General features: G+C 43.6%; 1 protein-coding gene and 2 long non-coding RNA genes across 6 annotated transcripts; all 3 read left to right on the top strand.

Moving 5' to 3' along the window:
- The first annotated feature begins 30,004 nt into the window (after positions 1-30,004).
- On the top strand, positions 30,005-32,227 carry LOC131402046 (uncharacterized). The gene is made up of 3 exons (XR_009218213.1): positions 30,005-30,024; positions 31,645-31,713; positions 32,138-32,227. It is a non-coding gene; the product is annotated as an uncharacterized LOC131402046 (long non-coding RNA).
- A 33,455-nt stretch (positions 32,228-65,682) lies between these two features.
- Positions 65,683-76,686, top strand: LOC131402055 (uncharacterized). 4 transcript variants are annotated; one of them, XR_009218230.1, is made up of 8 exons: positions 65,683-65,990; positions 66,545-66,755; positions 66,899-66,994; positions 67,580-68,086; positions 69,352-69,455; positions 72,476-72,567; positions 75,054-75,089; positions 76,618-76,686. It is a non-coding gene; the product is annotated as an uncharacterized LOC131402055 (long non-coding RNA). The 4 variants fall into 4 exon arrangements; XR_009218232.1 differs by lacking the exon at positions 76,618-76,686 and adding an exon at positions 75,546-75,566 and having other exon boundaries at positions 67,580-68,080; XR_009218229.1 differs by lacking the exon at positions 76,618-76,686 and adding an exon at positions 75,546-75,565.
- Positions 76,687-89,420: 12,734 nt separating this feature from the next.
- LOC131402051 (centrosomal protein kizuna-like) lies at positions 89,421-128,704 on the top strand. Its single transcript, XM_058537027.1, has 4 exons — positions 89,421-90,018; positions 90,463-90,778; positions 120,617-120,730; positions 128,447-128,704. Exons 1-4 carry the CDS (start codon positions 89,421-89,423, stop codon positions 128,616-128,618), a joined length of 1,200 nt encoding a protein of 399 aa, XP_058393010.1. The 3' UTR covers positions 128,619-128,704.
- The last annotated feature ends 15,475 nt before the right edge of the window (positions 128,705-144,179 follow it).

Here is a 144,179-nt window from a genome sequence, read left to right as displayed (position 1 = left end):
ATGAGTGTGGCAGGGATACCCTCACGGTCTCACAGGCCTCTCTCTTGTGCGGCAACCAGGCCTCCTGTCCATGGTCAGGCACACAGAGGGGCCCTGCAGACAGCACTTCTGGGTGACACAGCTCGCAGCACACACGTGTAACACAACGGTCCCTTGACATGGCTGCTTTCGTCTGTCCCCTCCCCAGCCAACTGCTCGGTGACCCTCACACCCCCTACGTCGCAGGAACACGCCACAGAAGCCAGGTGGGCCACACGGTGCACAGTTGGGTAGGTTGGACATCTGGGGACGTGAGGGTCACTGAATATACACCGACTTCACTGTCCTGGTCCACAGACTCCATCCCAGGGTCCAGCTCCATGCATGGCTCGTCCTGCAGACACGAAGACAGTGGTGGACACAGACCCTGGGCAGGGAGAAGGCCAGGCTGCCCTTTTCCCTCCTCCTCTACACCCCCTCCCTACCACATGAGGTCCAGCCAGTCCCTGCCTGCAGCCCTGGCGGGTGTAGGAGGAGCTGAAGGGAGCCCAGCTGGGCAACTATTGGAGGGAGTTACTGTTATTAGGGAGCCCACTGGGTGCTGAGTGATTGCACCCCATTTTACAGATGACCAGTGGTCCCAGCATTCAAGGTCACTCTGCTCTACGTGACCAAGTCCAGACGTGAACAGGGGACTAGAAATCCTTGATTTTCACCAGCATTGAGCCCAGCATTGACCATCGAGGCCTTGTCCTGCGTTGGGGCTCCCCCAGCCAGGCGACCTCCTGAGTCCAAGCACTTTGGGCAGCTTCGTCTCCCTGCTTGAATCCCAACACACTCTCCTGAGGTCAGAGTCACTGACCCCATTTTTCATGGAGGAAACTGAGGCTCCGAGAAGACACCACATGACCTTGCCTGTCACAGGGCTGTGAGGTGACCCAGCTGTGGGTTTGACCCCAGGTCAATCTGACCCTAAAGGCTCTGCTAGCACAGGAGCCTGAGGAGGTGGCCTGTGAGCCCAGCACAGAGGTGAGTCCATCCTGGATGGGGGCTCGGGGGAGGGGCACTGCAGACTAGGAGCTCTGAAGGGGGCAGGGGCTTGGCAGGGTCCTTGGGGAGGAAGGCTTTAGGGAGAGTGGGGTGCGGTGAGGGGTGCACTCTGGGGACGGTGTCTGGACCAGATCACACAGGCCGTGACTCAGGCAAGGAGTCGGGCTTCACTACAGGTTGGTTGGACTTGAATGAGCAGTCTCATCAGAGCCTCAGGCGGTTAGATCCTAGATTTGGAGGGAGCTCGGTGGGCACCTTATCCACCTCCACTCAAGCCCAGATCCCCAAGAACCAACAGGATGAGAAGGCTGCCTCCATTTCTTCCCATGTACAGTGGGCACTGTGGCGGTTGCCTACCTCCTGCCTGGGCTGGGCCTGCTGCCTGGAGGGCCCAGAGAGGGCTTCTTGTCAAAGTAGCCATTCAGGACAGGTCTGTGCTCAGAGAGCTCTGAGTGATGGGACCAAGGGCACGTCCCACCAGTGGGCTAAACAAGACGCTCCTGTCCACGTTGCTGTTGTTTACTCCAGGTGGACAGGGATGATGCAGCATCGCCCACCGTGTGGATGGAGAGGGCCAGCGAGGAGCTATGGTTGAAGAGCCTGAGACACGACGCTTGTGTGTGACCAAAGCTGCCATGGGTGTGGTGGAGGCTGAGGAGGAGGAAGTGCTGCTGGAGGCCAAGATGAAACCAGAGACCATCGGGGACCAGGGGGCGGTTGATTTCCATCACTGTGGGGGTGGCATGATCAGCAGAGTCTCTGGACCCGGCAGGACACCCCAGGCCGGCATCCAGCTCCTGGGGTTCTTGGCCCCTTTGTAGGTGTCACTGGGGAACACTGGTCCCAGGCAAGAAGGGACTGGGAGTGGGCTGTCAGGGAGAATGGGGAGGGCAGCCACATTCTTTTCCTTGCCATCAGGGGCCTCTGGCTCAAAACTCATGTTGCTCTCCTCCACCTTGGAGCTGGAGGAACCAGCCAAGTGCTCGCTGAGCATTGGACAATGTCCCTGCCACTGAGGTCCTGGCCCCACCTGAGGTGTCCCAGCACTTGGAGTGGGAGCCGTGCCTGGTCCTGAAGCCTGTGTTGGGGCCTGTTGGCTTGGAGGCTGGACGGAAGGGCTGCATTTGCAGAGGTCACGCCCCCTGGGTGAGTGGGGACCCTGGGACACCTGAAGTCACAGATGCAAGTGACCCGCACCTGGGAAGGTGTGAGGGAGGTGCACAGAGGGCAGTGCCTCAGTGGCAGGCAGAGCTTCATGCCCATGGGCAGCACTCCTTGGCAAAGATCAGCTAGTCCTTTGGACCCTAGAGGGCAGAAGGCACCTAAGGCTCCCAGTGGTCCACGAGAGGCCAGGACAGCCTGCTGACTGGCAGGCATCAGGCCTGCAGCACGAGAGGTTCAGGGTGAAACTGCTCCTGGGTAGCCTGGGCCAGCTGGTTGGACAGAAAAGATGGCCACCTGGTTTTTGTCACTCTAGTCTGTACGTGCTCATCTCCCCAGCTAGCCAGACCCTGGGGAGGGTGGTCCTGTGGCTAAACAGCACTAGGGACTGAGGAGAAGGTGCCCTTGGCAATATCGAGTCCCTCTTCTTCATGTGAAGCAGGGTTGAGCTGGCTCCATGCCTGACCTCACCCCCTTGGTGACGGCGGGCTTCCTCTGGTCAAAGTCATACTAGGCATCGGGTTCATGGCACTGAACACATTGGCATCCTCAGGGGTCTTCAGCATGGAGGGGAGGGGCCAAAGGAGGGTTGGCTGTGCTCAGGACAGCCACACCAGGGCCAGGGAAATGCACAGAGACAGGAAGCAGATCAGTGCTTGTCAGGGGGTGGGGGAGTGGATATGGGGGCATGGCTGCTTCATGGGTACAGGGGTTCTGGTGGGGTGAAGCAATGATCTGGAACTAGATAACGGTGACGGTACACAGCATAGAGGATGTAGTTAATGGCCGGCCCTGAATTGTACAACTTTAAGTGATGAAAACATTAAACTTTATTGAATCTGAATTGGAACACATAAAACATAAGAAATCATAAAACATAGAAAAGGGAAAGACATCTCTGGGTGGGGGCTGGAGCCGGCCGGGCCTTAGTTGCTGGCGATGTGGGTGGTGCTGCAGCTGCCCTAGTGCTGGAGCCACTGCTGTGGCTGATGCTGGAGATCCCCCCAGCTCTGGCTGTGCAACTGGCTCAGGAGCTGGACCTGAGCTGGGGTTAGAGCTGGGTCTGTCTCAGGCGGTGGTGCCTGACCTGCTTCTAGAATTGGCTCCGGTCCTGAGACTGACTCTAGCTCTGCCTTATTGACAGATGTGGTGCGGGAGCGAGTGATGGGAATGGCTGCTGCTCTGGAGCTGGTCGAGTGTGGGAGCTGGAGGAGCTCTAGTTCTGGAGCTGGCTGCAACTGAGCTCTGGAGCTGCTGCCAGAGCTCTCACTAGTCCACAGCTGGAGCAGGATCTGCTTCTATGTGGCTCTAACTTTGTAGGTTGAGGTAACTCTGGCTCTGCTGCTGGTGACCGAGCCTTCTCTAGCTCCACAGCTGGTAAACAACGTGTCCTGACCTTTAGATGGTGTCAGCGACATCACCAACCCATCATGAGCTGTCCATCAGATGGTGGGAGCACTCCAGCAAATAGCATCTATTACATTAGTGTTATTTCATCTCAGTTCCAGTTACATATTTATTTATTTATTTATTTATTTTATTTATTTATTTTTTTTGTGAGGAGATCAGCCCTGTGCTAACATCCGCCAATCCTCCTCTTTTTTTTGCCGAGGAAGACGGCCCTGGGCTAACATCTGTGCCCATCCTCCTCCACTTTATATGGGACGCCGCCACAGCATGGCTTGCCAAAGCAGTGCGTCGGTGCACGCCCGGGATCCAAACCAGCGAACCCCGGGCCGCCGCAGCGGAGCGCATGCACCCAACCGCTTGCGCCACCGGGCGGGCCCCCAGTTACATATTTATTTTAAATATACTTAGAAGGAGAATAGGATAACAGAAACCATTTACTCTTTGCTGAGATTTAACAGAGCACACCTTATTGATGTCGTTTTTTAAGAAATATTACACAGTGGAAGACACCATTCTCCTTCCTCCCTCTTTCCTCCCCAAAGGTAACTACTGTCTTGAAGTTAATATATGTATTCTATACACATTTTCTCTTGCAGAAAACAGTTGTCCCCAATTTGCTGAGATTTTTTTATGTGTCTATCAAAGATATGCTTCTGAGCAGATGCTGTTAAAAACTCTGTCCTTTCAAAGTAAAGATGACAAGTCAACCATTAGTTGAGAAACTACCTGCTTTTTAGACATCATTTTTAAAAGAGAGGTTTGAAAATATCTCCATCATGTTACCATTGATCCTCCCTATTTGGAAGAGTTACATTCTATTAATTTTTAGCAAACACTGCATGAGCCAGACTGAACCAGGGCTCCTAGGGGAAGGACAAGGTTAGGTTTCTGCAGTCTTTGCTCGTGACATGTTTGGGAACCTGTCAACGCATAGCCTTGTTTTATGGTTGTCTCTTTTGAAAAGACCTTATTTAGTATGGACTGTAGACACATTATTTGAACTCCCAGCCAATATCACTATCCATAACCCATGCCTGAAGGAAGCTCATCTAACGCAAGTGTTTTCTACATATGGCCCAGCACAGGCTTCCTGTGCTTAGGAACACTACACAGCACTTCAGCACTATGTTTGCGGATCATTACAAAGAGGAAAAACAGCAGCAAGAAGCAAAAAAGGTGAAAAACGTACCATTTAATAGACCAGGAAAAGGACACTTGTTGACCTGAGAACTGAAACAAGAGTGTCACCTTGTTCTACCTCAGCTGGGAACGTGCGCCTCAGGCAACTCCCACTTTCTGCCACTCTGCACCCGTCCAGGAATTCCCAGGGAAAACACAGTGTGTGCTGGGTTTGGATTCACCTGTAAATGTTAGTGACTAGGTGAATTCACGAATATCAAATTACTGAATAAGGAGGATTGACTCTGTTCTGTTGCCAAAAACAATGAGTGTGTGAAACTCATACTTCAGAACTTCAACGTGGAAGGCTTTCTAATCTGCTTTAAAATCTACATGAAGAGTTTCATGGTTTTGAGCCATTTGTTAAAAATGTCAAAAACATCTTCTGATTGGTTTAAAAGAACAACTGATTGACCTCAGGAATGGCTGTGCGTACTCACCATCTCTGATTTCTCTCATTCTCTCTTGAACCCATTCCAATAAACCCCCACCACCCCACTACAACACTTTTTTCCACGGTCACAGGTGACCACCACATTGCTAAATCCTACAGTCATTTGTCAGTCTGTGATTTACTTGATCTACCAGCACTTGACATAACTATTCACTATGTATGTTAATAAAGTCTGGTAATAGCCAATAAATTATTTTGGGACAATCAGATATTCATTTGACAAAATATTAATAAATATTCTATTTGGTCTCACACCACTCCTTAAAAATCAACTCCAAATCTGAATATAATAAACAATAAAAGTTGAATGAATATTAAAAGTATTAGATTGTTTTAAAAAGATTATAGAACATCTTTATATCTTGGATAATAGACAGTCTTGTTAAACGAGACTCAGAAAGCAGAACTCTAGTCGACAAGATTCATAAAACTAACTACAGCAAAATACAACTTTGTAAGACCAAAGGCACTGTAAATTAAGTAAAAAAACAGAAGAAAACACTCCAACATGTAATCAAGGGTTTCTCTGCAGACTATATGAAGAACTCCTATAAACTAATGAGAGACAAACCATCCAGTGGAAGTGTGGCAAAGGACACGAACAGCCAAACAATTCTCAGTGGAGGAAATATGAAATGCCAGTAACCAAGAAGTGTTCAACCTTCCCAGAGATGACAGAAATACAAAATAAATCAAGAAAGAGACATGCCTTAGATATCAGATTGACAAACACTTACAAAGTTTGTTTCAGGTGTTGGTTACATGGAAAAAAGAATCCACTCATACAGTACTGAAGCACAACTTTTGGAGAACAAATTGAAAATACCTGTTGAATTTCTCAAATGAGCATTTTCTATGACTCAGCAGTTCTGTTTATTAGTATCTGCCCAGGAGATACCTTCACACAGATGCAAAAAGAAACATGTATAAGAATATTCTTCATAATATTGTAATAGCAAAAAATGGGGACAACCCAAACGTGCACCAAAGGAAGAATGGTTCAACAAGACGTCGTTTATTCATAGTAACATGTCAGAGTGACAAAGAATGGAGTAGATCCAAGCAAATTGTTACAGAAGTATCTCCCATATAGTTTTGGGTGAAAAGAGGAGGCTGCAGAATGAGGTGCATATTATACCATTTTCTTTAAACACACAAAACAAAAAGAAAAGAATATTTTTTCTACAGTGACAGATGTATGTGGGGCTGTGGTTAAAGGAGCCTTTAGCTTGATCCATATATAACTTTTAATTAATTAATGTTTTACAAAGGTACTGCTTCATATATTATTTGTATAATGAAAAATTAAAATACATAAGACTAATTAAGTTCATTCTTTCCTACTAGAGAATTTCAGCTACCCCAAAGTAACTAAGAAATCAGAACGTCCACAGGAAAATGTCAGCATAGGTGGGGGACAATTGAGCTTGGCTAACATGAGCAGACATTTTTCATACATTAGGGGAGCTGATATTTTGCTGTAGGACCATCTTTGCCATGCAAACCTTGGGACAAAAGTGCAAGTATTTGCCAGGATACAGCCAAGATATAAAACCAACCAGGTCTTGAAAATAAAACGGAAAAGCCCAGTTGTCACTCTAAATCTACCTCTTCATTGGCCAAAACCAGCTTTGAAGCTGTTTTAGCCTGTTTCTCCACGAACAAGAGCCACAAAATTGACGGGCCAGCATCACCACCTCATGGCTCTGCTTCTCATCGCAGGGTCCATCACAATACCCTTTGGCCCCCAAGTCTCAAACCAAGAGTTCCGTCTTTTGGATAGCCCTTCAAAGTTAAATGTTTTAGAAATACAAGAGACCCAAGTAGGGTTATGGATTTTTTAATTTTGACAAGTCAAGATTTTTTAAGAGACTGCTGTCTATCATCATTGCCAGTTTGCAAAAGAACAGCTATTTAAAACCAAGAAATCAGAAAGGCCATAAACTCATATCAGAAGACAGTCCTGCTTATCAAAGAACAGTTGAAAGTGGTATACACATTTCATAAATACGTAAATATCCCATAACTATATTAATAATTGTGATCATTAGTTAGGCTGTTAAATAGGTCAACTTGACCAGGTCATGAGGTGCCCAGATCACTGGCTAAACGTTATTTCTGAGGGTGTCTGTAAAAGTGTTTCTGGAAGAGATTAGCAGTTGAACTAGTGGGCTGAGTAAAGCAGATTGCCCTCCCTGTTGTGTGTGGGCCTCATCCAACCCACTGAGGGCCTGAATAGAACAAAAATGCCGAGGAAAGTTGAATTCTCTGTCTCTCTCTCTCTCTCTGCCTGAAGGTTTGAGCTGGGACATCAGTCTTCTCCCGCCCTTGAACTGGAACTTATACCATTGTTGTTCCTGATTCTCAGGCCTGTGGACTCAGACTGAAACTACACCGCCAGCCTTCCTGAGTCTCCAGCTTGCAGACGGAAGATCATGGCACTCCTATGTCTCCTAGTGGTTCTGTTTCTCTGGAGAACGCTGATTAACACAATCATATTTACATACTTCTCCTTTATCAATCTGTGTCTCAGCTTTATCAATAAAGGCAGAGCTGGAGACAAGGTCTTGTACATAGATACTTAATTTGGATAGTGTGAGAGAGCAGGGAGAGGTCATGAGTAATACTGTCCTTCTCATGGAGAGGCAGCCTTCCTTTGATCCTCATTGGTCAGACTGGCCAGACGGCTCTGTCAGGTTCCAGGCACCCCCAGGAAACCACTGCTTGTCTGTCCTCACTCCTCCTTGTACATGGCCTGAAAATTGGCTCAGAGAACTTATGCAATTCACCAGAGATAGACTCAAGTTGGCCTGGCAGAAGAGGCATTGAAAAACAGGCTGACACATGTTCTGGTTCCTTTCACATCAGATTTTATTCTTCCCTTTACTCACTTATTCTTTCAATAAAAAATGTATCAATATCTACCATGTCTTAATAATGATAGCAACATTTATTGAGCGCTTACTATATGCCTGGTACTGTTACTGCTTTATAGGTATTATTTCATTTAATCCTCACAACAGTGTTATGAGGTAAGTGCTTTTAGTATCCCCCATTTTACAGATGAAGAACAAAACACAGAGAAGTTAAATAATGTGCTTGAGGCCACACAGTCAAGAAATGGTGGCGCTCAAATATGACTCGGGAGTTTGGGCTCCTTCCTAACTGCCAGATGTCAACTGTGTTTCAGCTGCTCTGCTTCCAGGTTTCAGGCTCGTGATGGGGCATAGGGAGAAAGAGAATGCACACCGGGAGACAGGTGGGTGCCATCCCAACCCAACACAGTAAGTCGGATGGAAGTGGGCACCCAGGTGCCATCGGAGCATGGAGGGGTACTCTCACCCCAGAAGTTGGGGCCACTGAGCTGACTCTTGAATGACAGAAAGTGGAGATGGGGCGATGTAAGTTGGGGAGGAGTCCAGGCAGCAGAAATAACAGAAGAATACCACTGGGAACACCACAGAAGTGTAACGGTTTCAAATTTCAGTGCACACGCTCAGGTGGCAAACCGTGCCATTGCCTTTTTTCTTTGGGACCTTAAAGTCTATTAGGATCCCCCATTCTCTAGGTGTCAGAAATAATCTCCTTCAATTCAGAGGCTGAGTCCACCCTGGCCCTGGGACCGTGTCCTCAACTGGGGGCTTCTGTGGAGCCACGGTATGTATCTGCATGGAGGACAAAGGTGGAGAAACCATCGTTACTCATCATCAGTCCACATGTTTCTGCTGACACTGTCCACAAGGGGTCCTTGACACAGAATACCGACTTGCTTAGTAAGCCTGTCTTATCTCCTGCTTCCTTGACCTTCTGGCTTCCTTCGGTGATGGCTCTCTCTCTGCTCTCCTTCACTGACAAGCTTCTCCAAAGACTCTCATCACCATGTCTACACTTCTTCCCCTCCCAGTCTTCATTCACTATTCAACACACAGTGATGTGTATTCTGTTCCTACAACACACCCAAAATGTTCTGCTAAGATCGCCACTGGGCTCCACGTTGCTAAATCCAATAGATGCTCTTCTCTTCATCTTAGCTGATTTCCTGGCTATATTCAACTTTCATGACCCGACACTTTCCTACTTTTCTTTCTACAACGTTGACCACCTCCAAAAGTCATCCCTGATTTTTCTCTCATCTCCTTGATTTTACCTCTCCCCAAACATTTAATCTATCAACAAGTTCTATCAATTGTATTGACAAAAATTACACATCAAGTCTATCCACTTCTCTGCAGTTCCGCTGCTAACACAGTGGCATATGCTACAATTCTCTCTCCCCTGGATGAGTGAAACAGCCTCTTCACTCATCTCTCTGCTTCCACACTTGCCTCCAACAATCCAGTCTCTGCACAGTAGACATGGCATCCTCAATTCTGTGCAACATCTCATCATGTCTGGCTCCAGGAAAATTCAGTTCTGTTTTTCTTATGAATATCTTTGGTTTTGTAAGATATCCTTGATGTTTTCTGGCATATAGTTTTATTTATCTTCATTTTTACTGTCAAAAGACACATATAATCACACACACACACAGAAACTCTCATTAAGGGCCTATTACTTGTAAATCATTAGCTTGATATAGTGAGACATAAAAAGTAACCTCATTCTTTTAAAAAGTAACTTGATAACAGGGACTCTGGCTTAAGGAGCTCATGAATTGGTTGGAGAAAAAAATAAAACAATGAAAATGTAAGCAAAGAGAAAAAGGTGTAAACAACAGTCCACCATAAAATATCATCACAAGATGGCACAAGATTAGTTGCCAAATTAAATATGAACAAATTATTTGCTACAGAAATTCACAGGAAGGAAAATACTGGAAGTTGGACTGGAAAGAAAAAACTTCAGGGAAGACAGAAAATAAATTTGAATTGGCCCCTGAAGAATGAGTAGGATTTATAAAAGCACAAAGAATTAAAAAGTCATAAAAGCTCAAGTAAACTAGTTTTGCTAAAGAAGAAAGTATGGTTTACTGAGTCATCAGAAAGAAGGCTCACAACAGAATGAGGTCAGCTCAGCGAGGACCACGAATGCCAGGGTGAGAAGTCTGACTGATTTTTATAGGCAATGAGAGCCACTTAAGCATTCGATGTAGGGCTTCCCATGATCAATGTGGTACTTTAGGAAGATTATTCTGGCATGGTGTGAGACTGAAGGATGAGAGGAAGCTGTCACTAACCCACTCAGCCTCCCTATAGGGAGCTCTCATTTTTTTTTACATCAGCTTTGTGAACAGTTATCCTCCAACAACAGGTTCTGGATGAGCATCTCCAGGATGGTCATGGCTGCACATATCTTGTTTAATTGGAAGAGACCACAGATAACTAAATCACAGGCTGACATTATGATGAGACTGAAGAAGACAAGTCTTTACTCAGCCGGTGTCCACTGGGAAAGCAGGAGGTGCCCTCCACTCTGCTCCCTCCTCCCTTACATCCAGACAAAACACCAGCATCTCCAGGCCACCTCCCTTTGTTCCAGTCAGGTTCATCTGATGCTGTTCCTTACCTTCTCCTTACATCTGACGTCACTGCTCATGCTATTAGGTCCTAAGACTTTGGGACTTCAGCTCCTTTGGCCTTGCCTTTCTTTGGCTGTGACAGCAATGGTCATCTCTTTACAGCTGAGACAAAGACCAATTATTTGCATCTTGGTCTCTCCTCTTTACCTTTTAGGGCTTCATCCTCTGGGGCAGATGCTACAGAAAGACGAATGCCAAAATGCTTTTGCTATGTGATGACAATAAGTTATTTCTACTCTTCAAAGCCCTGTAGATCTATGGGCAGGTCTGTGCATTCCGTAGAACAATATCTTGAGAATGAAGCTCAAAATGCACTCACTCCCATTCTGTGCCAGGCATAAAATATACCCGCCAGCAGAAAACTAGGGGATTGCAACTCCAACACTTCAGTCTCAGACTTACCTTTAGTTTATTAAACACTTTAAAGGATATAACAGTTAATGATGTATCTTCCTGCTCAAATATTATCAATATCTCCTAATATTTCCAAATAAAATCCTTTGGGAGGAAAGAAACTAATACTTTGGGGGATGTCTTAAGTACCAGGCCCTCTTCTAAGCAGTTTCCATACATTATTTATTTCATCTTCTAAACAACACTTTTAGGTGGGTACTATCCCCGTTTTACTGAGGAGGAAACTAATGTTGAAGAAGGTTAAGTAATTTGGCCAAGGTAACACAGAATGTAAGGAGTGGATTCAACCTAGCCCCATCTTCACTGTACCACCCGGCCCACTCTGCCTTCACATGGCATTCAGGCTCCGAAGAGTGTGGCCCCAAACTGCCTCTCCAATCTAGCACACATTTTCCCGTCTTTTATTTTGTTATATATAAATCACAGTTGTTTGTCCAATCTAATTTCATGATTTCAAAAACATAACATCATAGAAAACCAACCAGCAGCAGTTGCTAAGCTGAAATACACATACTTGACAACCTAGCAATTCTACTCCTAGGTAAATACCAAGAGAAACATGCACATATGTTCATCAAAGACAGGTACAGTACTCAGAGCAGCACTACTCACACGAGTCAAAAATAAAAACAGGGGCATAACCCAAATATCTATCTACAACAGAAGGGACAGATATTTCTACAAGGAAAATATAAATAGCAATGAGAACAAACCGTAGCCATACACACGTATGAATCTCACAAACATAATGCTGTGTGAAAGAAGCCAGGCACGAAAAAGTATATGCTCTATGATTCCATTTATATGAAGTTCAGAAACAGGCAAAACTTATCTGTCCCACTGGAAGCTGGGACAGAGGTCATCTGCCCCCAGGTGGAGGGGAGCAGATATGACTGAAGAGAGATGACGCCTCAGCACAAATCAAGGTGGTTGCACCAAACTATATTAGAGTCATCGTAGTCTTCACAGGCATGACCTCACGCTGGGAAAAAAAAAAAAAAAAGCCAGTTTTACTAAAGAACATTCTTTTTTTTTGTTGTGAGGAAGATCAGCCCCGGGCTAACATCCGTGCCCATCTTCCTCTGCTTTATATGGGATGCTGCCACAGCATGGCTCGACAAGCAGTGCGTCGGTGCGTGCCGGGATCCAAACTGGCGAACCCCGGGCCGCCGCAGCGGAGCGCGCTCACTTAACCGCTTGCGCCCGGGGCCGGCCCCTAAAGAACGTTCTTGATGGAGCAGTAATATTATTTTTTTTTAAATTTTATTTATTTTCCCCCCAAAGCCCCAGTAGATAGTTGTATGTCATAGTTGCACATCCTTCTAGTTGCTGTATGTGGGACGCGGCCTCAGCATGGCCGGAGAAGCGGTGCCTCAGTGCGCGCCCGGGATCTGAACCCGGGTCGCCAGCAGCGGAGCACGCACACTTAACCGCTATGCTACGGGGCTGGCCCGTATTATTAACTTTATTAAATCTTGACCTTGAATATACCTCTTTTTAATATTTTGATATAATACATAGTATGTGATGAAATGGGAAGTAGGCGGGAAGCACTTCTGTTACGCACTGAAGGACAATGGCTGTCTTGAGGAGAAGCACTTGTGTGACAATGTGAGCTGACCTAGCCACTCTTGATAGAACGTCATTTTTACTTAAAAGAACGACTGACAAACTGAGGTTATTCAGTTTTGGGTATTTGGCACACATTTTCTCAAAAATTACCTCCAAGAGCCCATCAGTTCAAGGAAAACAACTGACAGTATTTGTTGACAATGACAAAATTCAAGCTCTCAGCCAAAATTATGATAAACTTACACTTGATACAAAGAGCTTGACAGCTTTCCACTATGTAAGACTTTTCTGATAGGTCTGTATGGTATTTTGTTTTGTTTTGTTTTCGTATAATGAAATGTGTCAACACTTGGAAGATCTGCAGAACTCAATGAGCAGAGGTCTAGAATAGTAAATCCTTAGAGACGGAACAGTGGTTGCTTGGGGCTGGGTCAAGTGATGGAGCAGGAATGGGGAGAGATGCTAATGTGCTCGGGGTTTCATTTTGCGGTGTTGAAAATGTTCTAAAATTAGACTGTAGTGATGGTTATAAAACTGTAAATATACTAAAAACTACTGCACTGTGTACTTTAAGTGGGTGAATCGTATGGTATGTGACATATATCTCAAAAAAGTTATAAAATAAAAACTCTACCACCGTAATAACATTGTAACATCTGGAGTTTATTTTAAAAAAAACAGGTTGTCAACCCAAAGGCCATGGTTTGCTGACCCCTGTTTTATTGTACAATGTACCATCATCTTTGAGTTTATCATTCTAGAACATCTCTGGTGTCCAGTATTTCAAAGTCTATCTTTAATCTACTATTTTTTTTTTTTTTTTTTTGTGAGGAGGACCAGCCCTGAGCTAACATCCAATGCCAATCCTCCTCTTTTTTGCTGAGGAAGACTGGCCCTGGGCTAACATCCATGCCCATCTTCCTCTACTTTATATGGGACGCCGCCACAGCATGGCCTAACAAGTGGTGCGTCGGTGCGCACCCGGGATCCGAACCGGCGAACCCTGGGCCGCCGCAGCAGAACGTGCGCACTTAACCGCCTGCGCCACCGGGCTGGCCCTTAATCTACTATTTTTTTATTCTCCCAATATGCCCTCCTTTTATCTGTGCAGCAAAAAAATGTTCTTTAAAGTGAGAATTGCCTCTATTAGTAAAACAAACTTACTTCTAACCAACACTCCACAATCAACACACACAACAACAACAATAAAAGATATCGGCTGAGGCTACAGTCATCTGAAGACTTGATTGAGGCTGAAGGATCTGCTTCTAAAATCACTCATGTGGCTGTTGGCACGAGGCCTCGGTTCTTCACCTCAAGGATTTCTCCATCTGTTGCCTGAGTTTCCTCATGACATGTCAGCTGACTTCCTCCTGAGCAAGAAATCCAAGAGAGAGCAAGGAAGACACCTCAGTGCCTTTTCTGACCCAGTTTCTGAAATGTACAACATCACTTTCACTTTCTTCTATTTGTTAGGAGTGAGTAGTCAAGTTTTGCCCACACTCAAGGAGAGGGGAATTAGGCTCCACCTTTTGAAGGGAAGAATATCAAAGAATTTGTGGACATATCTTAAAACCACCATAGCCACCTTGGCAGTATACAAACAGGCTCTCATCTCCTCCGTGGGAAGGCAGAGAAACTGGGGACCAGGCCCAAGACTCAATGGTCAGAACAGCCAAACTCCAAAGAAGGATAAATTCCCAACAAAGGTAGGTCTGCTGTACCAAGGTCAGGGCCCGGTTGGGAAAAAGATGGATGGAGTTATCTAGATTGATGTCCCTGAAGATCCCGAATCCCCAGATTCCCCTGAACCCTCTGAGCCTCCAAAGGTAGCCCACTCCTTTCCATTATGCACTAACCTCCTGTCTCCCACTTGCTTGGAGATGATGCAGAGGCTGCTTCCCCACAAGACAATGTTCACCCACCCACCTCCATCTCAGTGGGGTGTGGATATTCAGGATCTGCCCTTCCTGGCCACCAGGACTTTAATCCCTACAACTGTGATTTAATCTCAAAATTAAGATTAAGTCACAACATAACCCAGCTGCTGACACATTGAGGTTGACAAGGGAGCAAAGGGACTATGGCCCAGGGAGCTACAAAACCTACCCAGCATGGACCAGCATAAGTCAGGAGAGCGTGTGTGAGACTGGAGTCTAGGGTGCTTGATCAAGAGGACTGGAACATAAGTTGAATAAGGGAGAGTTGATCCATTTGCAAGCTCTTTCCTAGGATCCAGGATTCAACACTTACTCATCAAGAAAATGAATAGGCAAGCTACAGATTGGAGAAAATATTCTCAATACATGTATCTGACAAAAGACTTGTGTCAAGAATATATAAAGAACTTCTACAACTCAATAATAAACAGACAATCCAACTTTTTTAAAAGGACAAAAAACTTGAGTAGACAGTGAACAAAGAAGAAATGGCCAGTGAACACATGAAAAAGTTCTCAACATCATAAGTCATCAGTAAAATGCAAATTAACCCCATGAGATACTTCCACACACCCATTAGGATGGTTAAAATGAAAAAGACCGACAACAGCAAGTGTTGGTGAAGATGAGAAACAACTGGAACTCTCATATTTTGGTGTGTAAAATGGTACAATCACTTTAAAAAACTGTTAGGCAGTTTCTTAACTGAAACCCAGCAATTCCACTCCTAGGTATACATCCAAGAGCAACAAAAATTTAGGTCCACAAAAAGCCTTGTACAAGAATGCTTGTAGGAGTTTCATTCACAATACTGCCAAAATTGAAAACAGCTCAGGCGTCCATCAATAGAAGAGATAAACTGTGGTATGGTCATATAACAGAAAACTACTTTGCAATAAAATGGATTGAATTATTAATAATCATAATTTGCCTTTTTATTCATATATCACATAGTGATTAAATCTCAACCTCTTTGAATCCATTCCCTCATCCATAAAATGCAGCACCTTCCTTGCTCACTCTACAGGACTGTCATGAGGACCAAATTGGTTAAAGTTGGTGAAAGCTCTTGAACTATTTGCTTCACCTTGGAAATATGGTACAGTGGTATAGTCCTAGTTCTAGAATGCTTTAGACTTGCAGTCAAGGAGTTGTTATTTGTGCACTTATCTTACAGTCACATGTCATCATGCCTTGAGGGCAGTAACTTTTACAATTGGCTTTCTTTCACTGGTATTTTGCCTTATTTAAAAAAATATGTTCCCAACAATTTATCACAAATGGTCAAGCAGATTGCACACTAAACACCCAAATACCCACCACCCACATTCTACAATTGCTAACATTTTGCTATATTGCTTTCATCACTTATTCATGCAGATATCCTTCCATCAATCACTGCATGATGGGTCAGTTTATTTTTTATGGTATTTCCTTCTCTTCTCCCTTCTTGACCACATCCTTGATTCTTACCTCTTTGAAGCGTTTCTTTGGCAACCCTGCCTGAAAGTAAGATTTCCAATCTCTGGGAAATATAGTCATTTTACACTGATTATGTCTGCCATGTATGCTTACTATTTCATGTACTTACATCTTATTTCTCCACATCAGTGGTTCTGAACCAGGGGTGATTTGTGCCCCCCAGGGGACATTTGGTAATATCTGGTGATATTTTGGTTTGTCATGATGTCAGGGTGAGGTTCTGGCATCTGGATACCAGGTTTGCTGCTAATCATTTTATAATAGACAAGGCAGTCCCCACAACAATGAATGAACCAGCCCCAAATATCAATATTGCCAAAGTCAAGAAACCATGCACTAGATAAGTTATAAGTCCTCCAGCTTAGCAGCTGAAGGACAAGTGCCCATTGAAATACAAACCTGGAAAATACCCAAAAAGAATGTTAAATATGTGGTTAGACTGAGAGTGACCAGTCGCAATCTTTCCACCCATGATTTCATTATTCTAGGACACAAGTTACTTTATTCAATAACACTCTGTGGAAACTTCATGACTCCTGGCCTGTGTAGGTTCTGAAAGGGTCTTATTTTCATTGTGGTCCATGAATTTTTTTTGCAGAGACAACCCATTTTGAAACACATTCATCCAAGCAGATGCCTTGTGAGGAAGAGTGACTGGTGTGGGCTTACCCATAAACTGTGTCTCTACCCTCCGTTTCCGCTCTGTGGTTTGTTTCTGAGCTGCACCGTATGCTGCTGATTGAACACCCTGAAGACGCAGAGTTAGCACCACAGCCGTTTCTTCTTTGTCTCCGGCAGTTCCATAGGCAGTAACGTTTGCGAGGAGATCAAAAGAATTAGCTATTCCCTGCCATAAAATATAGAAAATGTCACTAAGGAAAATGGAAAGAGATGCCTGAAACTGAATATTCTGTGCCCAAGACCTTTCTCTAGAGATTTAGAACTAAAGAAACACCTTCCTTGGGGATGCTTGTCTTCCTACATATCGAGATGATGGGTGTATTGCAACAGAATGCTTGGGAAATCAACGCAATTGTTCAAACCTAGTAGGAAGTAACTGTTCTCCTGTTATCGGGTCGCTTCTCAAAAAACTATGGATGAATACAGCTCTGCCTTCCGGTCCCACATTCTGTCCTTTCTGTCATTATTTTTCATGTATGTGTTGCTTTTCTTGTTCACGGTCTCCCTGTTCTGCTGTCTGCTATTCTCTTACCGTAAATATTCATTGTTAACCAATTGAGTAAAACAACAACTATATTAAAAACTAGTAAAATGAATAGAGTTAATCAATATGGTAAAAGAATCTGGTGAAATATCAGAGACTTCATGTATTGGGCCAGAAAGAACATCTGTTTTCACCTGTTTACCTATTGAATTAAGCCAAATACATATACGTCTGTGGGCTTCTAGACTGAGGAACTTTTAGGGGGTGGGTGGAAGGAGAGAGAAGCATAGTATCCTCAGTGCAGACTCACAGGCCCTCTTTTGGAAATAGTTTTAACTATTAAAATCTCTCCGAACCTCCCATTCTCCTAGTGATTTGGATACTTATTCTGTATGTGCTCCCTTTTCCTTCAAAAATGAACTAGGATTCCAGTGATCTGGCCTGCTAGCCAGATGATTGAGAGGAAACCCTGGGAGCCATTTGTGATGGTTCTCAACCACCCTTGTATATTAGAATCATTTGACAAGTTAAACTATATAGACAATAGGGCTCTAACCTCAGAGATTCTGATTCATCAGAGGCCCAGGTATAAGTACATTTTGTACAGCCTTCCAAGTGTTTCTAATGTATGGTCAAGTTTGAGAATCACCAAGCATGAAAAGATACTAAAATATTAGAAAGGATTTCAAACCTTTAAAGAGAGTGTTGCATTCCCATTTCCACACCTATTTGAGAGCCTCACTAAGTCAGAGCAAATCCATTTATTATTATTCTGATAATTTGTGAAATTCAGCTAGTAAAACACACACTAGCATGGCAATTTGGACATTTTCTTTATACCACAGAGATCTGGGCTTCATAGAAATATGTGTATTTAACTTGGGCAGCCAAGACTTTAAGTGGCTGATAGTTCATGTGACCATGATGTTGACTTAAAGCTAATTATGCATTTATAGATGGTTAGTACAATTTGCCAGTAGTTTTCTCAGAACAAGTCAATATGTAAAAATCAAAATCAGTTATAAGAGATTTAGTATCTGAATTGAACACTTGAGGGATATTTTGTGGCATTCAACACATTTAGTATTAAAGAAAGGCATGCTCAACTGAGATTCAGAAAAAAAGGAAAATTTTTAATGCCATGACCTATGAGTTATTAACAGATATAAAGCTGCATTAATTAAAAATGTTGTTCCTGTTAGGGAAATAAGAAAATAGGTGAAACGAAGAGAGCAGAGAGTGTAAGAACTAAATTCATGTGTGTGGGATGCCCAGCTCCAGGGCTGCAATAGGGCTAATGGTCACTTCCCCACCCAATTCACAAAAAAATTGCAAAATAGTACACAGAATTTCTATACACACCGCACCACGTTTTAGTTATCACATTGCATTTTGAAAAGTAGCATTTTACATTAGCGGGTATCTAACGAATAAATAGAGCTGGTACATTTAGGTTCTTATTTGGAAAAATATCTACCACACAACATATTGAAAAATGTTGCGAGAGTCTTAAGTATATTCTATGTCTGCCCCTTCTCATGCCCAGTTCACAAGATGATGACGGTATGAAACTCACTTGGACTTCACAGTCTCTGGAAAATTTATTTTTGCCAAGTTGAGAAGAATTAGGGTTGATTTCTAAGAATGAAAAATAGAAGAGAAGCTGGAGAGAGTTACTTCCTCAAGGTCAGGAACTATTTGACCTTACAAGATGAAAAAACGTCTCCCCATTTTTCTTCTCACATTCCTGTAGCACCAAGTATCTAAACGTGAGACAGGATCAAGTTTTCTAAAAAAAAAAAAAAAATGTTTTGGAGACCCAGGGAAACAGAGTAACATTAATGAAGAATGTTTACCTTCAAATGTTCCTGAATATTTCTCTCAAACTCCTTATACCATCTCTATAGACTATTCCCTATACTAGCCACGGTCCCTGTTTTATTATATAAAACAGTGTAACCTATCACCAGCATTGGTGGGCAAGAATTCTTGACATGATTTTTATGGCGTGTCCCCTGCCACCTTTTTTGACTACTGTTGTAGGTTGGGCTAAGGCAGTGGTTCTCAAACTCTGTTGTGCATCAGCACTGCCTGGAGGGCTTGTTCAAACACGCTGCTGGGTCCCATCCCCACAGATTTCAATTCAGTAGGTCTGGGCTGGGGCCTGAAAATTTGCATTCCTGACAAATTCCCAAACATTCCACTCTCCTGGCTGACACGGATGCTTCTGCTTCTGAAGCAAAGACAACTCTTACCCAACTTCATTAGTCTCTTCTCCTACCTGAAAGTGAAAATATCCAGTTATCAACTTGCACTCATTTCCTGACAGGACCATTTACAGAAGAAACCCTTGCTTCCTTAGTTTTCCTCAAAGCCACGTGGCATGAGGCCAGACCCTTCAATAAGCCCCTTCTAGCATCTTCTTACTGAGACATCGAAGCTTCCCAATGGGAGGTGCACTTTGCTGCAGCACATTAATAAACCTAACACTGTGGACGTCATATGCATTCCTGGTGATCTTGAGTTACTGATTTGGAATCTTATAAATTCAGCATGACTATTGATTCCCCAGGCAGGGACTCATGGGTTTGTGGTGTTTCTGCACTCATGATTGGTGTGCAGCCATGCATGGGTCACACACAGAATGTTCTGTGGCTGCCCTGGGCCCTGGGTGTGTGAGTCTGTCCCTCCCTATCTTGCACTTTGGAGGCATTGATGCTGGATTGTTCTTGTCTGAGCCCTGAGTGGCATGGGCCCTGTCTGTCACCTTCACCTTACACCTGACTTTGCCTCCTCTGATGCAGTTCATTTGCATCACTGCAGAGGTTGTTCATGCAAATGGCTTGTTGACTCAGGCTTGGGACCCAATCTGGCCAAGAGCAGATGGTCCCTGGAACCTTGTTATCAATGGACATGGATGAAATCATAGAGTTTATGGATACAAAATAAAGGAAATGTGCATACCTCACTAAGACTCTATACACTCGTCCTTGGAGATTACATCCTGTAAGAGATGCATAAACACAGTCTTCTCCTTTCTTCCTTTTCAGGCACCTGAGAATGGCATCAAAGTAGACATGGTTTCATGTCTCCCCATCCCACACAGCCTTACCTGTGGAAATTTGTACAGTTCCAGCAGTGTTCCAATCTGGGCAGAAATTGCACATGTTGTTCCAGTAAGGGCTGCTAGAGACTTGCTCTCTCTCCTACAGGTGTAATTTGGGATGTCGTTGCCCAGCCCTGAGAGCCAAGTGAGTTAACTCTCCAGTGTCCTCTGTTCATAGTGCAGGACATTATAGAGATCAACTCCCAAAGATATGTTGGGTAAAAAATGGTGGTTTCTGTTGATTTCCTCAATGGCAAAAACCAAGGCCACAACATACTTATAGTTCTTGTACTGAAACCTGCTGAGACGGATGGGGCTCCTTAGGGAAAAGACTCAAACCACAATTATCTTCAAATCCAATGTAATCACTTAATTAAGGAAGAATGCCAAGCCAACTCATTCCATCTGTGGCAACAGCTCTCCTGAAGCCTTAGAATTTATAGCTAAATCAAGTAACATCACCTGGGCTCTGGAACATCCTTACTGAATTCCACACACATGGAGAAAAGTGATGAAGTTTATGAGAAAAGTTTAATGAATGGAAAAGCAGATCACATTCAGAGTGCGTTTTGTAAATGGTTCTTTGGTTCAGGATCCAAAATGCTTGTTCATTTGAACACATCATCAAATGCTTCAGAGAACAGCAATAATATCAACATGAGATTGGAGATAGCCCTGGGGAGGAAGAGTAATTACAACTGAAGGCTCTGGGACAAGCAGAGAAGCACGGCATCTGTGGGTTGAGAATGGTGCAGCAGAAGGCTGGCAATCAAACTGCCTAAACTTCTGCCCCATGAAACTCGTGTATCTGCCACTGTCAACAACAAGGCAGCTAGGAAGAGCTTCAGAGCTCTCATGAAGAAGGAATCACCGTAAGGCAGGAACATCTGGAAGAAGTTTGAAGGAGTTAAAACTGAAAACACTTAGGAGTCTAAGAGACACAGCCTTGTACAGTTTAAAAATTGAAAATGTGATTACCAAAACTGACTCAAATAGAAAATAAAGAGAGAATATTATACAAATGTGGCCATGTGGTTTCAAGAGAACATTTGAGAAAAAAATTCCAAATATCCACCTGGCCTGGAAGAATTTACATGGGTCGTTGCCTGCACGCCAACTTGGCCAGGAACAAGGTCTCCTGAGCTGGTGTGAATGGAGAGCAGAGGGCGAAAAGAAAAGCATTCAGCCTTTCGTCCTGCAATGAGAACAAGCTCTCCCTCCAGCATCCAGGTGCCTGAAGCTGCGGGGACACATGAGTTGAGCTTGACTTCCGCCCCCAGGAGACTCATCCCAGACCTTCCCTGACAACACACGTGTCATTATAAATAACATGTCAGTACATTTGAACATTTAGATGAAATTCACAAATTGCCAGGAAAATGAAAGTTACCAAAACTGTCTCAAGAAGAAATGAGAAATCTGAATAGTCCCATATCTAAAGAAGAAACTGAATCCATAGTTTAAAACATTCCCACATTTCATCGTGGCCAACACCGCTGCTGGCAAATTTCACCAAACATTCAGGAGAGAAATAATACACATTGACTCTAGCTCTTCCACAGAACAGGAAAAATGGGAAAAACTTTTTGATTTATTTTATGAGAATAGCTTAACTTTGCTACAAAAATCTTACAAGGTCATTACAGGAAAGGAAATTTACAAGCCTCTTTTTTTCTGGAACTAAACTCATGTATTCCTAAAAAAAATTAACCTTCCAAATCCAGCTACATATTTGAAGCAGGCCACATCATGACCAAATTTGCTTTAAGCATTGCTATTCAGTGTGCTACTTCCTGAAAAAGGAGAAATAATAATCTGGGTAACTGCGGTTATTATCTATTATATATATCATGTATAATCTACTATAAACAGAACTGGTCATGTTCTGTTTGTTGGCCTGGGTGGTGTTAACACATGTGTACACTTTTTAATAACTTATCAGTCTTTACACTTGGGTTTGTGCTCTATTCTGATTGTATGTCATATTTCAACAAATATGTTTATTAAAAAGAGAAAATGAAAGCACAACAACGAATGAAAACCATAACAGTTATCCAATTGAGAAGTGCCCAGAGGACTAACCAGAAAGTTGGGGGAAAACACACCGAAACAGACCTAACAAGTTAAAATGCAGAGTTATTTAGAGTCAATACAAACCGGAAATTTACCTTATTGAAGGTGAAATTGTAGAGATATACACATGTGCATGTGAGTATTCTATCATGTATACATACATGTATGTGATATACATAGGTACATGCATTATATATATGTATGAGTGTTTGTGGACACACACGCACATATGCTTCGCTCTATATATAGAACTTATAGGGGGAATGTTTATCTGTGTGTGTGTGTATCTATATATATACATACGGCTGCTCTGGAGACGGAGGGAGGGACAGATGTTTACTGACCACCTACAAGGTTTCTCAAACTTAATTTTTCCAACATTTGAAATGTCATTTTTTAAAACTTAATATATGTTTCAATAATACATTTGTGTTTTAATGTGTTATACCAGTATAATCCCAGCATTTTTAATTTGTTCATTAATGGCAGAATTCTCCAGCTTGTATGCATTCTCTTGATGCTGTGATGTAATAGGCTGGGCGCTGACAGCCTCCCTTTTGTATTCCACAAAACTCAAGTTTGTGGTCTCTCTCTGGCCTGCGGATTTGGACCAAGTTTCTGTACGTGCTCACTAGCTGTCCTCCAAAATTCACTCTAACCACCACTGTTGGGAGCATACACAGGGAAGAAGCCCTAGGGTGGAGGTGTGTGTATGTGAGGCACGTAGAGCACTGGGGGTGCCTAAGGGCCAGCTGGGGAGATGCATGGGTGAGGCATACCCCACAAGTCGTGGGAGACTTCTTGATGGAGTGCTCAGTGCAGTTACAGGATCCACATCCTTTAAAGCCCTCTAAGAGTACCTAGCTGCCAATGCCCCCAAACTCTTCAACCCATCCACACTCATACTTTTGTGCTCCAACAGAGGGCTGGAACTTCTCTTCTTGAAACCTGGACTTCCACAAAGGCCCTCTCCTCTGTGTGTCATGATCTAAGACAGTGTTTTCAGGGGTTTCCATGCAGCAGCTGAAAGGAGCTTGAGCTGGTTCACGGGCCACTGTAGGGTCCAGAGCTGGGACCGAGGTCTGTCTGCCTATTACCAGATGCATGGCTGGGTGAGACTCCCTCTGGGTCCCTTGGCATATGGTGCTGGATCCCACTTCTCCCACAAAGGCACTTTTGTCTATGGATGGATGCCAAAGCATTGTTAGTGCAGGAGTAGAAAAACAGGAGGTATCTTATTCTACCATGATGCTGATAACACTCTCCTTTGAATTACAGAGATTCAAATTTGACTCAGTTTTTCAGGAGCCTGATATTTGCCTACAATTCTCTACAACCTCACTCTCCCAGACCCACTCTATGAAGGACATAGAAAGAATGTTCTCAGATCTACTTACAAGGGCCATGCAAATAAAAGCCAACAAATTGGTTCTGGTCATTCTGCTGGGAACAGAGGGCAGTGGACGTCTCATACATTCTGGTTTGGAAGCAAGACTTCTTGTTCTCTGTGGATGAATAAACAACAAGAAAAGAGAGCCTGTGGTAGGTAAATACATGCTTGATTCATCTGAAAAGTTCATTTCCTTCCCTTCAACTTGAAGGTTAGTGTAGGGCGAGAGCACGGGTAGTTTCCACTGTTCACCTTCTCCCTTAATATTCAGAACAGAGAATCAGTTTTATTTTGGGTGGCAATTCAACAAACTAAAAGATAAAATTCCTAACCCTTCTTGCAGATAAGAGTGACCAGACCAAATTCAGGCCAATGATGTGTGACAAGAAGTATGGAGTGGGGGTTTGTGGAGGCTGCACAGGTGGAACTGACATAGATGGGAGGTTCAGCATTAGACACATGTGACAGCAATCCACAGGTGTTGTAGGTATCATCTCATATACACCTGACGATGTTCCTAGAAAGCTGTTTTTAGCACCATCCCCATTGTGCAGGTTGGGAGACTGGGGAGATCTTGAGAGGCACAGTGGCTTTTCCAGGACACAGAACCGGTAGGATAAAAGAGGTGTGACTTCAGCTCTGTCTCCTCAAAGCTGGCCACTGGTTCCACGTCCAAGGAGCTGTGGGGAGGGTGGTGATGGATATTTGAGTACAGTGATGGAGATGACATGGGCAAGGAGGGAGAGCAGCCAACAGCCTAGCGGGGGCTTTGAGTGGGTCTGATTGAAGGAAGGGGCCAAGTAATAGAACCTTGAAGAAGTGACCTCACTTCCTTGGTGACAGCCCCCAACAGAACTTAGAACTCTGGTTACCAGGCACCCACACTGTAACCACAGCCTCCTGTCCAGTTCATTTGAGTGGAGACACTCGACACAGCAGGATGTTCTCGTGTTGTCCCGTGACTTTCCGAGGCTCTGGCCCCCGGAAAGCCAAGAATGAGAGCATATTAAGTCGCTTTAGACATTGGCTCAGCCCTCACCTCGAATGTCTGTGGCCTTTTGGCAGGAGGAACCATCAGGTAACAGCGTAGCCGAGGGCAGGCCACTCTAGGTCAGGACACAACTGTGATCCCAAATGGACAGCCCCACACCCCTTGACCCTCATTGTGTGTGTGTGTGTGTGTGTGTGTGCGTGTGTGTGTATGTGGGAGGTGGAGTTAGAGAAGGTAGTATGAGGAGGAACCACCCTGAGCAGGAGCAGGTAGCTAAATGGTGGAGATCTGGTGGTGTGTCATGTTCACACTGAAGATCTTGGCTGCAGGAGAGGATGGTGATTGCTGGGGACCAAGCTCTTCTACCCACATGTGAATCCCAGGCCATCGAGGTGTTCACATTCCTTCCCTGATGGAGACTATGCACATGCCCCTCTGTGCCTGAACTGTGGTGGGGTTTCCCTCTGTGGCAAAGTCCAGGCAGGCCCCTGATGCCTCCTGGCCTGACTTCTGGGCACTGTCACTGCAGAGCTGCACCCAAGTGATAGTTGAGGAGCTGGTAGATGGTTTCCAGTTCGCCATCTCCCTGGAGAGGACACAGGTGCACCAGTCCATCAATGAAGAGGGCTGGTCTGAGGTGAGTGTGGGTGCAGAGGGGTCTTCATACCCAGGACTCTGAGATGACCAAGGCACTACTAGAATGCAGACTCAAATCTGAGTCTCCCCTGGAACCCCCCGGGGTTTTCTCATTAGAGTGCTCCACAGTCCCACTCCCAAAGGAATCTGGACCTCCACTCCTTCCCACCAGCTACACAGGAGGGTAGAAAGTCACCTCAATTCTCCCGCTGGTTCACCATGATGTCATTGAGTGTATGTCCCTCCTCCTCTCCCTCAGTGTGAGGATGAGTCCACCGTGAATTTAAATGAGGCCTGCAGGATGCGGGCCCTCCAGACAGGCATGATGGAGAAGCTGACAGAGTCCATCGCACCAGCTTTCCTGAGTAGGAACATCTCTAGCTTCACCACCTTCGTGGTCAACTACTCGGCCTTAGACACATCCCACCAAGTCAAGGACCAGCTGTTTACTAGGTGAGTGGCCACTCCCTCCTCAGCACAGTGGTGACTCTGCCCCCTGCCAGCTGTGTGTCCTGGGAGTGTCACCAAATCTCTCTGAGCCTCAGTTTGCTCCTAGAAAAGTAGGGTGGGAAAGGATAAATTTCCTGGGGATCTTGTAGGAACTCATGGGATCAGCCATGGCGGGTGCTTACCTGGTGCCTGGCTCTGCAGAGAGGGCTGTGGACGTGCTGTGGTTGTTCATGGTGTTTATTTCTCTCTTCCCCATGAAAAGTAGTCTGCCTCACCCATCTCTGAGATGCGGCCTTTCTGAGTTTGGAAAAGCACATGGAAAGCACCCTGTCAAGGAGTTGGAGATTCCATCCAGCTGGTCCTGGTCCTTTTCCTTGGGGTAGCCAATCAAGGATCTCTGGGGCAGCAGAGAGGCCCTAGGCCCACTCAGGTGTCTCGGATGGTTCTGGGTGGACTACATTCATTCAACCATGTAGATTAAGCACCTACTGCATGCAGGACATTTGGAGACAGTAAACTCAGTGAATGAAGGAGACACAATGCGTGGCCTCAATTTCCGTCTGAGAGTCAGACATTGACATTAGACATCATTCGCAGGTCTTGTCATCCACCGTCCATCCCAAGGGATGCCCTCATAGCCTCCTTTACATCTGGAGGCATCTCCCCTTATTCCAGCCAGGAGGGCAGAGCGCAGGACCACCTAAAAAAGTGAGTGGTCTTTGGGTGCAGAAGGACGGCCTCCTGTCTCTAAAGAACAAGCTGTGGGGGGAGAGATGGAGGCTGTGGCTGAGGGGAGCCTGTCAGAAGCCGCATCTCATGCATCTTTTGATTCCCATGGGAAGGCAGAGGCCCGGTGGCTTCCACTCCAGGAGGACAGGAGTCAAAGAGCTATGGATGGGTGCCAGGACCCCTGGGAACCAGAGGGGTGGCTGGGCTGCGTTCTCCCCTAGAAACCCATTCCCACCACAGACCCATTTGAATCTGCCTCCCCTTCTCCACATCTACCTCTTCTGACCACCGCCTCCAGGCCCAGAACAGGAGGTGTGTGAGCAACCTGGTCACAAATCTGTCTCAGTGCTCAATCCAGTTGCACAAGTGCATGGAGGGCCGGGGTGGGCTGTGTCCCAGACCTTCAGGAGAAGAGTGTCAGTGGGAAGAGAGTCACAACAGACTCTGTGTCAACCTGCTGGATAAGCAGGCCTGCCACTGCCAGGACAGCCTCACAGGGGTCAGGGCTGCCATGTGGCTCTCACCTGGATGGAGAGGGGCAGGCATAGGGCCCAGTCCCAAGCCAGGGTGCCTTGGGTGAGAAGCGTGGAGGGAAAGCCCAGGCCTCTGACTCTGTTGCCCAATTGCCTCCCCCAGTGCCATCTCTTCTCTGGTGGGAACCTGCCTGGACCCAGGGCAGGATTTCTGGGAGCTCCTGCACTATCCCTGCTTCAGCATGAAGCTGGCCTCTCTGCATCTCAGCTTGCCTGGCTCGGGGCTTCAGGGCCACGCCTACCTTCTCCAGGTCCAGCTGGAGCATCCACGGCCTTTTGAGGCAGAGCTGGAAGGTGAGGCGACTGCAGTCTGGGAAGACAAGTTGCAGAGTGTTCAGAGGCTTGGTTCCCTTCAAGGCAGTGGGGTCTTTCCTGGCTTTGACAGGCACAGGGGAAGTCAGCTACTTGAGTGACACTGTTTCTTTCTCCTGCTGCAGTACCATCTCCAGAGTTCCCTCCAGCTCCAGAGCCAGAGCAAGGGCCAGCTCCATGGCTACATCCAGCTCCAGCTCTAGTTCCACCACCTGTGCTAGAGCTGGAGCCAGAGCCACCACCAACCTCAGCTCCAGCCCCAGTGCCAGCTCCTGAGCTGGAGCCAGCTGGACCATTGGCTCCAGGGAGAATCCTCCCTCCACCTGGAGAGATAACAGAAGAGCCAGATCCAGCCCCAGAGCCCACCTGCCCCTGGGACGTGACCTCCAAGAACCTGCTGAGGGAGGAGAAGCCTGACTTCTTGGAGTTCCCTCCCCGGCTGGTGGCAGAGCAGTTGACACTGATGGATGTGGTGAGCAGCAGGGCTCTCAGGGCAGGTGGGGCCGGCCTTCCCTGTGCCATCAGCTGCCCCAGACCTGCCATTTCCTGATCCAGAATCCCATGATCTCGCTGCAACCTCTTGCTTCCCCACTTACCCTCATGTGACCTGAGCAGCCTTCTTAACTCCCAAGCCTTTGCTGTCCTCATGTGGACAGTAGGGATGGACTTTGAGAGCAGCTGCCATGCAGAGTGGCTGTGCAGGTGGATGAGGTGGAGCAGAGAGGAAGTTGGGCAGAGTCTGCGTTTTGGTGGGGGAGGGGAGCACACTGAAGTGCTGTCTCGTCCTTGGGTAGTTCACTCATTTGCCCAGGAGGCCTCAACAGCCTCAGCACTAATTAGGCACTTCATGTGTACATGACTACAAGGCAGACAAACAAAGCCCGTGGTTGTTGCTGCCTTGGGGGAATGTGCATCTGAAAGAGAGTCAGACCCCAGGATGGTCAGAATGGGTGGAAGATGCCCCTAGAGATGGTCAAGCAGGAGCCGAGTTCTGGTGCTTGGAGGAAGTGAGACTGGGCGGCGAGCAAATGCCACTTCCCTGCGCCACAGTATGGGTTCCTGGGTCGTCCTGTGCTGGGTGCCCTCAGGGGACACAGGCAACACCCAGGGACTCCCACAAGCCTCAGGCCGCATTCTCAGCTTCCTGTGCTCCAGCTCTCACCACTGGCCCGGCCTGGGACTGGGGGCTGCGGATGCTGAGCTGGGCTGTGGCAGGGCTGGGTGACACTCCCTGTCCTCCCCAGGAGCTGTTCAAGACAGTGATGCCCCACGACTTCCTGGACTCCATCTGGTCCCAGTGTGACAACAGGGGCAATGAGCACCTGGCACCCAGCATCCATGCCACCATAACCCACTTTAACAGAGTGGTCGAATGTATAGTCACCACCTGCATTGGGGACCTGAGCATGACGGCCCAGGACAGGGCCAGGGTGGTGGGGCTCTGGATCCAGGTGGCCAAGGTAAGATGTGGGAGGCCCTGGGAGCCCCTCTCTGGAGTCGGGGGAACTGCCTCTTCTCCTTTCTCAGCTCTCATGTTTGAAGTCCGTGGTCTGAGCCTTTGCACAATCCTTAGGCCCCTCCTGCCAGGCCTCGATGACCTGACTCCTGGTCCCAGTGGTGGGAAGCTCACCCCTTCCTGAGCTCCTTTCTTGGCTTGAGCTGAAATCCTCCTCCCTGGAAGTATTCCTCATCAGGTTCCAGCTGTGCCTTTCCCGGGTCCCTGAGCTGCTGTCTCATCCACGATAGGAGATGTCAATGAGGCGACAGAAGCCAGAGGAAGCAGGGCTCCAGCTCCCCCTCACAGCTCATTCTCTTCCCTTCCCCAGGAATGCCACGGCCTGGGGAGCCTTTCCTCTCTCCATGCGATCCTCTGGGCTCTGGAGGGCCCCTCCATTCAACGTTTAAAAGAGACGTGGAGACAGGTGTCCAGGTGGGTAGGCCTCTCTCCATGCGAGCACCACCTGGGTGGACCAGACACCCCCCACAGGGCTGGCATTGCCCTTCAGTCAGCTGGGAGCTCCTGGGAGACAGCAAACCCTGGGGATAGGGTCTGACCTGGTTGGCAGGCTTCAAGTCTTTCTGAAAACTTAGGACAGTGGTTCTGCTTCAGGAATCAGTTTCCCTAAGTGACAGATCATGGCTTGAACCAAATTGAAGATTTTCAAGTGTTTGCAGCAACAGAACTCTCTGTCCACATGAAATTAAGACTATTTAAAACACATCTGCTGAGAAAATAAGAGAATGGAGGCCCAAGGTGACAATAGGAGAGCCCCCTCCCCATTCCCAGACACCTTAGGGCTCAGAGGACACAGTGAAAATGCTTATCCAGGGTGTCTGGATCTTCTGGGTTTTCAAACAAATGGGATTTACCCTCAAACCACTCCACAGTGTTTCTTTTTTCCCTCCTCAGGAAGAACTGTCAAATACTTAAAAACATCCTCCAAACATGCCACCGGGAGAGCAGGAAGCTTCTCAAGGAGGTGAGTGGAGGCTGGAGAACTGGAAGGACGGGAGGTGAGGTGGGGAGGGACCAGGCAGGATGTGCTTTGGTAAGTTTTTCACTTAAGGTTCCCCGAGAAATAACGGTCTGTCTTGTCCAGCTGGACGGGAAGCGGGGGGTGTGAGCTGCAGGGGCAGGTGGGGACTGTTTGGGGCAGGAGGCCTTGGTCACGGGATACAGTGGTGTCGCCTGGACTGTTCCAAGAGATGAGGAGCTGGCAGAATGAGCAGGTGTCTGGCTTCCATGGGAACCCATCAGCTGGCCCTCATCATCCTCCAGGCTGGTGGGTGGATGGAGTGGGTGGGGGTTCCTTTCTTCCTAAAGCAGCCCAGTCTGTCCTCAGGAAGCCAGGCCCCTGCTGCTCCTTCTGTCTTCACTGCAGCTCGCAGGGGAGGGCATTCTGCCTGTCCCAGGGATGGGCACTATGAGGTCACACAGGTCTTGTGGACACAGGGGCTGCACAGCCTTGGGCCAAATGGTGGATCTGGGACAGAACTGTGTGCTCTCTGGGACTGTGCACTCTAGCCCGATTTTGGTCACTGCTGACAAACCAGTGAGTCTCCCCCGGTGCCTTGTCGACAAGGATACGCCCCAGATGGCAATGAGAATTATCGAGGAACCTACAGATTCTTAATGGGCCTTCCTGACAGATTCTTAATGGCCTCCATCAAGGCCCTGGCAGGAGGTGCCTAAGGATTGTGCAAAGGCTCAGACCACAGACTTCAAACATGAGAGCTGAGAAAGGAGAAGGGACATTAGAAGTTTCCAAGTGAAAAAGGATGCAAATGTCACCGTTACACAGTGCCGTGGTCACCCCCTACACTGTCACTCAGATGTGGCACACGGAGGTCCCCTTCCTGAGTGAGTGAAGGAGGAGTTCTGTGCAGGGACTATCCTGAGGGGATCCTAGGGAGCTGAGGACTTTGGCATGGCCTCAGGTCCAGCCTGGTGTCAGAGAATCCCAGGGGGCTGGAAAACACAGAAGCCACTTGCATGGGACCCCAAGACACCTTGTGCCTCTCCATCCATGGCTCATGTTGACTGAGGGCCTCAACACACCCCGAGAGTCCAGAGGACAGGACATTGGTCTGAGGTGTGTCTGGAGGAGGAGTGAAGGCCGGGGGCCAGGGCCTCTGGCTGGGAGGGGGAGCGGTCTCCTCTGTGGGCCCCTGAGCAAGTCACTGCCCCTCTGTGGGCCTCGGTCTCCTCATCTGGGAAATGGAGGGAAATGATCTGTGGTGCAGGCCTCACAGAGGTGATGAGGTACAAGGGGGAGAGGAATGTGCAGCAGCTTTGTGCTCCTCCTCCTCGAGGGGGGAGGGGACAGCACTGGTGACAGTCAGATGACACTGAGTCCTCAGGGGACCCTGGGAGGCATGGGGAGTCCTCCTCACACTTTCCTGATGAGGAGAGAGGCTTAGGGGCCTGGGCAGGCCTGAGGGCACAGAGGAGGGAGTGTTGGAGCTGGGAGGGATCTAGAATCAGGGCACCCTGGAATGGGAGCAGCCATAGACACCAGATATCCAGGGTCCAGGATCAGGGGCCTGGGAGACACGGGGAATATAGCATGGCCTCCCTGAGCCTGTCCTTGACCCTGCAGGAGGTGATATCTGTGAGGGCCACCCTGCAGATGGACCCCCAGGGAGCCCAGGAGAGACAGCAGCAGCAGGTGAGTTGGCCTGAGGGGGAGGATCCAGGTGCCAGACGAAGGGTCACTCACCTCACGGCTGGAGGCCTCCCTAAGAGAGGGGTCCCTCCTCCTCCAGCCCAGCTCCAGGAGCCAAAGAGCCTGAAAGGCCTGCCCTGGAAGTGACCAGGAGGAGGCCTGGGAGGGCTGGGCCCAGGATGGGTTAGGGAGGGGAGGGGCAGGGACCACATACCCTGGGATTTGCCAAAAGCCGCCCCTGGGAGGTGACTGGGGAAGTTGGGTGGTCCTGGAGGGGGTAACTGGGGGGAGGCCGCTGAGGGTCCTAGGCTGTTCTCTGTGGGAGTCTGTGGTGGGCAGGAGGCTGGGGTGAAGGGATTTGGGGGAGGGTCCATGGGGGCACCTGAGAGGTGGGACTCATCTCACCACTCCCACCCTGATTTCACAGGGTGTCGTCCCCTTCCTGGGCATGTTCCTCTATCACCTCAAGCTGCTGGACATTGGGATGGCAGATGATCTGGAAGTGAGTGAGCCTGGAGGTGGGGACAGGGAGCAGGATCCTGAGGTTTGGGAGGCGAGAGCCCTGCACTGGGACCTGAGTTCTCAGTACATGGCAAACCTCCTCTCATGAGAGCCCCATAGCCACCCCTGGGAGTTGGGGAGTCAGTCCCATCTTAGCAATGCGTGAATAGACGCTCCGCATAAGCCCCCCACCAGTCTACCTGGGCTGGTGAAGCTCATAGCTGCCTGCCTGCAGAGCTGCAGGAGGCTGTGTCTGAGATGGATTCAGCCTCCCCCTCAGGCCCTGCCCCTGGGGGAGTGCCATCAGCCCCTGCAAGTGAGGAAGCACTTCTGTGTTCCAGCTGTCCCTTCCTCCCTGAGGCCTCAGTCTCCCCGTCTGTCATCAGAGAGGGTGTGCTACAAAAAGTCTCTGGCCTCAGCTCCCCTGTCCCTCCTGCTCTGGAGCCCAGAGCCTGGCCCAGTGTCAAGTTCTCTTTGTGGAAGGTCTGCCCTCTGCTGGGCCCTGACATTCCTGCAGCCTGAGAAGGGGTGGGATGGGGCTTGGTTATGGACTTAGGGGGCTGTTTCTGATGGACATTGGCTGTCTCCCTTCCAGGGAAATTGGGTCAACTTTCAGAAATGGTGTGAGGTGAGCAGCTATGGGAAGGGTGGGGATGTGGAAATCAGAGACCTCGCCTGGCAAGACCTCTCCTGGCAAGACTTTCTCTGGCCTCATCCCTTGGGTCTTACATTTATTGGGAGAGTCAGATCCACAAAGCTGGGAATCCCATCACGTTGGCGGGTGCGGGAGGGGCTGGCATCAAGGACACCTTCCTGGATGAGGAACTAATTCAAGCCAACTGTGAGGACAGGCAAGTCCTGAATGGAGCGGGAAGGAAGGAGGGTTCCCGAGTGAGCACAGACCCCAGACCAGATCCTCACTCCGCACAAGTCCCTGGCAGCATTCCCCACCCAAGCCCTGTCTGCATCCTGTCCTTCCTCCCAGAAATTCAAACTCATCCGGAGGATCCAGCTGCTCCAGCAGGCTGCAAATGCATATAACCTGGAGCTCGACGAGCGATTTGGTGCCTGGTTCCAGGCCATGGAGCCCATCAGTGTCCATGAGAGGTGAGGGGACAGGAGTTGGGTGAGGGCAGGCCAGACTCTCTCTGATGGCCAGCTCCAGAGCCTGTGGCCTGGCTCGCTGATCAGCCACAGAACTCGTAGCGTGGTGACCCATGGGGCACCAGCACTCAGCTGCTGGCAGGCTCTGGGAGGGGCACCTGAGGTGTGGCTCCTGGTAGCTCACAGGTCCACTCTGTCCTGTAGCTACTGGGTCTCCTGCCAGCTGGAGCCCGCACACCAGAAGGCGAGCAAAATGCGGCTCTTCATGAGAAGGAAGAACCGGACATCAGGGCCAAGTGAGTGTTGGGACCAGGAGCGACTGAATCCAGGGGCACAGTACAGCTTCGGGCTAAGCATGGGACTGGATCCCAGCTCCAATACTGACCAGGCCTGGGACAGGCCGCTCCCCTCTCCTCTCTGGGATTCAGTTGCATCCTCTGAAATGGGTGATGCTAAATGATGCCTCCTGCATCAGGGACAAACGGGGTGCTGTTGATGGACTGAGCACTCGGTACAAGGCTTGGATCAGAGTGTTGTGGGGCAGGGAGTTGTGCCATGAATCTCAGGAAGGATCCCCAAAATAGTCTGTTTCTTCTCTTCAGCCACCATGCCCTTGGTGATGAGCCGTCACACTCTGGAGACCACAAGTGCAGCTCCTCCTGACCAGCAGGGACACTGGGACCCTCGGGGTGCACCGGGCCAGCTCTTCCCACCCTGAGTGAACGAGGACATCCTAAGACTTTCCTTGGTATCCCCTAAAGCCCCAGAGGGAGGGCACCACCCCCTCCAACTCCCTGACATCTCCACGCCAGCCACTGTTAACCCATTGGGGAGGAGTGATATTATTTCTTTAATAGTAAATGGTAGATTTGACTCTTACGTTATATCCTGTTTCTGTCACAACCTGGGTGTTGTGGTGTGGTTATTTCACTTCTTCTGCTCATGTAAATGAGACACAGAATCTCACTTTCCTCCTTGAATTAAGAACTTGTGTATGGTCACAGCTTATTGTATGTGGGAGAAGGGAGGAGGGCCAGCCTCCTCCATGGCTACTGAATGAAACCCTCAAGTCCCCCTTCCTCAGAGGACAGGTGCATTTCAGTGTGGTTCACCTGGGCCAGGAGCAGAGACAGCCCCTCAGATCTCCTTGGATGTAGAGGTTGGAGGGACTTTCCCAGGCAGAGCAATAACCACTGAAATGTGGGTGTCTTTCAAATAGCACTTACCAGGACCATGTCCTTCCCCAGGACAGTGGCTGTCTTTCTACAGCTTTCCAGCTAGAAGGAATGTTTTTTGCTTCTCTTCTTGAGGGTCTTTGATCAGATATTGGAACTTGCCATTTTCTAATCAGTGTCTGGATTTGCATCAACACTAAATGAGGAAAAAATGTAAAAAGATAAAAGTTTGCATGTGGAACGGACAAGGACAGAGGAAGACCGTGTGCAGATGGACTAAGGGCCGACAGGACATCCCCATCAGGCCGCCTCTAGGGCTCCCTGTTCACCCTTCGCCTAGACTGGAATCCTCCTAGGATCCTGGCCCATGCCCTTGGAAGTCCTTTTCCCGCTTGTTTCATGTCTAGAGGGAAAGACTCATGATGCAGCTTTTAAACCTACAACAGGACTTTGTTCTATAAACGTCACTGTTCCCTGTGAAATAGGATTTCCAGCATCCCTGCACTTCACTGTAGGATTCTTTTAGGGTAGAAATTCCCTAGAAGGCCCCCAGCCTCTCTGTCATATACATCGTGGCCATTCCTCCCCAGTTGGGCCTGATGGGTCAGGGGTGAGCTCTGGTTTGCCAGGACAATAGACCTTAATCCTGTCCACGGAATGACCCACACCAGCCCTTGCTGCCCTGGGTGACATCTGGGCCCATGAGGTTCTCAGGTCCATGGTCTCAGCCAATCACTAGTTTACACACTCAGTCATGTTGTTACTGACTTGTCCCAAAGGGGCAGCTTCGCCTGAGCGCATAGAGCACGTAGCCCCTGGGACGGCTGTGTTCTTTTCCCCAGTCTGTGCTGTGGTTATATGGATTTGTGTTACAGGGATGTGCAACTTTCCTGTTGGGAGTTTTGAAAGATGAGGCAGGAGAGGGGCAGGTATAGAAGTGGGTCCAGCAGGGGAATGCCACCAATCTTAGACACCACAGACACAACAGACACAACCTTACCAATTAAAATACTGAAATGCTCCCCACGTGGGTGGTGAACAGACACTGCTCAGAGCTCATGCCGAGAACCCACCCGACGACCTGCACCTAAAGGGTTAGCACCCGGCATTTTCAACATCACAACATCATGCCCTGGAAACACCCTGTATGACAAGGGCCATTGTCTTGAATTCCTTGATACTTCTTCCCCCTCCTTTCTGAAGGCTGCAAGTGTCACCCAGGGAGGCCTTTTCAGTTCAGCCAGATGCAGAGTAGAAATCCTGGTTCCCACAGCCCAGGTCCTTCCTTTCAGGGCACTCCCATCCAGGAAAGAAAGAATTCACACATCGGTGTAGACACACAAACACACACACTCATATCCCACCCAAATCCCAAGATGCATGAACCAACAAGAGATTAAAAGTGACTTCAGAAACAGATCAACCAATTGCAAAAGAAGGGTTTCATTAAGATCCTGACTCAAATAAAATGTAAAACCAGGAAATAACCTTGAGAAAACTGGGAGACTTTGGATACTGACTAGATAGTTGATTATCCGAATGACATTTTTATTTTTGTGTGTGATCATGTTATTTTGTTTGTGTTCCAAAATTCCCTCATCTGTACCAGAAATGGAAATATTTACAGCTGAAATGATGCGCTCTCAGCCATCTCAGCTGGTTAATTCTTGGGGTCTTGGTGTGAGGATAAACAAAGCCAGATGGTATACGAGTTGACAATCTTTGAAGCAAGTAACAGATTCACAGAGATTGATTTTTCTCTACTCTGAGATTTAGAGATTTTTGAAAACCTTCAGAACACAATTTTGATAAAAATAGTATACTTGCTGTTCACATTACAATGTTACAAATTAAAACCTCACAAATATAAAGGAATGCTTCTCCTTCCTGACCTAAGGAAGCTCTCTCTCAGTCTGGCTTCTGTGAATGACCTGATGATGCCACCAATTATTCACTTATCACATGTTTGTTGAGTAATTCCTATGTGCTCTGTGCTGTGTGCAAGGCGAACCCATTTCCACGACTCTGGATCTAGTGTGGGAAGGAAGGCAATGAGCCTGCTGCCAAGGTTCTCTAAGTGGAAAATAATGCCCCCAGGGGGTATGCTCATTCTGGAGATTCCAAAATCAAAGCTACACAAGTTTGCCAGGTAACAGATAAGAGATACTTAATACATGATATAGAAATCACCTATGTCTGAATTACCATGTGACAGTGAAGAGAAAGATTGGTGTATTTTATGTTGTAATTAGATGCAAATTCATAGTGCTGGCCCCTGGCCGAGTGGTTAGTTTGGCATGTTCTGCTTTGGTGGCCCAGGTTCAGTTACCAGGCACGGACCTACAGTACTCATTAGCAGCCATGCCGTGACGGTGACCCACACACAAAGTAGAGGAAGATTGGCAACAAATGTTAGCTCACGGTTAATCTTTCTCAGCAAAAAAAAAAAAACAAAAAAAAACTAATTAGATGCAAAATCATAATAAACATTTATGGCATCGGGTTTAATATACATTAAAAGACAAATCTCATTCAAGTAGGTATCATCTCTTCATTGAGTGTCAGTTCTAGAAAAAACAAATCTAAGTTCAAAACACGAATTCCTCAGCTACAATGATCCTCTCAATTTTAATATAAAAAGGAGAAAACTCATGGTAAATAAAAATTGAGGTTTAACATGAAACGTCAAGATCATGATGGATGTTACAAAGAGATGCTGTGAGAGTCAAGCCTGTCTCATGGGGAATTTCTCAACGGCACCACTCTCCTTTTCTTCAGCACCGATGTTGCCTTCCTCACTGTGTTTTCAGGATGCCTTTCTTGGCTCCTTGCTCTCTCTGGCTCCCCGGCAATCTCGTCTGTCCTTGAGGCCACAGTCAGTCTCTCCCATGCTTTTCTTCACTTTCTGTGTCTGTCTCCTGATATCTCTAGAAGATGCCCGTTGCCTGCAGAGGGGCTGTGAGTGGCCCAGACCCATTCCTGGACTCATCTCTGCCCAATATGGACAGTGGCCCTGGTGGGCTCAGGGCTGGTGTGCAGATCCCTCGGCCCTAGCATGGTCCAGAGATTCACATGGAGCAGCCTGTGCGACTGTTTCAAAGGTATTTGCGACTCCAAAGAACTTAAGAGTTCTCCTTCACTGCTGCAGGCCTGGAGTCCCTGCAGTCTACTGTATCCACAGACTTGCTGGGGCTTCTCCAAGGTCTCCTCCCACTGACTGCATCTGACCTCACTGCCAGGATGGGAAGTTAGTCCAGTAACTGGCCTCTGGAATATGCAGCTACTTAGGATTCAGGTGCGTAGAACTTTAGTTTTCTGATTGGGTTTAGTTTCTTGGTCTTACTGTTTCCACTATGAAGTCTGGGCATATTTTTTGAGCTTTCTCTTTCAGAACAAAATAAAATGTGAACTTTGAACAAAATGGAGGATGAAGACTACCATCCACGGAGAACGTTCTCAGCTCATGTGGATAGTCCACTCTCCTTCTCTCCCTGAACACATGTGTCTCAAATCGCACTGTGCATCACAATCATTGGAGGGTTTTTAAAACTCAGAGTGCTGGACCTCAACCCAAGTAGGACTGGGGAAGAAACGGAGAATCGTCATTTCTAAGAGGTGATGTTGATGCTGCTGGTACAGGGACCACACGTGGAGAACAGGATTCAGTGACACCATCAAGCTGATGTGAGACAAGGACAGAAAGCTCAAGGTCATTATCCAGTGTCAAATCCAGACCAACTTCCCTCCGCCATCTTGCTTCAGGATGTTCCTCTCCTCCTCTCTCTGTCATGGTCAAATACACACATGCCAGTGCCCCACAGCCCACTGTTATTGGGACACAGTGTTCCAAGGACTCCACAGCTCCTTTACGGCCTCATCTCTAATGAAATTATTCACTATTCCATCCTTAGTCATTCACTTCCACACCCTGATCCTATCTTCACCCAAAATTCTCCTGCTCCCAAATCAGTAACTCAGAAACACCATATTCCCACCACAAATTTCCACATTTCCACTTTTGACACAAAGAACTCCCCTCTAAGTAACCATTCTTCGAGAAAGTATATTACTCCAGTAAGCATATCTTCACAACCCCCTTGCTTCTCTTCTCCTACTCCTCTCTATTAATCCTGCATTCCACAGTCCATCATTTCAATCATCCACTGACCATACTCGCAGACTCCTTATTGCCATTATATCTGCATTGCAAGCCGCCCACTTCAGATGATTCCAAATACCTGCCATGCCATGTTGACACTTGCACTGAAGAGAGAATGCACCAGGAGCCTGTGGATCCCAACAGAGAATCACAGCCACCAATGGACCTATATGCATTTCTCTAATGCTTCCTGAATGCTCTGTCAATTTCTTTCCATTTCTCAAGTTCCATAAATCTCTATTTTCTCCTGACCTACTCTATATTTCACACATAACTTGTTAACCATCAAACAAGAACTATTTCACTCTCTAGTCATCAGATCTACAAATATTCCTCATAAGGAATTGATTTATCACACGTTTTCTGTTGCTATATCCAAAGAAATTTCTTTCTTGCTGAAACCACTCTGATTTTTATCTCATTCTTCAATTTCAATGACATTATGCCCTCCACATTTGTTGCAGTTTCCATCACTTCCCTACTGCAATCATCCCTCAGGTTTCAAATATGCACAAATCTCTACCATCTACAAACCAATCCCTCATCCAGCATTCCTAACAGTCCTCACCCCCCATGCCCCTCCTCTTGTCCTCCTGCCAGGGATCCGCTGTGAAAAGTTCACATATATCCAAATGCCTCTGTTTGCACAGTGCACACTCAAGCCCATCCCCATTCTGTGGATGCTTCTCTTGCTAACCTCACAAGCCATGTCTCTTACCAATCCACTGGGGACTTTTCATGATTTGTCTGACATGCTCTGCAGTAGCATGTGACCTTGTGGACTTCAACGTCATTTTAAAAGCCTATTTGTCCTTGGGATCCACCACCCTACACTGTCCTGCTCTTGCCTGTCTGAACTTCCTGAGGCACTTTTTGGCTTCTCTTTATGACCACCCCACAATGACTGATCCTTCCCGGAAGTCAGCCCTGCTCAGACACCTGTTGCCCATCTGCACCCTCCTGGGGCAACACCATACATTTCCCCTGCTTCAAATACCACTAATGAGCCAAATATGTCCAAAGAATCAGCAGAGACCTAACTCTGACCCCCAGACCCATTTATCTACCTGCACACTCACAGCATCAGTGATGACTCAACTCACAATGACCAGGTCCCAAGTTGAGCAAATCACTTCCCCAAAATAATTTGCTTCTCTCTCAGTGTTCCCAAACTCACTTGTTTGTGCTAATAATGCATCTAGCCCTGGGTGTCACTCTGGACACCCTGGCACCCCACACTCACATATCAATGAACTACCCATCCACCCTCCTGAATCTACCTACAGGTTATCCACTTTTGAATTATTTCTAATCATCTTTCAGATTTCATACAAAATATCATTTCCACACAGTGAACTCTCCTACTCTAGTAAGCCAATTTATAAAACTCCATTTTTCCTCTTTGTTGATTTTTTTTTCTATTTTAGTTATATGTGCATTATTATCTATTTCTTTCAAGATTTAGTTCTTTCTCACTAAACTGGATACTCCATGAAGACAAGACCAATATGGATTTTCCAAATTTTCCCACAATAGTGTTCACATATGGCTTTGCACACATAAAGGGCTCACATATATTATGTGTACAATATATACTTTATATTTATATACATATAAAATTGAAACATTAAAAATTCACTTCCTGAAATATTTTAAATCCATCCACTTAACTACTCTTATGCAAAGACACCACCTTTAGAGTGGTACACTGCAGTAAATTAGCAAGAATAGTTTAAGATTCCAAATCCTTTCTCCTCGTAATAAAATCATGAGATTCTAGTCACAGTGATCTGTTTAAAATGCAAAAGTGATCAGTTCATCTTAACTTTTATATCCCCCATTTCTGTCTTCAGCACATATTTCTCCTGTTGTCTTATCATAATTATTAATACTACCCTTTTCATTCCCTGATATGTTTCAGTTTGGAGGGAAAACTATTTGGTCATTCTATTTTTAGAGCACTTACTACATGCAAAGCTTTGATATGAAACCTGTGATCTACAAAATAACTAAACAGACCGACTGCCCCTGTTTGATTTAGTCTTAGTGGGAGGAAAGAGATAATAAATGGCAAAGGATGTATAACATGCCATGTAGAAATCACTGCTGTGATGAACAATAAGGCAGAGAGTGAAAGTTTGAGCTTCAGCACATTTTCAAATTACTTGTGTTTGTGTGTGTGTGTGTGTGAGCGCTCATGTGTGTTGCCTGGATGGGAAGAGTTGCTTCCTCCCGCGGGGTTGGAGGAGCCTCCTATGCCTTGGGAAATTTCCTCCATGTGCACTTAATATGCACTTTGTTATCCATGTGTATTAGTCAGGATTCTCTAGAGAAATAGAACCATAGAATATATATAAACATATAGAAGTGGAGATTTATTGTAGGAATTGGCTCACAAGGTTATGGAGTTGAGAAGTCCCACAATCTGCCATCTGCAAGCTGGAGAACAAGAAAAACCAGTGATATAATTCAGTCAAAGTCTGAAGGCCTGACAACCAGGACCTCTGACGTCCAAGTGCAGGAAAAGATGGATATCCCAGGTCAGGAAGAGACAGTGGACTCAGCCTTTCTTTGCTTTTTGTTCTATTGAGCCCTCAACAGATTAGATGATGCCCACCCACACTAGTGAGGGTGGGTTTGTTTATGTAGACCATGGAATCAAATGCTAATCTCTTCCAGAAACCTCCTCACAGACACACCCAGAAATAATGCTTCACAGTCCAGCTGGGCACCCCTGCAGCCAGTCAAGCTGACACCTAAAATTAACCATCACATCATGGCTTTATCCAACCAAGACCAACAGAGATATCACAATGTGACCTACGTCATTTCAATTTTCCAGAACACATGTTAAAGAAAGTAAATACAAACAGATGAAACTGGATTTTACAACATTTTTATTTAACCCAAGAAATCTAAATATTATCATTTCAAAAGGTAGTCCACATCAGTACAAACAACAAGATACTCAGGTTTTATGCTCCCTCTGTCTTACTGTTGAATTTCAATGAATACTGGCTACTCATATAACTTAATATGATCCAATTTATAATTTTCTCCTACCTATTTTAGCTTTATTGTATCAAAAGGAAATCATTTTCTCCTTATTGTCAAACTGCTCTATCTCTTTTTTAAAAAATTAAAGCTGTATATTGTGTTTATGTTAGAAATGAAATTAAAAAATTAAGTAATTAAGAAGGATTTGATTCCAGCAAAAGGCTGGTTTACTAAAACGGAAGACTGTTCAAGAGCAAATCTTCCAAGAAAACCACAGGGTCAATGACATTGGAAAATTCAGGGTAGAATTAGAATACACATGGGATGTGATTAAAAGGGGAGTAGTGAGAATGTGGAGAGGAATTGATATCAGAAGTGAAAATACACAAGCATGTTCCAAGTTGATGAAAGACATCAATCTACAGATTCAATTAATTCAACATTCCCTAAGCAGAGTGACTACACAGGAAATATTAATGAACTGAACTATGGTCTAAAAACCAAAGTTAACGTAAAGGATTTTAGGGACTATAGATGCCAAATAAGCAAGAAAAAGGCCAACTGGTGATTTCTAACCATAAATAAAATAAGATAGACATCAACAGAGCAGTATTTTTTAAATGCTAAAAGAAATCTCATGTCAAACCAGAATTCTACACCCAGCAGCAACAGTGCCCCAAATAAAGATGTCCTAGAAAAACTTAAAGTGAAACTTTTGATTGTCAGCAGCCTTGAATTAGACAAAATACTGGAGTGCGTTATCACACCCAAAGGAATATAATCTCAGGTAGAAAACCAGGAACGGAGGAAGGACTGAAGAGGAAAGGAAAGGATAATTTATAGATAAATATAAATGAATTTTATTTTGTGAAGTAATTCTAGAAATCTCTCATGGAGATTAAAATATATGTAGAATAAAATGCATGAAAACAGTAATACAAATGTCAGGAAGGTTAAAAATAGAATTGAAAGTGTTTAAGTTATTAGCATTTGAGGGAGCTGGTAAAAGTAATTATTCTCATTAGACTGTATTAAAGATTCAGGATTTAGCCATTAGTGCAATTACACAAAGATTTCTATATGATTTCAACTAATAAGTTTATAGACAAAATAACGGAATAATAAAAGAGTTAAGTCAACATCAGTGAAGTAAAGAGAGTAAAGGAACGTTAATTATTCAGGTCAAAGGGAAGGGAAAGAGTAAGACGGTTGAAATAATTACAAGTTTACTGGTAATTACCTGAGATGTAAATGCACAAAGTACTAATTTATTTTTAATGGCTGTGTGATCTATTCTAGAGACTTATTAATAAATATTTTGGACATTCTTTTATTGATAGATGTTTACACATTCTCTATTTTTTCCTATTAAAACATATGTTGTATGGACATTTTTGTACATATAAACTTCCATTCCTATTTTTACAGAAAATATCTATAGTGGAAGACAAAGGAAATATTAAAATGTTGATAGAAACTGCAAATACCACCTCCCCACACAACTGTATTAAATTTTTTCATCTACCAACAGTATCTGACAGTGTCAATAACCCCACATTTCTCTGTTTATGTATAAAGCTTTAGGAATCGCTCAAATCCCATCGATAAGAGACAGGAAGTCTCCTCTGGATTATCCACTGATTGGATTATCCACTCCCTCCATAAAAGGGGAATCAGAGGCAGAATTCACTGCATTTTCCAGCAATCCACGGGCTGTCTGCACATCAGGAGTGGGGTCAGCAGGACAACTCTGCAGCCATGGAGGAACCTGCATCAGCCTATTATCCAAGCCAGCCTGTTCTGGTGAGTGTGGAATCCATAGGGACAGCAAGAGTGTCCATTTATACACTTGGTCCTTCTGTGAAACCTCTTTAAGTGAGCAGGCAGTAGCTGTTACTACAAGAAGATACCTTATTGAAAGTTGTTTCCCAGGTGTCAATGTTTGTTAAGTAATGTTCAAGGTATTGTACTTATTTGTATAGAGAGCTTTCTTGGGATAATAGGCCAGACCTTTGTTTTGTTTTGTTTTTACCCAACAACATCACTGGGAAGTGGAAGTAGTATTCGGCTCTGCACTGTTTACATTGTTCCCTTCTCTGGAAAAATTTTTACCCACAATGTGATTGGTCTTTTTTAAAAAATATTCAGTTCTGTGCTCAAATATCACCTCATCAGTTAGTCCTTCCCTAACCTCTTCATCATCAATAATTGTAGGTGGGCCGGGCCCGTGGTGTAGGGGTTAAGTTTGCGCACTCTGCTGCTGGTGGCCTGGGTTTGGATCCCGGGCGCGCACCAAGGCCCCACTTGCCAGGCCATGCTGTGGCGGCGTCCCATATAAAGTTGAGGAAGATGGGCACAGATGATGGCACAGGGCTAGTCTTCCTCAGCAAAAAAAAAAAAAGAGAGAGAAGGATTGGCATGGATCTTAGCTCAGGGCTGATCTTCCTCACAAAAAAATAAATTAATAAAATAATTGTAGATAATTTCCTTCCCCTTTATCCCTCCTTACCGTTCTTCCTCCATCTCTCCCTCTGTCTCTCTATCTCTGTGTAGCCCTTACTGTTTATCACAGGATCTAATTATACCTAACACTCTATTAGACATTCATTAGTCTCTTTATTAACACATTCCTCTCACCAAGATTAAAATAAACAGAGGCAGTCATGTTTTTAAGTTAAATTCTGGATCATGGGTTTTAGTACATAACTTGGCTTATAATAGGTGCTCTATAAATGGGAGGACCAAATAATTTTCCCTCCAAACTGGGACATGTTGGAGAATGAAAGGGATCATATTAATAATTATGGCAGGACAATAGGAATGAAGTGAGATTTATGACTTCACTTTTAAAAAGGATCTGAAGACAGAAATGAGTGATTGTAAAGGAAAGGTGCACTGATTAGGTTTACATTTCAAATAGATTATTGTGACTAGAGTTTTATAATGGATTACAGAGAGAAAGGATTTGCAATCGTAGTGATAATTTATTGCAGTATATCACAAAAGAGATTATATGCTTGTATAATTGTAGTTGATGGAATTTGAAAACATTAGAAAGTATCTTTTGGAGTTTGAATAATTTCTTTCAATAAATATATTGAGCGTCTTCTAAGGGCAAAGCAATGTGTGAATACGGCAGTGTAACACATTACAGTCCACATTAGTCTTCAGTTCATGGAGTATCCAATTTAGTGAGAAAAACACTATGAGAGAAATAGATGATAATACACATACAATTAAAAAATTTAAAAATTAACACAGAGAAAATGTGACATTAATTTTGATGGCTGGATCAGGAAAAGTCACTCTGTGGAAATGTATTTTGTAGGAATCTGAAAGGTGCTCAGGAATTATTCAAAAGGGGAGAATATTTAGCTGGATTTAAGAGGGTGGATGGATGGTTCATTGATGTACGAGTGTTGGGTGGCAGGGTGTCCAGAATGACGCTCAGGTGTAGACAGGATATTAGCACCAACAAGTGAGATTAGGGGACCCTGAGATATGGGTGATTATTTGGAGAACTGGTTGGATCAACTTGGTACCTGCTCATTGCAAGCTGGTCATCGAGTTATCACTGATGTGGTGAGTGGGCAGATGGGTATTTGGGTCTCAGGGTTCAAGCCAGATCTGTCTGATTCTATGGGCATTTCGAGTTCATTAATGGTATGTGAAGCCAGGGAAATTGATGGGCTGGCCTAGAAGAGGGTGTGGATGTGTAACAAATGTGAGAGCAGGATTGACTTCTAAGAAGCATCAATTGTGTTAAGTCCGATGGTGGAGACCAGATTAACAGGGAGGAGTAGGAGGAGAGAGGAAGAGTCAGGGGAGGAAAAATGGTTACTTACAGTGGATAGAACTATGTGATGGGAATATGGCATGTGTGAGCTATTTACGTATGTACAGGAGAATATTTGATTGAAGATGGGACATGGGTGTGCAAGTGAAGTGAGCATCAAATTGTTGAGAGGAACGTGATTTCATTAGAGATGAGGCACTGAATTACTATGCTCTGGGCACACAAGCACCTAAAAATAGTCCTTTCTGTCCGTGACTCATATCAGTTTGGCGTCCCAGAATCTAGTTCTCAGTGTGAGGTGCCTGTGCCAGCAGCATCAGCATCATGCGGGAACACTTAGAAGTGCAAATTCTTGGCCATCCGCAGGCCTACTTGGGTTGAGGTCCAGCAATCTGTGTTTTAACAACCCTCCAGATGATTGTGATGCACAGGGCAGTTTGAGAGATATTTCTCCAGGATACAGGAGGGTGGAAGATCCAAATGAGGTGAGAAAATTCTCCATGACTGGAAGTCTGCATCCCACATTTTATTCACATTTCACATTTCATTTTGTTTTCAAAGGGAAAGCACAAAAGAAATATGATTCCCCAGACTGCAGAGAAGAAAAGACAGGTCCATTTAGCCAAGACCAAGCGGAGACATCGGGAAAGGTCTACACTTCCTATAAGACTCACCAGCTGCATTTTCAAGAGGCCAGTTACAAGGATAACTTCCCACCCTGGCAACGAGGTCAGGTACAGTCAACGGGAGGAGACCTTGCAGAAGCCCCAGCAAATCTGGGCGTACAGGAGACTGCAGGGTCTCCAGGCCCGCAGCAGTGAAGGAGAACTTTTAAGTACTTTTGATATCACAAATACCTTAAATATAATTGCACCAGGTGGTCCAGGTCAATCCCTGGGCTGTGTTGGTGCTGGGTCTCTAGACCCCAGCCTCAAGCCCACTGCCACACAGTCTTCAGACTGGGCAGAGATGATCCCAGGAGTGGGTCTCGGTCTCCCCCACCCACTCTACAGACAGCCCGTAACTTATGGAGACATCCGCAGACAGAGTCAGAAAGTGAAAAAAGCAAGGGAGAGACTGGCTGAGGCCCTGAGGGCAGACAGGTTTGCCAGGGAGGCAGAGAGAGCAAGGAGCCAAGAAGGATGTTCTGAGACCTGATGGAAAATAGGAGAAGGTCATGTGGAAGAAGCCAAGAAGTGTGGCCCTGGGGAAGTGGTTCCCCATGAACAGCCCCCAGTTTCACTCGCCTCATTTAATGTCAACCCCACTTCTTGCTCTGGACTGTGATGCTTTGTCATTTTATAATTGTACTTCATTAAACTCTTTTGAGAGACATAAATGTGAAGAGTAGACTGTTGTGTGGGTGAGAGATCGTGTTTCATGTGACAGGAAAGAAGATCTTTACTTGTCCTGGTTTACTGCAATTTCTGCTTACCATGATTTTTATTCACTTCTATATTAAAGGTAATTTGGCCTAAGGGATCATTTAGTGTTTTTAGTTATATTTTTTTAGAATACTTGCACTCAGGAAAAGAGGATACCTATTGTAAAGAGCTTATTTTTTAACGTTAAATTAATTTGATTCCATAAAAATCTTACTTTACTAAGCTTGATTTTATATCTCATTCTAACATAAGTTGTATCCTTTTTCTTTTCCAAATGCTAACCCAAATATAAGACATTTTTATATAATTTAAGTAGTCCTTAGACTACCTGTTACAGCCTTATCTGTTACCTAAAATTACCTCGGTGATTTTTTAAAATAGAGTTCACCTTAGATTCCTAACAAGGACAATGCTGTCTGGGAGCATTTAGCGCTGAGAGAACCTTGGCAGCAGGCTTGCTGCCTTCGCCTTGACACTAGGTCCTGAGTCAACGAAACTTGTCCACCTGCCCACAGAGTCGGGCACATCGTAATTATTCAACAAATATGTGATGAACAATATTTGGTGGAAAAAAGGGTCAAGTTACAGAAGTGAGATGGTAGGACTCTTACTGGGTCAGGAGGGGAAAGGACTGATGTGGTTTTGGAAGGATCTGGGATTTTCTGGACTTTCTTGAAGAACTTTGATAGAGCAGTCTTAGCAGTCATGGGCAAGGAAGCCTATTTCAGAGGGTCAAAGAGTGACTGAGAAACAGAAGGGCAGAGAGGGAGTGGAGGTGGACAGCTGTGCCTTGTGCCTCCTGACAATGGCCTCTGGATTTAACACAGTGATGTCTCCCTCCCAGAGCCCACAGCTTGGTGTGGGGCTGACTCCTCCCTAGGACTAGGGAGTTCTAATTCCTCAGTGTGAGCTACTCTGCATATTCCAAAACCCCCGATGTCCTAGGACAGGGGGTGTCAAATGGCCCTCTCTGACCCTACAGGATCCAGGCACAGGACCCTTTATGGGACAGGAAGAGGATCCGGGTATACACGGGGTTCTTACCTGCCAGACCTGGAGTTCTGGGGAGTGGAGCTGAGTGAGGTCACAGCGTAGGAGCCGCTGACAGGGTCTGAGTCCACCTGGGAGGAGAACAGAGTAAGAGTGGCTGAGGGGGATGGTCAGGAGAAGACCTGCCCCCTCATTTGTATGCTGCATCTCTGTGCTTGGTCACAATCTACTCCTCAAGTCTCATTACCAAGAGCTGATTTCTTCCCTCATTGCATCTTTTCTTCCCTCGTACATTCTGTTAAATTGTTTTAGGTTAACGTCAGTTGGGTTTTTGCTCCAATACCTTTAAATTATTCCTGACGAATTCGTAGATGTAGACCATGATTTCAGTGAGTTACATTGAAAAATGAAGGTGTTCACATGTGATAATTGCAGACCTGAGAAATTTAAATGATGGCATCGGGCGTGGTCCATGATCTTCAGGACATCCATATGAGCCATGTGACAATCAGAATTTTTAAGACAAGGTACCATTAGGTTTTGATGGTTTGAGTGAGAACAAAGGGGAGCCCTACAATTGCTTCAGAGTTTATCAACAGCAGAGAATCCTCCCTCACCTCTTCCAGCTCCTGGGGGTTCCTGCTTCCCTGTCTTGTGGCAGCAGATCTCCAATCTCTGCCTACGTCTTTCACGTAACCTTCTTCCCTCCACGTCTCTGTGTCCTCTCTTCTTCTTATAAAGACACCAGTCATTGAATTGAGGGCCCCCCCCTAAATCCAGGATGAGTTCATCTGCGGATCTTTAATCACATCTGCAAAGACGCTGTTTCCAAATAAGGTCACTTTCTAAGGTTCTGGGTGAACTTGAATCTTTGGGAGACGTTATTCAACCGACTACATCACCTACCCTCAAGTTGAGGTTGGGAGCTGGCTCAGGCAGATCTGAACATTAACAATATTAAAGGAGTTGTTTTCACCAACAATATTGGAGTTGTTTTCCTCAAAAGTACTTGATTCAATGTAATAAACTTAAAAATCATAATTATTTGAAATCCTGATAGTGATTCTTAAATCATATGCAAGAGAAAGTTTACAAAATGAAAGAAGAATTTTTGAGAACCAACCACCAAACAAAATAAACAAGATTGAGAAAAAGGACAAAGTGACATATCAAAACATTTCCCTAGTTCCGTTAAGAAAATCAGCAAATTAACGTACTCACAGAACCAGTCTCTCCACTGAAGCAACCATTCAGTTGAACAAAACTTGACAGAATCAAGTGTTTCAGAAATCAAAAATATAATAAAAAACTTACAGCATCCAGAGGAGTGATTAATGAAGGAAAATGGGGCTGAATTTGGGTAAGAAAGCACTGTGGTGTTTTTGGTTAATGCCTACCCGCTGACATTCTCTGGGACAGCGGAGGATGTGAAGATGGGAGCCAGAATCCTTGCATGGCTCCCTCATGCCAGGAGACAAATACTAACCTGCTTCTTCAAATAGGGTGATTCTGTGACTGGGTGGTAGTGATCTGTCTTTTGGGTCCCTGAGGGACCAGCACAGAAGTTGACAGGTATTTCTCCCCCTCAGGGTGGAGGGACTTTCCAAGTGTTGTCATTGTCTGATGAAAGACTTAAAGATCTATGCTACTGGGCCAGTAGCATACTGGCCTGGGCCAATGGCTGGGGGAGGAGACAGACATAAAAATCTGGAAAGGAGGCATCTGAGGAGGAAGTTTTTTGGGGAATGAAAGCTTAGAAGGGCCACTGCATCTACCAGGGAAGCTGGAGTGCAATGTGCACGCCCAGGATTGGATGGGCGCTCAGACAAGACCTGAGAAGACCTGGGCTTGCACCTCTGGCAGATTTGTGGGCTCCATGCAGGTAGGGGGTGAAGTCTAAGGTAGAGCTACAGGGGACCAGCTGCAAACACTGGAGAAATTTTAATTTTTTCTTTTTTTAAAATGTGTTCTTTTGGATACTTGCATTTAAAGACATCTCTGTCAGTTCACTTGCTGATTGTTAAGATAACTGAAAAGAGATTTCAGTGACCACACACATCAAAAAACATAGTCTTTGTAAAAATAGTTTGAAAAGTCACTAAACAAAAGGATGACTGCAGCTCATAAAAAGCCACAACAGCAAAACCTGGAGAGCGAGGAGAATCTGATTCTCACAACAACAACACTGTAATACGGAAAATGTCCAGTTACCACTACAAAATTACAAATTATATGAAGCTACAGGAAAGTATAGCTGGTTCATATGGAATAGAAGGAAATTGACAGAAGTTTTTCCTGAGGAAGCCCAGGCATCAGACTCATGAGACAAGGACTTTAAAACAACTCTCTTATATTTGCTCAAAGGGCTAATGGAAAGTAGGGATAAAGGACCAAGGAAAATAAAGAGAATGATGTCTCAATTCAGACAGAATATCAATAAAGAGATAGAAATAGTAAAAAGAACCAAATAGAAATAATTGAGTATTACCCCTGCACTTCTCCCACCTCCAACCTTAAACAACCACGAATTTACTTGCCTGTATTTGACATTCCATGTAAATCGAATCATATAATAAGTGGTCTTCTTTGACTAGATGCTTTCACTTCGCAGGTCTTCAAGGTGCATCCATGGTCTAGCACGTGTCCTTCATATCTTTATGGCTGAAGAACATATAATGTACAGAAACACGGATCACATTGTGTTTATACATTCATCAGATGATGGATATTTGGGTTGCTCTGGTCCAGCTTTTGCTGGTCCCACTCTCACCTTCAGTGGCCCAAGATCAATGTCTCCCATCACCCTTCGTATTCACTGCCATCCAGTCAGCTCAGCTCTGCTTAGGCACCAGGTCTTGTCAATGTAAACACTGGTGGAGCCCATAACAAGGGCCCTAAAAGGCAGAGGTTGGGACAGGTAGTGGCCACCTTGCTGAAGACCGCCAAGTCCAACACATGCTTTTTGGCTGCTGCAACTTTAACATAAATAATTTGAGCAGAAATTCCCAAGGTTGCTGACATAAGTGGTTTCCAGTGGTTCCTCTTAAAAAACTTAAAGTAGGGCCTCCTAGTAGAATTTGTCATCCTTCTTGGTTTCTCAGCCACTGAACCCCTATCCTATGTTTGAGGGCTTCCCTCACTTTATGATCCTGGGGGAGATAACACCAGCTTCCAGATTTAACAGCAGAAAATGCCAGACACGTCCAATTGTAGCCTTCCCACTGCAGCCAGGGCACAGTTCTGTGGATCAGACGCACCCACGCAGACTCTGCCCCAGGAGAGGGACCTACGCTCTGATGACGATGGATTTGGACAACAGGTAATAGAAGCGGCCTCAGCGGGGCTCCAGCCCGTTCCCGTCCTCCCAGAGGCTCCGTGAGCCATCACTCTAACAATCCTCTGTTGCACACAATCAAGAGCCCTGAGTGAGAGCCTGGCGCTGGTGTTGGAAGTGGGGAGACGGTCAGGAGGGGCCCACAGTTCGCATTCCAGCCTCGGTCTAGGATGGGGGCCTCTTCCCAGACCCCTGGTCATCCGGCGTGGTCACTGCCCCCCAGCGGCTTCCCCACGGGCTGGGTCCGCGGGCTCAGCGCGGGTCAGAGGCTGCACCCCCGGGGTCAGTCTCCGCGCGGACACCGGCGCCAGACTCCACGCGGCCATCACGTCCGGAGGATGCAGCCGCGGGGACACGCGCGTCCTCGTCGTGGGCGGAGGACACGCCGCTGTCCGGCCAGAGCGCCCCGCGCCGTGGGCAGCGGCGGGGCCGGGGGAGCGGGGAGGAGGGCAGCGGGGACCGGGTCCACGACCCTCCGTGGGGGCGCTCGGGGCGGCTCGTGAGCGTGGAAGGCTCCTGACTTTACATCCAGGTCCCCATGCAGCGCGGTCCCCTTCATCGTCGCCGGCCTCGCCTCCGCTTCCTTCTGAGGAGCCAACCGCCTGTTCTCGCTTCACCGCCCACGACCTGTCAGCCCTTCCCCGCGGCCCCGGGGCTCGGCTCTCTCCGCCGCCTCTCGCCGCTTTTCGGCTGGGCTCGGCTCCTCTAACCAGGCGTCGGGCCCTTCCGCCTGGCCTCCGCTGTGTCTTCACATCTTCGGCTCTTTCCGTTTATCTTCGTCTCTCTCCGCCTGGTTTCGGCTCCCTCCGCCTGTCCCCGCCGCTCCTCGGCTCAGTGGTTCGGGTTCGTCTCTCTCCGTCTGGTTTCGGCTTTCTCCGATTTCACTGCCACAGTTCGGCTCTTTCCGTCTCTCCCCGCCAAGTCCCGGGCTTCGCTGATTGTTCAAGTTCACCCCCTATTCACTGTGCTGTCGGAGTGTCACTTTCTCTACATCCTAATAGATCAACATATTAAACAAACAGTAAGTGTTCCTAATCTGATAAATAAAAACAAGAATCTTGGTGTTTTACTTATTTTTCCTTTGGTGGGCGAAGTTGAGAATCATCTCTTATACTGAGAGCATTCTGTATTTTCTGTGAACTGTTCTTCGCCATTTGTCCATTTCTCCAACGGATTCTTGGTCTTTTTTGGTTGGTAGGAGTTCCTTAATGTTAAAAAATTAGCTTTTTGTGATGAGTTGCCAACATCCTCCTCTTTTCCTTTTTTTGTCTTTGCCTCTAGTTGTTGCTGCCATGCAGATTTTTTGAAAGGAAATCAAATGTGTTAATTTCGGTTCTTGTTTTGTTATAGTTTTAAAAGACCATCTCTTCTCTGAGATTATATATAAAATACTTATCCTTTGGTTTTTTATAGGACTTTCACAGCTTTAATCTGTACCTTTAAATCTATGATAATCCCTATTCCACAGAACAACTGGGGGTTCCAACATGATTTTTTTGTTAACAATTCGTTTTTCTTTCCTGCCTTAGCACACCACCTGCACCCACTTTATTAGGAAAAATGTTCAGGCAGGGAGATAATTTGAAAGAGTTTTGCAGTGAACAGTCACGTTATGGACAGAATTCTGTCCCCTCAACTGTCATGTGTTGAAGCCCAAATCCCTAGTACCTCTTATTGTAACTTTATTTGGAGTTTGTGACTTAAAAGAAAGTAACTGAGATAAAATAGGGCCATTAGGGTGGACCCTAATCCAATTTGACCAGTGTCCTTATAAGATGAGATTAGGACACACAGACCAAGAGACGCCAGGGGCACGCATGCACAGAGGGATGGCAATGTGAAGAGGCAGCTAGACGATGGTCATCTGGAAGCCAGGGAGAGAGGACTCAGGGGAAACCAATCCTGCAGGCACCTTGATCTTGGAATTCCAGCCTCCAGAATTATGAGAAAGCAAATTTCTGCTGTTTAAGCCACCCTGTCTGTGGTACTTTACTACGGCAGCCCTAATGAAGACAGTCCACCACCTAGATTCCATCAGTTACAATTTACTATGTTTACTTTGCCACCTCCATCCGTTTATCACCCAAGAATCCATCTCTGTTTAATGCATTTTGAAGTACGTTGCAAACAACAGTAGACTTCACTCCTAAACATGTTAGCATACATAGTCATTAAAGTTCAAAATTTGGCTGAGGCTGGAAGATCTTCCCAGGTGGCTCACTGAATGGTGAGCACTTGGTGCTGGCAATTTGGTTCCTCTCCACGTGGACCTCTCCACAGGGCTACTGGAGCATCCTCATGGCATGGTGGATGGCTTCCCCTAGAGAGGGAGCAATCTAAGAGACCAAGGAGGCAGCTTCAGTGTGGTTTGTGATGTAGCCTCAGATGTCAGACACTGTCATTTCTGCAGCACTGTATTGACCACTTGGGTTCATGACAATTCACAGCTAATCGAATGTAGGAGGGGGCTGCACAGGGCATAAACACAGGTGGAAGGTACCATTGGTGGCTATCTTGGCTGCTAGCCTACACACCCCCCTTTCCTCCAGGCCGCCTCTCCTCATAAGCCCAGAATTCCTTTTCTTCTGCTCCTGCTCACCCCTGAGAACCTGGTTTGATTGGAGCTGTTTGGGCCTCTGGAATTCATGGCTGTGTTTGGGACAACATGGAAGGTCTCATCTTTCCCTTTACTCTTACTCCTCTCCCCTCTCTATCCTTCTCAGCCTCTCCCCCAGCTCCAGCCTTTCTTGGCTCCTAGTGACTCTTTTAGCAGTAGAGGTTATTCTGAAGGTCAGCAGGATGTGCAACAGATAAGAGGGGTTTGGTGGAGCAGGAAATGTTGGGGGAAAGTTTGCTTCCTGGGCTCCTGTCACCTTCTGTAGAAGGGGAGCTTGGGGGTTGTTGGTGGCTTGTCAGGACAACTGCTGTGTTCCTTATTCTGAGACTGGGTCCTCAACATTCCCCAGGGCAGGGGATTTTAGGTTGAACGGGGCTCTATCTATCCACTACAGTTGGGGACAGAGACATCTACGCAGCAAGAGGAAGCTGACGAGTTGCCAGCTGGGGCTCAGAATGTTCCTTGTGTTTGGGATTAGGGAGGATTCCCCACAGGGGCAGTCGTCTGTTGGGAGGGACTTGAGGGACTTGCATTGTGGTCTCCTCTCATTTGTGTTGAGTACTGCTTGCTGATGCTTCTATAGACTCTTTTGATAATGGGAAGAGAGGGAGTTTTCTGAGGATCTGTTTGACACTTACAGTGGAGAACCTGGCGTGTTGCCTAGTGAGACTCTGGTCATTGCTTTTCTGGGGGGGAGACTGGGTTACTCATTGCTGGGGATACTCATATCTAGTCTTAGTAGTCAGGAGGCGAGCTGGGCTTTGTGTTGGGTGAAAATGGTGTGCTATTGGTTGGGGCTCCTTTCTTCTTGGTGTAGAGGGGGTTGTAAGTTGGTTTTTGGGGTTTCCAACATCTCTAATCTTGCAGGAATACGGGGGAGCACTTCCTGAAGCTTCCATGATTTGATGGAGCCCTCATTATTTTGGGGATAACTGGGAGGCATGAGACTGAGGTTCCTGTTGTATCTGGTGCTTGGAGACTGGAGGACCACTGCTTGTACGGGGATCCCACCTTTCAAGTGTTGGGGTGACAGGGAGGGGTCACTTCATGGAGGGCCATTGTCTCTAATTCAGGGAGAGGATTGGGTTAATTGCATGAGATTCCATGTATCTTTAGTCAGGGGGCTCTGGAGGGGTCTTTATAGAACTCCTTTTTTCTAGTGTTGGGGGAGATCGGAAGTCTCACTTTCTGGGTCTGCCCTTGTCTGTATTGTTGGCATAGACTGGGTGGGTCACTGGGCTGGGGCTTCCCATTGTCTAGTGTTGAGGAGCAGCTAAGGGTGTTACTCATGGGACTGCTGTCATTTCTAGAATTAGAAGTGACTAGGGGGTGCTTGCTGGAGTCCCATAATTTCTAGTTTTGGGGGAATGGAGGTCTTGATGCTCAGACCCCAGCATTTGTGTTTGTGGATGACAGTTGTTATCTGAGGTCTGGTTGCCTCTAGTTTTGGAAGGAACAGGTGATGTCTCTCTAGGGCTTCTGTCACATCTGCTGTTGGATGCAGATTGTGAGCACCATTTGCTGGGGCTCCATAATCTCTAGTCTTGCGGGATGGAGTGAAGATTTCCTTGGAGGTGCTTCCATCATCGCTATTTTTTGGGTATCAGTTCAACATGTTTTTAAAAGCATTATATTTTGAAAATGTTTAAACTTACATAAAAGATGTAAAAGTATACAGGGTTGTTTTATTCAGTCAATATTCATTATATTTACGTACATTTTCTTTCCTGCTGATGATCATTCCTAACAGTATGTGTGTTTGTGTGGAATTCTTTTCCTTCAGCCTGAAAATTCTCTTTAGAGTTTCTTGAATTTCAGTTCTGCTGCTGTTTAATTGTTCTAGCTTGTTTTTTTTAAACCCCATTTGAAAAATATCTTTAATTTGTCTGCATTTTTGAAGAATATTTTTCTTAAGTCAGAGAATTTTAAATTGGCAGCTTTTTCTCCCCTCCCATTCAACCCTTATCTGTCAGATGTCATTCATGTCTTCTGCTTCCAAAGTTTCTTTTGAAAAGTTTCCAGACTTACTATTGCTCTTTTGAAAGAAACGTGTCCTTTTTCTTTGGTTGCTGTAAAGATTTCTAGTTTGTCTTTCTTTTTCTACAATTGTCCATGTTTCTTTCCTTTTATTCATCGTTGTTTTGAAGTCCTTGTCTGCTAACTCCGGTATCTGGATTGTCTCTGGGTCTGCTTCTACTGATTTATATATTCATAATTGAGAGCATTTTCCTGCTGCTCTGCATGTCTATTAATCTTTTATTGTGTGCTGGATCTTGTGAACAATACCTTGTAGAAGGTCTTAATCATGTTGCCTTCCTCTAAAGATTAGGTTTGTAGTACGAATGGATCACCCTGAGCCTCTGAAGGCTACGTTTTAGACCCTAAAAGGACATATATATTTCAGTTTTGCACTGACTCCCAAGATGTAGTCCTTACTCTTAGTGTGTGGCACTGACTCTCAGGCTGTGACATTTCTAGGGTCATAATTGAAAGCTAGGACTTGTTTTTCTTTTATCAAGGTCGTTCCACTCCAGATGAATCCAAAAGCCAACCTCCCACTCCTGGCATGTGTGATCTCCGAAATTTCTGCACAATATTCAGTTTTCAGTGGCTTTTCTCTTCTAAGTCTCCTAGATTCATTCCCTGCACGTGCACAAGTTAGGTGTTATTAAAGGACCTGAAGGGGGATTTTTAGTCGGATTTTGGGGGTTTCCTTTTGTGAATCTTTATTTTACACTAGAATATCCTTCAGAGATATTTCATGGTCAGGTTGTATTTCCTCTACCGTAGCCCTGGAATCCAGTAGTCCTCAAGAGAGCCCTGGTTCCTTCCTTTTTCTTTAGAATAGTATCTTAGTAACCAATTTCTGGGTGGTTGATAGGTATTCTCATTATTACTGGTGTGTCGTTCTTCTAGGCCTTCTGAGCTGTCAGGCCTTGGAAAGATATGAATCTATACTGTCCTCTACATACACACATTAACTATCTGTCTCTCTATCTATCTATCTATGTATCTATCTATCTATCCATCCATCCGTGAAAAGCATGAATTGATAATGGTAGCTCTTATTCCAATCCAATGCCTCAGTTGGATTGGAATAAGAGCCAGCCTTCTCTCTTTTCTTGTTTATAACATCTTTCTTTGACTGTGATACACTGGCTCTCATCATCTACAATATATTTACTTAGTTGTTCATGTCTAGTGTATGCATAAATTAGTTTCAGAATTGCTAACCAATACCCTTCTGAGAAACAATTTTTATGAACTAGACTACAGGATTTCTGATCAGTTCTTTTGATCCAGGCTTACAGGATCTGGTAAAACATAAGTTTCCAAAGTAATTTTGGTTTCCTTTTCATAACCTTCATTGTGGCTATGTTATTCATTTGCAATACATTTAGATTCATTTGTTATAGTTTGTTTTCCATTTTATGTTCCCTTCACTACCTGGTGGATTGATTTTTTTAACCTACAGTAATATCCACTCTGGGATGTACTGTTCTATGGGTCTTGGCAAATGCATAGAGTTGTGTATCCATCAACACAGTCATGATCTAACATGATACACACATGAACAGTCTTGATAGGGCAATTCCATCACTCCCAAATTCCTTTGTGCTGTCCCTTTGTAGTCATCACCCTCTCTTACTCTTTGCCCTGGAAACCATTGATTTCTTGTCCTTCCCTACAGTTTTGCCTTTCCCCAAATGGCATACAATGGAATCTACAATAAATGGCTTTTCATCTCTGGCTTCTTTCACTTAGGAAAATGAATCTGATTTTAGTGGAGGCATATGTTACACATAGCACAATGCATAGATCTTAGGTGTAGAACTGAATGCATTTTGACAAATGCATACACCTATGTAACCTATACTCCTGTCAAGATATAGAACGTTCTCCTCACCCCATAAAGTTCCTCCATGTCCCTTCTCAGTCAATCCTTGCTCCTGCCTCACCCCTTCTCCACAATCTGAGGTTAGATGCAACCACTGTTCTGATTACTTTTCCTACCACAGATTATTTTTTGACTGTTCTTGGAATTCATACAAATAGAATCATACAATATTTACTCTTTGTTGTGTGTGGCTCATTTTGCTCAGTATAATCCTGCAATGGATTTTAATTAATTCACAATAAAAGATGAAATATATAATGTTTCCTATATACTGGGTGTCTCATAAATGTTTTACATATATTAGCTGATTGAATCCTTAATACAAGTCTGTGAAGTAGTCAATCTCATTGTTCTCATTATACAGATGAAGAAACTTTGGCATAAAAAGTTTGTTACTTGCTTGAGGTAACCATCTCTAAAGAAGAGAACTGAGATTAGGCAGAAGACATTGAACTGTGATAAGTTAAAAATGGAGACCACAGTTGATCCCAATGGGAGCACTGGAGCTGAGGTGGCCCTTCTGGGGTCTCTCAAATTGAGGCAAAGGAATTGGGCCTTTGTATCCGCCTCCCTCTCCCCATGAACCGGTGATTGGAAGTGGGCTGCTATTGGGAGTGGTCACAATCTTAGGTGTGGCACTTTCCTTTGGCCCAAGGAAATCCCCAGAGAGGTTGGCAGTATGAGCCCTTAGAATAATTTCTGCAGCTACAAGAGCGAGTGACTTAGTCCTGAAATAAGAATCTAGAAAATATACCACTGTCTCCATTATGGTCCACCACTTATGCCACTCAGATGCACTTGCTTCTTACAGTCAGTGCACTAGGATTCTGATTGGTCTTCTTGACCGGGGAAACTTAGAACAGGAAGATCAGTGGGACAAATTACAGACAGCTCTTGACTGCACCTTTTATTCATGCTACAATTGATACTTACAATCCCACTTCTCCTACTGTCCCATTTAGATTCCCCTCACCCTTGACAAGCACTTCTGGTGGTCTGGGTGGCTTACCTGGAGAGAGGATCCAGTTCCTCATCCCTGAGTCATCTGAACACCTGATCACCACACCCTTCACAGGATACAGCTGCTACACTTAATTATTGGGGAAAGAATATCAAAAGACAGCCCAATGGATTACTTGAAGGCCAAATGTCTTCTTTGCCCTCACTGTATAACAGAAGCCCCTTGTCCTCTGGATGAGTTACTTGTGCCAGAGGCCATAGTGACTTCTTTCATTCTGTTTGCCTCATAAGCAGTAGTAAAGTTCAATGGGACTCTGACTTTGTCTCCTGGTAGAAGTGTCCACCTCTGGGAACCAGGACCTGTTGGTTAATTATTGTTTGCAATTCTTCCCAAGAACCCCATAACCCATCTTACATGAAGAACACCTGCAATGGCAACTATTTTAGACTACACATGAGAGTATCAATGCTTGGATTGCACCTAGGACAGTACAGTAGCTGATGGGATTCCTGGGCAGGGATATGAACTTTCCACCCAGGTGATTGACAAGAGTACATTCTCAGGCAAAAAAGGGCTGCACAGTTCAGAATATCTTCCATTTGCCCCAGTAGATCCCCCTTCTCTATCTTGCTTCACCCAGGAAGGTTAGTGAAGATGAACTACGTCAGCGGGCTTTCTTGCCTTATGGCTTTTGGCTGGGTTTGGTCAATGGGGAGCCTAGACATGAAATCAGAAGGATGAAAGAGAGTGACATCTAGTCCTGGCAATTTCTTGCAGGAGAACCTAGGGCTGGATTCTATCCCTGACCTCCTTTCAGCTCCTGGAATGCATTTCCCTCATCTCTTGTTTCTAGAATTCGATATTTTTTCACTATCATTACCCCTTCAGGCTTAGGAGTTTTGGTAGAGCCCTGCACTTACCATCTCACTGGGTACCAACCACCTTTTGTGGTGTTCTTACATCCTGTCTGCAACTCCGAGAAGCCCCTTTATGAAAACTCTACTTGAATCATCCTAGTCTCAGTGTGTCCTCTGTTTCCTGCTGAGACTCTAACTGATATGCCAACTCATTGATAGCATAAGGAAAAGACCTAATAGTGAACCATAAAACCCAACAACATCAGGACCGACCAAGTCTCTGACCACATCACCTTCTACCCCTCCATCACTGTCTCCAACTTGATCTACTCCAGTCACACTAGCCTGTCTTCCAGACCTTTGCATGAATATATTGCTTTAGTCACACAAATTCGTATGACTCACTATCCCAACTTGTTATGCTATCTGTTCAAGTGCTCCTTAACTAAGAGTTTATCCCTTCCTATTCTATGTAAATTAGCAAGATCTCAATCCCTCTTAACTATCTTAAAATGCTTTCTACATTTTCTATATGACACTTGTAATAACATGTTTTCTTGATTTTTCTATAGTCTGTCCTTCCCCTATTAGAACCTAAGTGCTCCAATGGCAAAAGTGGAGTTTCATTCATTGCTACAGACACCAGTGTCTCCAAAAGTGCTTGGCATATAGAATGTACTCAAGGAATATGCTGGTGGTTAAGAGTGTCTACTGTCTGGGCTCAAATTCAGGCTCTACCATTTTCTAGCCAAAGAGCTCAGGCAAGTAACATGCCAGTTTTCTCACATCTGAAGTGGGAATCATACTACTGCACACTTCTTAAGTTTATATTTAATATTCTGTAAGTTAATATTCATAAAGTGTTTAGAAGCGTGCCTGGTCTATCAGAAGAAATGTTTGATCATTTATTAATGTAGTGAAATACTTCGCTATGAAAAAATAAGACCCCTTCATGAAAAGGAACAATTCACAAGAAAAGACCTAATCCTGTATATACTTATTTACATTACACCCAAATATATAACGAAAAAATGACAGAATAACAAATAAAAATCTGTTTATCTATAACTGTAGTAGAAGACTTCAGTACACCTCTATCACTAAATAAGTTTGAGAAAATAATCTGAATGTAATACTATATTCAAAAACAAAATTAGCTTGAGTTCATGAGAAAGTAGTGTCCTAAGGCTAGAGCAGTCAGCCGGGTCAAATGATGCTGCGTGGTGAAGTAAAAAAAGAGTAAAGAATGACCACTGGATTGGGCCTCGTAGAAGCTGCTGATGTTCTTGACGAGAACAGATTGAGTGACATACGTGGACAGACCTGATTGAAGTGAGTTGAAAAGAATGGGAATTGAGGAAGAGGAATATTTGAATACTAACAACACTTGCAAATGTTTGCCTTGAAGATTAGCAGAGAAATGGCAAAAGAGTTGTTGAGACAGACTTTGGGTTTAGGAGAGACAGACTTTAAATGGAATGTACTGGAACATGTAGTAACTAAGTGCTGGAGTCCTAGCACAGGACATAGGTCTAAGGAAGAGGTTAGGTGTAAATATATGTGAATTTAGACTTCATTTCATGGGAAACTGATATGAACTGGATAATGGATATCCATTTCCTGAACTGTGCATGAGACCAGTTCTTCAGACATTGGTCAAATAGACCTAAGGGTGAGGTTGGCGATATAGACTGTAAGTACCATTGAGGCTTACCCAAGGCATGGTCAATGACCTCATCCTTGGGTATCACAGGAATCATGCTGGGCTGGTTTTGCCGATTGCAATACCAGCCCTTTCTGATGTTGTGTTTTGATGGTTGCAACACCACTCAGTCAATTGCAAGAAACAGAATGTTTGCCTGGGAAAGAAAAAATCCAATCTCGGGATGGGGTAGTTCCCAGAGCCTTGCTGACTCCCATCCCTGATGAAATCTCTGGCACCTTCAGTAGAAGATGTTGCCCAAACGTATTTTTCACCTTTGTCTTTACCAGGGCACAGCGTGCCAGGTGCAGAGCCCCAGGGCAGGGAGGACCCCAGAGCTCCTTACTGAGAGCAGTGAGCAGTTAGGCCTGGACTGGGGGAGTGACAGAAAGAGGACACCGGAAGCAACTCTGACCCACAGTGACATTGAGGGAAGATCTGAGCCAGTATATATTGCTCTTGAAAATGCCCTAGTTCTGATTAATAACAAATCTTCTTTCCATGGTCTTGAATGGCAGAGCACTTTTAGACACGTGTACCATGCACAGGAGTAAAATTTCCCTGCAGAAGGCTACACTGCAGGTCTGTTTCCATCTCTGCGCCCTCAGTCACCACTGACTAGAGGCCTTGCCTCAAACTGTTAAGTCAGCTGAGATGTTCTTTCTGCTTCTTCTGCCCCTCCTTGGGAAATTTCCACATTCCATGTGCCTGATGAGTTATTCGAGCGGCTTTGATTACATAAGGCCCAGTGTCTACAAGGAAGGGAACTTGGTGGTCAGTGGGTTTTCCCCCTTCTATACATTGACCCAGGATTCAGAAATGCAATGGAAATTTCTTTGTGACTTGTCCAAGCAAAGATGTCACATTTTGCGTGTAAGTTCCTGTGTGTGTGTGAATCCCTCTGACAGTTATGAAAGTTGAATATAAAAGCTGTGTTGAGATTCTCCCGTAAACTATGAATCATCAGCTCCTTTCTTTTCCTTCAATAATTATTTGTGGCTTCCTTTCTTTTTCCCTTCTGGAATATTTTCCTTCCAAACAGAAGACAGAAATAAGCATCTTTTATTTTCCCCTGCCTTGGAATAATCTCCATTAGTGATTATTTTCTGAAAGCCTAAAGGATGCAAATTGTAGGGAAAAAACACCAAGATCCTACTGCAGTGATCCACAAGCCACCCTGCTCCTGACCCATATTGTGGGAGGGGAGGGAATCTTTGGGCAAACCATACCTTGGCTAGAAGTTAGTACTAAGAGAAAGTCTCATCATAACGTATAGATTATTCAAAAACGAACTACTTATTGAGATGATATTTATTTTTCTTCAAAATGCATTTACTCAGTATCCTTTATGGTCTAAAATAATTTGGTGTATTCTCTGAAAAACATGTGTTTTTTTTCCAGTTTTATTGAGATATTATTGATGCTCATCACTGTATAAATTTAAGGTGTACTGCATAATGGTTTGACTTATATATTTGGTAAAATGATTACCACAATAAATTTAGTTAGCATCTATCATCTCATATAAATATAATAAAACAGAAAAAGCGAAAAAAGAAAAGAATATTTTTTTCCTCTTGATGAGAACTCAGGATTTAGTATCTTAACATTCATATGTATCATACAGCAGTGTTAACTATAGTCGTGTTGTACATTTGATCCCTAGTACTGGATCAAAGATCAAGTGTTTAACATATATATACATATATATATATATATAATGGAATTTTCTAGATCTTTTTATTAATTGCTAGCCTAATGATACTGTGGTCAGAGAATGCATTGTGTATAATTTCAATGTTCAAAGGCTTACTTGATGGCCCAGTGTATGATCAAATGTATGTATATTCTTTGGGGTTCATAATATACCAGCCTTATTTACATTTATATGTAAATATCTGTTAAGCTTAAGTCTTCCATAACTTTGCATATTTTTTTTGTCTTTAATTTGACCATTTCTAAGAGGATATGTTAAATCTCCAAATCTGGTTGTTCATATATGTACTTATGCACATGGGTCTATAAATAATAGCTTTTTTTCACTTTGGGGGGATATATATAATGACTGTTAGTACTCAATCTTCTCTTCCTTTCACCACATATGGTCACCACATATGTCACATATGACATATGGTCACCACCTTTGATATTTCACATGATTTTTGCTTTGAACTCGGATTTTATCAGATATTAACAAGGATACCCATGCTTTCTTTTGGTTCATATTTAAATGGAATATCATTTCTACCTATTTTAACCTCTTCTGTGTTTTGCTTCAAGTATTGGAAAGCATGTAGTTGGGTCCTGTGGTAGGTGGAATGTGCCCCCAAGGGTGACCAATTCCTAATCCTTCGAATCTGTGAATATGTTACCTCACATAGAAAGGAGACTTTGCAAGTGTGAAGAAGTCAAGGATCTTGAGATGAGGAGATAATCCTGAATTATCTGGATGTGTCCAATATAATCACAAGGGTCCTTACAAGTGAAAGAATAAGTCAAGAGTCAGAGTCAGAGAAGGAGTTATGACAATGGAAACAGAGATTGAAGTGATATGAGGATGTTACCTAGGAATGTGAGCAGCCTCTAGAAGCTAGAAAATGCAAGGAAATGGACTCTTCTCTAGAGCCTCCAGAAGGAATGCATTCCTGCTGACACCTGTATTTTAGCCAGTGAGACTCATTTTAGATTTCTCTCCTCCCAAAGTATAAGATAATAAATTTTGTGTTATTTTAGGCCTCTAAATCTGTGGTAGTTTCTCAGAGTAGCAATAGGAAATGAATACAAGTCTTATTTGTAATCCAATCTGAGTGTTTCTGTGTGACTCAGAATTACAGCATCCCAACATTTTGGTTTTTAAAGCTGTATTCACCAATGAAAATAATATTTTAATGTTAGAGCACCAAAAGCCTATGTTCTGCTGTGCAATCTTCTGGAATTGCATGTTGTACCTTGTCAATTAAATTGTTTGAAAATTAACGTTAGACTGAACTTAGATGTGTAAGAGAGGAATCAACCCAAAGATAAGCTGTAAAGCCCACTGCTTATGATGGTTTTCTAATCTGTAAAGAAATAGATGAAAAGCTGCAAGTTTACACTGCTCCTCGGACTCTGAATTGTTTTTACTCTTTTAGAAAAACATAGAGTCATAAATTGCTTCTTCCTCTTTATTTTCTCCCTAAGACTATCTCCTTATTTATTATGGTACAATTTCCCTGCTTCTGGTAGTATGTGTTTCCTAAGTCTGTGAGGCAGGCAGTTTTAGAAAGGTATATTGCAGAAGTTTTGATGATACCATTCTGTACTCGACTTGCCCTTCCTTCAAGTTTTTCTTATGCACTTCCCTGTCCTACCTAGTTTCTTTAATGGATTATAAACTTTTGCTTCATCTCACTATACCTGCACATGCCCATGACCAACCTCATGTTGGTGCCACTGTATGAAATAGTGTTTGACTTGTAAACAAATATGCAAATGGGTTCTTTCCCCTTAAGCATCCTTTGCGCCTCTTCTTTCCACTAATTCATTTTAGGATATTGATCTATCTCTTTTGAGTCCAGAGTTGTAGGGCTTGATCTTCCAAGGCTTTGGGAACATCTTGTGCGTGTGCTCCAGGTTCCAAAGTCATGAAGAGACAGCCATTGCTCTGGAATGAACAAGTTGCTTAAGTCAAAATGCCACCCTTTACTCTTTTTTTTCCCCACATGAGTTATGCCTGAAGTGCATGACTTGATCTTTATTTTTAATACTATGGCTTGGTACAGGTTGAACTTCAAAAACTATCATTATGTCCTGGTCTTTGTTTTTGCCATCGAGGAGATCAACAGGAGCCCCCAGCTGCTCCCCACCCTGTCTCTGGGTTTCCATGTCTACAATTCCTTCCACAGTGATGTCAGCACCTTGGTGAGCACCCTGAGGTGGTTATCGGGATGGGGTCAGATGATCCCTAATTACACCTGCCAGGCACAGAACAAGAATGTGGCTGTCACTGCAGGAACCACACCAGCATTCTCTGCCCACATTGGGACACTGTTGGAGCTCTACAAAATACCACAGATATGAGCGTGGTGGAGGGATGGATCTGGAGGGACTGAAGTTTTCCTCCTTGGTGAAATTCTGTGGCCACTCATGTGGAAAAGAAGAAAGTGGTTTTGCATGTCTCCCTAAGGAAAAAACCTACCACAGATAGTTCTTGAAATGGTGGATTCATTATTTTGGTGTGTGAATCTGAGAGAGGGATGAAGTAGCCTGAGGCTAGCATCACTGTCTAAAGCAGACCACAGGAGCTTCTGGAAGTGTGGTTGCCCAAATTCTCTCAAAGGAGTGGAAGCTAGATATTCTGAAATAATCATACCCTAGTTATTTATCAAATAGTTAATAAAATTTTATATGTAAACATGTACTTAAAACCACTTTACACTCTTCAAATGCTTTACAAATAGTCACAAATTTAATCCTAATATAAGACAACGAATAGGTAACGTTATTATGGGACTTTTTAGAGATATAGAAACTAAGATGGATAGAGGTTATTTAACCTTCTCAAGTGCGTTAAGCTAGTCACATTAGAGTCAGGATTTGAACCCAGGCAGTCTGGCTTCAACGCCAAGCTTCCCCTCAATCACTTCTACCATCAGATAATATTGCTTCATACTCACAGTGTTAGCACCAAGAATGTAAGTTTAGCTAACTGATCATATGAATTTTGTTGAAATTCTGTTGATTTTTCTTCCAGAGAACTCAATATGGAACACTTTTTCTCTTTTGATTCAGACAACCTATGGAGATTTTGATCCTGTACTGAAAGGTAAGGACTAGTTTTCCTCTCTCTATCAGATAGCTCACAAGGACACATCTCTAGTCTTCAGAATGGTCTCATTGTTGACACATTTTGGCTGGACCTGGGTAGGAATCTTAGTATCAGTTGATAAAAAAGGTGAGCAGTTCCTCTGGGAACTTAGAAGAGAGATGACTATGAACGGTGCCTGCCTGTGACTAAGATACCTGTGAGCAAGAGGACGTACACTTCAAAAGATTGGACATGCATAGCCAGAAGCACAGACTCATCAGCCAACGTGTTTATCATTTATGGTGACACAAGTAGATTAATAAATGTGAGCATTGCAGGAAACCATTATTTAACCACTCAGAAGGTGTGGATCACTACACCACAGTGGGATGCTTCTTTTATTCCATGTCACCACTTTTTCGATACCTACCATGGGAGTCTTTCCTTTGCACACCAGAACTTTGACATATCTGGATTTAAACACTCTCTATGGACAGTTAGCCCCTCTAAATACCAAGAAGACTTTTTCTTTACCAAATGATGCCTTGAACTTTTCAACTGCTCATTTGCAGGAACTGAATGTGGAAATTTTTGGAGTGTCCATTCAATGCCTCCCTGGAGTCTCTGCCAAAGGAAACATTAGACACGACTCTGTCTGGATCCAGCTACTACATCTATGATGCTGTGGATGTGGTGGCCTGAGCCCTCCATGAAATACTTTTTATAAAAGCAGAACAGGGGTCCATAATGGATGCAGGCCAGCTCATGTTTCTCCCTTAGCAGGTAAAATTCTCCCTTAAATAGGATTCTCATTATTGTTCTTTTAGGATCTGAGAGTTATTTTATTTGGGTATCGAATTGTGATTGTCACATTGTCACAGATCAGCAGTGACTTGTGCATAATGAATTACTGTTCTTTCTTACAGGTTGCAAGTAAACCTCTAATGATTGTAGGGTCTAATTAGCAACAGTGTCAACTCTTTTAACTAGAAATAATTGATTAAAAACTTTCACTGTGAGAGGTAAGTGTTCAAGAGAAAACAATGACAATTCATCCCAGGGAATTAAAAAATTCAGGGATTTCCAAAATCTAGTTCTGGCCCTATCCCTTGATATCTTAAATGCTTCTGGGGAAAGGACAATTTATTTGAACTTCCTGCATTTTTCTAGAAAGGCTACTGATAGCTAAATAAATATTTCCCCATTGAAATTTAAAATGACTTTTGGAAGCAAGGAGTTTGATCCCCTTTTTACAGATCAGAACCCCAATACTATGAAATATATTTTAATTCCCCAAGTCCTTATCAATTCTACTTAGATGAATTTGTACATGAACCTAGACTTATACAAATCCAAAACCTATGAATAATGTGTCATGAAACTCTTGCTTTCAGGTATGAGGAAGTGAATGTCATGTCAGATCTAAATACACACATTTGTTGTGAATATATATTTGTTCATGTATATATACAACCATATATATAGTTATGTATTATACAAATATCAGTTGTCCATTTATATAGAAATTATATCAATTAATGCGTGAAGATTCTGTACTAGGAGCTTTCATCTCTTCTCTCTCATTTAATAAAATATTTTGTTCAAAGGTAGGAAGAAGCAGGCTGTCTTTCTTTGTCTCTTCTTGAGCTCGAGGAAACTCCCTAGCACCCCTAAAGCAAACCTCATTGCTCAAGGTGCAGCTCAGGTTTAGCCCCACAGCACTCCCTGGACGTGGAATCTTCAGGAATGGTTTAAACATCACCATGTGCTCTCTGAGGGCAGACAAGAATGCCTGCTTCCTTAAGCGTGCAGAATAGTAAACACTCCCCAAATTGAACTTATTCAGAGGATGACTAATATAGAGGGGAAAAAATCTAATTGCTGGGCAACTCAGTATCCCCACCAGTTCGAATCTGGGTTTTCTGCCTTCAATTTCCATGCTCATTTCATTTCCCAATTATGTCTCCCTTTTAGCTCCACCCATTCCTAAGAAACACCCAATTTAAAAAAAGCACTGGAGCGCACGTGTCACTGGATGAGAAAAGAAACTCTGTGTCACAGCATGTAATTCTGAACTATATGATTTTCCTAAAGGTCTTGGACTTCAGGTGAAAGTAAGGGAGTTTGTTCCCCAGGAACCACGTGGTCAAGGTTTCATCATACATGAGGAGCTGATAGACTGGGCCATGCGATTCAAAAAGGTTGCAGACAAGTCAATCTTGGATTAATCATCTACATCACAAGATAGAGAGCATATATGAAAATAATGGTGAAATCATTTAACTCATAACAAAATTCTCATTTGTTGATATAATTTTTCTTACTGTCCAAGAGATATTGAAAGGACACTTGTAATTAAAGAGATATTCCGGAATTTTGAAATGCTTTATACATTACAACAGGACAGTGAGGCTACCAATTTAATAGGATGAGCTGATAAAAAATTGATTGAATTCCCATTTAAGCTGAAAAAGTGTCAATCTCACGTGCTTGCAAATTTATTGCTCTGCATGCATTGTGCCCTGAAGATATAACAGATGCTGACGACCTAGACTTTTGATGATTTAAAGATACAATTCAAATTGTCTTTTGCCATACGCTTTTCTTCCAGAAAACAAATTTTATTCTCTTTAACGAAAATCAAAAGAATTGACATTGAGGGTTTTTTTTAATATTTCAATATTTTATTAATTTTCCTTATATTTCCATCTCTTCATCCCAACTTTATACATTCTTGTAGAAAAATTCACCATCAGAAAAAAAGATTCTTTTGGCTCCCAAGGAACTGCATTCTTCCTCTTCTTCAGATTTCCCTTTAGAACTCAGTCTTGTAAGCCATCCCTCAAGATGCTATATTATATCATTCAAGCCTGTCCCTGTGTCTTTGGTGTATAATCTACCTGACATTAAATACATTACTAAATAAATTCAATAATTACAATTTGTACTAATCAAACAATTCTCATATAAATGCATTGTATGAATTAAAATATTATTTTTTATTAAGGTAAAATCTGCTTATAGTTCAAAAAAGTAATCCTGGAATACCATATTCAGAATCACATTTGTTATTGCCAGATGCCCCATTCCATAAAACAAACAAGTGTCCTAGTCATTGAGATGGAAAATTTTTTAAATCAGTACGTATTTTCGTGTTGGGAACTCTTTTCTGCAGATTGACCTTGATTTTAATTTGCTTTCCCTGGGTGCATCAATCATGTCAAATCTTATAGGTGATCTCTAAGATAAGTTTTGAGATAATTTAAACAATATTATCAATTATTCAATATTATTAAATAAAAAAATATTATCCAATTATATAGTATTGTTCAGTATCATCAATAATTCTCTTCTTTCAAACTCCCCACTCTGGGTGTAGGACGTTCTGTCAGCCAGGATTCAGGAACATCCCTCAGGAAGAGAGAGCTACCTGCTGCTTTGTCTGTGTATTGTGCCCAGAGAGAGAAATATGTAATCAGACAGGTATGAACTGGCAAAATTACACAATCACTTTCTCTCACCTCTTCTTTGTCTCCAAATAAAATGTAAAGGATCTGAGAGTAACCAATAGCATCACATTTCTTCATTATTTTCTATTATTTCATTCACTCATTCAATACATTCATTTAGGAAATCAATACATCGTTTCCATGTTAGGAGTTACCTTGATCTGGCTTCCTTATACTCACATTGTTAGGTTCTGCTGAAGCAGCTCTTCTCAAGGGAATACAACCCTTAAACCACATGATGTGTTAGGCAAACACTTAGAGATTCCGTAGCACCGTATACTCATCTTGATCACAGAATAACACACATGGAATTATGATGGAAGTAAGTGTGGGTGTCTTTAGCACATGCCTCCTATTCATATCTTTACACCCAAGGTGGCGAGCACTATGCCTTACACATAGTAGGTGTGCAAAAACCAGAACTAAAGATTCAATAAATGAATGGACATATTATATTATTATTACTCTAGTAGAAGACATAAACAATGAATTGAGCATGCAAACTTGATAAGATAAAGGCTCTGCTTTCCAAGAAATCATAGTGAGGTACATGTGAAAAAGAATAGCAGGGCAATTTGAAAAGTGCCAAAATAAAGGTAGTTAGAGGTTAGCAGAGTCAACAAGAGTAGATAGTGTTACTTGGATAAATCAGATAATTCTTCATGGAAAGCTTATGTTTGAGTTGAGCTTTTAAAAATATGGGGGGATTTTTCAGTTAAAGATGAAGAGGGCCTCTTGGCAATAGATGTTTGAGCAACAAAAGTTATGCAAGATTAATAAGTTCTGGAGACCTACCATCCAACATGGGCCGATAGTTCACAATACTGTACTGTAGACTTAAAAATTTACTAGGAGGGTAGATTTATGTTAAGTATTCCTACCTCAAAAGAAAAAAAGTATTTTAAAAAAGGAAGTTAAATAAAAAAATTAAAGAGGACAGGAGGAAACATTTGGGAGTGATGAATAGTTTAAGGACTTGAGTAGTGATGGTTTCACGGGTGTATATTATCTCCGAACACATTAAGTTGTATACATTAAATATGTACAGCTTTTTGTATGTCAGTCATACCTCAATAAAGTTTTTTTAAAATGTTTTCATGTGGCATATTCAGACATTCAGAATATGACTAATATGACTGGAATGAGATGATAAAAGACTGATCATGGATGATGATGGAACAGGTAAATAATGAAAAAAAATCCCATCATATTTAAAGTACAATATTCCAGTCTTACCAAACAAAACAGCAAACAATTCCTATATACTTATTACCAAAGTTGTCTCTACATTGCTAAATGTTCTGTCCAGTAAGATAATTCATGAAATAACATATTACAGAAATAATAATGGGCTGGAGGAGAGAGCATGTTTGCAAATTATGTTTGTTGTTAGAATGCATCTGGCTATAAATTAAAAAGAAAAAAATCTAAAAGTGTCTTTTAAAAAATATTTATTATATCCCATAAAAAAGACCAGAGTAATTTACTACGATGATTCTTTGTGCCAGAAAAAATAAAAGCACAATTGTTGCATTATAAAGATGGAGAAGGAAATAGGTTTCATTCCATTTGTTATTTACTTGATGAATGATGTCATAGATATCACTTTTTACAAAAAAATAGTGAAAGAATTAAAAAAAAGGCCATGATAGAATGACTCCAGGTTTAGGGAAAGGAATGAAGAAAAGCTATTCAACATCCAGCTACCTGTACAGTCTAGGGGTGCACGGAAAGCATCGCCTCCAGCCCCGCCCCTGGAGCTGATTTCCTCCCACTGTGAAGTCGGCCAGACTTATTCCAGCCCCACCCCCGCCTCTTCCCGCCCCTGGAACTGGTCTCCGCGGACAACCTCCTGGCCTGGTTCCGCCCGCAGCCTGGTCCCGGCTCATTGCCCCGCCCGCACCCTTGTCCCCGCCCATCCCCGGGCCTGGTGTCACTCACACCCTTGTCCCCGCCCACAGCCCGCCCCTAGAACTGGTTCCCGCCCCTAGATTTCGTCCCTGTCCCTGGTGCTGACCCAGCCCGCGTCCCAGCTTCGCACTCACTCTAGACACTGGAGACCTCCCCCGAGGCTGGGGTGCGCGGCCCCGCCCCGCCCGCCGCCTCAACCCGGAGCCCCCAAACGTCCGTCCTCCCTGAACGCCCGCCCGAGACCGGAAGCGGAAGCGCCGGCGGCGCCGTGGATGGAGCGGGAGGTCTGCGCGGTGTGTCCAGTCTTCTCGGCGCGGACGGCATTCCCGTGGACCTTCGGCCCAAGGGGCGACGCGCGGTAAGCGGCGGGCGGTCCCGGCTCCGGTCGCGGTCCAGGGAGGGGCCTGGGCCGCGGGCAGCCCTGTCACGGCCCGGCGTCCCCCCGTCCCCCCGGAGCCCCGTTTCCCCGGGCTGTTCGCTCAGGGCGCCCGAGGCTGCTGTTCCTCCCGGCTCCGGGCGCCGCCGGCCCCTCCTCAGAGTCCCCGTCACCGTCCTCCGTGTGATTTTGTCCCCAGGGCGCTTATCCGCGTCTGGAGGCGGTGTTTGGGTTGTTACTAATGGGGGCGCTCCTGGCATCTAGAGGGGGAGGCAGGGATGCTGCTCAGCGTCCTCCAGGGCCCAGGACGGCCCGACAGAGAATCATCCGGCCCCAGATGTCAATGGTGCGGAGGTTGGGAGACCTGCTCCAGGGCCTGAAAATCTCCCGAGCCCTGAATGAAGTGTGGGAATTGTTTACCAGTCAGCGAGCCACTTACAGGGGCCATAAATGACAAGCTTGTTTAAAGGGTCCGGAGTCACCAAAGTGAGTTGAGCGAGTCAAGTGCACACAGCGCGGAGCTGCTTCTCCCATCTTGGGGAGCAGGTGGCTGGACAGGAATCGGGAAAATCCAGTCTCAGCCAACAGTTACAGTTAAATCAGTAAATACGAAAAAGAAAAGTAAGTGGGGTGGGCTTTCCTTCCATCACCTGTATTACTCCCTGTAAAAGGCCTCAAAAGCAGTCTTTGCTTTTTTTTTTCGTTAGAAAAGAAAAGTGTCTGTGGGGCTCAAGTTTGAGTTGAAACCAGGCTCAGGGTCCACCTGTCCTCGCTGATCCGTGGATTTCTGTGTGACCAGGTGAGTACCCTGTGGACCTGGTACCAACAGGTTCCAGCAGCCTCCGCTGTGCAGAAGACCTGCCAGTGGGCTTTCCTGGGCTCAGGTTGTCAGCACAAGGACTCACTGAGAGTGAGGGTATCATGAGAAAAATTATTTATGTTTGATGGATTATATTCAAGGGAAAGATGGTAAGGTGTGTGAGGCTCTGTGTGTGTAAATAATTCAGAAAATACAGTTATTTGCAAAGAAGAACACATTAAACAAATATATGTAAATAAGTGTAAATATGTGTAACAGTAAAGAAATATAGACTTACCTGCATTCCGAATTCTCAAAAGTCAGGATTTCATCTATAAATATAAATATATAAATGTTTTACGTGTATATGTAGTATTACAAGACATCTCATTAAATATTAGCAGGGATGCTCAGCAACATTCCTCAGGCCTATTCAATTTGACTTCTAAAGACCTATAAATGCTCCACAAAGATTCAAAATCTTACAGACACCTGGAGAAAAATATGATTTGAACTTCTTTATGTTAGTAACAGAAATGTAAAGTTAAATTGACCAGCAGCCGGATTTATTTTCAGCATATTGTTGTTGTTTATGAGATTTCAAATCATTTGGAGGAATATTAAGCAACACCTTTTACATAGAAGGGTAGGGCACTAGTCTCCAAAAAGATTGTCCTCTCCACCTCACATTCTAAAGGGAATTAACTTTGCTTCTTGAATCCTTTCTGAAATAACAGTCTGGTGATTCACGTTGAAGACAATCTTGTTAAGTAATTTTATATATAATTGTTGGCCTCTCCTAATTGTGTGTGTATGTCTGTGTGCCTTTTTCATTCTAGCATTCCTGGGACGTTCTTGAGGGAATGTGTGCTTGTCATGCAGTAGATATTCTTTGAGTGCACAATTTATGGTGACCCACCATCCTCATTTATTCAGAACAGAGGGGTTTTCCAGGACACAGGACATTTAGCGTTCAGACCAGGATGGTTCCTCATCTGATGAGCCAGGCCCTGGGCCAGATGCGTGGGGACCTGGAGAACCAAACAGACCTTGTCCCACCTCCATGGGATTTATATTCTGTTAGGGAATTTGGATTGTAGACAGTTCATGATGAGAGTGATTTGGGAGTTTGGCACAAGGGGACTAAACCGGAGGGGGCAGGGAAGCGCTCTTGAGAAGGACTGATATTTAGCTTGAGAGCTGGAGTTGGGACTGGATTTAGGTGGTTGGAGGGTTAGACTGGAGTGAGGGTGTGGGAGTGTGTTCAAGAGAGCGTTTCAGGCAGAGGGACCCGCATGAGGACACCCCTGAAGCAGAGAGCCTGGTGTGTCCATGACCTGAAAGAGGGATGGCTGAGCCGAGTCAACACAGGGGGAGGGGTGTGAGCCAGACCAGCAAGGGGAACAGGCTGGACCAGGTCAGGCGTGACTTTGGACTCTGTTCTAAGACCAGTGGGAAGACACTGGAGAGGTGCGAGCAGATGGGTGATGTGATTGGCGTTTGGTCTAAGCACGTGGGTTAAAATGGACTTGAGGCTTAAGAATGAAGACTTAAGAGGCAGATAGGAGGTGTTGGGAAGAAGGTTACGAATAAGGTGATTGTTCCCTAGGCCTGAGTGATGGCTGTGGAGTAGGAAAGAAGTAGAAAGAGAAGACCTTGGAGTGTAGAACCGCGAGAAGGTAACGGTACTTTCTTGCCTGGATGTGTCAGATGGCACAGGGCACTGACTGTGCTCCTCGCTGCTGTCCGTGCAGACCTGCAGGCACCCCCTCACCCAGGTCTGTGTGTTCACCCCACTTAGCCACTCACAGGCCTCCCTCCACATCTTAAAGGAAGTCAGGCCTTACTTGTGAGGGGGTTGTTTCAGACGGGAGACACCGAGGAGAGCCCCTCCAGGCATCAGAGCAGCCCCTTCAGCCTCTCGCTCAGGCTCCTCCCCCTCCACTCTCTCGCTTTCCACCCTCAGAAGGACCCCTGCTCAGTATTCCACGTCCCCATGTTCTACCTCCCTTAGGCTTGAGAAGGTTGGGCAGCCAGTGGGGTGGACATTGTCTGTACCTTCCACTCTGACCCCCGCAGGTCCCGGGCTGAACAGAGAGCGACTCTACTGGGAGCTGAGCCATGAGAGCCAGGGCGTCCCCCACCTGGGCTCCTTCATCCTGGATGGGCACAGCCTCTACGTCAGTGTTGAGGGGCTTGGCTACAGCCGTGCTTTCTGTCCCTATCATAGTTCTGTGTTGCCTCCATTGCTCTAAAGTGAGCTGTGATCCATCTCTGTCTCCTTCTGGTCGGGGTGCAGTCTTCTGGGGTGATGACTGGGGCCAGCCACCTTCCATCTCGTTTCATCCCCCCTGAACACCCCTCTCCTCTTCCCCTCCCCTCTTCCCCTCCCCTTTTCCCCACAAAGCTCCCTACATCCTCCCTCTCCCTTAATCCTTTATGTTCACCCAAGCTCTTGCTCAGCTCCTCTCACCTTCTCTCCACAGCTGACACCTATGGAGCTGTGGCCCTGACTACTACCAGTCAGTATTCCTGGCCCTCATCTCCTGGGTTCCATCCCCATTTGGGGTTGGGGAGCAGTGGTTCTCCTGCACCCACTGTCCTTGGTGAGAGAAGGACCTGGAAGGGCCCTAACTCATCCCTTCTCTCTCTCCCGTGTTCTGGTGGAGAGTTCCAGCCCAGGGTGAGAAAGCCTTAGTGACAGACGTGTTCTCCACCACATTTAAATCAATTAAAGTGGTTTTCACTTTAATTCTCCTAAAGCCTCGCGCTTGGTCCTCCTTTTCCAGGTATCCCATCCGTCTGTCCAGTTTTCTACCCGTCCATCTGTCTCTCTTCTGTGTTCAGTCTCTCTTGTTCACCTATCTCTCTCTCTTGGGCTCCTCTCATCCACAGGCTTGCTCATCCCTCTACTCACACACTCACCCCTCCCCTCACTCTCATTTATGCTTCACCTGTGAATGGTGGTCCTGGGACAGCCACTGCTGGAGCCCGGGTGAGCCTGGGGGCTCCTCCCACTCTGTCCCTCCCTGAGACAGCCCTCTCCACAGCTCCCGAGCCAGCCACCACGTCCCTGCATACTTGATCATCAACTGTGCCACCAGAAGCCACCACAGGTGTCTGGGGGCCCCTTTTCCTTCCCAAGAGAAGCTCTCCAGCCCCACACCTCCACCAGCCAGTTGTGATCCAGGAGCTGGGCAGCCACAGTGTGAGATTCTGGTTTTGAGGAAATGGTGCTGATCACAAAGATTATACCAATGATTCAGTCTGAGGCCAGCCCTCAGAGAGCCCCTAGCCTTGTGAAATTAACACACCAATATAACACTGTGTGGGAGGTTTCGGGAAGAGGCACCTGGCATAGTTTGCAGAGGAAGAGCTTGCTAGAGAAAGTTGCACCTGAATAGAGTCTTTAAGAATGAGCAGGAGAGACCCAGGCAGGTAGAGGATGAAGAGTTTTTCTGGCAGAGAGGATTCCGTGAGCAAAGGCTTGCACCAGAAACAACATGCCGTATGGGGAGAATTGAAACGAATTTGGGTTGCGTGAAGCATGAAGTTTAACCCGCGGTACATGGATAAAATGAGACTGAAAGGTCAGCAGGAGCCAGATTGAGTAGAGCCTTGAGTGCCAGGTCAAGAAGGTTGAACTAAACACTGAAGGCCATAGGGAGCCATGGGTGGTACTAGAGCAGTGGTGGCCCTAGTGAGGTATTCATTTCAGAAAGATCCTTCTAGTGGTCCATGTAGAACATCCTTTAGACAGAGCATCCAGTGAGCCTGCTGGGGTGTTGGTCCGGGTGAAGGAAGTTAAGTCCCCTGAGCTGGGACAGGGATGGAGAGGGAGTGTATGTGAGGACCAGTGTTCAAGGTGAATGGGTGTTACTGGGAAGGAGGAGGAGCTGAGCAGATATGCTGGTTCTGACTTGGGTGACCACACGGGTGGGTGGTGGTGCCCCTGGGAGAGAAGACGCCAGATGATAATGAGTGCAGGACTCTGGTGTGGTCTCAGGCCAGCTCTCAGTGATGGCCATCGCTCTCCCTCTCGTCTTGCAGCTTTGGGACACAACCTGAAGACCCTCACAGTCACCTTCCCCATCTCCACCCTCCAGTATTCATCAGACAGGAGCAATGGGTCAGCCACGTTCCACTCCACTGAGAGGGTCCTGCAGAGCCTGGTGAGACCCTGGTTCCAGCAGCTCCTGGTGGGTTAAATCCCACCCAGCCCCTCCCCCAATCCCTGTCCCTCCTGCTCCTCCTCCTCCTCCTTCCTCCCCAGCTGGATCCTTGTTCAAGAAGAGCAGCCTGGGCCTCTTCTCCTTGAGTTGCAGACTGGTCTCCCTCAGGTGAGACCCTCCCCTGAGCATTTGCCCCTAATGACCACTTTTGTGACCACCCCTCTCTCAGTCTCCCCCCTGTCCTCCCATTTCCTCCTTCCTGTTCTGGCCCCCACTCCAGAGGTTTCAGGACCTCTCTCTAGATTCCCCACGTACCTCTCTCCCCAGGCCTGAGAAGGATGGGGGAGCCACCTGAGTGGACGCTGTCTGCACCCACCGCCGTGACCCCGTGGGCCACCATGCCTCTGTGCTGGGAGCTGACAGTCTCCACGTGTCTGCTCTTCCTCTCGGTGGCTCCAGGCTCTGCACCCTGGAGTTTATGCATGCAGAGAGAACACCAGCTGCATTTCCCCAGCATCAACTGGAACCTCAGCAACCCGGAGCCCACATCCTCGGAGTACACCGCCCTGCTGAGGGTCACCCAGGACCAGGTGGGTTCTCCCCTGTCCCATCTCTCCTTGCCCTGAAGGCACCCTCATTCCTCCGTCTGACTTACATCTGTTACATGGTTGTTTCAGTCCTTCACTTTCCCTGCGTGTCTGGGTTCTCTCAGTTTCCAGAGGTGATGTCCTAGCTGCCTTCCCCATTTCTCACATGGGTAAACTGAAACTCAGAAAAGGGAGTATTGTGCCTAAGGTCACACAATGAGTTAGGGGCAGAGCCAGGATTTGAAGTCAGGTCTCCCTTGCCCCAAGGTCTGTGATCTTTCACCGGCTCCAGTGGCCCCCTGCGTCTCCAGGAGACCTCCATCTCTCCCATTCTCCCTCGCGTTTGTTCTAGGTCACCAAGCTCTACAGAGGCAGCCAGCTGTGAGACATATTCCACTCCTGCCTGGTCACCGACTTGATGTAGGTTGAGGATATTGGAAGCATTGGCTGAGCTGGTGGCTGATGGCTCTGAGCTCCCGTGACACATCCTTGATCTGGAAATCACTGACATGGTGCCCATTCTCCCCCACATCCCTGTCAGCTAATCCTACCATCTCCTTCCATAGGTTTTCGGGGGTTGAGAAAAGCATTAACATTTGGGGCCACCAACCTCCAGCATCCTCCTCCTCCTCCTCTTTTGGAGACTTTCAACAAATATCAGCAGTCTAACTGTGCTCTCCAATAGTGGAGCCACTAACCACATGGGGCAATTTAAATTTTTTATACACCTCTTGGGATACGATTCACATATTGTGTGTGGGGGGGGCTGTATTTTTTAGGTTTTTCTATATACAATATCTTCACCTCTGCAAAACAAATAGTTTTACCATTTCCCTTCCAATCTGGGTTTCTTTTATTCCTTTTTCTTGCCTAATTGCCCTCATTAGAAACTCTAGTACCTGTGATTAACATATCAGATGAGGGAAGACATCATGGTCTTGTCCCTGGTCTTAGGGGGAAATTTTCAGTCTTTCCGCATTGCATATGGTGTTAGCTGTGGGTTTTTCATTGAAGCTATTTATAGGTTGAGAAAGTTTTTTTCTATTCCTAATTTGTTGAGTGTTTTCTTTTTTAGACATGAAGGGTGTTGTATTTTGTGAAATTCTTTTCTATGTATATGGTCGAGATTACGTGGTATTGGCCGTTATTCTATTAATATGGTGTATTACATAATCAAGTTTTCAGATATTAAGCCACCGCTCCAACTAGAGGTGAGAGATTCAGACGTTCTCAAGTCTGTCCTGGGCATGCCACATCCCTGAGCCTTTGTGGCCTTCTAGATGCCCGCAAATACCCTGGAGATTTTCAAAGCCCCCTGTGGACATCTCATTCCCCCAATTTTTCTTCTAAGTTTTTGGCTCACCTCTTGCCTGCCTCTCCTGGTGTCACTCCCTCAGGCAACTACAATAGAAAACAATTAGCCCTGATTGTTTTTAGCAAGTGCCCTGGGGACAGACTTTCCTCCCTGGGCAAGCTCTGAGTCTAGTAACAACAAGCCCTGAACATGGGGCGTTTTCGGGGAGCTGCCAGGCAGGTCAGCTAGTTGCAGTTGGGTGGGGAGAGGTCTTTTCAGAGCTCCACACCCATTATGGCTGCTGTGCTGCGGGTTGTCTCAGCCACCATGGTTCTGAGACTGACGGTTTTCAAAGTTATGGAGGATATTGTGAGAGCAGGATGGGAATAGTGCAAGTTATAGTGCCACGAAGTTTGCTCCCTTTATCAAGATTCCACCGTGTGTCTTCACTAAACCCTCCTCAGAGTCTTACAAGCCTTTGATTAATTTCTAGACTTCTGAAAAGTTGATTTCGACCATTTTTACCAGTGTTCTCATTGTTTTTATGCATTTGCAGAAGTCCTTACTCCAAAGTTTCAAAAATGTTCTCCCTGTGGTTATTTATTTATAAATTAATTACTTGAAATGAAATTACATGGGAAATTCAGTTCCTCACTCACACACACTAGCCACATTTTAAGTGCTCAATAACAACATGGGGCTAATAATGAGTGTATTTGGTAGTGCAGGCAAATGTTTACATTATTGCAGAAAGTTCTCTTGAACAGGACCCAGAAGCAGGGAATCTAGATTCAGGGTAGAATTCCAGACACCCTTGTTCATCCCTTGTGTCCTTCCAGGTCTGTCCCCCACAGTAACCACACTGGAGTGGACTCCCTGTGTACCTTGTCGCCTTGGCACAGAGACTGGACAGAGTTGCCATCTATGAGGAATTCCTGCAGCTGAGCCAGAATGGTACCCAGCTGCAGAACTTGACCCTGGACAGGAAGAGTGTCCTTGGGGATGGTAAGGCTCCCTGGTCATTGGGAAAGGAAGTGAGGCCTTTCTGGGGACTCTGGATGCCTGGGGCTGAGAGAGCATTGAACCTTCTCAGGCTGGCAGGAGGTGGCATAGTCCCCCAGTCTTTACCCACCGTTGAGAGAGAGAAAAGAACACCAGTGTAATATAGGAGGCCCTCACTTTCTCCTAGACAGCTCTGTGACCTCATAGTAGTCACCTCCCTTCTCTGGACTTTTGTTTCCTCATCTCTGCACTGAAAACCACTGGGCCAGATGGTCAGTGAGGGCCTCCAGCTGTGTGTGAAGCAGACTTACAGGTTTGGGGGTCATGTGGTTACTGATCCACAGGCTATAGTTTGCCAAGTCCCGCTCTAGATGAGCACCAATGTGCTAGAACTTTCTGCAGTGGTGGAATGTTCTATATCTGTGCTGTCCAGTGCATAGCCACATATTGCTGTTGAGTGCTCGAAGGACGGTATTGGGACTGGTCTTTATTGTTACTGAGTTTTAATATTACTGAGGTACCAGAATTTTTATTTTATTTAACTAAAATTAATTTTAATTCAAAAAGAGACTTGTTGCTGCTCCATATCAGACAGCACACCTCTAAGAGGTTGTCTGGCTAGAGGTACAAGAAGGGGGACATGCACCCTCCCCCCAAGCCCACTGGGTGCTGTGTGTCCTACCCTCCTGGAGTTTATGTTGTAGCTGGCAATAACAAGAATAGAGAATTGAAAATTATCAATTAATTGATGTGAAAAAACTCATACTTGCAGGCGGAAATCAGAGAAGACTTCCCGCAGGATATTACATTGTAGGTTAATCCTAGAAAATGAATATTAAGCAAATAGATAAAGGAGAAGGGGATGAATGTGTTTCTAGGCAGGGAAGAACACTTTTGAGTGGGAATTTACAAATTTAGAGAGATCCCATAGGCTTGCCAACTGTGATGACCCATTCTCCCCCCGGCCGTCATAAGAAAGTCCAGCTCAAATTCAATCCTCTGTGCCCAGAGTTATGAATTTGGTTTAATTTACTAAACTTTTGTTCTGTGATAATGGTCTTGGATTTTGTAGGAATGTGTGGTCACGTTTTAGAGATGGAAACTAAAATGGGGTGAAACATGATGATGTCTACTTGACTTTAATATTTCATTGAAAACATGGGATGAATCAAGGTTGGCAAGTGTTAATAATTTATACATTGATAAAATATTGTTTTAATTGGATGGAATATACATGGTTAAATCTAGATGATGGATGTTTATGAGACTGTTCCCTTTATTTTTCTGTGTCTAAAAAGTTCTGTTAAAAAGAGTGAACCACACTCACATGCATTCTCCATTTGATTCACTTCCAGAATATTCTCCCAACAGAGATGACACCTTGACTGAGAAGCCTGGTAAACCTGCAGGAAGCCCCAGCCCACGGTAGGGGGCGAGTATCTTGATGCTGTGCCTCATTGAAGAGAACCATGCGCACAGGGTCTTGGATGATGAGGAAAGTTGGCCAACCCTTGTCAAGGACAGTTGAGGCACAGTGGGGTCAGCAGGAGCCCTGGGGCGATGACAGGAGGTGGCTCACCCCACCATTTGTCTCCCCAGACCTCCCCTTCTGGGCCCTCATCCTCATCTGCCTCCCGGGAATCCTGGTGCTCATCACAGGCCTGATCTGCTGTCTCCTGGTAAGCCATGACGTGTTGCTTGTCTTCTTACTATTGGGTTATAAGAGCTCTTTATATATTATAAATACACGTCCTTTTCTAGGGATATGTATTGCAGATGTTTTCTCCCAGTCTGTGTGTGGCTCGCCTTCTCCTTCACAACATGAGTCATTGGGTAAATGAAAGTGACAGTCATCATGAGATTCCACCACACTTGAGGATGGCTAAAAGTAAAAAGACTGACTATAGCAAGTGTTGTTGAAGATTTCAAGTCACTGAAACTCTCATCGAGTGCTGGTGAAAAATAGCTTGGATGTGTCTTTAATAATTACATAAGTCTACCCAGCCATTCCTGCCCTAGGAATCTATCCAAGGGAAATAAACCCGTAGGTCTATACACAGACCTGTACACACATGTAGATAACAACCTATTTATAGTATACAAAAACAGAAAACAACCCAAATGTCCATCTACTGGTGAACGGATACACAAAGTGTGGTATTTCCCCACAGTGGAATACTATATAACCATAAAAAAGGATGAATTACTATTTTTTTCTTTTTTAATTATTTTATTGAAATTATAAAGGGTTTTAACATTGTGTAGTTTCAGGTGTTCATTATTATTTGTGAATTTCTGTATAGACTGCATCGTGCTCACTAACAGTAGTCTAACTTTTATCCATCACCATGCATATGTGCCCCTTTAACTCTTTCACTCAACCCCCAGCCACCATCCCCTCTGGTAACCACTAATCTGTTCTCTTTATCCCTGTGTATGTTTATCTTCTACATATGAGTGAAATAATGCATATTTGTCTTTGTCTGGCTTATTTCATTTAACATCTTACCCTCCAGGTCCATCCAGGTTGTTGCAAACAGGACGATCTTGTCTTTTGTTTCTGGCTGAGTTGTATTCCATTGTATATAATACATACCACATCTTCTTTATCCATTCATCTGTAGCAGGGCACTTGGGTTGCTTCCATGTCTTGGCTATTGTGAATAATGCCTCAGTGAACACAGGGGTGCATAAATCTCTTTGAATTGTTGATTTCAATTTCTTTCGGTGAATACCCAGTAGTGGGATAGCTCAAAAGTATGGTATTTCTATTTTTAATTTTTTGAGAAATCTCCATACTGTTTTCCCTGGTGGCTGCACCAGTTTGCATTCCCACCAGCAGTGTGTGAGGGTGCCCTTTTCTCCTTATCCTCTCCAACGTTTGTTATTTTTTGTCTTGGGAATTATAGCCATTCTGATAGGTGTAAGGTGATCTCTCATTATAGTTTTGATTTGAATATCCCTAATAATTAGTGATGTTATACATCTTTTCATGTGTCTGTTGGCCTTCTCTATATCTTCTTTGGAAAAATGTCTGTTCATATCCTCTGCCCATTTTTAGATTGGATTGTCTGTTTGTTTCTTGTTGGGTTGTATGAGTTGTTTATATATTTTGGAAATCAATCCCTTGTCAGATATGTGATTTGCAAATATTTTCTCCCAGTTGGTGGGTTTTCTTTTCATTTTTTTTTTTGTGAGGAAGATCAGCCCTGTGCTAACATCCGTGCTAATCCTCCTCTTTTTTTTCTGAGGAAGACCGGCTCTGAGCTAACATCTATTGCCAATCCTCCTCCTTTTTTTTTCCCCCAAAGTCCTAGTTGATGGTTGTATGTCATAATTGCAGATCCTTCTAGTTGCTGTATGTGGGACGCAGCCTCAGCATGGCCGGACAAGGGGTGCGTCTGTGCGCGTCCAGGATCCGAACCTGGGCCGCCAGTAGCGGAGCGCACGCAATTAACCACTAAGCCATAGGGCTGGCCCTGTCTTTTCATTTTGTTCATTGTTTCTTTTGCCTTGCAGAAGCCTTTTAGTCTCATGTAGTCCCATTTGTATATTTTTTATTTTCTTTCCCTTGCCTGAGTAGACATGGTATTGGGAAGGGTGCTGCTAAGACCGATGTCAAAGACTGTACTGCGTATATTTTCTTCTAGGAGTTTTATGGTTTCAAGTGTTAGATTCAAGTCTTTTATCCATTTCGAGTTAATTTTTGTGTATGGTGGAAGATAATGATCTACTTTCATTCTTTTGCATGTGGCTGTCCAGTTTTCCCAATAGCATTTATTGAAGAGACTTTCCTTTCTCCATTGTATGATCTTGGCTCCTTTGTCAGAGATTAACTGACCACAGATGTGTGGTTTTCTTTCTGGGCTTTCAGTTCTGTTCCATTGATCTATGAGTCTGCTTTTGTGCCAGTACCATGCCATTTTGATTACTGTAGCTATGTAATATATTTTCAAGTTAGGATTGTGATGCCTCCAGCTTTGTTCTTTCTTCTCAGGATTGCTTTGGTTGTTCGAGGTCTTTTGTTATTCCATGTATATTTTAGGATTCTGTGTTCTATTTCTATGAAGAAGGTCATTGGGATTCTGATTGTGATTGCATTGAATCTGTAGATTACTTTAGGTAATATGGACATTTTAACTGTGTTTATTCTTCCAATCCATGTGCATGGAATATCTTCCAATTACTTCAGGTCATCATTGATTTCTTTCAATAATGTCTTATAGTTTTCATTGTATAGGTCTTTAACCTCTTTGGTTAAATTTATCCCTAGACACTTTTTTCTTTTTGTTGCAATTGTAAATGGGATTGTATTCTTGAGTTCTCTATCTGTTAGTTCATTATTAGAGTATAGAATTGCAACTGATTTGGTAAGTTGATTTTGTATGCTGCAACTTTGCTGTAGTTGTTGATTATTTCTCATAGTTTTCTGATGGATTCTTTAGGGTTTTCTGTAATTACAATCATGTCATCTGCAAACAGCAAGAGTTTCATTTCTTCCTTTCCAATTTGGATTCCTTTTATTTCTTTTTCCGGCCTAATTGCTCTGGCCAAAACCTCCAGTACTATGTTGAATGGGAGTGGCGATAATGGGCACCTTTGTCTTCTTCCTGTTCTCAGAGGAATGGCTTTAAGTTTTTCACCATTAAGTATGACGTTGGCTGTGGGTTTGTGATATATGGCCTTTATTGTGTTGAGGTACTTTCCTTCTATACCCATTTTATTGAGAGTTATTATCATAAATGTATGTTGGATCTTGTCAAATCCTTTCTCTGCATCTGTGGAGAGGATCATGTGACTTTTATTCCTCATTTTGTTAATGTGGTGTATCACATTGATTGATTTGCGGATGTTGAACCATCCCTGCATCCTTGGTATAATTTCCACTTGATCATGGTATATGATCCTTTTAATACATTGCTGTGTTCGATTTGCTGATATTTAGTTGAGTATTTTTGCATCTGTGTTCATCAGTGATATTGGCCTGTAATATTCCTTCTTTGTGCTATCCTTATCTGCTTTTGCTGTCAGGGTGATGTTGGCCTCATAGAATGAATTAGGAAGTGTTCCATCTTCTTCAACTGTTTGGAATAGTTTGAGAAGCATGGGTATTAAATCTTGTTTGAATATTTGTTACAATTCTCCAGAGAAGCCATCTGGTCCTGGACTTTTGTTTTTTGGGAGGTTTTTGATGAGCATTTTGATCTCTTTACTTGTGATTGGTCTGTTCATTTACTCTGTTTCTTCTTGATTCAATTTTGGGAGGTTGTAGGAATCTAAGAATTTATCTATTTCTTTTAGGTTATCCTATTTGGTGGCATGTAAGTTGTTCAGTGTATTCTCTTACTGTCCTTTGGATTTCTGTGGTATCTGTTGTAATTTCTCCTCTTTCATTTCTAATTTTATGTCTTTGAGCCTTTTCTCTTTTTTTCTTAGTGAGTCTGGCTAAGGGTCTGTCAATTTTGTTTCAGTCTTCTCAAAGAACCAGCTCTTTGTTTCATTGATCCTTTCTACTGTTTTTTTAGTCTCTATTTCATTTATTTCTGCTCTAATTTTTATTATTTCCCTCATTCTGCTGACTTTGGGCTTCATTTGTTCTTCATTTTCTGGTTCTATTAGGTGTAGTTTAAGGTTACTTATTTGGTATTTTTCTTGTTTGTTGAGGTGCGCTTGTATTGCTATGAATTTCCTTCTTAGAACTGCTTTTGCTGCATCCAGTAAGAGTTCTTTTGTTGTCTTTTCATTTTCATTTGTCTTCAGGTATTTTTTGATTTCTCCTTTGATTTGTTCATTGATCCAATGGTTCTTCAGTCACGTGTTCTTTAGTCTCCACATATTTGTGACTTCCCCATCTTTTTTCTTGTAGTTGATTTCTAGTGTCATAGCATTGTGGTCAGAAAAGAGGCTTGATATGATTTCAATCTTAAATTTATTCAGGCTTGCCTTGTTTCACAACATATGGTCTATCTTTGAGAATGTTCCATGTGCACTTAAGAAGAACATGTATTCTGCTGTTTTAGGAGGGTATGCCCTATATATATCAATTAAGTTCATCTGATCATATGTTTCATTTAATTCCACTATTTACTTGTTGCCTTTCTCTGCATGATCTATCCATGGATGTAAGTGGGTTGTTCAGGTCCCCTGTTATTATTGTGTTGCTGTTAATTTCTCCCTTTAGGTCTATTAATAGTTGCTTTATATTCTTTTGTGCTGCTGTGTTAGGTGCATATATCTTTATAAGTGTTATGTCCTCTGGGTGGAAAGTCCCCTTTATCATTATATACTGCCCCTCTTTGTCTCTCATAGTCTTTTTTATCTTGAAGTCTGCTTTGTCTGGTATAAGTATGGCAACACCTAGTTTCTTTTATTTGCCATTTGCTTGGAGTATTGTCTCCCATCCCTTCATTCTGAGCCTGTTTGTTTTTAGAGCTGAGATGTGTTTCCTGGAGGCAGCATATTGTTGGGTCTTGTTTTCTAATCCACCCCAGCACTCTGTGTCTGTTGATTGGAGAATGCAATCAATTTACATTTAGAGTGATTATTGATACATGAGGGCTTAATCCCACCTAATCTATATTTCCATTGTTTCTCTTCCTTTGTGTTTCTGACTACCATTTCATTTTGGGGGTTTTCTGTGGAGGTTTCTCTCTCTTTTTTTTTTTAATTGATGTTTTAATGGTTTCTAAAATTGTGAAATATTGGGTTGTACATTTTTGTTTGTCCATCACCATATATATGACTCCCTTCACCCCTTGTGCCCACCCCCCACCCCCCACCCCCACTGCCCCTGGTAACCACAGTCCAGTTTTATCTGTCCATGTGTTGGTTTATATTCCACATATGAGTGAGATCATACAGTGTTTGTCTTTCTCTTTCTGGCTTATTTCACTTAACATATTACGCTCCAGGCCCATCCATGTTGTTGCAAATGGGACGATTTTGTCTTTTTTTATGGCTGAGTAGTATTCCATTGTATATATATACCACATTTTCTTAATCCAATTGTCAGTCGAGGGACACTTAGGTTGCTTCCACTTCTTGGCTATGGTGAATAATGCTGCAATGAACATAGGGGTGCATAAGCCTCTTTGGATTGTTGATTTCAGGTGCGTTGGATAGATTCCCAGTAGTGGGATGGCTGGATCATAGGGCATCTCTATTTTTAATTCTTTGAGGAATCTCCATACCGTTTTCCATAGAGGCTGCACCAATTTGCATTCCCACCAGCTGTGTATGAGGGTTCCTGTTTCTCCACATCCTCTCCAACATTTGTTGTTTTTTGTCTTGGTGATTAGACAGAGTTTTTTGAAATGCCTAAAACCAGTAAGTTTCACAGTCTTTGCCAAGGGGCTTTGAGTGTGTCTTCGGGCACACCTTCAGCCCTCATCCAGGCAGTTTACGATTCCACCTTGACCTTTACTAAGTGCTTGCACAGAGCCTCAGGGTGAGCCTGAGGTGAGAGCTTAGGCCCTTCTCAGGACTTTTCCTGAGCATGCCCAAGGCCTGAGCGTGCAGGTGGCCATCTGGATTTCCAGGAGTGTGTTGGAGCTTTTCAAAGCCCCCTATGGACATCTTGTTAACCAGCTTTTCCTTTTAAGGTTTTTAGTTAGCCTGTTGTTTGCCCAACTGTTATCTACTGCCCAACTTTTATATACAGCCTTGATGTTAAACAATTGTCTCTGATTTTTTTTTTTTTTTTTTTTTTGTGAGGGAGATCAGCCCTGAGCTAACATCTGATGCCAATCCTCCTCTTTTTTCTGAGGAAGACTGGCCCTGAGCTAACATCCGTGCTCATCTTCCTCCACTTTATATGGGACGCCGCCACAGCATGGCTCGACAAGCAGTGCGTCGGTGCATGCTGGGGATCCGAACCGGCGAACCCCGGGCTGCCGCAGCAGAGTGCGTGCACTTAACCGCCTGCGCCACTGGGCCGGCCCCTGTCTCTGATTATTTTTTTTTTTTTTTTTTTTTTGTGAGGAGATCAGCCCTGTGCTAACATCCGCCAATCCTCCTCTTTTTTTTGCTGAGGAAGACGGCCCTGGGCTAACATCTGTGCCCATCTTCCTCCACTTTATATGGGACGCCGCCACAGCATGGCTTGCCAAGCAGTGCGTCAGTGCGCGCCCGGGATCCGAACCAGCGAACCCCGGGCCGCCGCAGCGGAGCGCGCGCACTTAACCGCTTGCGCCACCGGGCCGGCCCCCTGTCTCTGATTATTTTTGACAAATACCCCCAAGGAGAAGGCTTTTTGCACTGTGTGAGCTTCAAGTCAAGTCAAAAAAAGACAGTCTTGTGAGTGTAGCCTTCCAGGAAACCACCAGATAAGTCACGTAATGACAGTTCTCTGAGAATGGGGTGTTGAAGGAATTCCATCTCTTTTCCACTCCTTCCAGTAGCTGTTAGACTGCTGGGTTACAGGCTGTGGATTTTCAAAGTTACCGCAGACCTGAAGAGTGGGAAATGAGAATAGGACAAGATAAAGCACCATAAAGTGTACTGTTCCTACCAAGATTCAGTTGTTTTTCTTGAGTAAATGCTCCCCTGATTGCTGCAAGCCTGTGGTTAATCTCCAGAATTCTAAGTTATTTTCCAGTGTCGAAGATGTTTTCCAGTGTCACTGTTTCTTTTATGAAACATAGAATTTTGAGAGGTTCTTATTCTACCATTTTCTCTGACATCTCTGTTCATTTGTTTTTAACATCAAAGTTGTTTCTTTTATTTTTTGGAATAGAAGAGATGGTATATTTGAAGAGAAGCAACACCTGATTCTGTTTCAGCTGTGTTTATGGCACTTTCTGTCTGAACATTTGGGCCTCAGTTTTTCCATATGCAGAAAAGGGGTGCAAATATGTCTCCCCATCTATTCTGTAGGGCTCTGTGAACTAAATGCTACTGTATATGTGGAGATGCTTTGGTCTCTTTGGAAGAAAAGCACTTAAATTCCTCAAGGCTTCAGGGTTGTTACTTCCAGTTCTGCTTCCCACTGTGCGTCCTTGATCAAGCCACTGAACCAATTGCTTCTGTTTCTTTTTCCACCTCTCCCCTCCCCTCTCTCTTTTCAAGGAAGAGACAATGTTCATTCTCCTGATAGACGTGCCAGTAAATTTAAATTGCTTTAAATGTATTTAAAATTATTTGAAAATGTTCAGGAAAAACTGTTGTTGTTATTTGAGGTTGACTAGAAATTATGGCTGTTTGCACATATGCAGAATATTATAATGCAATCTTGAATGTTATTATTGGAGGGTTTTTTATATTACACATATTACCAGAAATAGAGTTTTGAAACCTCTGGTAGTCCTTTGTATGCATCTCTTTCTCTCCCTCTCCCTTTTTTTTTTTTTTCCATCAGGTACCTTCCTAGCTCCATCAAATCTGAGCATCTCTGAGGAAAGTGGCTAGAACTCACAGCTTTTTTTTTTTTGCTTGTGCTAAAATATACATAACATAAAATTTACCATCTTAACCACATTTAAGTGTACAATTCAGTGGCGTTAAGTACATTCACATAGTTGTGCAATGTATGCATTTCTTTTTGAAAAATATAGATTCCATAGTTCCTTGACAATATTTGCTTTGTGAACCAACACTGTTTTTAAAATTAAAGAGTATGGACTATACCAGTTTTTTGCTCATTCATTTTGTAGGAAGCCATGAGTTTTATAAACATGGTAGCTGTTGATTTCAATGGTGATGCTTCCTTTTCCTCATTTCATTTCTGAAAACAACCTAAACAACCTAATTGTTCATACACAGTACATTTAACTCACGTCTCTTTTGGTGCTGCAGGTTGCAATGCAGGCAGGGATTAACTTGGGGACAGCTGTGTCAAGAGGATTGTATCAACCAGCAACAATCTTTATGGGCCGCCAAATGTCAGCCATCTCAAGCGCTGGAGATGTTAGTACAGAGCAGAAATCTCCCCAACCCACGAAGAACTTCAGAACAATTCTTGACCCACGTTCACAGCAACAGACAGCCCAGAGCAGTGATGTGACAGACAGCTATGTAGTCTGCACTAATAGTGGCACACAGTGCTTAAATAAGTCTGACAAAATAGATGGAAGGACATCTCTTCAGATTGGTGAGAAAACGCCAGTCACAGCCAGCCCATTGTCTGAGGAGGAACAGACTCATTGCTTGGAGATAGGAAGCAACTCACGTCACGGCAAGAGTAATTTATCTGAAAGCAAAAAGTCTGCTGAACTCCATTCCCTGTTACGGGGAAGATTATGTCCAGGGAGCAGAACCACTGATTTAAAGTGTGACAGTTCCAGCAGATCAGGGGCATCAGAGGGAGAAATACTGACACGGGAACATATTGAAGTCAAGGAAGACAGTGCCAGACTACCAGTCGCTCCGATATCAGTCTCAGAATACTGTGCATCTGAAAGTAAGTGTTCTCAAGAGAAGCATTCTGCTCAGGAAGGTTTCTCAGGTGGGGTGAGAGGCTGAGATTGTTTGCTGATTTTTGTTGGTATTTAGTTTTTCTGGGTGGTAGTGGTCTTATGTAAGAACAAAGTGTACTCTCTAATTTTATCTTTTGTCAAAAAACAAAGTACAGTGGTGACTTTGCCAACAAATTCCATTCTAATGAATTCTTAAATATGTATGTGGAAATATTCTTACAAGCGAATTCTCTGATTTTTAAACTCATTGTTATATTGTTAATATATTTAATAAAATATTTTTAATGAGTTTTTAAATACTGTAATTAATCATGGATCGTTTCTACATGTTTTAACTGATGAATAATCCCATTCCGTGAGGTGGAACGTCTTACCTCGCTTCTCCCTGCACTTAGTGATCAGTAGTCTCTTCATATCCCCTCTTCCAGATCATCCTCCTCACGGGGACCCCGAGGCACAGAAGCCCTTCAGGAAAATGCAGCAACAGCAGGAAGAGGAAAGTCTGAGCAGCAGCAGTGACCTCACAGTTGCCGTAAGTGAAGATGATCTGATTTTAGAGAGTCCAGAACCACAGCCAAATCCGAGTGACAAGATGGAGGGAGAAGATGGAATAGAGGCCTTAAAATTAATCCACTCTGAGCAAGAAAGAGGTGCCCTATCCACCGAAAAACATAATTGTATTTTGCAAACTCTAAGCTCTCCTGATTCAAAAAAGGAATCCTCCACTAACTCACCAACAAGAGAGTAAGCCATTGAATTTTTTTTTACTATTCTGTTTTTAATTATAGACATTTTTAGAGATCATTCCACTGGGAATGTATTGTCGAACACTCAGTCATGAATGTATAAGTTCCTTACTCATAAATAATCTCTTAGCAAAGGTCTAATTTGCTTTCTTTTCTTTTTTTATAAAATAGCTTTAAAAGTCTGAATATCATTGAAATCATGGTGATTTGCAGTTTATAATTATATCCAAACAATCCCTGGTTAATTCATAAGTCATTCCCCCCACCCCTACCCTCCAGCCTTTTAAGAAAACAAATCATTTTGAAGTTGTGGTAACACAGAAGGTGACAAACGGTTAAACTTACTAGGAATTCAGCTTTAGAGGCTAGGAACTTTGTATCTAATTAATTTGCTTAATCCTAATATCCCTTGCCATGGTGTCATTTTTGTCATACGATTAAATATGAGTTAATAAGTTCTTCTAAGTGTATATCTAAGCCAGCTTTCTTTTTCTGAATGTAAATATGAGGACACTGGAATCTTTAATGTTAAATAGGAACAACATCAGTGTTATACATTTTGAGCACTTATTATAATATCCAACTCATGAAAGCTCATGTATAATTTTTTATTATTGATTGGAGGTACTAGGTGGAATTGTGTAGAAAACATGGAAACTGTTGAAAACCAATTCTGCAATGAAAAATAACTCTAATAGCATCAAATCTCTTTTAGGAGTGGAAGGAACCTATGTAATAAACTAAGGTAGATCTCGCCTTTTAAAAATGAGGAAATCAAGGCTAGGGGCATAGGAATGACACGGAGGCCGTTGGGGCAGACCTTCCATACAGCCTGCCTCCCCAACCCACATGCCACCACTAGAATTTTCTGTTACACTGTGATGCCGTCACTCTTTCTTTCCAACAGTCCCAGCAACAGTGAAAAGCCAAGTGGGCATCCTTGTATATGAGGGGATATGTTCTCTTTTAGAGCAGCATTGCACCTTTAATGTATTGCCTCTTACCATTCATTATCTACTTATGGTGAAAATTTTAATTTATAGTCTGATTGACTTTAAAGTGATGTTCAAGAAATATTTATTAATAGCACATCCAAGTACAAAGTACTTGTACTGTGGATGGAAGAACCAACATGGTTCCTGTCATTGGGAAATTTGATTTATTAGAGTGGCAAGCCAAATGGATTTTTTTGTGTGTGTGTGTGAGGAAGATTGGCCCTGAGGTAACATCTGCCAATCCTCCTCTTTTTGCTGAGGAAGACTAGCCCTGGGTTAACATCCATGGCCATCTTCCTCCACTTTATATGGGACGCCGCCACAGCATGGCTTGACAAGTGGTGCGTCAGTGCGCGCCCGGGATCCAAACCAGCGAACCCCGGGCCGCCGCAGCGGAGCGCATGCACTTAACCGCTTGTGCCCCCGGGCTGGCCCCCCATTGGATTTTTCTAGTAAGAATACTTCTCTCGTCAAAGAGGTACAGGTATTATATACTACATCATCAGAAACTTTATTACTAGAGATAGAATGTATCTGTTTTGGGTTTCGTATTTGTAGGCTTCTTTTTATAGCAATTCATTGGACAAGTAAGTAGTTTGGTGGATTAACTGGGGGACTAGCGTACTTACCCAGGACTCAGGCTTTTTCTGAGATGAAAAAAGTTGGGTATGTGTATAGAATTAAGAATGTTCTCTCTCTCCTTCTCCTATATGACTGACTTTTTCCTATGATCTTAAAGCCAAGTTCCTCAGAATTTTGGGATATAGTTTTCCAAAATTTGTTAGAAAATATGGGCATTTGGGGAATTTTTGAATAGTTTGTCCTAATGGAATGGTCCCAGGATGAAAGGTCAGTCAGCAATGGTTGTTTTCTGTCTGTTACCAAATTTGAGCCCATTGATTTTTCTGTGGTAAAAGTACTACCCAGGGGCCGGCCCTGTGGCTTAGCGGTTAAGTGCGCGCACTCCGCTGCTGGCGGCCCAGGTTCGGATCCCAGCCGCACACTGACGCACCGCTTCTCGGGCCATGCTGAGGCCGTGTCCCACATACAGCAACTAGAAGGATTTGCATCTATGACATACAGCTATCTACTGGGGCTTTGGGGGAAAAAATAAATAAATAAATAAACAAAACAAAAAAAAAGTACTACCCAGGAATAGGTTGAAGGTGGTTTAAATGATCCTGGTTAAACTGCTGACATCCTCACCGCTTTTGAGGCGCTGCGTTCTCTTATTTCCTCTTTAGCATGAGCTCTTCTCCTTGCTCTGAGGGTTAATTATTCATCTGAGACTATAGTGTCATATTTACAGAGCTAATACTATGACCTCAAAGGTTCATTATCTCAGTTTACTTTAGGGTCTGTTGGGGGCCTGGAGAAAAGTCACTTGAATGAATTTTAGTTAACAAAGATCGAGAGATGGGACAAAGGAAGACACATAGAAGGATCTGAACAGGAAAGCGGAACCTCTGATTTGATGAGAATGATGATAGATACTATGTTTGAGCACATCTATGTGCCAGCTGAGTTGCTGACCTTGAACATAAAACTTGGTCTTAAGCTTCCTGGCAGTGAAGGGAAAATAGATGTGCAGTATGCAGCGTAGTTTCCATCTGAGGAGAAAAGTGAAATCAAGGGTGACTTTTGGTGGTGTTGTCTCTTGTTTTTTGTTTGTTTTATTTAAAAAAACTTTTTAACAGCTTTATTGAGATATAATTCACGTACCATACAATCCACCCATTTAAAGTGTATAATTCAAGAGTTTTTGGCATATTATATTATTAATATTTAAATGCTGTGTTAAAATGTATATAACATAAAATTTTCCATTTTTAAGTGTACAATTTAGTGACGTTAATTATGTTCATGATATTGTACAACCATCACCACTACCTATTTCCAAAACTTTTTTGTCCCCCTTATATATTTGTCCTTTTGGTCTATTTCAATTCACATAACATTTTCAAGATTCATCCATGTTGTAGCAGGTATCAGAACTTCATTCCTTTTTAGGCTAAATAATATTCCAGTGTATGGATATACCACATTTTGTTTATCCATTCATCTGTTGATGGACATATGGATTGCTTCTCTGTTTAAAAGCCAAGCATCTTTGAGAAGGTTCATGACCCACCCCCATGGATATTTCCAGATAATTGAAGACCAGCTTGTGCTTCCTGCACAGTTCCTTCATTGCAAGCTATAATTCACATTTCTCACAAGGAAGCATATTAGAATGAAGCTGAGTAAAAGCAATGTTGTTAAAAAGGAGGACCTTGAATCTCATTGTTAAAGAGTAGTTTGCTGCAAACATTGGTACAAAGCTCCATGACCTAAAACACCAGACATTTATTATTTTTCAGGTGCCAGGTGGTTGGCCCAGTGTCATTTGGGGCTACAAGAATTATTTGGCCAGGTGTCCCTTATCGTCCAGTAGAGTAGTCCAACCTCAGTCACCTGGTGGTGGTAGCAGGGTTCCCAGCACAGCAAGAGGGCAAGCCCCAGTGCACAAATGCTTTAAAGTGTCTGCTTGTGTCAGGTTTGCTCATGTCCCATTGGCTAAAGAAAGTCACAGGACCCAGCCTAGAGTCAAGAGGTGAAAAAATATAATCCACCTCTTGATGGGATGAGTGGCAAAGTCACATTGCAAATGATTGCACACAGGAATGAGAAGATTACGGTTGCTTTTTGCAATCCACCACAGTACTTGAGGACAAATTCAAATGAAGATAACCTCAGTGTGAGTCAAAAGGGTCAGGAAAGGTTTTATCCCGGGGTGTTGATGCAGCATCTTGAAGGCTGTAAAGGCTTGAATAAGAAGGAGGAGGGAAAGGAGTGAATGAGGTCTGGAGGAAGAGTGCAAGAAGGAATGCAGATACAGAGAACACAAAGGGCGTGGGAGGGCAGAGCAAAGCGTGTGACTAAGGGCTCATTGAGCAGGGCTTGTTGGAGTAAAGGTTTAAAATGTTGCCTGGGTCATGTTTGAGAAAGACCTTGAATATCAGGGTAAAGAATTTAAAGTTCCTTCTCTGTGTTTTCCAGAACTATTGAAGGTTATTTTAAGAGAAGAGTGGTATGGTGAGTAACTTGATTTAGGAGAATTAATCTGACATCATTAGTTTCATCAGGATTAATTGTATACACTGGTGGGCAGAATTCTGAGATGGCCCCTGAGGTTCCTGCCCCCTGATGTACACTCTGTATAATCCCCTCACTTTGCATGTGGGCAGGACTGTGAGTTTGAAGGATTTCCTTTCTGTGATTAGGCTATGTTACGTGACAGAGGTGAAGAATTTTGCAAACATAATGAAAGTCCCCAAATCAGTTGACTTTGAGGTAATCAAAAAGGAATTGTTCGGGGTGGGCCAGACCTAAACAGATCAACCTTTAAAAGGGACTGGGCACTTACTGAAATCAGATTCAAAGCAGCTGAGATACTCTCCTGTTCACCTGAAGAAGCAAACTTGCCATCTTGTGATGAAGGCCATGTGGCAGACGATGGTATGTGCCCTGTGGGAGCTGAGGGCCTCAGTCCTATAGCCACGAGGACCTGAATTCTGCCAACAACCAGTGAACTTGGAAGAGGACCCTGAGCTTTAAATGAGATTGCCTATGAGGAGATGATAAAGATTAAATGAGATCATAAGGGTGAAGCCGTTATCCAATAGGGCTGGTCTCTTAAAAGAAGAGGAAGAGACACCAGAGCTTTCTTTCTCTGCCATGTGAGGACACAGTGAGAGGTGGCCATCTGCAAGTCTCACTAGGAACCAAATCAGCTGACACCTTGATCTTGGACTTCCCTGCCTCTAGAATTGCAAAAAATAAATTTTTGTTGTCTAAATCACCCAATTTGTGATATTTTGTTATGGCAACCTGAGCAGACTAATAAACCTGGCTAGAGGTTTATCCATTTTGTTGGGTTTTTCCCCAAAGAACCAGCTTTTTGTCTTTTGATTTTCTTTATTGTTTGCCTATTTTCAATTTCATTGGTTTCTGCTCTAAATTTTATTACTTCTTTTCTTCTGCTCACTTTGAATTTAATTTGCTCTTCTCTTTTCTAGTTTCCTAAGGTGGGAGCTTAGATTATTGACTTTTAGAGCTTTCTTCTTTTCTAATGTGTGCATTCAGTGCTATAAATTTCCCTGGAAGCACTGCTTTCACTGCATCCCACAAATTTTGATAAGTTGTATTTTCATTTTCGTTCAGTTCAAAATATTTTTAAATTTCTTCTGAGACTTCCTCTTTTACCCATGTGTTTAGGAGTGTGTTGTTTAATCTCCAAATATTTTGAGATTTCCTAGCTATATTTCTGTTATTGATCTCAGTTTAATTCTGTTGTGGTCTGAGAACATACTTTCTATGACTTCGGTTCTTGTAACTTTGTTGAGGTGTGTTTTATGGCCCAGAATGTGGTTTGTCTTAGCAAACGTTCCATGTGACCATGTGTATTTTGCTGTTGTTGGATGAAGTATCTTATAAATGTCGATTAGATCCAATTTAATGGTGCTATTCAGTTGAGCTATATCCTTGCTGCTTTTTACCTGCTGGATATGTTAGTCACCGACAGAGGTGACTAAATATTCAACTATAATAGTGGCTTTATCTATTTCTCCTTGCAGTTCTATCACTTTTTGCCTGTGTATTTCAATGCTCTGTTGCTAGGTGCATACACTTTAAGGATTTTTGTGATATTCCTAGGTGTAGATTTTTTGGGTAATTATCCTACTTGGTGTTCTCTGAGCTTCCTGGATCTGTAGTTTGGTGGTATATGTTGTTAACTTCGGAAAATTCTTAGCCATTATTACTTCAAATATTCCTTCTGCTCCTTTCTCTCTTTCTCCTCCTTCTGGTATTCCCATTACTTGTATGTTACACCCTTTGTAATTATCCTACAATTCTTGGATGTTCTGTCCCATTTTTTTTTCATTCTTCCTTCTCTTTGCATTTCAGTTTGGGAAATTTGTACTGACATATCCTCAAGCTCACTGATTCTTTCCTCAGCTATGTCCAGTCTATTGGTGAGCCCCTCATAGATGGTCTGTTTTGAGTTTGATGTTTAGTTTTTTGGTTTTGAAATTATGTAGACCATTTAAAATTAATTATTTTTTATAAACCCCTGTATTAAAGAACCAAACTGTTCTCTCTTCTAGTTATAGTACCTTAGTTGAAAATCCCATTTTGTAATTCCATTTTGAGTCAACCAAAATTTCCTGAATACCTAGTAGGCCCAAAGCTCTGTACTGTGAGGTATGGGGTTGTAGCAATCTGAAATATGGCTGCAAATTCTTCAACACTCCTCTTATTAAAAGATGGGATCTCTCTCCCCTTCCCTTGAATATGGATGGGCTTATGATTGCTTCAACCAAATAGAGCATGGTAGAATTGATCCTCTATGACTTCCAAAGTTGAGTTATAAAAGGCCGTGCAGTTGCCACTCTTTTTGCTGGAACATGTGTTCTTGGAACCCTGAACCACCATGTAAGAAGTCTGACTATTCTGAGACTGCCGTGGTAAAGAAATTATGTGTAGGTGCTCTAGACTGTGGTCCCAGCTGTGCCCATCCTTGCAGCTATCCCCTCCAAAGTACCAGACATGTAGGCGAAGCCTTCTTGGACCCTCTACCAAGTGCATCCACCAGCTGATATCACTGAATAACCTCTCTCAATAATACCTAAAACAGAAGAATCCACTCAGCCAAGCCCTGACTGATTTTCTGATCCACAAAGTCATTAGATATAATAAAATGGTGGTGTTTTTTTTTTTTTATTATTGTTTTTTTTTTTTGTGTGTGTGTGTGTGTGTGTAAGGAAGATCAGCCCTGAGCTAACATCCATGCCAATCCTCCTCTTTTTGCTGAGGAAGACTGGCCCTGAGCTAACATGCATGCCCATCTTCCTCTACTTTATATGGGATGCCGCCACAGCATGGCCTGACAAGTGGTGCGTGGTGCCCACCCGGGATCCAAACCCAGGCTGCCAGCAGCGGAGAGCGCACACTTAACCACTACACCACGGGGCCGGCCCCAAAATGGTTGTTGTTTTAAGCTACAAAGCTTTGGGGTAGTTTGTTACGAGTCTATAGATAGCTAGTATAGGACTTTGTTCATTTAACATTAAATATTTACTGAGTGCCTACTCTGTCCCAGGCACTACTCTTGCTCTTATGGTATTTATGATCATGCGTGTGGAGGGGAGGAAGAAAACACAAACCAATAAACAATCTGTGTGAAAATATTATGACAAAGAACGAGCAGGTTAAGTGCATAGAGAATGCATAGATGCAATTTAGTGTAGGATACGCAGGGAAAGTCTCTGTGGTGATTTGACATTTGAGAGGAGATCTAAAGTGAGTGAGAGTAAGCCACATTAAATTGTACCCATGCCTTCTCTGTCTATTTAACCTGCTTTATTCTTTGTTACCTTAATTTTCACCCTGGTATATTTGTTTGTTTATCAATTTATGTTTCATTTCTCTCCTTCAGTGTCTTGGAGATGAGTGGGATATATCTTGAGGAAGAGAATACCATGCAGCAGGAACAGCAAGTACAGAGGCCCTCTAGTGGCAGCATACGTGGTGTTTCTAGGAACAGCAAAGAAGCCAGTGCAGCTGGACCACAACAGGTGAGTGAGGAAGGTAGGAGATGGAGTGAGAGAAATATCAGTGGGCCACATCACAAAGGGTCTTGTAGGCTGTAGGAAGAACTTTGGATTGTGCTTCAAGGGAGGTGAAGAACCACTCTGGCTGCTTAATGGAAAATGAACTGTAGGGGACAGGGTGGGAGCAAGGAGACCTGTTTAGAGAATATTACAGTAATCTAGGGAGTAGGTGGTGGTGCCTTGGGTCAGGGTGGCAGCAGTGAGAAGTGTCAAATTCTGGATATACATATATTTTTTGTGTTTAAAAAAAAATACAGGGCCGGCCCCGTGGCTTAGCGGTTAAGTGCGCGCGCTCCGCTGCTGGCGGCCCAGGTTCAGATCCCGGGCGCGCACCGACACACCGCTTCTCCGGCCATGCTGAGGCCGCGTCCCACGTACAGCAACTAGAAGGATGTGCAACTATGACATACAACTATCTACTGGGGCTTAGGGGGGGAAAAATAAATAAAATAAAATAAAATAATACATAACATGAGATCTATCCTTTTAACATTTTTTAAGACTTTATTTTTTGGAACAGTTTTAGGTTCACAATAAAATTAAGAATTAGGTACAGAGATTTCCTATATACCGCCTGCCCCTACACATACATAGCCTCCCCCATCATCAATATCCTACACCAGAGTGGTACATTTGTTACAACTGATGAACCTGCATTGACACATCATAATCACCCAAAGTCCACAATTTATATTACAATTCACCCTTGGTATTGTACATTCTATGAGTTTGAACAATGTATAATGACATGTATCCATCATTATAGTATCATAAAGAGTATTTTCACTGCCCTAAAAATCCTGTGTGCTCTACCTATTCATACCCCCACCCCCACCCCCTGCTAACTACTGATCCTTTTACAGTTTATAGTTTTGGCTTTTCCAGAATGTCATATTCTTGAAATCGTATAGTATGTAGCCTTTTCAGATTGGGTTCTTTCACTTAGTAATATGCCTTTGAGGTTCCTCCATGTCTTTTTGCGGCTTGATAGATCATTTCTTTTTAGTGCTGAATAATATTATGTTGTCTTGATGTACTGCAGTTTATCCATTCACCTACTGGAGGACATCTTTGTGACTTCCACATTGTTGGCAATTATGAATAAAGCTGCTGTAGACATCCATGTGCAGGTTTTTGTGTGGATGTAAGTTTTCAGTGCATTTGGGTAAATACCGAAGAGTGCAATTGCTGGATTGTTTGGTAAGACTATGTTTAGTTTTATAAGAGGCTCCCAAACTGTCTCCCAAAGTGGCTGTACCATTTTGCATTCCCATCAGCAATGAATGAGAGTTCTTGTTTCTATAATCCTTGTTAGCATTTGTTATTGTCAGTTTTTTTGGATTTTAGCCATTCTAATAGGTATGTAATGATATCTTCTTGTTTTAATTTGCTGTTCCCTAATGACATATGATGTTGAGTATCTTTTCATATGCTTATTTACCATCTGTATATCTTCTTTGGTGAGGTGTCTGTTCAGATCTTTTCCCGTTTTTTAATTGGGTTATTCGTTTTCTTATTGTTGAGTTTTAAAGAGCTCTTTGTATATTTTGGATATAAGTCCTTTATCAGATGTGTCTTTTGCAAATATTTTCTCCCAGTCTGTGGCTTGTCTTCTCATTCTCTTGATGTTATCTTTTGCAGAGCATAAGTTTTTTAATTTTAACGAAGTCTAGCTTATTAGTTATTTTGTTCGTGGATCATGTCTTTAGTGTTGTGTCTAAAAAGTCATCACCAGGGCCGGGCCCGTGGCTTAGCGGTTAAGTGCGCGCACTCCGCTGCTGGCGGCCCGGGTTCAGATCCCGGGTGTGCACTGACGCACTGCTTCTCTGGCCATGCGGAGGCTGCGTCCCACATACAGCAACTAGAAGGATGTGCAACTATAACATACAACTATCTACTGGGGCTTTGGGGAAAAAAAAAAAAAAAGGAGGAGGATTGGCAATAGACGTTAGCGCAGAGCCGGTCGTCCTCAGCAAAAAGAGGAGGATTAGCGTGGATGTTAGCTCAGGGTTGATCTTCCTCAGAAAAAAATAAAAAATAAATAAACAAATAAAAAGTTATCACCATACCCAAAGTCATCTAGACTTTCTCCTATGTTATCTTCTAGGAGTTTTATAGTTTTATATTTTACGTTTAGGTCTGTGATCCATTTTGAGTTAATTTTTGTGAAGGGTATAAGATCTGTGTCTAGATTCATTTTTGTTCATGTGGATATCCCGTTCCAGCACCATTTATTGAAAAGTTAACATTTTTACATGTACAGTACAATATTGTTAACTGTAAGCACACTGTTGTATACCATATCCCTAGAACTTTTTCATCTTGAACGACTGAAACGTCATACTCATTGAACAGTAAATCCTCATTTCCCTCTTCCCCCAGCCCCTGGCAACCGCCATTCTACTTTCTACTTCTATGAATTTGACTACTTCAGATATCTCATATAAGTGGAACCAACCAGTGTTTGTCCTTCTGTGACTGACTTCTTTCGTGTAGCATGATGTCCTCAAGGTTCATCCATGTTGTAGCATCTGACAGGATTTCCTTCTTTTTATGGCTAAATAATATTCCATTGCATTTATATACTACATTTTCTTTATCCATTCATCTGTCGATGACATTTAGTTTGTTTCCCCCTCTTGGCTATAATGCTGCAGTGAATAATGCTGCAGTGAACATGGGAGTGCGGCTATGTCTCTGAGATCCTGATTTCAGTTCTTTTGGATAAATAGCCAGAGTGAGATTGCTGGATCATATGGTAGTTCTATTTTTAATTTTTTGAGGAACTTCCATGCTGTTTTCCATAGCGGCTGCAACATTTTACACTCCCACTAATAGTGCACAGGGTTCCAGTTTTTCCACATCCTCAACAATACTTGTTCTTTTCTTTTCTTTCCTTTTTTTTTTAATAATGGCCATCCTAACAAGTATGAAGTGATATCTCATTGTGGTTTTGATTTGCATTTCCCCGATGATAAGTAATGTTAAGCATCTTTTCATATACCTGTTGGCCATTTATATATCGTCTTTTGAGAAATATCTATTCAAATCCTTTCTCCATTTTTTAATCAGGTTATTTGGTTTTTTGCAGTTGAGTTGTTAGAGTTCCTTTTGTATTTTGGATGTTAACCTCTTATCAGATATATGGTTTGCAGATATTTTTCCCATTCTGTAGGTTGCCTTTTCACTCTGTTGATTGTTTCCTTTGCTGTGTAGAAATTTTCTAGTTTGATGTAGGCCCACTTATCTATTTTTGCTTTTGTTGCCTGTGCTTTTGATGTCATATTTAAGAAATCATTGCTAAGACCAATGTCAGGCAGCTTTTCCCCTATGTTTTCTTCTAGGAGTTTTACAGTTTCAGGTCTTACGTTTAAGTTGATTTTTAAGTCTATTTTGAGTTGATTTTTGTGTATAGTGTAAGATAAGGGTCCAGTTTTATTCTTTTGCACATGAATAACAGCACCATTTGTTGAAGAGACTATCTTTTCCCCATTGTGCCTCCTTGATGCCCTTGTCAAAGATCAGTTGACTATATATATGTGGATTTATTTCTGGGTTTCTATTCTGTTCCATTTGTCTGTGTGTCTGTGTTTATGCCAGTACCATACTGTTTTGATTATTGTAGCTTTGTAATATGTTTTGCAATCAGTAGATGTGACTCCTCCAGCTTTGTTCATTTTCTCCATGTTATTTTGGCTATTCAGAGTCCTTTGTGGTTCCATATGAATTTTAGGATTGGTTTTTCTATTTCTGTGAAAAATGCCATTGGGATTTTGATAGGGATTGCATTGAATGTGTAGCTCACTTTGGATAGTGTGAACATTTTAACAATATTAAATCTTCCAATCCATGAATATGAGATATCTTTCCATTTGTCTGTCTCTCCTTTAATTTCTTTCAGCTATGTTTTGTAGTTTTTAATGTACAAGTCTTTTGCCTCCTTGGTTAAATTTATTCCTAAGTATTTTATTCTTTTTGATACTATTGTAAATGGGATTGTTTTCTTTGGATTGTTATATAGAAATGCAACTGATTTTTGTATGTTGATTTTGTATCCTGCAACTTTACTGAATCATCAGAGTATAAATGCACTTTAAAGCCGTGGACCCTGAGAAGAACATTAGGCAATGAGTGTGAATAGGAAAGCAGCCCAAGGCCTGGCTCCACATTCAAGGTCAGGAAAATGAGAAGGAAACAGCAAAGGAGTTTGAGGCGAAGCTGCAGGGAAGAATCAAGAGAACCAAGAAGAAGTTGTGCTGCAGATGCCAAGTGGAGTATTTCAAGTGAGGTTTAGAAGGATTAAATAACCTTAGAGGTGCAGCTAGCATTCGAACTGACCGCCGGATGCCAGAATTCATGCTCTTAATTTCTGTGCTCTACCATGCAAATCACAATCATAATGGTGATATACCCTTCAATAGCACCCACTCTGTGCCAGGCACTGTTGTGAAGAGCTTTGTTTATAATAATCCATTTATTCCTATCATCATTACCCTTTTACAAAGGAGAAAACTGAGACACAGAGAAGTTATGTTCAAAGTCACAAAGTGGCTCAGTGTACTTTGAGCTCGGCCGTCTGGGTCCAGAGTCTGTATTCTTAACTGATACCCTGGGCTGGTTCCCAGTAACTCTCTACTGCCTAAAAAACTGGAATATCAGAGATAATATTTCATTAGGTTGAATAAGGAAGCTCCAGAAGCAAATGAGATTATTTAATTAGGAAAAGAAAAGAAAACTAAGCGGTGGCAATTTGACCTTTTGCTCTGTCCGTATTGATTTTTGTGCCTTCCAGCCTCAAATAAGCTGAGGAAGTGCTGTGTGCCTTTCTTCAAGCTGAGCAAAGCACTCGCAGAGTTGCTTTGTTCCTTCCCCCCTGGAGTATGGCTGACAGCAAAACGTAATGCTGCCTTTTACACTAAATAAATGAAAGCCTTGGTTTCTCAGGGTCATAAAAATGTGATCACATGAAGTGAATCTCCTCTAGTGATTTTAATTTAGCCCCTCTTCAAAGTTAAATATGGGAAGGAAGTTCTTGCATCTGAAATTCTTGCATAAAACTGTGTTTCTTGTAGAATTTACCCGCAAGTCACTCTAAGCGGAGCTGGAAGCATGTTTATGGATTCAGTGTTCCTTCAGATGTGATGATGCCTTCAAGTGTCTGCTTCACTTGCTTTTTTTCTTCACCACTGTCTCTTGTTTTTCCTGGACCTGACCTCTGCCCCTCAACAAGTGGCCCCCTGAGCTTTTTCTTGCTGCCCCACAAATGATTGCTTTTGTTCCCAAAGTAAGGTTGTGCATTACACTTTTGAAAAGATAACCTGGTGCCAGCAGGTGGGGCTGTCAGTGTATCCCCTTCCTGTTCTGCCTGGCACTTCATTCCCCAGTCTTGCCTGTGCCTCTCCTGTTAGCTCACCTACTTTGATCTGAAAAATCTAAGACTTTCCTTATCTTTATTTTGGTTTAAATTTTTAAAAGTCCAGAACCAGGCTTCCAAGAGGGCAGCAGTCCTCAGACCAGATGGTCAGCAAAGTAGGCATTAATTGTCACTCAGTGTCTGTGCGGGAGATGTTAAAAGAAGTCTCCATTGACCGACCTGAACCTGGTTCCCCAGCCTTTCCCACCCTTCTCACCATAGGCTTCTGGCCTCAGTCAGAAGAGGTGGGTGACCTAGAGCAAAGGCAGGAGTCTGGGATACTGAGAACACTTGCAAAGGTTAAAACCAGAAGAACTTTTAACATTTCTTGCAAGACAGGTGCACTGATGAAAATTCTCTCAATTTTTGTCTACTTTTTCTGTTTCTTAAATGCTTATACGTATATTGATGTTTTCATTCATCTTGAGTCAATTTTGAAAATGTAGAGTGTACTAGAAAAATTTTCTAGTTTCTTAATACTTTTCTAAGTTTTCAAATTTGTGGGCAGCTTTTATATTTTACAATTTTTTTTCTTTTTTTCTTTTTTTTTTTTTTTCTGAGGAAGATCATCCCTGAGCTAACATCTGTTGCCAGTCTTCCTGTATCTTGGGTGTGGGTTACCACCACAGCATGGCTGCCGACAAGTGGTGTAGGTCCACGCCCGGGAACTGAACCTGGGCCGCCAAAGCAGAGCATGCCAAACTTAACCACTAGGGCATGGGGCTGGACCCTATATTTTAGAATTTTTACCGTGTCAATAATTATGTTTCTTTTTCATTCATAATTTTGTCTGCCCAACTTTTTTCATCAATCAATCCTGCATGAGATTTGTCTATTTTATTAATTTCTCCAAATAATCAGATTTCATCCCATCTGTTGCTTTTTAAAAATCTCGTTTGTTTCTGTTATTATCTTTATTATTCCCTTTTTACTTTGCTTGGTTTTACCAGGTGGTTTTTTCTAACTGAGTTGAATGCCTAATTTTCAATCTTTCCCATTTTAGAACATATACTTTTGAGGCTTTAAATTTCCATGTAAGTACTGCTTGACTTGCACCCCACTGGTTTTGACAAATAATGCTATCACTCCCATTCAGTTTTAAGTATTTTAATTTAATTATCTAAATGTTTATAATTATTATATCTTTTTCTTTGACATAGGTATTATGTAAAATGATTTTTGGTTGTTTCTAAACATATTAGGGGAAAAGAGGATTCTCTTTTCATTATAGATTTCCAATTTTATCACATTGTTGGCAGAAAATGTGTTCTGAACAACATCTGTGCTTTGGTCTTTGTTGATTGGCCATAGTAATGGCCAATGTTTATAAATGCCCATAATGCTTGAAAACATGTATATTCACTCTTCATTGGGTAGGGTTCTGTATGTTTCCGTTAGCTCGAGCTTAATAATTACATGATTCTAATCACCTATATATTTACTAATTTTTGTTTCATCTATAAGTTTCTGACCTTTCAAAATCTATTGTTAATTAATATTTTTACTTTCTTTCCAGACAGTATAAGTACCTTAGAGACTGGATCTCCATTTCTTCCCCATGGGTCTGCTTCTGTTTTCTTTTCTTTCTCTCGCTTTTTAATCACTCTTGTCTTGTTTTTCTCAAATCTCTGGCAATTTTTGAATGGATATTGTGTAGGAGCATTTTGGGAGTGATTTGAGGACAAGGAAGTTTTCCTCCTCTAAAGAGGATTTGCATTTGCTTCTGGCAGGCGCCTGGGGCAGAAGTGATCCTGGGTCCCTTTCATCCAGGTTGAAGAATTGAGACAGTGTGAAGCCAGGCCTTGGTCCCTTTGAGGGCCAGACTCAGTTTCACCATTATCCACAGGAAGCAGCCCTTTGAAGTTCCAGTGCAAAGTGTGGGTGATTTATTAGGGTTCCCCTTCGTTGGTAGACCTGGACTTCAGTTTTTATTCTCCCACTCTGTGGGATTGCCTGGAGCTCCACTCAGCTTCTCAGACTCTCAGCTGCCTTTTCTGGAATTGGCACATGCCCTTCAAAGAAAAATTGCCCCAGATGTTAGGCTTATCTCTCTGAATTTCCTTTTTTTCTAGGTTTTGATCCTGTAATTCATCACTGCCTTATCTCTCTAAGCTATCAAAGAGATATTTTTTATACTTTTTTTTGTTCTTAGTGCAAGGATTGGCCTGCATTACCTAGGATGCCTTTACAAGAAGCAGAAGTCCTTGTCATGTGCTCTTTTTAAAATGAATTTTATTATTGAAGTATAGCCTACATACTAGTGAACAAATCATGAGTGTACTGCTCCATTAATTATCACAGAGTGAACACAGCTGGTAACCCCCACCCAGTCAAGAAATAGTATCAGCACCCTGAAGCCTACCTGGTGTGTCTTCTTCCCTTCTCCCTCATAGTCGCTTCCACTTGGCTGCTGCTTCCTTTATGAAGGCCGGGGAAACCAGATATTGTTTGGCCACTTTCAGTTTTAGTTATGAAATGCATAGCTTTGACAAAGTCATTTCTAATTTAGTTTGTGTTTTACCTTTTAAATCTATTGGTGGAACAGTTTTCTCCCCTTCCATTTCATCTTTCTTTCCTTGTGATGAGCCCTCCCAAGTCTTTTAACAATTTGTCCTTTTAGATTATACACAGTACTTTCTTATTTTATTATGTGTGGTTACTAGAAAGCCTTCCAAACTCATAACCGTCTGCTGACATGGAGAATATGTGATTTCAGAATATTATGTTTTGTACACATTTATGAAAAATTATCCAGAATATGAACCTGTTCCCTTTTATTTCTCCTGTCAGGCTAGCCCTGTCCCTAATTCCCTTTCTTTAACTAGAGATGATCACAAGAAACAAATCAGGAACTTACTGATTTGTTTGGAATGTTCTCTTTCTCTTTCCCTGCTCTAGACCACAGGAAGACTGGCAGAGCCATGACCTTTTGTGATTATAGTCTTGGATCTCCTTTTGACCAGTATCATCTTTTGACTAATTAAATTTGACTTCAAAGTTCTAGTTTACTATCTTCATCAGATTGATTTTTTCAGCTAAAGCACCTGGTACAGTGGCTGGCACATGTTGGCATTTGATAGTTAATGGTAATCTGATAGTGTGGTTCTGGAAGTCAAGATGCAGGGACATACATGACATATAAAGGGAATGGCCAACCTCTTTTTTTTTTGAAGTCAGAAATGAACTTGGCTTCTGTCTCTCCTACTCTGACTCTTAGCAATTTGATAAATTTAATTTCTAGCATCAATGAATCAGAATCCTGACAAAATGGACAGTTTGTTTTATTTAGCCCTTTTCACTGAGAAGTGTTGGGTATGATGCACCGTAAGTAGAGCTTGTGCTTAGCATCAGTACATGAGGTCACCAGCGAGGCTCCAGAAGTCTGCGAGTTCAACCAGGAAATCATCATCCAATTGGGTGTGATCAGAAGTTTTCCTAAAACCTGAGATACCTTCCAGAAACAAGATAATCAGGGCGGAAAATTGATCATAAAGGAAAATCGTAGACCAGGGAGCTGTAAGAGGCTCTCTGAAGCAAGGATGTGTGAGCAGCTGGAAAAGGGTCAGCCTGCAGCTGGGGAAAGGGAAGGCGAGAGGCAGAATTGAGCAATTATGTACTGGGTAATACTGTTCTGCGGAGGAGGGTGCTGAGTCCGGGGTGGACAACTTGGGAAATGTCCTCTGGAGTGGGACAGTGGTGTTTTACCACACTTCACTGTGGCCTAACTGAAATCTTTAATCTTTTGTTAGAGTTAGGCTTAAGGTTGTTATATAAACTTGATATGCTAATGTTTATAATAATGGTAATAATTTCGATCATCTTTGAGTGCTTACTGTGTACCCGATGCTGTGCCAGCTGCTTTACATACATTATCTCATCTGCTGCCGCAGCCCTATGCAGTGGAGGTGTCGTTACCTGCGCTTTACTGATAAAGAGACCTGGAATCTTTTCTGGGCCTATGTCTGGTGAGAGGAGTTCTCCTGCACTCAGGAGGGGCAGGTGGGCCAGGCTGGCTTTCCTAGTTTTATGGCTCCAGAGCTCCCTCTTCTGTTGTTCTCCCAGAATGTTTGTATGTGGCCTCTTACTTTCTTAGATCCCTTGGCTCTTTTCCCCTCCTCCACTTGAAATGGGAAGATTCTTCCTCTGCCGTTATTGTCCCAGTTAAGTTCAATTTAGAGTTCCCTCCCAGCAGCTTCTCCTCAGTGCAGAGCTCTGCTGAAAGGGCACTTAGACTGGTAAGGTTCTGGAGTGGTAGGGCCCGGATTGCTCCTGCACCTACCGCAGTCCCTCTGTTCTAACCCTTGAAATGGACCTGCAGCCCCCTTCCAGATGGGCTGCCCTTCTCACCTCAGCCTGCCAGTGAGTACCGCTTGACGATGTGGAGGTTCTTGCATTCTCAGGAACGTCATTCATACTTTTGCTGTCCCTCCACTTCCTTCTGTACAATTGCAGATATAATGGGGGTTTAGTTGCTATCAGTAGTTTGTTCCACTCACTCATATTTTGTCACATAATTTTGTCATAGATATTATGCATGAATTTTTGGTTTGCTCTCCTAGTTGTTCTATCTTTTTTTTATATTTATATAAGGGAATTCAGGGAGATTTTTAAAAATAAAGGCTGTGCTGCCACTGTTTTCCTAGAATCCCTCTTATCATTTGATGTTTAAGTGAGTTACAACATTTTTGGGGAGATGTCTCTATGGAGTGTTAAGAGGCCCTATCCCAGCACTCCGGGAGCCAAATAAGAGATGTAGAGGGAGGGGAGGGAGGAGGCGATTGGGGAGAGGGAGAAAGGGAGGGCAGGGGGAAAGAGAGACTAGGGAGGCTGATGAGAGAATATAGCAGGCCTGCATCTCTGCTAGGGAGGGAACCAGCAGCCCAAATTCCACGAGGGCTGCAGAAAAATGAGACCTCTTTCAATACAAATTTGAGATCTAAAAGTAGTTTATTCTGAGTGGAACAAGTTTACCTATGGTTTCAAAAGTTGGAGAGGAGACTCTAGGGGTCAAGTCTTGGTTGTTTAAGATTCAAATAAGGTAGGAGAGACTGGAATATGGCCAGGTTTCCAAGAAAGTGGGGCTAACAGCAAACAAGCCTCAGGGAGAGGCCGTGTGTCAGTGTTGCAGTCAGCAGGCCCAGCTGAGCCTGAATTTAGTCCAGCCCAGGCTCCAGATGTGAGTGTAGAAGCCTCCAGATAATTCCAGTCACCTGTGTTCCACATCACCCCATGATATTCAGACTGAGGTCCCTGACATTGCAGAGCAGAGACAAGCCACCTGCCCTGTGCCCTGTCCAAATTCCTGACCCGCAGAAGCCATGAGCATAACAAAAAGTTGTCGATTGTTGTTTTACACCACTAAATTCAGGTTAGCTATTACAAGCAATAGAAAACCAGAATAGCCATGGTGATTGGTTTGGCTGATGAAAGGAGATTAGCCATTCCAGATTTTAAGAGAGGAATGGCTGGAGCACAGGCCTGAAGACAGACCAGCATGGCCCATGTCTAGGGAACTGTTGGTCACTCCAGCTGAAGGAGTGGCTCATGTGGCAGAGTATAGCACCACTGCAGGCCAGGGGAACACATTCAGGGGCTACAGGGGTCTTTTTCTTATCCCTCCACACCCAGCACATGAACAGCCCCTCGATCCTGCTTTGTGCTGGCCCAGCCACACCAAGAGCAAAGATTCTGCTGTTACTGGTATTTATAAAAAGGAGACATGGTAGGGGAGCAGAGTGACAGGGGTAGGATCGTCATTTTAAGATACCTCCCTTAAATTCTTTTCAATGAAATGTAAATTTGAATTATGGAAAAGCCATCCATCAGAGTTCTTTTTTCAAACTTGGCTTTCTGGCCTTGTTGAACATTTACCTATTAATTATCTTGATATACCAGGCTACAAATAACGGGAACACTGTCTCGAACTGCCTTAAACAATAAACACATTTTTGTTTATTTCTGGAAGTCCGGGAGTAAAGCAGGCCCTGGGATTGGTTGATACTGCCCTTCACTTTTGTCATCAAAGACCCAGGTCCTTTCCGTTTCCCTGCTCTGTCATCCTCAGTGCTGACCTCATCCTTAGGCCAGGAACAAGATGGTGGCAGCGGTGTTCTTATGGACTGAGTTGTGTCCCTGCAGAATTCATATGTTGAAGCCTGAACCCCCAATGTGATGGTATTTGGAGATGGGCCCTTAGTGGGTAACTAAGGTTAGATGAGGTTATGAGGGTCAGGCCCTCGTGATGGGATTAGTGCCCTTGTGAGAAGAGACCTGAGAGAGCTCTCCTCCTCTCTCTGCCCTGTGAGGACACAACAAGAAGGCAGCCGTCTGCAAGCTAGGAAGTGGGCCCTCACCAGGAACCAAGCCAGCCAGCGCCTTGATCTTAGACTTGATCAGTTCCTTATGGCTCATCTTCCCTTTTATTCTCTTAAACTTATATTTCTCACCTTTTGAAGAGCAGTTGTTGAGCTATTGGTGATAGGCTTCTAGAAAAACGAAACTTATTTTAAGGTGGGATTTGATAAGGAACATTTGAGCTTGATAACTGAGTGGGAAAGCTTCCATTCAGTGATGGCTTTTGTGAGGGAATCTGTGCAGATAGGCCAAGCAGATAAGAAAAACTCAAAAAGCAATAAGTGAGACCTTGATATGTTTTCTTGTGCTTTTGTACTGAATCTCACTATTTTGAGTCCCAGTTAGGAGACTTACAGTATTACTTTAACCTACAAGAGAGATGTGAGGAGCACTTCTGAACACCTTGTGTTTAATGGCCTTCAACTAGTTGTCTAACTTTTTTCTATTTTCCTTTGTCAGTGTAAATTCATTTTAATTTGCTTGTCATTTTTGTGGACTGAAAGTGTGTTTGAATCTGCTGCTTAAAACAATGCTAGATTCGTTTTCTTTAGTGCAGTGATTCTCAGATATATTCCAGTAGAATTCTCCTGCTATTGAGTCAAGTGGTCTTTTCCAATTTTTAGGAAAATAAATCTTTGTAATTTTGAGAACTTCCTCAAAATTATTTTAATAAAACTTTGGTTACCTGCTATAGCTTGCCTACTGGAAGAGAAAATGAATGAGAGTACCAAATGAATAATAATGAAAAATGTGAAATCAGCTGATCCTGTTAGGTTTGATAGATTGGTTTTTCATCATGGGTATTTGTGTTAGTGGTTTGATTTTTATATTGTATACATATATTCATTGTCCGCTAGTAAAAATGTTCCTAATTTGTGTGATGAAATGACGTATATCAGTACTTCATGATATTTTACAGAAAGTTCTGAGAATTCCAGGTGTTCTGCCACCTTAAACATTGAAAAGCACTACTTTCTAGGATAATTGAATCCCTAAAAGAATTTCCAGTGCTGGGTCTGGGATTGATGGTGCTTGCTGATCAGATGTTATATATTACATGGATGTATGCTGGGCATGGTTGTTTTGGAGCATTATTACATCTGTAATCATGGGCACAGCTGAAACTGGTTTCTGCTGTTTTGAAAGGTGTACTTACCTGGAATTGGGGATGTGCTTGTCTTACATCCCCTGAACTTCCACACTGAGGAGAAGCCTTTTCACCTGGCTCCCAGGGTCTACCCAGGAGGGCATTATTTCCTAGCTTGCATCCTGCCTGCCTTTCCTCCCGGTTAATCCCCTTTATTCATTCATAATGATGGTTTGTTATCATTCACTTTCTTGTTTCTTTTGGCTTCCTTTTAGCAGCTTCTTAGGTGAATGAGCATTTGAATAATAAATTGATTCAGCTTCTTCATTTTAATACAGTATTGGCCCTCTGAAGGAGCCAGCAGAAAACCAGCACAATTTTGTCAGTAATTCTGTCTTTGATTTCTACCATACTCACATAGCAGGAGGCAATCATTAATAGCCAAGTGTTCAGTCTCCTTCCTGCTGGTGCCCTCCCAGGGTGCTGCCACTCCCATCTCATTGTCATCATGGAGGTGGGCCCCGAACACTGAGTCAGAACCCAGGGAGGGACCTGCCCTACAGGTCTGAGCTCTCCCTCAGTGGAGGGTGACTGCCCTAGACCCCATTCCCATTCATCAGAGTTAATTGGCTTCTAAGGAGACTCACTTATCCCAGAGAAGTGACATACTAACTTATTTCAGAGTCTGAACGTTGCCTGAGCCCTCAGTAAGCCCATCCACCATCCCATCATGCCTTCTGATTTGCCTTCTCCCTGAATCCCCTCACGTAGCATAATCTTTGCCAGCCCAGTCTGGTCCTCCTTGTCTCTTCTCTTACAGACGCACGTACACCCGCACTGGCACATACACACATGTGGAGACAGACGGAGAGACGTGTAACAGCAAAAGTCTGGTGTTTTGCTTTATGATCCTCTGTTAGTCCTTAAGCTCCAGCAAAGATGATTCTACCCTGAAAATATCAGATGCCCTTTTACAAAAAGCGCCCTCTAGAGTTTAATTATAGAACCAATTATGATAATGTCTAATAAAAAAATTTATTATGTTCATAGTATTCTTTAAATTTAGTCAAAATACAAGGCCTGATTGTATTACATTTCTGAAAGGTGTCGGGGGAAGAGGAGGAATCTCCCTCAGTCCTTTTCCTTAAGGTTCTTATGGCTGGCCAAATAACAAGACAGGTGAGCAGGAGAAAATAATACCAAGTTTAATAACATGTATACATGGGAGAAAGCAGGGACACTGCGTTTATCAACACAGTAGCAGAGATTCTCGTCTTAAATACCATGTCCAACCAAAGACAAGGAGGATGTTGGGGGCGGGGGTGTTAGTTACAGGAGATTATCACTAAAGCACTATAAACAAGAGTAAGGTTTATTATGCAGTTTTAAGGCCTCACCTTCTACATTGATAAGTCTCTAGAAATGAGGTCATCCCCTCTCTTCCCAATACAGAGAGGGAGATACCTTTACAAATGGAGACTTCCCTTGTAAATGATTGTCTGGTAACTCCTCGCAGGGCCATCTAGAGCATGTGGCCAGAGAGACAGAGCTTCCGATAAGATGGGCTTGTTGGTGCCTTTTCTATTGTAACCTCTATCCTACATTATCTTTATAGCAGTCATGATAATAACTCCTTCCTGAAACAGATCTTTTGTTTTAAATTCTTTAGGCAGTTTGGGAGGGGAAACTCAAATATTCTTCCTGAGTTCTCTGAGTCCTTATTGTCTTCAGCTCGAAATAATCCACATACCAGAGTGGTGCTTCCTGGGGTAGCTTGCCCTGAGCACCATCAAAGGCATAAAGTTGTACGATAAGACATTTACCCTCCATGTTCTTTTTTGCAGCAGATATTTAAAGCTAGGTCACTTTAGGTGACTGGCTCCATAAATCCGTTGTGTGCACCTCAGATTGGAGGGTGCAGCCAGCACCCTAATGACAACACCCCACTGGCGACACATCTGTGCTGATTTAAAGGAAATCCAGGGAGCAAGAGTAAATGTTTCCAGTGTTCACCTTCCCAGCAAAGAGGATTTTTATCAACTCAGGTGTTGTTTGGGATCCACAGACCTATCAAAGAGCAAATTAAGAACACATCCATTTCAGGGCCGGCCCCGTGGCTTGGCGGTTAAGTGCTCACGCTCCGCTGCTGGTGGCCTGGGTTCGGATCCCGGTTGCGCACCGACGCACCGCTTCTCTGGCCATGCTGAGGCCGTGTCCCACGTACAGCAACTAGAGGGATGTGCATCTATGACATGCAACTATCTACTGGGGCTTTGGGGTAAAAAATAAATAATAAAAAACAAAAAAGAACACATCCATTTCATAAAGGAACCATCCTTTATGCAGCCATCGCTAATGACTCGGCTGCTAAAATCTCATTATGGGTTCAGGCTGGTTATCTCTGTTTAAGGGTAGAGGGAAACACCCTATTATAAATTCTCTCAGGCCTCCCAGCACCTCAGTAAGCAACTTAAAAAAAAAAAAAGGAAAGGTGATATGGGAGAAGGAGTAGTTCTGAAAATTAAAATGGAACAGAATGATGTTTTGAAGCCAAAGAGGGGGAAAAGGCAAGGGTTTTGCTTGTGAGGCCTCTGCTACAATAAAGAGGACCTTAACGCAGACGGACCATACCCTACAAAATGCAGCCCATAATTCAAGCTGTCAGCTTAATCACGCTGTTTCCAGGTATAGAGAAGGAGCCCTTGTTTCCAGGGCTAAACAGAGAGCCTTGTTTGCTGACCCCTAGTCTGCAGCCTGCCGCTGCAGACCGCCCCGCTCTGTTGGCCTTTGTGTTGCTGTCCCCTCCTTCCCTCATTTTTGGCATTGTGTTCCCTTCAAGTGGCCCCCTGGAAGGGACCACCCAGGGGGCTGCACAATGGGGACCAAGGGAGCCACCAAAACATAGGTTTTGTAAGACAGCCCGTTAAAAGAAAAATACTCTTTAACTATGTATGTGTTTGTCCTTTCTACAACTGTTTTGTGTGGCAAACAAAACCCCGTATACAGACTTCACTGTGGCCGCACATACAGCTGTTCCAGCCATCGGGTGTCAGGCTTGAGATAGTTCCTCCCAGTTTATTTTCCCAGGGCACTAATTCTCGATGTGGTTTATATTTACATGTTTGGATTTATGGTCAGGAAACTTGATATCAGAGTAAACAAATTGCACTGGCTTTATGAAACTATTTTATCAATAGTCTTCAGAATTGGTGGCATTGCTCTTGGGTGAAACTTCTCTGTAATGCTACTTAACAAAAGCTAGCAGCCGGAATTCAGTTCTCAATAGCCATTTACACCTCTGTAAAAGGATTAGCTCTCGCCAATTGTTACACTGTTTAAATCTTAATTTGCATCTTTATGGAGGTAGGGCTTCTACAGACCTCTCTGGTTCTCTGTTGTATTTGTGTACCTGTGGGTGGGAGGTCACTGGAGGTTTTCTCTTATTGGTGAAGGTGCTAAATTGCTTCAGGATGACCAGTAAGCTACACAAATTGAATTAGCATATCAGGGTTTGACTGACAACAGCCCGCTTTGGCTCGTTAGTTATATTTTGTAGCAGTTGTGGTCTTTAAGTGTTGGGTGCATGAATGCATTCTGTTACTTCTGTTTAAACTTAACAATTCTCATGGGTCTTAGGAGGATTTTAAATGTTGTTGATTGTAATCAACAAATTTCCTTGGGAATTAAATGTGAAAAACAGAACCAGAACGTGATCAAGTGATGGTTTTATTTATTTATTTTTTTAATAGAGATAAAATATGCAACTAAGACTTTATTAATTTATTTATTGGTGAGGAAGATTGTTCCTGAGCTAACATCTGTGCCAGTCTTCGTCTGTGTTGTATGTGGGATGCCACCACAGCATGGCTTGATGAGCGGTGTGTAGGTCCGTACCCGGGATCAGAACCTGAGAACCCTGGGCTGCCGAAGCAGAGCGCTCCAACTTAACTACTATGCCACCGGGCCAGCCCCAAAGTGATGGTTTTAAAAGTAATCTTTTCTATCCAGGCCATGTGTTCTTAGTTTAAAGATCAAAACCTTCTTATGTTTTGGAAGGAGTGTAGGGTCAAACCCATGAGAAGGAAGAAGTTGAGTGTGCAGGCCAGTGTTCTGCAGGCACTGGAATGGGAAGCAAAGGCCGGTCGTGTTGCCCTTTGCCCACTGTTCTGTATATGGGATGTTCCTAAACCCCACACTCAGAACTACAGACCACCTCTGCAGATGATGCCTTTTTGTTGTTGCTCATTTAGCAATACAATTTCCTTCCCCAAAACGTTGTTCTGGATGTGACCAACTATGGTGCTTTATTATTCTTCAGTCTCATTAAAAATACAGTAAATGTATAAAACTTTTTAAAAGTAACATTATATTATGTAAATTATGAAGTAAACTCATTACTAGTTATGGGCAGTGATTACCACACCATTTTGAGACTGTTGTTCCCTAGAGAAAATAAAACCTGAAAGTCATGCCTTTAGTGCTGCAACTGAAACATGTCCACTCTGATAGAACACCCACGGGAATGTGTGGAAGTTACCTGGTGGGGTTAAGGAAAAGTTTATTTTCTACAGCCCTAATACAGGGTCATTTTTGCCAAAAAGTAATTCTCAGTTTGCAGTACTGAAAGGAAAAGCATGGCACTTTTTCTCTCTTCCTTGCTTCCAAAAAATATTGTACCTTCCTTTGAGTGTTCCCATTAGCCTGGAGTGGAGTTGTTTTCTTTTAAATTCTCTCTTAAATTCTGTATGACTGAAAGATGAAAATGAAGCTAGAAAGCAATTTCTTTAAATTTGGCCAAAAAAATTTATTTATTATCTGCCTGCACTGTTGGGTAAAATAAAATATACCTCTTTAAAGTGCCTTTTGTGCTTCTAGAGATTACTTGTCATCCATCACGTTTGTCCACTTGCTGGAGTTCACAGAGACAAACTGATGGTAAGGCCCAGTGTGTTAGTGCCAGGCCCGTCTACATATTCCCCAGGAAGGACTGGGCATGGGCTGGTCAGACTGATGCCCCTCCAGCTGGAATTATTTTGATGGGAATGCAAATAGAAGACATGAAAGAAATTGAGGTCTTGAATTCTAGGATAGTGTTTTTTATAACACATAGTCTTTAATCTTTAGCTCCATAGTGTTTGAATTCTTTAATAGAGGTTTTTTCAGCAAAGGACTGATGAATATTTTGTAAGCTAAAGTCAGGTATCACGTGGAGAAATAACTACTAGAAACCCTCAGCACAGACCAACTTGTCTTTTAGCCAGAGAAGGTTCTGAATTAATCTAGAGTAGACCATAAGCTCTGTGCAGACAGTACTTGTGGCCGTCTTATTGATCGCTCCTTGCCAAGCCATGGACGCCATGGAAGCCCTGGACTGGTCTAACAGCAACCGTATAAAAACATACTGTAAAAATAGGTGTCATGGATTTCTCTAATCTAGGTTTAAATCTTGGCCTGTCATTCAACTCGTGATGTTAAGTATGTCTTCAGTATTGTGCTGAGTGCAACATGAAACTTCAAGTAAGATAAAAATTCAGAAGTCCAGTTGTTGTTCTCAACAAGCTTTTGGTCTTGTTGAGAAGACTAGACAGACATGACATAACTAGAGAACAGTACAATGTAGGATGTGGTCTGTATTGTGCTAAAGGAATTCAGGGATAAGAAAGATCCCTGTGAATGAGGTAGTCAGAGAAGCTCCTAGACAAGTATGAGAAGAGCTAGTCTAAGTAAGCCTGATATTTGGATTGATCAAATTGGAAAAGAACAAAAGTTATCTGGCATCTGTCCTGACTGGACAATCAGGTATTATTTAGCACTGGCATACCATGGTGGGGGGGTGGGGGATACAGGCAACAAAGGGTGCATTGTCTGTAGAGCATTTATAAACAGTAATAAAACCACTAAAACTGTTTTCTCTTATCACCATTCCTAAGAATGGCAGAGATAAAATACTCCTCCCTGGAGGGAGGCTGCTGCCACCCGAACACCCTGCCTATACCCCACTGTGGTACCCCAGCATTGGTGAGCGTCTGCTGACTTCCGCCATTGTACCAGCATTTCAGAGGAGGTGCAAAAACATCAAGCCCTGGTCCTTGCTCAGGGTCTACCACCTGGGGTGGGAGGTGAGACTAGAGGCAGTCTAAGCTGGAGACCCCAAGCCTGCAGACCAGCTCTGTTTGTCCAGCATAGTATTTAACCTCCTTTTGAATTAGCTGCCAGATTTTTAAATTTGGGAGATGTCACGTAAAAATAAAACTAGCAATTGTGAATTTCCAGCTTCTCTTGAAAACTAGGAAGATCGACGTCACTGAGACACATTCCACTGCGGGAGCTGGGAGTGACTGGCCCTTTGAGTGAGGCACACACCCCAGTTTTTCGCGAGCCCACCCCACCAGCTGTAGGCGCTTGACTTCCCCCCAGCTGAGCCGTGAATGACTGTTCTCCCTCTCTGCCACCCCCACCACTGCTCTCCCACTTACACACTCTTCCCCTGCCATCTAGAGCACAAGTTCAGTCTCCTGGCTGTGGTCTGGGTCTCGTGTCTGTCCCCTCACCAACTGCATCTGTGCACGGCTGCCAGGCTAACCCTCTCAAAAACACTGCTTTCAAGAAACCAGCCATAGCTCAGAAATCCGCAAGATTTATTACTATTTTCTCACCCGAGTTTCATATTGAATTTTATTTCCCATTACTATCTTATCACCACAAACAGCAACCCCCACCTGGCCAGACTTGTGTCCTTGCTGGTCCCGACACCCCTCCTACCATGGCATTTCCTCTCACTTTTGCCTGTGCCGCCCCTTAGCTTAAAGGGTCATCTCCCCTTCTGTCTAAATCTTGCCCAGCTGAAGTTCCTCCTCCATAGTCAAGCCCTTGTGATGCCAAGGAGCTCTCTGTCTCTCTACTGCCTCACAACTCCTGATTGCCTTCCCAGTGATTATGTGCTCTCCTTTGCTGCTCTGAAATTGGCTTACCTCCGATGGGCCTGTCTTCCTTTTCTTAAGGGCAGGTGTTATTTTGTGAATTGAGTGGTGACGAGATAAAGCCTTCCAGGAAGAATTAGGAACCAGATTTTGCCAAAGGAAAAAGAAGTATTATAGGTACTGTAAGTCATATAGGCCAGGAGTCTGGAAGGTTTTTTGTTTGTTTGTTTTTTAATTTATTTTTTAAATTATTTTATTGAGGTCATATTGGCATATAACGTTGTATAAATTTCAGGTACACAATATCATATATCAGTTTCTGTATAGATTGCTTTGTGTTCACCACCAATAGTCTAGTTTTTATCTGTGACCATACATATGTGTCCCTTTACTCCTTTCACTCTCCGCCTACTCCCTTCCCCTCTGGTAACCAGTAATCTGTTCTCCGTATCCACGTGTTTATCTTCCACATATGAGTGAAATCATACGGTGTTTATCTTTCTCTGTCTGGCTTATTTTGCCTGGTATAATACCCTCAAGGTCCATCTATTTTGTCACAAATGGCATGATTTTGTCTTTTTTTATGGCTGAGTAGTATTCCACTGTATCTATATACCATGTCTTCTTTATCCATTCATCCGTTGATGGGCACTTGGGTTGCTTCCATGTCTTGGCTGTTGTGAATATTGCTGTGATGAACATAGGGATGCATAAATCTCTTTGAATTGTTGCTTTCATGTTTTTGGATGAACACTCAGTAGTGGGATATATGGATCATATGGTATTTCTATTTTTAATTTTATAAGAAATCTCCATACTGTTTTCCATAGTGGCTGCACCAGTTTGCATTTGCACCAGTTATGTATGAGGGTTCCCTTTTCTCTACATCCTCTCCAATATTTGTTATTTCTTGTCTTGTTAATTATAGCCATTCTGATGGATGTAAGGTGAAATCGCATTGTAGTTTTGATTTGCATTTCCCTGATAATTAGTGATGTTGAACATCTTGTCATATGCCTGTTGGCCATTCATGAACAAAATGAAAAAACAACCCACCAACTAGGAGAAAATATTTGCAAATCATATATCCAACAGGGGGTTAATTTCCAAAATATATAAAGAACTCATACAACTCAACAACAAAAAACAAAACAACCCGATCAAAAAATGGAAGGTTTTTGGCAGCAGAGCTCAGAGGTGAAGGATCCAACACAGGATGTGGCCCAGAAGGACTAAGAATCTTAGGCTTAGAGTTTAGACAAGAGCTTGAGACACGGCAAGGAACTGGAGCGCCCATAGGGTGGCCTAGGGTCCAGAATAGGGCTTGAATGGGGGGTGGGGGGGGGTGGGGGTGGGGGACGGACATGACACGACATTTGTATTTCCTGCCCAGGATAAAAGCCTGCTTCAGAGTCAGGGTGCCTGAGCCTACACTTGTCACTCACCCTCTAATAGACAAACAGAGCACATCTCTTTCATCCTTTTGATATTAGGCACATGGCCATCAAGTGGATCCAGTAACTTAACCCACTGTTGTACGAACTACAAGTTAGTAAGATGTTGCTAATTAACACATTGCTTTACAAGTTGCTTCATTTTCTTTTTGGAGTACATGTTGAATATTCCCAACTACGTATGTCATCAGCTTCTTTAAAGTAGAAATACTGTTTTGTCTTTGATGTCTTCTCCTATAGCTTTTTAGAATCATGCTTTCCCCCAAATAGACATGTTTTTAAAGGAAGTTTCTAATCAGTCTCTTTGGAAGCTACTATGATACCGTGACAGACCTAACCTAAAACAGTGGCCAAATTGTTAGACTAGACCAGTCCCCCAGTAGACTGGAAATAGATAATGAAGGCTAAATCCCTCTTTCCCTCCCTTCCTCTTCTTACTAAAAATAAAGAAAATTGTATTGCAGTGGGATCTGAATGGAGAAATAATAGTCATTTTTCTGCGTTCAGAAATAGAGGACATAACCAGTATCCAGCCAGCAGTTTTCAATTTCTTAGCAGTGACGATTTAAGTAAATTTCACATGAGTTGTGGAGATCTAACTTTGTTATGATTGACAATAGAAAATTAGCCTTTTCTGCTGTTAAGATTATCTAGCATTCCTATCAGTCAGGTGGAATGTGGAATGAGATTGCATAGCTGTCGATTTGAAGGTCATTAAAGTCTTCAAAGGGTTAAAAGTTACTTCCACTGATGGATTTAAAACTGCCACATACACACAAACAAGGTTTTCAAAATGCCCCATTTTACATCTTTGTCGAGAGATAGTCTGGTTGCTGCATTTTTGTGTCTAGATTATATTACAGATATGTCAATAAACCACGAAGAACCTCCGTAGATTCTAGAAGCTGGGCCATCTGTGCTTAAATAAACATCTCATGCAGCACCTGTTTTATTTTATAGGCTCTATAATCACAGTGACATTCTGAAAGAAGACCTTGAAGCCTGTGGAACAGCTGTCCTTCACCAGCCTCCGAGACTCTTACCTGGAGGTGGCAGCCATGAAAAGCAAGTCAGGTATTATTGGGATGAAATTGCTGCTGTGGAAGGATGGCCATTCTTGTTCCCAGATGCTTCCAAATGAAAACAAAACACTAGTCCACACGGTCACCACTGGGATAGACACTTGTAGTTGTCAGTTTAACTGTTTTATGGACTTGACCATTAACTTCTTTGTAAATGTATTTGTTTCTAATTGTTAATTGGATATATCCACTCAATCCCTACTCAGAACAACGTTTTAAGGGCTTACTTGGTGGGAGGGAGCACAGGTAGCCTTCATCTGGTATATTAGCATACCTTCGTGAACAACCCAGGATATAATCTAGTCTAGCCACCACCCTAGAGGGATGTCATTGGCAAGTCCAAACCCCAGATGGATTCCTCAATTTCCAAGGTCATGCTGGTGATACAGGCCCCCAATCTAGAAGATACAGGCCCCCAATCTGCAAGTATGGTCTCTGGACCAGCAGCATCAACAAGACCTGGGAACACGTTTTCCCCACCCAGGCCTCACTGAATCAGGAATCTGGGGGTAAGACCCAGCCATCTGGGTTTTAATGAGCCCTTAAGGGAACTACCCTCACTCAGGTTTGAGAGCCACCACTTCAAGGATATCCCTTAAAGGCCATAAAGCTAGGATGAGAGAGAGAGGGGGTTAATTATTTGCAGGGTAGTTGGCACATGTGAACCATGATTCTTGTACATCTTTCCTGAGTCAATCAGAAATCTGTTCTATACCCTCTACCCACCTTTTAGGTAGTGTGGGTTTCTTTTCATGGCCTCAGAAGCTTTGTGGCATCTGAGTGACTTATTGAGGTCATAGAATTACATATGTGTAATTTGTGTAATGGGTTGTCCAGCGTTGGCACCTGGTCGGTGCCTAATTCATGTTGCATAATTGTTGCCAGTGACCTAACTCTGATTTTTATTTTGGGGACTGACTATATTTCCTTTTATTAAAATATATCCCCACTATTTACTAGCAGAGAACAAATTATTTCTCGAGCATGGTCAGCAGATGAGTGTCTGTGAAAGCCCACCTGAAAGGACCTTGTTTCGCTGAGAGTGAGAGGGGCTTTGGGTCTGGTTATCTTATATCTAACATCATTTTCTCTACCTTCAGTGTGCCACATAGGCTGTTTTATGTTAATGATTTTCTTCAGAGTAGAATTCAGCATAAATCCCATGAAGGCGTGAGAAGTCAAGATGATGGTTTCTAAAAGGGCCTTGTCACAAGAAGACTTGGCCAATCATATGTTCCATTTAACAGAGCACAAGATGAGGTTCACAAGTCCTGAATGTGTATACATTACCTTCTGCATCTGTACTAGTGATCTCCAAACTGTGGAAAATGCTGGAAATGACCTTCCGGGTCAGTAACTTTTCAACCTGAAGCAGTAAAGGGCAATGCAAGAAAATCCTCTTTCCTGTTTTTTTTTTTTTGTTTTTTTTTTTTTTGGTGAGGAAGATCAGCCCTGAGCTAACATTCATGCCAATCCTCCTCTTTTTGCTGAGGAAGACCAGCTCTGAGCTAACATGCATTGCCAATCCTCCTCCTTTTTTTCCCCAAAGCCCCAGTAGATAGTTGTATGTCATAGTTGCACATCCTTCTAGTTGCTGTATGTGGGACAAGGCCTCAGCATGGCCGTTCAAGCGGTACGTCAGTGGGCGCCGGGATCCGAACCTGGGCCGCCAGTAGCGGAGCGCGCGCACTTAACCACTAACCCAGGGGGCCGGCTCCCCCTCTTTCCTGTTGTTTTATCATGCAAAATAAAAAACAGCAGTCTCAAATACTCCTTTACAAGGCGGTGGAAGAAGCTGTCTGGGGCGGAGTCTTTCTGCACTCTGTAGGTCATTTGGTGATTATGTGTTGTGAGGCTCTGTAACCAGGCCCCTGTTTCTTTCTCACTGCTTTTTGTATCTGTTGATATACTATTTTGCATAAACCACAGTTGTGGTATGTGGCGTAGAAAGCATATATGCATTTATAATTCTCTGTGCAAACTGACTTGTTAGACTAAATGATTCATTGTGTGACTCTCTTAACCTACGCTGCCAAACTGTGATTGTGGGTGATGAGATAAAATATCTACATCTACTAGACTAGACATTTGTATAGTTTCTCAACATGCATAAGAGAGCATTGATTTCCATTATGAAAGATTGCATTTTGCATGACTGTTGGTCTACAGTTATGTATAAATCAGCTTTCCCTAAGAAATGATCCTTCTTTATGACCAACACAAATTTTAAAATTAATATCTGGAGGCTGCAAGACTGCTTCTTTACCACAATCATTTTTTTAAGCCAGATAAAGAAGTCAGGAATGGTTACTAATGTCAGTGTTATGTTCTGTTACGATTAGGATTGCCCTTTTATGCCGCATTGTGTGTTGTGACTGGGGGTGCTGTTTAATGCACACTGATTGTCACTGGTTCACTGTCTAGCCTTGGAAAAAGTGCCAAGTGTTTATATGACCTTTGAGAGATAAGCAGTCAGGTCTTTAAATACAGATTCTTTCTAACGAGTTTTATTTATTTATTTATTTTTGCTGAAGAAGATTAGCCCTGAGCTAACATCTGTTGCCAGTCTTCCTCTTTTTTTGCTTGAGGAAGTTTAGCCCTGAGCTAACATCTGTGCTAATCCTCCTCTATCTTGTATGTGGGTCACTGCCACAGCATGGCTGATGAGTGAGTGGTGTGGATTCACACCTGGGATCCGAACCCGTGAAGCAGGGCTGCCAAAGTGGAGCACGCCAAACTCAACCACTAGGTCACCAGGCCAGCCCCTCTAACAAGTTTTAATCATGGCATCGGGCTCCTTGCTGCTCTTCTTGCTCTAGCCACCCTCTGTGCCCCTCAGCACCCAGGAATTATTTTGGGCACTCCCCTAAGTGATATATTCCCATCTGCTTTGAGATCTCCCCTGGACCAAAGCAGTCAACTGGTCAACTTGATAAACTATTTCAGAAACACAGATTTGGAGAGACTGATCTACTTTTGTTTCTTAATTGTTAATGACACTGATGTCATTAGAATTCTAAGCCAGGCAGAGTAGGAAGGCTCTAATGGGTTATGAACTCCTTAAAGCCTGTTGAAGAGAACTGTGTTTGGTGTGGCGGCAGCCCTGCTTGTGCCCTGACCCAACCATGGCTGTCGAGGTCTATCTCTTTACTATAATCTCATCTGCAAAATGGGATACCTGCCCCACAGCGTACTCTAAAAGATAGTGAGAAGACTTCTGAATTCCTGCTCACAAAGTGAAGCATCTTAAAAGGAAAAAGAACAAAACCGTTCCTATCATCATTATTGATTTTTGTTATATCAGGGATTAAGTGTTCAAAGACCTTCATATGAAAAGTTTACTGTTATTAGGTGGAAGACCAAGTTGTTATTTTAGACAATCGTGAATTATTAAAATATAATTCATGTCATTTGGGGTAATTGATAAAAAATTTGTTCATTATTGCCTTCTGGAAAACATATTTTAACATAAAAATGATTACTTAAGTAATTTTATCGTATATGAAATCCATATTGAGAGTACTCATTATTTTATTTTTTTTCCAGGTGCAACTAATTAATTGTCTCTTGTTAGTGGCTACTTTCAGATACAGTTGCCCAATTGTGCTCTCAAACTCATGCTGAAAAATTGAGTCAGCTTTATATTATTTGGATTACAGTATGTAAAAACCTCTTTATTTTATTCTGCCTATTATGTTCAGAATAAAATTCAGGGTACTTACTATTTTGTCTGCATTTAAAACTTTGGTCAAGTTACCAATCTGTTGTAAATCAGTTGTAATTAGGAAATGTTGGTACATTTACTTAAATTGCAGTTTTCTGATTGGAAGCCATTCCAAGTGTATGAAGTTAATTATAGACTGTTTAAAGTCTATTCTTTTGTTATCTTTTTAATTAAAGGAGTATATAATTTAGCTGACATTGAACTTTGTTTTTTCTCTGTGGCATTGATGTTATAAATTTTCCAATGTAAAGTAGACGAAAGAGAAAAAAAAAACTCCTTTAAATCCTTTGTACCTTGGGCCGGCCCAGTGGCACAAGCGGTTAAGTGCTCGCGCTCCTCTGTGGCAGCCCGGGGTTCGCTGGCCAGGATCCCGGGCGCACACCAGCGCACTGCTTGTCAGGCCATGCTGTGGCGGCGTCCCATATAAAGTAGAGGAAGATGGGCACAGATGTTAGCCCAGGGCCAGTCTTCCTCAGCAAAAAAGAGGAGGATTGGCATTGGATGTTAGCTCAGGGCTGGTCTTCCTCACACACACACAAAAAAATCCTTTGTACCACTTTGCAAATTTTCTGATTTGGTGTGTTTATGTAGAAACATGGGCAAGACTCCATGCAAGGAGAGCCATGGCTGTTGTACTCCTCACCCAATTTGTCCTGAAATCAATCTGCACGAAAGCCTGGTTTTGTGCTGTAAGTGTTGGCTTAACTGTTCAGAAGTCACAGACTCTAGATGCTGTACCTCCTTCCATAGCTCATTTGCTATTTGACCCCATGCAAGTCAATTAATGGGTTTTGTCCTTTTGTGAGGTATGTATAATAATTATAGGAAACCTTAGCTAGTTCTTTCATACCAGAGCCCAAAGGATGGTTACAGTTGGTGGGGACATTAGTAGCCTCTTGCCTTGGCTTTGCCTCTGCAGAAGTCACGTGTATCAGTCACCAGCGAGACGGTCTCTGATAATTCAGTCCATCCCAACTACTTTAACTAACTTAATTCACCCTACTTCAACTTGTTTCCAAGTTTAACTCAACCTAAGTAAGCATCTTTTCAGACCAGAAGCACAATTGATTTACTCATTATGAGAAATGTAACGGCTGAATGGACTAGAATTTGCTGGTAGCCTGTGATTGCATTTTCCCGGTAGGGAAATCTCTTGTGAAACCAAATGTAGAAAAAGGTTGCTTCATTTACATAGAAACAGAACAAAGGAATTGGGTGGCATCATGACATTGGTGAGGTCTAGACAGAACCAAGAAAGGCAAGTTGCTGAAGGGGCTTTCTACCAAACCAGCCAGAAACCTTAGAATCCTTCTGGGAAGTTTTTAAATAAGTTCAAGGATTCCGATGACCCATCCCACTTTATTCAACTCTTGGGAAAAACTAGAGTTAGGTCAGGCAAAGATTATAACAATTAAGATTTATTAAAGAAGGTTCTGAATTGTACCTAGACTTACTTTTTTTCCAAATATTTTCTTATGAAAATTTCCAAACATACAGAAAAGTAAAAGGAACTGTGTAATGAGCATCCATATACCCACCACCCAGATTCTACCATTGACATTTGATTGCACTCCCATATGTCTGTCTCTTCATATTTCCATCCATCCATCAGTCACAATCTCTTATTTTTATGCATTTCCAAGTAAGTTGCAGACATTAGTACACTGTCTTTTAACTTTTTACTTTGAAATTTTTAAAACATTCACAAAAGCCACTATAATAACATAATGAAGTCCCATGTACCCCTCACCCAGATCCACCAGTTGTCAACATTTTGCTAGTCTTGTTTTATCTTTCCCTCATCCACACTTTTTTCTTTGAGTAGTTTAAAAGAGACAACATATTTTACTTATAAATACTCACAAATACTTATATCTCTAACATATAAGGATATAATACATTACCATTTAACAAGATTCTTTACTTTATCTGATACCTATTTCTTGTGAGTTTGTCTTGATTATCTCAAAAAAGTCATTTTACATTTGCTTTGTTTGTATCAGGATCGAAATGCTGTCACCTGTAAACTGCTGGTTCAATCCAGATACATGATTATACTCCAGCCCAGTTATTTTGGCAAGACAACGTCATAGGTGGTGCTTGTACTTCTTTTTTTTTTTTTTTTGTGAGGAAGATCAGCCCTGAGCTAACATCCGATGCCAATCCTCCTTTTTTTTTTTTTTTTTTTTTTGCTGAGGAAGATTGGCCTTGAGCTAACATCCATGCCCATCTTCCTCTACTTTATACGGGATGCTGCCACAGCATGGCTTGACAAGCGGTGCGTTGGTGCACGCCCGGGATCCGAACCTGCGAACCCCAGGCCACCGAAGCAGAGTGCACGCACTTAACTGCTGCGCCACCGGGCTGCCCCAGTGCTCGTACTTCTTATTACACCCCCCTCAGGCCGCATGTGATGTCTGGTTGTCATGTTGTTAGGAAGACTGCTCTGTGGGTTTGAACATTGATAGACTGATGCTTCAGTATAAAGTTTACTGTTATGCAGTTTCCACAAAATTATGATCATTTCCTAGATGCGTTCATTAATTTGGACTTACAAAATGGTGACTTTTCTAATTTGTTAATTTCTTCTGCATTTATTAGTTGGAAGAACTTTTCCCAGCAACTACTTGTTAATTGTGAAATGCATTTTTTGACCACAAAGGCAGGATAAATGCTTGATTCTATCCCTTTACTTACCAATTTTCAGAATATCAAGTTGTTACCCTAGCAGCCTCCAAAGGTTTGTTTATTTGTTTATATTTTTAATTTTGGTGAAACACACATGACATAAAACTTACCATCTTAACCATTTTTGAGTGTACAGCTCAGTAGTGTTAAGTACATTCACATTGTTCTGCAACAGATCTCTAGAACTTTTTCATGTTACAAAACTGAAACTCTGTATCCATTAAATAGCTCTCCATTTCTCCCTCTCCCAGCACCTAGCAATCACCATTCTGCTTTCTGTTTCTATGAATTTGACTACTCTAGGTGTCTTATGTAAGTGGAATCATAAAGTATTTGTCTTTTTGTGACTAGCTTATTTTACTTAGCATAGTGTCCTTAAGATTCATCCATGTTGTAGAATGTGACGGGATTTCCTTCCTTTTTGAGGCTGAATCCAAAGATTTTTTATTATTTTTAAAACTTTTTATTATTTATTTTTTAAATGAACTTGTACATTTTTATATATTTGCTGTGTTTAAGTCCATTGCACTCATTGTTCTTTTTGGTGCTCAAATTGTCCCATCTTTGGCCCGCAGAAACCCTTTCAAGATGGCCTCTGAGGCCTTTTGACATGACTCAGTAGTCTTTGATAGCTTCCATGCTTTCTGGTATGACAAGGTTTTCCAGGCTCATCTTGTACATTTCCTGCCCCAGAACTAGAACAGGGCATTTCCCTAAGGGAACCTGGTTCCTTTTAGTATCTAAATACCGTAGTCTAGGCAGCAATATAGGCTTCCTTTTAACTCTTTCCTAATAATATCTTAATTTTTAAAAAATTTCATAGTAAGTATATAACAGGAATCAACTGTTGTTGAGATGGAAATGTGATTTGTTTCTCTTAACTACACTTAAGAGGAGGCTGACTATCTGTGCAGTGATTTGAAACCATGGCCGCGCATTAGAATCGCTCTGTGAGCCTTAAAGAATCCCAATGGCTGGACCACACCTCAGGCCAATTTTACTAGACTCTGTAGGGGTGGCATTAGGCACCTGGATTTTGCAAACCTCCCCAGGTAGTTCCAGTATGCAGCCAAAGTTGAGAATGCTCATCTAGCAATGAAATCATAACCAAAATAAAATTAAAAAAGAAATACCAAGACTCTGGAAATTCCCTTAGTCCAGAATATATTAGGTTCTAGACTTTTCTGGATGAACTGTCTTTTACCAACTTGATTAAGGGGCCTTTGAAAATATGGGAATCTCATAAGTAACCCAATACTACAGATTTCTAATGTGTCTCCTATTTCTGTGTTATAGATCTGAACAAGCGTCAGCCTCAGGCTTGTTGAGGGCACAGTTGGGTCAGCACATGGCCACCTTGAAAGAACGTGATAATTCTATCACAGAAGAGGTAGCTAAGAAGTCTGAAGTTTTCCTAGTCAAAAACGTGGACCAGAGGACAGGGGTTAGTAATTTTTATTTTTTTTAATAAGTTTCAAGATGTACAAATTATTCATTTAAGGAAATAGTCATGTTCTTAACAATGGTTAACATATTTGAAAAAAGATTAAATAATAGTGAGGGTTTATGGTTGGTTTTAACTTTCTGCTCTCAGGCCTTTTGCATAGTGTTTTATGTAGGAATCTCAACTCCTTACATAAAGTTGATTCAGGTTTTGGAGCTAACCTAATTAAGCATATCTACCCCAGCATTTTCCAAGGAACTTAGAAGCCTCTTGTGGCGTCCTGGTTTTCTTCCTCCACTCCATCGAGACCCGGGAAACAGAGCCGTCTTCCGTGGCTGGTGTGTGGGCTGGGGCGAGAAGGTCCGAGGGAGTGGAGCCTTGCTGTGCCGGGTCCAGCCTAGGCTAAGGAGTTTGTGTTTAATTGAGTAGATTCTGAAAAGCCGGTAGAGCTTTGCGAGCGGGGCTGTCATGAGGTCTCTGCTGCGCCTTGGGGAGTTCTGTCTGCTTGGAGTGGGACTGAGACGGGGAGGAGCGAGCCCTGCTGTGGGTCAGACAAGACAGCGAGGGGCCTGACTCAGGAGCTGGCGCAGAGGGGAGCGTGAGCTGCTGAAGAGACCAGGGAACCCATGGAGCAGACTCCCAAGGAAGGCAGGAGGGGCCTGACTCAGGAGCTGGCGCAGAGGGGAGCGTGAGCTGCTGAAGAGACCAGGGAACCCATGGAGCAGACTCCCAAGGAAGGCAGGAGGGGCCTGACTCAGGAGCTGGCGCAGAGGGGAGCGTGAGCTGCTGAAGAGACCAGGGAACCCATGGAGCAGACTCCCAAGGAAGGCAGGAGGGGCCTGACTCAGGAGCTGGCGCAGAGGGGAGCGTGAGCTGCTGAAGAGACCAGGGAACCGACGGAGCAGACTCCCAAGGAAGGCAGGAGGGGCCTGACTCAGGAGCTGGCGCAGAGGGGAGCGTGAGCTGCTGAAGAGACCAGGGAACCGACGGAGCAGACTCCCAAGGAAGGCAGGAGGGGCCTGACTCAGGAGCTGGCGCAGAGGGGAGTGTGAGCTGCTGAAGAGACCAGGGAACCGATGGAGCAGACTCCCAAGGAAGGCAGGAGGGGCCTGACTCAGGAGCTGGCGCAGAGGGGAGTGTGAGCTGCTGAAGAGACCAGGGAACCCATGGAGCAGACTCCCAAGGAAGGCAGGAGGGGCCTGACTCAGGAGCTGGCGCAGAGGGGAGCGTGAGCTGCTGAAGAGACCAGGGAACCCATGGAGCAGACTCCCAAGGAAGGCAGGAGGGGCCTGACTCAGGAGCTGGCGCAGAGGGGAGCGTGAGCTGCTGAAGAGACCAGGGAACCCATGGAGCAGACTCCCAAGGAAGGCAGGAGGGGCCTGACTCAGGAGCTGGCGCAGAGGGGAGTGTGAGCTGCTGAAGAGACCAGGGAACCGACGGAGCAGACTCCCAAGGAAGGCAGGAGGGGCCTGACTCAGGAGCTGGCGCAGAGGGGAGCGTGAGCTGCTGAAGAGACCAGGGAACCGATGGAGCAGACTCCCAAGGAAGGCAGGAGGGGCCTGACTCAGGAGCTGGCGCAGAGGGGAGTGTGAGCTGCTGAAGAGACCAGGGAACCGATGGAGCAGACTCCCAAGGAAGGCAGGAGGGGCCTGACTCAGGAGCTGGCGCAGAGGGGAGTGTGAGCTGCTGAAGAGACCAGGGAACCCATGGAGCAGACTCCCAAGGAAGGCAGGAGGGGCCTGACTCAGGAGCTGGCGCAGAGGGGAGTGTGAGCTGCTGAAGAGACCAGGGAACCCATGGAGCAGACTCCCAGGGAAGGCAGGAGGGGCCTGACTCAGGAGCTGGCGCAGAGGGGAGCGTGAGCTGCTGAAGAGACCAGGGAACCGACGGAGCAGACTCCCAAGGAAGGCAGGAGGGGCCTGACTCAGGAGCTGGCACAGAGGGGAGTGTGAGCTGCTGAAGAGACCAGGGAACCCATGGAGCAGACTCCCAAGGAAGGCAGGAGGGGCCTGACTCAGGAGCTGGCACAGAGGGGAGCGTGAGCTGCTGAAGAGACCAGGGAACCCATGGAGCAGACTCCCAAGGAAGGCAGGAGGGGCCTGACTCAGGAGCTGGCGCAGAGGGGAGCGTGAGCTGCTGAAGAGACCAGGGAACCCATGGAGCAGACTCCCAAGGAAGGCAGGAGGGGCCTGACTCAGGAGCTGGCGCAGAGGGGAGCGTGAGCTGCTGAAGAGACCAGGGAACCGATGGAGCAGACTCCCAAGGAAGGCAGGAGGGGCCTGACTCAGGAGCTGGCGCAGAGGGGAGCGTGAGCTGCTGAAGAGACCAGGGAACCGATGGAGCAGACTCCCAAGGAAGGCAGGAGGGGCCTGACTCAGGAGCTGGCGCAGAGGGGCGTGTGAGCTGCTGAAGAGACCAGGGAACCCATGGAGCAGACTCCCAAGGAAGGCAGGAGGGGCCTGACTCAGGAGCTGGCGCAGAGGGGAGCGTGAGCTGCTGAAGAGACCAGGGAACCGACGGAGCAGACTCCCAAGGAAGGCAGGAGGGGCCTGACTCAGGAGCTGGCGCAGAGGGGAGTGTGAGCTGCTGAAGAGACCAGGGAACCCATGGAGCAGACTCCCAAGGAAGGCAGGAGGGGCCTGACTCAGGAGCTGGCGCAGAGGGGAGTGTGAGCTGCTGAAGAGACCAGGGAACCGATGGAGCAGACTCCCAAGGAAGGCAGGAGGGGCCTGACTCAGGAGCTGGCGCAGAGGGGAGCGTGAGCTGCTGAAGAGACCAGGGAACCGACGGAGCAGACTCCCAAGGAAGGCAGGAGGGGCCTGACTCAGGAGCTGGCGCAGAGGGGAGCGTGAGCTGCTGAAGAGACCAGGGAACCGACGGAGCAGACTCCCAAGGAAGGCAGGAGGGGCCTGACTCAGGAGCTGGCACAGAGGGGAGCGTGAGCTGCTGAAGAGACCAGGGAACCGACGGAGCAGACTCCCAAGGAAGGCAGGAGGGGCCTGACTCAGGAGCTGGCGCAGAGGGGCGTGTGAGCTGCTGAAGAGACCAGGGAACCCATGGAGCAGACTCCCAAGGAAGGCAGGAGGGCTCCCACCCAGGAGCCAGATTTAGAGCGTTCCCGTCGTGGTCCTCGTCATTCCCTGGAGAAGCCATATACTCAGAGAGATGGCCTTTCCTTTCCTGAATTTAATGTCTTGTGCACGTGTCTAGTTTCATGTATGTTTTCTCCTCCTTATATGTAATATAGGGTTTTCTGGCTTTGATGCTTTTTATTTTTATCATGCACAAAGTTCGAGGATTCTGCATGTGCCCCTCCCGGAGGCGCGGCTTGCCATCTCTGCACTGAAGTCACACACCTGTGTGGCTGTGCGGTCCAGAGCCTCGGCCATCACCCCTCAAGCCTCTCAGAGCACCTTCAGTCCTTCTGAAGCCCCCCTTTCTTTGCCCTTTTGATTAAAAGAGAGTAGAAGTGCTTTTTTAAGCATTTCAAACATACAGAGAGTGATAAAATGAACCCAGGAATCCCACGCCTCCCAGCCCAGACTCACATGTGTCGTTACCATTGCACCCTATTTATCTCAGACCTGCTCCTCCTCTGCCTTCTCCTCATCTTCCCACCCGTCCTCCTTTTCCCCCTCCCTCTTGGCTTCTCTCTCTCCCCCTTTCACGCACCTTCCCTCCCTTCTTCTGCTCTTTCTCTCCTCTTCTTCTCCCCTCCTTTTCTCCTTCTCCTCCTCTCCCTCCTCTAACCTCCTTCCTCCCCAATTTCTTTCTCCTGAAATAAATTATTACGGAGATACAGCCCCTGTGCGCTTCTCCTCAAGCCCATGCCCCTTTTCAGAGGTAATCTTGTGCTATCCTTCCCACACATATTTTCATTTCACTGCACTTCCTGTGACTCAATAAATAACCTATAGTTTTGTTTTGTTTGAGGTATGATACCAGTTGTGTGAATGTTCTTTGAGAAAGAACCATGTTCTTGAGGAAAAACCTGTGTTTTTTAGATCCGTTCCACACCTATTGATAAATGTAGATCTTTTTTTTTTTTCTTTCTTTTTTTTTTTAGGTCAGGAAGATTAGCCCTGAGCTAACATCTGTTGCCAATCCTCCTCTTTTTACTGAGGAAGATTGGCCCTGGGCTAACATCCATGCGCATCTTCCTCTACTTTATATGTGGGATGCCTGCCACAGCATGGCTTGATGCACCTGCCATGCACATGTCCACGCCTGGGATCCCAACTTGTAAACCCTGGGCCGCTGAAGCGGAGCAGGGGAACTTAACCACTCTGCCACTGGGCTGGCCCAATAAATGTAGATCCTAAGAAGGATTTGTTTTCCGGTTTTGTTGTCCATTTTATCTAGTACCATTTTGTAACAACATTGTATTCCATTCTTGTTCACTCAAGTAGGTCACATCTCAGCCGTGTCAAGGGTGAAGTAAGTAGTGGTCTACTGCCCTTTCCTATCTAGTCATCTTTTTTTAAAAAGGTGTCGTTTATATTAGAAAACGTATTCCCACTTCCAGACAACCAATCCACTCATAATTTTTCAAATAATAACTCCATTATTTTTTTTTTAAAGGATCTCTCAGTGTAGCTTGGTTTTTTTTTTTTTTAATTTTATTTATTTATTTTTTCCCCCAAAACCCCAGTAGATAGTTGTGTCATAGTTGCACATCCTTCCAGTTGCTGTATGTGGGACGCGGCCTCAGCATGGCCGGAGAAGCAGTGCGTCGGTGCGCGCCCAGGATCTGAACCCTGGGCCGCCAGCAGCGGAGCGCGCGCACCCAACCGCCAAGCCACGGGGCCGGCCCAATAACTCCATTATTAATGAGAAGGGGCTGCCCAATTAATAACTTATGAATCAAGTGCTATTCTGCCTCCCCTCGTAGGTTTTTTGTTCCCTTTTAAATCATCCTGATCTCATCTTAGTGACAATCATAAAAATTACCAATAAATTAATCACAAAATCTGTCCTTAAAAATCGAAGTAAGCAGGCAGTTTCTGAAATGGTTAGGTTGTGACTGAAGAAATGCACAGCTGTAAAGAACAATGTTACCAAAATGACGTGGGCAGGGCAAGCCTTGCGAACTTTAGAACAAAATGCTTTTGTGAGTTCTAGGACTGTTTTGATTTACATGTCATGCTTTTACTATTAGCAAAATCAAGTATCTTTGGTTGTTTCCCTGTATTGAAACAATATACACCTTTAGTAAATAGCATGAGTTACATATTTCTCTGTAGATAAAAATCTTAAAAATAAGAGATTTTCAAATTTTAAGAAAGTTCTACTAAAAATTACTTGGCTAAGAGTCTAATGAAGCTCAGAAATATTTACTTTGATCTCTTGGGTAAATGGCTAATTAAACAGTCACATGTAAATGATGTTTACCTGTGGGTCCCCTTGCTGTCAGCTAGAGTCAATCCTGTCTCTTGAGTAAATACATCATTAAAGCCGCTGAAACTCGGATTATGTCCCCTTGAGACCAGATAAGATCCACAGCACCCGCATACCCTATTAGGCAATTACATAATTGAGCTGCAGGCTTTTAAATCAGAAAAATTTATAATTACTTTTATGTGGAAAAAAAAATGAGTTGGGTGCTTCATTAAAACACAAAGTGCCTTAATACTCCTTCTCTCCTAAGTGATGTCTGTTTCCACCCAGGAGAACTTCTCCAGGGAAAGCAGAGTGGCTTACTGGTGGCACTCATAGAGTGCCCCCACCACACATACCAGAAAGACACATGACTAGTCACAGAAATCCCTTCATCTCTCCCTAAGGATCGACTGTTCTCTTGATCTTCTCTCTTGAATACTCATTTGCTGGCTCATATGAATACTTTCCGCTTTCTTTTAATTGCTGCACAGATAAAAGAGTTTATTTCTTTTAAACACTGTAGACAGCAGCGTTATTGAAAAAAGCCCCTACAGAAGAGTGTGACGATAGTTCGGCCGTTCACAGTAATGAATCATCTTGCAGCTTGCCATCTATTCTGAATGACAGTAGTGGAATAAAGGAAGCTGAACCCACTCTATGGCTCAACAGTGTTCTTACAAGGGAACAAGGTAACTGTTGTTAAAGGGTCTGTCCACAGCAAAAACGCATTCAGAGTCAACACAAACACCCTTTCTCAAGGTGTACCTATAAAATAAAGCAGACTCAAGAACACTTCTAATTTTAATATGTATAATATGTTATTTGTTTTATACCACCTTCCAATAAATATATGCTTTCATTTAGTCTAACAGGAATAGGAAACCTAATTGTAGATCTGCTGTCCTGCTGAATTTCCAATAAAATAAGTTTTTTTTTTTTTTTTTTTTTTTTTTTTTTTTTTTTTTTTTGTGAGGAGATCAGCCCTGAGCTAACATCCGCCAATCCTCCTCCTTTTTTGCTGAGGAAGATGGCCCTGGGCTAACATCGGTGCCCATCTTCCTCCACTTTACATGGGACGCCGCCACAGCATGGCTCACCGAGCAGTACTTCGGTGCGCGCCCGGGATCCGAACCAGCGAACCCCGGGCCGCCGCAGCGGAGCGCGCGCACTTAACCGCTTGCGCCACCGGGCCGGCCCCTAAAATAAGTTTTTATAAATTGAAATCTTAACAGAACTAACAGCACTTGGCAGTAGATAATTATTATCATCCCACAAAGATGAAGATGATTCTATGAAAATGAGTCCATCAAGTACTTCACATAGAGTACTGTGAAGTTTTTGATATCACTTAATAGAATTTACTCATAATTGGTAAACATTCTTTTTAATTATAATAGAACCTTTTATAAGTTTAAACAGATGATTAAGAATCAGTTTATGCCCCCCAAAACTTAATAACCAATTTTTAGTATCCAGAAATTGTGATTATTATTTTTTTTTAAAGATTTTATTTATTTATTTTCTTCCCCCCAAAGCCCCAGTAGATAGTTGTCTGTCATAGCTGTACATCCTTCTAGTTGCTGTATGTGGGACGCGGCCTCAGCATGGCCGGAGAAGCGATGCATCGGTGCTGCGCCCAGAATCCGAACCCCGGGCCGCCAGCAGCGGAGCGTGCGCACTTAACCGCTAAGCCCTGGGGCCGGCCCGAAAATTGTGATTATTTTAACGTTATTGTTAAGACATGCCAATAAACCGCTATAATGTATTCCCAGGAGAGCTATGAGTTGCTCAGGATATATTCAGAAGCTGATACACATGCACAGGATTTGAGGCTCGCTTGTTTTAAGCCCCAGTCAAATTTGATAGATGTCAGGCTAAATCATTTTGCATGAAAGCAACATAGAGATACCTTAGTTTTAGAATAGGTTTCTTTTTAGGAACAGTACTATTCCAGACAAGAAATAAACTAAGCAAAGAAAGGAGGTGGGGAAGCAGTGAAAATAAAAGGAATGGCAGTTAAGAAAAAAAAAAAGCAAAGGCCTATTCCGTAAATATAACCTTGAAATACACTTTTATTATCGTGTGTTTGATTTTTAGACGTTTCAAGTGGCTGCGGAGACGAGAGCAAGGAAGAGAGCGTGGCAGCAAAGATTCCAATCACAGGTAAAGTTATGGTTGCCTCAGAGTTTCAAACACAGGATTCAACCTTGTTTTATAATCAGAACATTCTAGGTTAGTGGTGTGTGGACTCTGCTAAGAGCAAGTATATTCAACTACTACGTGCTGGAGGGGACGATGAATTGTAAGAGCATGACGTGTGCGTTTACATTAGCATAAACTGAGGTGGAAAATAACCATGCCTATTGAATTCTTCATGATCATGCTACACAGTTACACGTGTGAGCACCCCATCACATAGCCTTTCAGCACCTGCGTCTGTGTGACAAGGTCAGTCTCCGTGGGGAACACCAGTCATTGTGTGGCCAACTACAGCTGTTTCTGATTTTACTCTTTTCTTTCCTGTGATAATTGAATGTGTCTCATTAAAATAAGAGCAGGAAAAAAAAATGCCAGACAAGAAGCTTGCTTGTGCCTCAGTTACAAAGCCCATGTGATAATTTAAAAATTTTAGCAGTAACGTTTCATCAAGACCTATTAAGATTTCTGCACATGTATTACGCTTGTTTAGCTGGAATCTGAATATCATTACGTTTTTAGTTTTAGAATATCAACAGCAGCAATGAGTATTCTGAACAGAGTTCTATTTGTCATACGTCTAAATTTACTAGGATCTTATTTTGTAAAGTGGTACACTACTTCATTATAAATTCAAAGGTCTGACTTTAAATATTTATACAAGTAACCACACCACTGCACTGCGGTACTGAGGCACGCTTCTGCATATGTGGTCGTTTTGTTGTTTATAAGCAGAAAAGAATGGCTTTCTTTTATGACAATACGATTCATAGCCTGATGATTAATTTTTTAAACTCATGTTTCTGTGATGAACTCTGGTTTTGAAAAAAGAGTTTATAGTAGAGCAATTATTGTATATATTCTGCATCAGATAATATTTCATTCTGAAATACAGAGGTTTTCTTTTCTTTTAAACATTTTCCCAGTGATGTGTTTATTGCATTTTTATTCTTCATTTTGAGAAAACTCTGGTAGCGTTCCCTCTTTATTTTTTTGTTAGTAGAAGTGTAGATGATCCCAAATTGCAGATAATCAAGAAGTCATTTGGAAACTTTTCTCTTGCATTTACCTTTGAATGCAGAAGTATCTAATGACCTCTGAATTTATTTCAGTTAAAATTATAAAGACTTATTGGAGAGAAACCAGGAAGTGATCTCGTTGCCCATTCTTGCTTCTCTTTTCGGTATTCTTTCCAGTCATTCCCTGCTGTGAGCAGATGACTGTCCTCAAAATTAGTGCAAACGTTATTTTCTCATAGACTTTCTTTATAAGAGAAGAGATAGTTAAGTACTGGAGTTTCAAATCTTTCTTTTTTTCTTGCAGAAAGAGGTGTGATGTGCCTAGAAATAATAAGGGCTATTTACCATTAAGATTTTTAAAGAAATTTTAATTCCAACAACCTGCCATCAGTCAATTAATAGTTGGCAGTTTTAAAAAAATGCTTTGTGGGGCCAGCCCGGTGGCGTAGTGGTTAAGTTTGCACGCTCTGCTTTGGCGGCCCGGGGTTCATGGGGTCAGATCCTGGGCGCAGACCTACACCCTGCTCATCAAGCCATGCTATGGAGGCATCCTACATACAAAATAGAGGAAGATTGAGAAAGATGTTAGCTCAGAGACAATCTTCCTCAAACAAAAAGAGGAAGATTGGCAACAGATGTTAGCTCAGGGCCAATCTTCCTCACCAAAAAAAAAAAAAAAAGAAAGAAAGAAAGAAAAAAATGCTTTGTGCCTGTTGCATGCCAAAGTTTTAGACATATAAAATAACTTGGGAGATATAAAAATAAACTTTCAAAGCCGTTTACTTTGAGCATTTCCATTCTGTCCTCGCCACCATACTCTCTTTCTTCTTTGCTCCCCACCCACTGGACTTCCCATGAAATTAATGTTTGAGGGCCTCATGTGCCTTGACTCTTTAATGCTGTTGTCATGTCTGTCATTGAAACTACTTTGATCTCTAAGTTCTTTTTTCCCCAGTTTTTTAAATTGAGATATAATTGACATATAACATTGTATTAGTTTAATCTCAAGTTCTTGACCATTATCTCTTTATTAAATCTTTGTGTCTTTGGCATAATTATTGGAGATTTGGCCTTGGTAGAGTAAAGCAGGTATATAGTTTGATTTAAGATAGAGTCTGGGGCCAGCCCAGTGGCGCAAGTGGTTAAGTACGCGCGCTCCACTGTGGCAGTCCAGGGTTCTCAGGTTCAGATACCGGGAGTGTACCGACGCACTGCTTGTCAAGCCATGCTGTGGCAGCATCCCATATAAAGTAGAGGAAGATGGGCACGGATGTTAGCTCAGGGCCAATCTTCCTCAGCAAAAAAAAGAGAAGGATTGGCATGGGATGTTAGCTCAGGGCTGAGCTTCCTCACAAAGAAAAAGAAAAAAAGATAGACTCTGCCTCCCCCTTTATAATAGTTTTATTGAGACTTTCCTGTTTTATGGGCTGCATTCCTTCTAGAATATTCCAAAGAAAAGGAATATTCCAGAGGCTGTTCTCAGGGTTGAGGGGATTTGCAATTGAGCCTGGGCTTTGGCATCAGCCGTCAGTGTCAGCATTTTACTCCCTGCTCTATTTCTCCACCTCTCTGAGCCTCTGTACTGGGAAAGCAAACATACCACCTGGCAAGATGGTCTTAAAGTTTACATGAGATCGTGTGTGTGCAAGTGCCAGGCGTGTACTACACACTCAATACATGTAAGCTGCGATTTATAATAATAATATTCATGTGAATGTTAGTAGTAGTATTGATCTTCTGCACTGGCCCCACAGTCCCCAGTTTTTCAAACCAATGCCATCTAGTTAAAAGGAATCTCACAAAGCAAACTCAAAGAGGAAAAGAAGCAGGGGGCTGGGGGTACAGTGCCACAGAAAGCATAATCCTGAGACGAGTCTTGGAAAGGCATCTGTTTATTACAGTAACATTGGTTTATAACATTGTAAAAATTTCAGGTGTACATCATTGTACTTCTACTTCTGCATGGACTACATCATGTTCACCACCAAAATACTAATTACAACCCATCACCACACACATGTACCGAATTATCCCTTTCACCCTCCTCCCTCCCCCCTTCCCCTCTGGTAACCACCAATCCAATCTCTGTCCCTATGTGTTTGTTTATTGTTGTTATTATCTACTACTTAATGAAGGAAATCATACGGTATTTGACCTTCTCCCTCTGACTTATTTCACTTTGCATTATACCCTCAATGTCCATCCATGTTGTCACAAATGCCTGGATTTCATCCTTTCTTATGGCTGAGTAGTATTCCATTGTGTATATATACCACATCTTCTTTATCCATTCGTCCCTTGATGGGCACTTAGGTTTCTTCCAAGTCTTGGCTATTGTGAATAACGCTGCAATGAGCACAGGGGTGCATGTACCTTTGCAAATTGGTGTTTTCAAGTTCTTTGGATAAATACCCAACAGTGGAATAGCTGGATCATATGGTAGTTCTATCCTTGATTTTTTGAGGAATCTCCATACTGTTTTCCATAGTGGCTGCACCAGTTTGCACTCCCACCAGCAGTGTATGAGAGTTTGGAAAGGCATCTGAACACCACCTCCTGAATTGCGGTAGCCACTTGGGACCAAGACTCGCCCAAGCCCTGTGCTGCCATAATTCCTCCTAGACAGTGCTTCCCAGTGGTACCGCTAAATTAGTTTCTGCAAGAAATTTCCACTTAAGAACTCAATTGATGATTTGAATCCAGAAGGATATTTACCCTATCAAAAAGGAATCTTGAGGAGAGTTGCATGATATTTTTGGAACTTCTAATTAGTCCCATGAAGAAACCCTTAGAGAAGAATCACAGCAACCTGGTGCAGTGGCTCCTGGGGATCTCACTGGTCAAGGCCCAGCATCTCTGCCTGTGAGTGACTATATGCCATAACTCTTACAGGCTCACAGGTGAGGGCGTTGCAGGGCACATGGTTCCCAGGCGACAGTCCTCCCCTGCTGTGCCGCCTCACGGTGTGGACGGGCGGATGCAGCGTTTCCCCAAGCATGTTCTGTGCAGGCTCCACCCCGAAAATGCTTCAGGGAATACACATCCTCTGACCAAATCCCGCATAATCGCTCTCTCCCTCTGCAACATGCATAGTGCACGGGAGCACGTTGAAAACTTTTAGACTTTCAGTAAATGAACCATTTAAATGTGTGAACTTAAAGTTTCAAATAATTATCTTCTATTTGAAAATGGAATCCTTCCTATGAACAGCCAACAGAATTAATATTCTGTGGAACATGTTTTGGGAAATATACACAGATATACACAGAATGTTTTTTAAAACCTTGAGTCTAATGAGGGCACCAGTATTCTTAATACACTAAAATTATCGTCAACATTTTCCCGTGAGTCCTTTTTGTGGGAATCTCCCTTGTGGATGAGATTGCTTTATAATGAAGCTTTGGCTACTTTAGTGTAACTAAACCCAGTTGATGTTATGATTGAAAGTTACTTGTTAAAGCTGCTTCCTGAATTGATGTATTGACGACCAGCATGTTCCAGTAGTGAGTTTGGACAGTCCAGAAGTGCTCTTCTTTAGTGTGGGTCCTTCTGCGTGACTATTTGCTTTACAGCCGTCTCAGAGGAGATGTAGTAGAGAAAGACACCGAAGTGAACCCAGGCAGGCACCAGGAGTTTGGGCAGAATGGAGGGGAAGCTCTGAAGTTAGACCACTTTCAGAATGATGAGGGCCCTGGGGAAGTTTAACCTGAGAAGGGTACAAAAGCTATCTTTTTTATTTTATTTTATTTTATTTATTTATTTCCCCCCAAAGCCCCAGCAGATAGTTGTAGGTCATAGCTGTACATCCTTCCAGTTGCTGTATGTGGGACGCGGCCCCAGCATGGCCGGAGAAGCGGTGCGTCGGTGCGCTCCCGGGATTGAACCCGGGCCGCCAGCAGCGGAGCGCGCGCACCCAACCGCCAAGCCATGGGGCCGGCCCTACAAAAGCTATCTTTAAATATTTGCGAGGCCTCCACGTACAAGACAGAACATTGATCAAGCATAGTTTTAGAGTCTAACTCAGGGGGCTCTGTGTGTGAGTGGTACAGGGAAGGAATTCACAGCTCAGTAATGGAACAACTTTCTAGCTCTTCTTTGAGGCAAAACCAAGCTGAGTGTCTTCCAGGTATAAGATTCTGTGCTGGGTGCTTGAACCATGGCAGGAACCTACTCTCTAGAGGGACACTGTGGAAGGAATTCTTGTTTCTGGAACTGACATTCCTTCTAATGCTAAGAGACTGTGATTCTCATTCCATATGAAAGAAATCAAATGTGCCAATATTCTCATTTCTTTATTTCCCTTTCTTATTTGCTTATTACTTCCAAACATAGGTCTCCTTGGCAGAGGGGCTCATCCTTAAAGAGTTTGCTGTCACTCTGAAGGCATCTGCTTTGTTAATCATTTGCAGAGTGTTGGTTTCATAACTTGAGCTCCTGCAATCTGTGCTAAGATTTACATAGAAACCCTCCCGTACACAGACCCACACACACACAACCAGAATAAGTATTCCCACAGCCTGTATGATCTGTTGTTGTTAACACAATCTACCCCTTTTATTAGTCTGGTTGTTCACACTGAAGAATTAAGGTAGAAATGAAAGAATAATTTTGATATCTATGAATGTGTGGTTTTCTCCCTATAATAGATAGTATATCATTTGCATGTATATTACACCTTTACTTTGGCTAAGTCCTGGGAATAAGACTGGGTCCTTGCCCCTCCTAAGTCTTCATCATCTCTGATCCTCACAACAGCCCTGTGGGGTAAACATTAGGGACCCATTCTACAGTCAGTCCAACAGAAACTTAGGAAGGTTGAGTCCTGCTCAAGGCCATATAGCTAGTGTGTTGGATCTTGAATCGAACTCAAACTTCAGGATTTAATCCCTGAACTCCTTCTGTTCCACCAGCCTGCTGCTTTCGTTTTACAAGAGAGGCGACTGCATCAAGGTGTCTGGATTAATTAAACATCAGTGTATATCATCACAAAAGATGAGCTCCACAAGATGCTTTGCGAGTGACGATGAGCGAAGCTATACCTTTCCTTTCTCTTGTGTTAGGCCTAGAGAGGTGGGCGCTTGCAAGGATTTCCGAGTATGGATTTTGCCAAGAGGTGTGTGTGCCCTTTATAAAGCGGGGCGAGCCTGAGTGCACGTGCAGGACTAGAATACTCAGGTCAGTGCTTCCCTGGAACACTTAGACCAGGATTAAAGCCATGCTTATCCAGATTATGAGAGAAAATCTCATCTGAACTACTTATACCCCCAAGTGAAATTTCCCACGTTGGCAATTTTGTTTGTATTCATACTGAATTTACCTCTGAGAGTGAAGTGAGTTTTAGTTTTAGCAAGTGACACAGGTTATGCTAAATGTCATAGAAACCCGTCACCTGACACGGTATCTGGCACACAACACAGTGGGCACTCAGTTTGTCAAACGAATGAGTAAAAACGAGTTGGAATCCAAAGATTAAGGAGTTTCCTTAAATGCTTGTTGATTCAGGCCAGAACGCTGTCTCTTTCACTCAGTCACTCTACCAATACTTTCCCCACCCCACGTGCCCATCCTGGCAAACTCATCTCCTTAAGCTCCATGTGAAAAGGGCTCTCAGCTTTTATCTCAAGAGGATTAAGCCTCTAAGAATGTCTATTCAGCCTCTCATTCTTTTGACTCCAATTCTCTTGGTCAAGCTGTGTTGAAAGTGGTTGCCTGACAGTGCCATTTCTCACTGATATTCTTTGGCAAGCTGAAATATTCAATGTCATACTAAGGTATGTCCGTTTAGAAGCTGTGAGGGAGGTCAGCCACTTGGGGTTCTGGGCAGTGCTTCTCAAAACGTTATTGCTTGAGTTTTACATCAAATTGGAAAAGGCTGGGAACATACAATAGCCAGGTTGTCATTGGTGACTGGATTTACCCTGGGAGAGAAGACTGTGGTGACAACGTTGGACTGCCGGAGTACAGTGGCGTAACACTCCACTAAGGAGACTTTACTAAGAATGTGTCTCACCTGTCCTGTCCCAGAAATGCACGAGAATCAGGCAAGACGTGTTACCTGCCAAGCCTGGGAGCCCCAACTCGTGCAAAACCAGGGGAACCATCTCATGCTGCTGGATTGTCCATTGCAGTCCCTGTGGCCCTGTCTCTGTGGTAGATGTCAGGCTGCTGGGGCTTCCCCTTTGCTGCTACAGCAAAGCGTCTTCACTCATGACATTGCAGGGCGGTGGTGTTTGTTTAACATGGTCAGTAAAGAATGAAAGGCACCTTTCTGAAGAGTGTTTTCGATTGGTTGCTCCTGCATTCAAGGAAATTAATTCATAAATGCCTAGAGAAATTCTCCTTGGTCGTTGACAGTAGAATCCTGGGTGGATACCTATGCCCCAGCCACACCCTTGACCAGTTACATCGGAACCTCTAGGGGTGGGGCTCAGGCATCAGTCTTTTATAACACCCCCAGGTGACTCCCCAGGTTTGAGAACCATGGAGCAGGGGGTCTCAAAGCTGAAAGAGCCTTTGTAGGTCATGTTGTGAAACACCTTCATTTTATACAAGAGATTCAAGTGGGGAGAGAAGAGGTTGGGCTTCGGATATTTTAATAAAATCGAGGATCAGGAAGTGTATTATTTTCCTAGGGCTGTTGTAACAAAGTACCACAAACTTAAAACAACAGAAATGTATTCTCTCCCAGTTCTGGATGCCAGAAGTCTAAACCAAAGGCCAGCAGTGCCGTGCTCTTGAAGGCTCTAGGGGAGAAGCCTTCCTTGCCTGTTCCAGCTTCTGGTGGCTCTCAGTTTGTGACAGCTTGACTTCACTCTCTGCCTCCATCAGCACATCACCTTCTTTTCTGTCTCTGTGTCCACTCTTCCTGTCAGGATGCGTGTCATTGGATTTAGGGCCCACCACAAATCTAGGATGATTTCATCTTGAGATCCTTAACTAATTACATCTGCAAAGAACCTATTTCCAAATAAGGTCACATTCTGAGGTTCTG

This window comes from Diceros bicornis, assembly GCF_020826845.1.
Source record: "Diceros bicornis minor isolate mBicDic1 chromosome 3 unlocalized genomic scaffold, mDicBic1.mat.cur SUPER_3_unloc_2, whole genome shotgun sequence".
NCBI lineage: Eukaryota > Metazoa > Chordata > Mammalia > Perissodactyla > Rhinocerotidae > Diceros > Diceros bicornis.
This window is presented reverse-complemented; position numbering and strand designations above follow the sequence as displayed.

Excerpts from the sequence above, each read along its gene's own strand:
- LOC131402051 (XM_058537027.1), top strand. The coding sequence starts at position 89,421 with ATGCAGGCAGGGATTAACTTGGGGACAGCTGTGTCAAGAGGATTGTAT. Across the intron at positions 90,019-90,462 it reads AGAATACTGTGCATCTGAAA|ATCATCCTCCTCACGGGGAC; the intron begins GTAAGTGTTCTC and ends CCCCTCTTCCAG. Across the intron at positions 120,731-128,446 it reads AGCCATGAAAAGCAAGTCAG|ATCTGAACAAGCGTCAGCCT; the intron begins GTATTATTGGGA and ends TCTGTGTTATAG.